At 49.8% G+C, this 120,094-nt stretch overlaps 1 protein-coding gene and 1 pseudogene across 2 annotated transcripts; one reads left to right on the forward strand and one right to left on the reverse strand.

Annotated features, from left to right (window-relative positions):
• Positions 1 to 8,268: 8,268 nt before the first annotated feature.
• On the reverse strand, positions 8,269 to 85,406 carry AACS (acetoacetyl-CoA synthetase). 2 transcript variants are annotated; one of them, XM_010368424.2, is made up of 18 exons: positions 85,077 to 85,406; positions 76,247 to 76,350; positions 73,747 to 73,867; positions 65,934 to 66,047; positions 60,199 to 60,296; positions 48,647 to 48,761; positions 48,355 to 48,436; positions 44,509 to 44,656; positions 36,969 to 37,049; positions 34,227 to 34,351; positions 27,909 to 27,973; positions 27,342 to 27,464; positions 24,267 to 24,380; positions 23,081 to 23,206; positions 18,390 to 18,459; positions 17,641 to 17,699; positions 15,620 to 15,822; positions 8,269 to 9,484 (listed from the first exon to the last, which is right to left on the reverse strand). In XM_010368424.2, exons 1-18 carry the CDS (start codon positions 85,207 to 85,209, stop codon positions 9,347 to 9,349), a joined length of 2,019 nt encoding a protein of 672 aa, XP_010366726.1. In that variant the 5' UTR covers positions 85,210 to 85,406; the 3' UTR covers positions 8,269 to 9,346. The 2 variants fall into 2 exon arrangements, with proteins under 2 accessions (XP_010366726.1, XP_010366727.1); XM_010368425.2 differs by lacking the exon at positions 27,342 to 27,464.
• A 9,935-nt stretch (positions 85,407 to 95,341) lies between these two features.
• LOC115899906 lies at positions 95,342 to 95,566 on the forward strand (annotated as a pseudogene).
• The last annotated feature ends 24,528 nt before the right edge of the window (positions 95,567 to 120,094 follow it).

Consider the following 120,094-nt stretch of genomic DNA (forward strand, 5'->3'; position numbering starts at 1 on the left):
GGTCTCCATGATTGGTTCAGAGATGGGCACATGACCTGGGCCAAGCCAATGGGACTCCTCTTCAGGCCTTTTGTTGGAACTTCGGCAAAAAGTCAAAGACTGAAGCCTACACAGGAGAAAGAAGGAAGGAGAGATTGTAAAAGAATAGGAGATAGCATTTATTGAGCACCTGCTCTGTGCCCAGCACTGTTTTATTGGCAACATGGTTATTTCACTAGCATCACAGCCCCATGAAATACATAGTATTCTCTTTCTCTTTTCTTTTTTTTGGAAACGGAGTCTCACTGTGTCACCCAGGCTGGAGTGCAATGGCACAATCTTGGCTCACTGCAACCTCTGCCTCCTGAGTTCAAGCGATTCTCCTGCCTCAGCCTCTGAGTAGTTGGGATTACAGGTGCCCACCACCACGCCCGGCTGTTTGTATTTTTAGTAGAGATGGGGTTTCAGCATGTTGGCCAGGCTGGTCTCGCACTCCTGACCTCAGGTGATCCACCCACCTCGGCCTCCCAAAGTGCTGGGTTTACAGGCATGAGCCACCATGCCCAGCTGAGATGCATAGTATTATTAATCCCCACATTTCTAAATGGGAGAAAGGAGGTTCAAAGAGGTTAAGTGACTTGTCTGTGGTCTCACAGGAAGAGGCAGACCCATCACTCACATTCAGGCACTTGGTTCCAGAATAGTGTTCCAGATTTAACAAACCTTCAGGATACCTGGTTATGGTTTAGTTTCTGATTAGCAATAAATACTTTTTGGTATAAACGCATCCTATGCAATATTTGGGACGTTCTTACACTGAAAAAACTAGCTATTCATTGTTTTTCTGAAACTTACATTTAACTGGGTGTCCTGTATTTTATCCAGCAACCCAATTCCAGAGCCCATGGTCTTAACCACTATGCCCTACTGCCCATACAGATGCCATGAGAGACGTTGAATCCTGATTACATTGACCCAGCCCTGGATCCTGCTGTGCCTGAAGCCAGTAATGAGAGATGGCTTTCTGTCACTTGCATCTGAAGAGTTCTGACTGACATAGTGCTATGCCGAATTCAAATGAGCACTTTATTGAGCCCTACTGTGTAGTTGGGACCAAGGGGTGGGAGATACAGAGAAGGTAAAGGAGGAAGATTGCCATCCTCAAGGACCGGAGTGGGGCTGAGAAGACAGAACTCACGTATCTGGAGGTGCTAAGTAGAGTGTGCCGCACACTGCGGCCTGAGCCACTGGCCGAGTGTGTTAGTGCTCTACTGCTGCATGGTAAATTATCACACACTTAGCAGTGGAAAACAGACCGAGACTCTGTTGTGCTGGGGTGGGAGCAGGAGACAGGCACAGGGAGGCTACAGAGAGAAAGAAAGGGCAAGGGAGGAAAGGAGAGAGGGGGCCAGCACCTGTGAAAAGAGGAAACGAAACAGGGCTGGTTGCTGCCTCCTGCTTCTTAAAGGAAACCACCTGCCCATTCAGGGCCCACCTCCCCAGCCCTCAGTCCTGTTACTGTGTGCAGTGGGTTCCACACCTGAAGGGGCTATATGACCCAGGCCTAATCAATCAGCATATTCCCTCCTCCTGGCCAGTGATTGGCTCAGGTTTGGTCATATGATCCAAATAGCCAATAAGCTTCAAGATGGGGACTCAAGTTGAAACTACTGGGGCGGAAATCTTTCTTTCCCTCTTAACACTGTGAGGACATAAGCCTGGAGCTGAAAGAATCCGTCTTGCCATCATAAGAGGAGAGTCCATCTGAGAATGTCAACACAGAGGAAGCACTGATAATGTCATCAGAGCGTCTGGATCCAGCCATACCTGAAGCTAATCCTAGCATTGGCGTTTTCAAAATGGTGAGCCAATTACCCCTTTTCTGCTTGAGCCAGTTGGTGTTGGGACTTCTGTTACTAGTAGCCAGCAAAATATTTAGTCATGATTGAAAGAAAAAAAAAAAAAAAGGTGGATGCCAAAAACAAGGGGACCAGGCCCTGCAGGTAAATAGTGAGCAGGGTTGGTGAGACTGATAAGCACAGAGCGTGCAAAATGGAAACTGGGTCCAAGCCTCGTGGTGCCACTTGACAACCACTCCCTTTTACTCTCCCAAAAACCCAACATGACTTATGATCTCAGTGTTTGAGCCAGGGAAAGAAAGAAAGAAGTAGGAGGGAGTCCCAAGATGAAATCGTTTGGAAATAGTCCCAGAGCATAATGAACTGACTAACACCTGTTTCTCCCCTGGAAGTCATCTAATGAAATTATTAGACCATCAATTTACCACCGTGATGGCCAAGAGTGCTCTCTAACGGGATAAAGCATGACAACAAAGCCAGAATTCCACTTGGAATATGCCTTACACACCTTTATTTTATTTTTTTGTTTTTTGTTTTTTCTTCACTGCAACCTCCGCCTCCCGGGTTCAAGCAATTCTCCTGCCTCAGACTCCTGAGTAGCTGGGATTACAGGTGTGCACCACCATGCCCAACTAATTTTTGTGGGTTTTCTTTTCTTTTCTTTTTTTTTTTTTTTTGTATTTTTAGTAGAGGTGGGGTTTTGCCATGTTAGCCAGGCTGGTCTCAAACTCCTGACCTCAGGTGATCTGCCTGCCTCAGCCTCCCAAAGTGCTGGGATTACAGGTGTGAGCCGCCATGCCTCGTCATTAAACACCTTCCTTAACAGGCCTTTACTTATGATTCTCTTTAAAGTTTGGACACAAATTGGCAGGAAGCTTTTAGAAATCATTTGCACTAATCTAAAAGGCAGTCATGGCTCAGAGAAAAAGAATCTCAGCTCCTCAAAGCCCGCTTAAGCTTCTGAGGCCTAATCAGACAGGCTCCTGATCATCTTTGCTGTGTGTTCACTGCCTGTCTGCTGGATGGTCAGAACCCTTCTCGTGTTTTGCGCACACATGGTGCTCAGGCACAGTGAGAGGAGAAGAGCAAGAAGGGAAGGAGGAAGCTGGTGAGCCAACGTCCTGTAGTCATTGGGCTTTCACCAGCCAGCGCCCAATGCAGACCCACCTGCTGCCCCTACTGAGCCCAGCAAAAGGAACTGCCCTCAGCACGATCTTCCAAATGCTCATCCAATGATGTCACTGCTCTGGGCGCCCTTAGAATGTGGTCCATGCCCAGCACTGCGATCCCATCTGCTCTCCCACTCTCTTGCCCCCTGTATTAGTCAGAGTTCCCTAGAGGGACAGAACTAAGAGGATAGATACATATAAAGGGGAGTTTATCTTAAAGTACTGACTTACACGATCACAAGTTTCTACAATAGGCTGTCTGCGAGCTTAAGGAGCAAGAGGAGCTAGTCCGAGTCTCAGAACTGAAGAACTTGGAGCGTGATGTTCGAGGGCAAGAAGCATCCAGCACGGGGGAAGGATGTCGGCTGCGAGGCGAGGCCCATCTCACCTTTTCATGTTTTTCTGCCTGGCAACTGATTAGATGGTGCCCACCAGAATAAGGGTGGGTCTGCCTTCCCCAGCCCGCTGACTCAAATGTTCATCTCCTTTGGCGACACCCTCACAGACACACCCAGGATCAATACTTTGCCTCCTTCAATCCAATCAAGTTGACACTCAGTAGTAACTATCACACCCCCATATTCTTGAAATAGGCTTTCTTGTTCCTGTAGTTCAGTTCATTCCCTTCTCAGGACCTCTGGCTGGCTGGTCATCCTACGATCTTCACATGGCAGTGTCAGGCCTCCCAGGCTACGGCTTCAGAGTCACCTAAGGAGGCCCCCGACCACTGTGGCTAAAGAGCATCCTGTCCCATCAGACCTCCTCTTGTTTCCTGTTGGCCATCTGTCCGCCTCCACGAGGCATACTCTCTGTGGTGCAAAGAGCTCAACTACCCTGGTGATCACTGGGTCCAAGGATAAGCACAGATATAGCCGTCGGACACCTGAGTTAGCACCTGGTCCCCGGGCTCTGCAGAACACTGAAGAAAAGCCACTTGATCGAGACACGGAGCTGTCACTGAACTGAAAACCACTGAGGGCACAGGCTGAGGTCCGGTGGCCATGAGCAGCTGCAGTTGGTCAGTGTTCTCTGAGAACAGGGAAATCGCCCTGCTTGCCTGCCCTTGTGAATGGGCACTGGGCTTTCGGGATTCAACTTGGACTAGAATAGAAACTACGTTCTGACATCCTCACAGCTCTGTTCTTTGGGGTTTGGAGATTTGGGGTTTGTTTTCTGAGACAGGGTCTTGCTCTGTCACCCAGGCTGGAGTACAGTGCTGCAATCGCAGCTCACTGTGGCCTCAACTTCCCAGGCTCAAGGGATCCTCCTGTCTTAGCCTCCTGAGTAGTTAGAACCACAGGTGCACGCCACCACACCCAGCTAATTTTTAAAAAATTGTTTGTAGTCAGGATCTCACCGTGTTGCCCAAGCTGGTCTCAAACTCCTGGACTCAAGCAACCCTCCTGCCTTGGCCTCCTCCCAAAGTGCTAGGATTACAGGCGTGAGCCACCATGCCTGGCTCTTTCGGGTTTTGATAGGCATGCATTCTCAGCTTTAAAGGCACATACACACACTCATGTTCACACACATATACACATACATTCACATACACACATAAGGCTAAAGTTGTAAAAACCAACACATTTGCCTCACAAACCTCACAGTCCACCCTTCAAAATACAGAGCTGCAAACACAAGCAGCATCGCCTCTGCACACGTGTACACGCATGCTCCACCCCAGCCGATTTTCCAGCTCCTGGGCAGCAGGACCCAGCGGGGTAACCCCCATGCCAGCTCAAGCGAAGGAGCAGCTGCCCAGGAGTTGGGCACAGAAGCAGCCAGATTCCTTCATTCCTGTGGGAGGGACTGCAACTGTCCCCCATCACCATTCCCCACCCTTCCTTGTCACAGAGCCATCTCTACCCACCACTAGAGTTCTGGGAGGGCACCCATCACCCTGCTGGGCAGCACATCTCCCCGCCTCCTACACAGCTTGATTGCAGTCGGGTGACAAGGTTGTGGCCAAGGGGGTGAGGGTTAAGGTTAGGTCACCTCTTCCATGACTGTGGTGAGCCAGTGTCTTCCAAGTGGACAAGACCTGCACACCAGTGGGGAAAGCAACCATTTGGAAGCCCAGGTCCTTGGGTGACCTTGCAAAACAAAGCCACCTGCCCACCCCGGCCCACCCAGTCACCTCAGAGTGGTGACAGGAGAGAAGACATGTTCCTGATTGAGCCAGATTTGGGGGCACCTGTTAGAGCAGCCCAGCTTGAACCTAGTGACAGATTATCCCCCATAAATCCGCACGTGACATTCCCTCTGAAAGCTTGAGCCTATCACGGGATAGGATGTGGCTGGGTCCTCAAAGGCAGTTTTGTTCCCCATGAGCCCTTCTCCTGGGCATTTGCAGACTCGAGGGAAGGGGCTCTTCTGCTCACCTGCAGCCATGGTGACAGGGGTGTTACGATGTCAGGAAGATGCCTTTCCTAAGGAGTGTGGGTTTCAGGCCGTCTGTTTAAGAAACAGATAAGTGAGCCAACTGAGGCCCTATCCTAGAGGGCTCAGAGGCCACTGCGGGGACAGGTCAGTGGCTGCCTGCAGCTGGAGTTGATCAGTTCAGCTCCAGTAGAGAATCCTCCCAGGCGAGAAGGTGGAGCTGGGCAGCCCGAGCGTGAGAAGGAGACCTCCAGCCTGGAGAAGGTTCCTGGAGGTGGGCAGGAAGGGCCTGGAGGAAGACCAGCTGCTCAGAGACCTGCTGGCCGTGGGAGACAGCAGAATCCTGGCAGCCCCAGCCGGGCTGCGTGGCAGATCCTGATGCCTTTAGAAGCTCCTGATGGGACAGGCCTGGTGGGGAGCTGGAAGAAGACGAGAAGGCACAGTGCAGCCCACGGCCATCTCAAAGATGAAAAGGCAGCTGGCCGGCAGGTGGTGGGTTTTTGAGAGTGATGCTCAGGCCAAGGAACGTCAAAAGCAGCCTCAGCACCATGTGCACTCAACTGGCTGTTGTTCCAGACCATCTGTTTCTCATTAATGAAGTTGTCCGGCAGGGCTTATTAATAAGGATGCGTGGGCTTATTCAGCCTGGGCCGTCTTGCTGGAACTAAAGAGCATACTGATTAAGCTGTAATGACTCCTCAGGCACTGTCAACATGAAGGGAATCTCCAAGCACCCAGTGAGAGGAGAGGACCTTGCAGGCCCCAGGCCCGACCTGAACCCTAAGGCCCACGGGCCACTCACAGGGGAGGACAATCCCAGACCAAGTGTCATCAACCAGGGTTCCCTGCTGCTCCCAACAACCACCATCCACTTCTTCCTTGGCCAACAGGACCAGACTGTGTTTGCAAAGTGAGGTCAGCAGAATAGCAGCCCCTGAAGATACCCACATCCTAATCCCTGGAACCCATGAATGGGTTAGGTTACACGGCGCTGTGCGTTAGGTTACATGGTGCTGTGAGTTGGATGTGGCTTGTCCATGCCAAAACTCATGTTGACATTGATACCCAACGTAGCAGTGTTGGGAGGAGTCAAATCCCTCCTGAATACATTAATGCCCTCTGTAGGGCGTGAGTTTTTGCAGTCACTTGTGCCTCGTGAGAACGGATTAGTTCCCAAGGGCGCGGTTGTTGAAGGGTCTGGTTTCCTCTCTCACCACGTGATCTCTGCATGCACCTGCTCCCCCTCCATGTTCTTCCCTGAGTGGAAGCAGAGTGAGGCCCTCACCAGATCCAGCTGCCCACTTTTGGACTTTTCAGCCACCAGAATCATGAACCAAATGAACCCCTTAATAAATTATTAACTTATAAATCACCCAGCTTCAAGTGTTCTGTTACAGCAAAACAAAATGGACTAAGACGTGGTGAGAGGCAATGAGGGCTGCAGATGAAATTACGGTTGTTAATCAACACTTTTTTTTTTTTTTGAGACACAGTCTTGCTCTGTCGCCCAGGCTGGAGTGCAGTGGCCGGATCTCAGCTCACTGTAAGCTCCACCTCCCCAGTTTACGCCATTCTCCTGCCTCAGCCTCCGGAGTGGCTGGGACTACAGACGCCCACCACCTCGCCCCGCTAGTTTTTTGTATTTTTTAGTAGAGACAGGGTTTCACCGTGTTAGCCAGGAGGGTCTCGATCTCCTGGCCTCGTGATCCGCCCGCCTCGGCCTCCCAAAGTGCTGGGATTACAGGCTTGAGCCACCGCGCCCGGCCTAATCGGCACATATTAAAATAAGGAGATTATCCTGACTTCCTCAAGTGGGCCTGCTGCAACCACAGGGCGTTCTTACATGTGAACGTGGCAGGTGGGAGTGTCAGCGTCAGAGAGCTGCAGCGGAAGGAGGGTGTGACCGGCCACTGCTGAAGACAACAGGACACCACCAGACAAGAAACACAGTGGCCTCTAGAAGCAGAAGAAGGCAAGGAAATGGATTCTCCCCTGCAGATTCCTGAAGGAACACAGCCCTGCTGTCACCCTGATTTCAGCCCGCCCAGTGACACCCACAGCTGACTTCTGACCTCCAGGACTGTCATTGGGCCTGTGTTAAGCCACTGCCTTTGTGGAAATTTGTTACAGCAGCTGTCAAACTGTCAGAAAGGGAACAGGTCCTGTTTGAAATACTCAAGACCCCCAGATGCCCTTGCAGCAAAGGCAGCCTCGTGTCCCCACACTGGCTGGTGAGCCCCAGCAGATACTGCTGGCTTTCCAGAAAAGCCATCATTTTGTGGATAAAAAGGGACACACTCCAGAGATGCAGCTTTTTGCCTTTACCCAGCCCCCTTCTCACTCCCACCTTCTTCCTGCCTAGAGCACAGATGAAAGACTAGAGGTGGGGCAGCCACCCAGGGCCAAGATGATGACTGCCACATCCTGAGGACAGCAGAGTGCAACAGACAGGAGCCAGGACTGCTGCACTGTGGAGTCGCTGCCTGGCCCCCAGGAGAATGGACTGCCTCCAACTTCCTGTGACGTGAGAGCCGAAAACGCTGCTGGGCCAAGCCTGGATTCCATGGCATGCAGCCAGACACAACCAAGTGACATGCAGCTCTTGCGATGACAAGAAAGGAGCTGACGTCCAGAAACCTGGCTGGCGCTGGGTGTTGGGGAGTCTCAGGGTGGAGGAGGCCCAGGATGCTGGCTTCACATGGAGCAGCGCTCAGCCAGTTGGTCACAAGGGAATGTGGGTAAGTACCAGGGCCCTGGGAAGTGCCCCCAACAATCTGAACCACACAACGCCAGGGCACAGCTGTTGGCGGGCGCACAAGCACCACCAGCCTCACACACGCAGATGTAGTCTCCCCCTTCAGAGAAAACTTTACACAAGCACACTGCACACGCATTGGGGGTGCACGCGCACACCTGTATATATTTATTGCATAAAATTCATCATAGCACTTTACCCCGTATTTTTATAATCCAAAAGGAAAACGATTCAAGAAAGGATTTCATTGTGCTCAGTTTCAAAAAATACAAAAATGAACATCAGATTACAGATGTAAGTTCATATGCTGAACTGAATGATACATACCAACTGCCTGGCTATGGAAACCCGTGACTTGACTTAGGGGTGGGATGCTGATGACATGATCTCGACAGGAACCCCCTAGCGACTCTCAGGCGGAGGCAGCGCAGGGATACGGTTCCTGGTGAGGAGGACCCTCGGTGACCGCACTGCCTGGGCTCACGGCTGGAGGGTTCACCCATGAGGGACACGGGTGGACACCCACTGCTTCACACGCCTAAGTCACATTAGAAACATGTAAAGCCATTCAGAGTCTGTGCATGAAATCCACTCGTTCCTTGGAGGGAAGCTGGCCCGGAAGCGCGCTCTAGTTGCACGGTCCTCCAGGGCCTACATTCCATCCACGACACAGACACACGAGCACCCAGACCACTGGTCCTAACAGCAGCTGTGAAAAGTTGTGTCAAGTCACAGGGGTTCCTTTGTAACAGCTAAAGCTCAAAAGTATGCTGGACCCTGAGGGAAAACAGGAGAGCCTGAGACGGGAAGGGAAGAAAGGGATTTGCACCGTCACAGAGCAAAATGGGACGACGGGAGGGGGAGGTCGAAGCCAAGACCTTGGCTCAGGAGTGTGTCTGTCCTCAGCACCAACCAGCCCCACCGTTCCCACTGCACTGTGTGTGCAAAGACACACACTCGCCACGGTGCCACACGTGCAGCCCAGACACTCCCTGTCTCTGAAGGCCAGAATCCCGCTCCAACGTGTGGAAGATCCAAGTACCCACCAGATTTAACGACAAAACAGAGAAACGATCCCTCCCCAAGCCTACGGAACACTTGGTGCAAACAGCCTTTTACAACAGCTGTAGGTTTCTATGTAATTTCTTGAGCACACACAAGTAACAGTACACACAGGTACAGCTGAGTGACACGCCAGCCAGTCCGACTCAGAAGCCCTGCAGCTCAGGGATGTCCCGGTACAGATCCAGGGTCTCAGGGTTCGAGAAAGCACCTCCTTGCTCCACAGCTTTTCCAGCGATGATCTGTTTGACGGCAACTTCCACTTTCTTGCCATTGAGCGTATACTGAGAGGGAAAGGTAGAAAAACAAGAAACAGCATTTAAACCTGAAGGGAGGAGAATCCACAGCCCTGGGTATATCCAGGCCCCAAAGGCCCAGGCTCCACCTGGAGGGCCAAGAGCAAATGGGTCTCAGCTCCAAGATGCCCCTCCTCCCACCAGGTCTGCAAACATGCACCGGAGTACGCTGAACTGACCACTGTCCGCTCTGTGTGTGGGGGATAAAACCTGTTCTGAAAGGCAATTTCGAGGCCCGGTGCTGAAACCCAGCGCTAACCCCTCCGAACCCCGCCCCCGCCCCCACTGGCATGGCTGCTGAGAAAGTGAGGCTATTTCAAAGATGCCCAGAGGTCACCACGAGCATGTTCCTTTTTCTAACGCTGCACACTCCACTGGGCCCCGTTGGGACCCGCCACGTGTCACATCCAAGATGGCCTCGAGAGGGCCCTCCAGACACCCCACTGACCAGCAGCAGTGAATATTCCAGATGGGAATATACAAAAAGAGTGTCTTTCAGGGTTCAGGGTCTGCCTGACCAGGATAAAAATGCAGGCATAGATCATTCCTAAATCCCAGCAGGCACCCTGGGCAAGAAAGTTCTCAGGGAAGAGGTGGCTTCTGCCACCCCATCTGGGCGATGCTGGTGAATTCCTGAACCTGAGTTCATTTCTTTGAATGAAACGGGGGGTGCCAGCACTGAGGCTGCAGGGCTGTGAGTCAGGGTGAATCAGTCAGGGCACACAGCTTCACAAGCGCCTAGCTACTATGTTTTATGATTTTCCTTTTATTTATACTTTTTTATACTTCTCTATATATTTTATCACGTTATTCTATGATAAAGACCAGTTATTGCCATGACTTCAGAAGTGGCCCAGCTTCCTAGAACTAGAGGCAAGAGCGTCCTCACAGTACCAAGGACTCCTCCTCCTCGGAGCCAGCCAGCTGCACGGGACGGTGCATTCCTTTTTCTCACAGTCGGGCCCTTTCCAAACACTCAGAGCTCCCTCTAAGATTCATGGCACATGTATTTCACCTTGAATCCAAATGAGCCCTTGGCAGTGTTGGTGTGTTGTGGGCTAGGAAACTTCAGGAGCAACAGGGCCCAGTAACGCTCCTCTGCCCGAGCCCTCGATCACTGGCGCCTTTTTTTTTTAACCTGAGATATAATTAAAATTCATTCACTTGAAAAATTCAGTCGACGTGTGAACTAATTAAGGATCTAAGAGCCGACTTCCTTCCGAGGGCCTGCCTGTCACTTCATGTGGTGTCGCTGGCCCTCCCACCGTGAGACGCAAATGTCTCGCCTGCTCTGTGCCCCGCTACGCTTCACACAGGGGTCCACGTGCAGCTCACAGGAGCTAATACCGCCACCTTCCACCCACTGGCCAAATACAGCAGCATCCTCTTAAAAGAAATCCTGCTACTGTTTCCTCTGGGGAGAGGGGAAAGGTAGAGGAAAGGGAAAGAGAAAGGAAGAAGCTGCCGTCCCCCTGCCCCCCTGCCCCCCAACCAGCTCCTGCACGAGGCCTCCCCAGGTAGACAGGAGCCCAGCAGCCTCCTGTCAGGAAGGGCCAGACATCCCAGCCATGACCCAAGCAAAGGCCAGCTGAACTTGGGACAGCCATGGCTGTCTGAGGGCTACAGGTGGGAAGCCCTCAAATGCCAGGAGTCCATTCCACTTGGCCATGACCCTCCCAGGGTCCCCAGGTCTTTATTCTGGGTGAGCAGAAGGCGGAGCTGACTATGGACACCACTTCCTTGGGCAGGACCCCTCATCTCTCTGGGTTTCCTCATCTGTAAGATGGGTGTGAGGAAGACAAGCTTGTCCCACCTCACCAGGCTCAGAGGACCAGCTCCTCACGTCCCATTCACTCACCAGACACCAAAAGCACCTGCCGTTTGCCAGGCAGTCAGCTGAGCTCCGAAGAAAAGGAGGTAAACCCACAAGGTTCCTGTCCTCAAGTGGCCTCTGCTCCACACAGAAAGATGTGAACATACACAAGAACTCACCCTCAGTCACCCCATGGCAAACACTGTCAAAGCTAAAGATGAAGGCCAGGACATTGTTCAAACAGGAAATGCAGGGAAAGCCTCTCTGACTTTTGCACAGAGAGCAACTGAGATCAGGTGTGTGGAAGGGCTTTGCAGGGCATGCAGACCTATTCTGAATGAAGGCTGATGGTGAGCGGAGGTAGCACAGAAACCGAGGCATGGGGACTGCGTTCTGGGCACCCTGTGGCCCACGGCACCCACCAGAGAGGCTCTGTTGTCAACCCATCTTAGAGATGGGGAAACTGAGGCTTGGATGCTGAGTTGCCCAAAGTCATGCCTCAGGGGTAGAGGGGGGGCCAGGGCTAAGTGACAGAGCCCCTGTGCATAAAGACCCTCAGAGAACCCGCTGTGAAGGCTGGCAGCAAGGACTGCGCCGGCCAGAGCCTCCCTAGTCCCCCAGGGCCGCTCACTCCATTAGTGCCGCATCACCACCCTGAGCTGTGGCGGGCAGGTGAGGGGCTCCTCTCCTCATGTCACAGGCCAGAGACAGGACCGGTCTTACTCAACACGAGGAGTGGGGCTGGCTCTGGGCCCAGATCTCTCCTGAGCACTCGCCAGGAACCCCTTAAATGCTGAAAATGGCACTGGCTTCCCAGGGAACAGAAGCGGCAGTGTCTCTCCACACAGAGACAGAGATGGGCTGCCGCTTATTCCCACCGCTCGGATGCGCCTCGGGCTTAGGCTATTCTCGGGGTGGTGAGGGGAGGGTAGCCCACTCCCCACAAGCACCATGTGAAGGGTCAGACCTGCAACAGGCTCTCCTGCCTCAGCAAGGCCCTGGGACTTTGCAGATGAGACCTCAGTTGTCCTCTTCTGACCCTGAAGTGGGTCCAGTTCCCGAATGGGCAGGCTGGGGCCACGCCATGTCACCTCCCTGTGGATGCTGGGCCCCTCCCTAGCTCAGCAACAAAAGAGGTAAATCCTCTCCTAAGCCTGCCACGAGGGCTCGAAAATAAAAGGGCTTTCCAAAATCTGAAGGAACCCTCCCAAAGACTTCCCAAATGGACCCAGGAGACGCCCCTATCTGGGGAGAAAAGGGCCCAGAACCCCGCTGGGAGCCCTGGCTGCAAGCCCACAAAAGCCAGGACGACCAGGGAAAGAAACATGCTGAGTTTTCGCCCTTCAGAATAAATCGTTCCACTACCCTCGTGATCAGATATGGTTTGGTAATAACTGTTCTGGCAGCAAAAGACCCAAGTTCTTTTTCAATAATATAAAGCCAAGGGACAAATTCAAATTCCAGTTCCCTAAAATGTTCCAGATGAGACAGCACTGATTCACCAAAGGAAAACCTTAGACCCACATCAGGAAAAGACAATAAGGGTCACTGATTCAAGAAGTACCTTCTTGGAGAGCACCAATGTCCCCACAGAGAGCCGCCAAGAGTCACCAACCAAAAAAAAAAGAAAAAAAGATGAAAAAAGAGAGAAAGAAAAAGCCCCAAGCTGCAGGGCTCTTCCCACACAAAACCAGAACGCAAAGGAAACGTGTGGACACCACAAAAGGGAACCAACACTGCAGATGTGGACAGGCGCCAGCAGGAGGAGGAACAGGGTCCCGAGTGGGAGTCAGCGCAGATGTGGACAGGTGCTGGGAGGAGGAGGAACAGGGTCCCGAGTGGGAGTCAGCGCAGATGTGGACAGGTGCTGGGAGGAGGAGGAACAGGGTCCCGAGTGGGAGTCAGCGCAGATGTGGACAGGCGCCAGCAGGAGGAGGAACAGGGTCCCGAGTGGGAGTCAGCGCAGATGTGGACAGGTGCTGGGAGGAGGAGGAACAGGGTCCCGAGTGGGAGTCAGCGCAGATGTGGACAGGCGCCAGCAGGAGGAGGAACAGGGTCCCGAGTGGGAGTCAGTGCAGATGTGGACAGGTGCTGGGAGGAGGAGGAATAAGGGTCCCGAGTGGGAGTCAGCACAGATGTGGACAGGCGCCGGGAGGAACAGGGTCCCGAGTGGGAGTCAGCGCAGATGTGGACAGGCGCCAGCAGGAGGAGGAACAGGGTCCCGAGTGGGAGTCAGCGCAGATGTGGACAGGTGCTGGGAGGAGGAGGAACAGGGTCCCGAGTGGGAGTCAGCGCAGATGTGGACAGGCGCCAGCAGGAGGAGGAACAGGGTCCCGAGTGGGAGTCAGCGCAGATGTGGACAGGTGCTGGGAAGAGGAGGAACAGGGTCCCGAGTGGGAGTCAGCGCAGATGTGGACAGGCGCCAGCAGGAGGAGGAACAGGGTCCCGAGTGGGAGTCAGTGCAGATGTGGACAGGTGCTGGGAGGAGGAGGAATAAGGGTCCCGAGTGGGAGTCAGCGCAGATGTGGACAGGCGCCGGGAGGAACAGGGTCCCGAGTGGGAGTCAGCGCAGATGTGGACAGGCGCCAGCAGGAGGAGGAACAGGGTCCCGAGTGGGAGTCAGCGCAGATGTGGACAGGCGCCAGCAGGAGGAGGAACAGGGTCCCGAGTGGGAGTCAGCGCAGATGTGGACAGGTGCTGGGAGGAGGAGGAATAATGGTCCCGAGTGGGAGTCAGCGCAGATGTGGACAGGCGCCGGGAGGAAGAGGAACAGGGTCCCGAGTGGGAGTCAGTGCAGATGTGGACAGGCGCCGGGAGGAGGAACAGGGATCCCGAGTGGGAGTCAGTGCAGATGTAGACAGGCGCCGGGAGGAGGAGGAACAGGGGTCCCGAGTGGGAGTCAGCACAGATGTGGACAGGCGCTGGGAGGAGGAGGAACAAGGTCCCGAGTGGGAGTCAGCGCAGATGTGGACAGGCGCCGGGAGGAAGAGGAACAGGGTCCCGAGTGGGAGTCAGCGCAGATGTGGACAGTCGCTGGGAGGAGAAAGAACAGGGTCTCAAGTGGGAGTCAGCCTTCCAGGGATGGTCAGGGATTGCACGCCGTGGCCGTGCTGCAAGCGCTCTTCCCAGCCCCCACTCCTGGACAGGTTGTTTTGAAGATGCTGAAATAACTTTTAAGGCGAAGAGAATGATCTATGGGTTTCAAAGTCAACGGCATCGCATATTTCAACATTCTCCAGGAAGCAGCGTCTCCTGGTAAACCCTGTCTCTGGTGATACCTCACAGACTCAGCCCTACTCTGGGCAACAACAAAGTCAGCTTCCCCTGGGAACCCAGTGAGTGTCTGCTCCCATCTTCTCCTTAATGAACAGCCATTCTGTAGGCTTCAAATACAGCCTGCCACTGTCTGTTTAAATTGTTGTGTGCATACACACACACACACAGAACAGCTTCTGTCAGCTTGCAGGGCACCCGTTTTGTAAGCAATGCAAATGAAAGCTGTGATCCACTATGGGTGAACCTCCTCCTCCCTGACTTAGAATCGAAGCAGAGTGTACTGGGGCCAGGGGCTGGGGGATGACGACACAGCCTTCAGAAGACCTGCCTCTAAAAAGAGTCAAGTCTTGTATGTACCGGAAGAACTTAAAAGGCAAGAGCAACGCTTCCCAGCAGCACTTTAAAAAATTAAAATTGGCTGGGTAGAGTGGCTCATGCCTGTAATCCCAGCGCTTTGGGAGGCTGAGGTGGGCGGATCACTTGAGGTAAGGAGTTTGAAACTAGCCTGTCCAACATGGCAAAACCTCGTCTCTACTAAGAATACAAAAATTAGCCAGCCATGCTGGCATGCGACTGCAGTCCCAGGTACCAGCTACTCAGGAGGCTGAGGCAGGAGAACTGCTTGAACCTGGGAAGCAGAGGTTGCAGTGAGCTGAGATTGAGCCATTGCATTCCAGCCTAGGTGAGAGAGACTCAGTTTCAAAAAAATAAAATAAAAAATAAAAAGTTAAAATTAATGTTCTCATTAAAAATTTTGAGAATACACTAAAACCACAGGTTAGCAGGGAGAAGCCAGTTGGACCTGCAGGGCTGGGCCCGCTAACCCTCCGAACATGGGTACTTAGCAGAAGCTGCTTTAAATGCAGTCTTAGGAAGGGTAGGAAAAAGGATGGCAGGGAGAGGATGGCGTTGCTAGGCAACGTGGACAAACGATATATAAAGCACCAGCAAGCTGCTCAGATGTAAGCGCCCCTCAACGTGTGGGCTCGTGGGGCGATGGCTGTGGTCTCCTCGCTGGCGGGAGATGGCCATACCGGGATGCCCTTGGTTTCCAGGATGAGGCTGGGCACGTGTCGCGCAGACAAGCCCACGCGGATGGCGTCACGGATCCTCTTAACCAAGTCAGGCTGGAAGGCGTGCCCGGAGGCCATCTTCAGGAAGAGGATCACCCTCTCCTCCCTGTACTTGTTATACTGGGGGACACACAGGCTGTCCTCCACCTCCTCGAAGGATTCCACTGTGGAGACAGGGGAGGGCGCACGTTCACGCAGGGGGCCCCTCAGTGCAGGGTCGAGCCTCACAACAACCTGGCCGAGCAGGAGGGGCAAGCTGGGTGCCCCAGGCCTACCAGGGATGCCTGTGTTCTCCCAGCCCACCCAGGAGGAGTGTCCTGGAGGGACATTTGCTGAGGAAGCCATTTCACAAGTGGAAGAAAACCCATCACTGGGGAGGCAGACACAGCTTCAGCTTTGGCAGGATGGGTGATGTTCTACCAGGAGGCCAGATGTGGGCCTTACTTAATGAGAAGTTAATTCAAGATAAAAAAGAGGACCGGGCTTGGTGGCTCACGCCTGTAATCCCAGCACTCTGGGAGGCTGATGTGGGAGGATCACTTAAGTTCAGGAGATTGAGACCAGCCTGGACAACATAGGGAGACTTTGTCTCTACAAAAAATTAAAAACTAAGTTAGGCATGGTGGCACATGCCTGTAGACATAGCTACTTGGGAAGCCGAGGCAGGAGGATCGCCTGAGCCCAGGAGGTCGAGGCTGCAGTGAGCTATGGTTGCGCCACTGCCCCCCAGCCTGGACAACAGAGTGAGACCCTGTTGGCCTCCCAAAAATGGAGGCAGGTAGCCGGGCACATTGGCTCACACCTATAATTCCAGCACTTTGGGAGGCCGAAGTGGGTTGATTACTTGAGCTCAGGAGTAGACCAGCCTGGCCAACAGGGCAAAACCTCATCTCTACAAAAAATACAAAAATTAGCTGGGCATAGTGGTGCATGCCTGTAGACCCAGCTACTCGGGAGGCCAAGGTAAGAGGATTGCTTGAGCCCAGGAGGCGGAGGCTGCAGTGAGCTGAGATCACGCCACTGCACTCCAGCCTGTGTAAGAGAGTAAGACTCTGTCTCAAAAAAAAAAAAAAAAAATTGAAAAAAAGGAAGCAGGTGCCTGGGGTGGGGACTCCACTGGAGGGAGGAACAAGGCTGGAATCAGACATCAGGATTTCTTTATCCTGGCCACACAAACGACCTTGTCATAAGTTTAGGACTCTGACCTAAGCACTAGTGTATGAGGCCATCTAACCGACTCTGCGGCCTGGGCTGGGGACTTTGAAGGCCCACAGGTGACTCTACTGTGCAGCTGTGAGACCCACAGGCCTACACTCTCTGTGCTTGGTGTCCTGCATGGTGCTGTGTGACCTTCAGCAATCCTGAACCCTCTCTGTGCTTCTGGTTTCTTCAACCATAAAGAGTAGACGCAAGCTGGCCAGCCATGGTGGCTCACGCCTGTAACCCCACCACTTTGGGAGGCTGAGGCAGGCAGATCACTTGAGGTCAGGAGTTCAAGACCAGCCTGGCCAACATGGTGAAACCCCGTCTCTACTAAAAATACAAAAATTAGCTGGGCATGGTGGTGCATGTCTGTAATCCCAGCTACTGAGGAGGTAGAGGTTGCAGTGAACCAAGATCACACCACTGCACTCCAGCCTGGGTGACAGAGCAAGACTCTGTCTCCAAAAAAAAAAAAAAAAACACAGTAGATAGACACAAGTAACCAATCTGGCAGAACTCACCAGGAGGATGAGCTATAATGAGGAAGAGGATGGGCAAAGGGACCTTAAAGACCCCATTCGAGATTTTATGAGGACGGCAGTGTGGGCAAAGTATGTTCTGGAAGGGAGGTCAGGCTCACAAACGTCCACTGTCACACCAGAGACCAAGGCGCCAGAGTCATGCCAAAGGTGGGGCCTTTGGAAAGGGCCCCTGGGGCTCCCGCCAGGACCCTCCTCCTTCCTGAAGACTGGAGACACTCAGGGAGGGGAAGCACGTACCAATGTTATAGATTTCCGAGCTGCCGAACCGCACCCCGTTGGGGTTGAGTGTGCCGTCACTGGAAAGAGAGAAGAGGTCAGGGCCACACTGCAGCTCTGGAGTGAGGCAAGTCCCAGGGGGCCCACGGGAGGGCGGTCACCCCCTCTCCATTCCACATGGACACGTCATGGACACTCCCCTCCCCAGCTCCTTGCCCTGCCACCCGGCTCTTTCTCCCTCTCAGGTTAAAGCTCGACATCAAGGGAGGCACCTCTGTGCAGGAACATCTGTCACCTTGCTCCCTTCCCACCTGCACAAGTGTCCCCCATTGCGGGTGTGGACACTGCTGTGCCTTTGCCGTGGGACCCCCACCCTGACACCCCCTACCTGAGAACCGCATCACAGGGCAGGGAAACGTGGATCATGCCCAGACCTAGCCCTTGGGAAGGAAGCTGGCACAGGGATGCCCCACCCCAGGAATGACACAGGAAGGGTCCAAGATGGGGGACAGTCAGCCATGTCGCAGACTGAGCAGAAAATGCTTCCTCGGAGGTGGTCTTCAGGCCCAGGGACAGTGTGTACATGGGCACAGGGGTGGGGAAACATGGCGCACCAGCCGGTGGGTGTGAGAGGTGTGGACACCCTGATGCTGGAGTGGAGTGGGGTGCCCAGGAAGGCACTGACTTTTACAGAAAGCACCTCCTCCTCCACCCCCATGCCTCTGGAAGGTGAGGCTGCAGGGAAGAGAAGCCGACTCCGCAGCCCTTACCTCCGGCCAAGCATGATGATGCCTCCAGTCTTGGGGTTGATTCTGCAGTAGTCGCCATGAGCCCAGATACCTGCAAGGACAGCAGAGGTGCCCGGTCACCCCGAGAAGAAGGGGCCGTGACAGGCTGCGTGGACAGACTCTGGGTGCGGGTCCACAGACATAACTGGGGCCCAGAGGCAGGTCTGGCGTGGGGCTGGGGGCAGAAGGGAGCCAGACTGTTCCTGCTTCAAGGAACATGCCCTCTGGGGGGCTGCTGCCTGGGCAGCTCTGACACAGCTGGCGAGGAGTAACGCAGCTCCTTGGGCACCAGCAAGGACCCGGGAATTCACAGAGGGTGGGACCAAGCTCAGCCAGGCCACTGGGGGTCAACAGGAGTGTCTGGAGACAACCCTGAGTGTAGCACAGGAAAGAATGAGCCACGTCTTGGGAAGCAAGAGTGGCCAGAGGCAGCGGAGGGCACAGGGTGTGCAGAGGTTGGGGCCAGATCTTGGAATGGAATACACAAGCCCATGACCAGGAAGGAGGCTACTGCACCAGTCCCAGTCACGCAGGCTTGAACCAAAGCATCAGCCACATGTGCAGAGAGCTGATTAGCAGGTAAAACCCGGGGGATGAAGGCGGGGGAAGAGGAAAGAGCCAGGGGTGACAGCAACACAGTGTCAGCAGGCCACATGAGTGTTCACGTGTGCAGCTGTTCAGAGAAGGCTTGCGCGCTGGGGTGGCGCCGTGAAGCTGATCGACCAAAGGGATCAAACCCCAGCTTTGGATGCAGCATCTAAGGAGAGAGGTTCCTTTGCCACATCCTCTACCCAGGCGCCAAACAGTGAAGAGAAGCCACGCATCTGAGAGTCGCCAAGGGAGCAGTTAACCAGCTGGGGGCCTCCTGCTGCCGACACCCACGCCCAGCCCTTGATCAGCCACACTGAGGGGAACTGGCTGGCCGTAATCAAAAGTGCATCTCTGCCGCTTTGCAATGCCGGAAGTCATCTGCCTCAGCAGCAGGCTGGCCTCCTGCAATAACGCCCCGAAGATTTCCTGCGATCTGGGAAGGGAAAACAGTAAAGCGGCCAACTTCCGTGTCTTCACTGACGGGTGGCAGCCTCAAAAGGCATCTCTCACTCCCAAATCTCGACGTGTCTTCACTGACGAGCAGCAACCTCAGAAGGCATCTCCTCCCCTCCAAATCTCGAGACACTTCTCCAGCACTTCTCCACTCTGAGGCAAGCGCTAACCCAAACAGCTTATGACTCAACAGCTACCTAGTCTATTCACGCGTTCATGTGACATCATGAAGGAGACACTGCCACAAGCCACAACCAATCCTTCTACGGGAACGAAGGCCAAGGGGACTGTGCACGGTCCCTGGGAGGCAGCCGAAGAGAATGAAATGAGACCTAAGCTAGTTATTCCGATGCAAAAAAAGAGAATTGCAGGCCTTCAGGTCTTTCCTCCCACCTCCCCAAGCTAGAGAACGAAACCAGTTCTTCTCATTGGACTTTTAAAAGATTCACATACACAAATAAGGAAAAACAAAAACAAACCCACTCCTAGGCTTGCAATTGATGTGCCCGGTTCTGCAGGAACACCTCTGCATGGCTACTCAGCAAACTGAGTTTATGAATGGCAGCCCCGGAAGATGACAGCTGCAAGCCTGTGCCGCTCACCTGGGAATCCTGCCTCACCCTGGAACTCTGGTGCCAGCAGCAACACACAGTCTTGTTTGCCTGGAGTCAGATCTCCCTTGAACTGGATGGGAAATTTCTGGGTTTTAGGGCCATTTGTAGTACTGTGCCCTAATTACTGAGACCCCGGAAATGCAGAGAAAAAGGAAGATGTAAATCCACCCTGAAGAAATGTCCTTTTGTGGAAACTTCGCCCACTTTAATCCCTTGCAAAGCTGAGCTGAGAGGAGGAATCCACTAGTGGCTGGCTCCAGGGCACCACAAAGGAAGTGGCGTGATGGCAAAATAAAGCTACAGAAGCAATGTCTTCCTTTCTACAGCGGACTGAACAGATTTAGATCATTCTCATTCTTCAAGGCACTGACTTCAGCTCTGAGTCTCCTGGGAGCTGAGGTGAAAGTGGAAATACGGTGGGAACAGGTGACTGCCGATAACAGACCAGGCCTGTTTGGAATGTGGCATCTGCAAAGACCTAAATCTTAAGTCTCCTTTTACTTTCTTTTAAAATATTAAGTTTTTAAAAGTAACAAAAAGCGGCCGGGCATGGTGGCTCATGCCTATTAATCCCAGCACTTTCGGAGGCCGAGGTGGATGGATCACAAGATCAGGAGTTCGAGACCAGCCTGGCTAACATAGTGAAACCCCATCTCTACTAAAAATACAAAAATTAGCCAGGTGTGGTGGCGTGCACCTGTAATCCCAGCTACTCAGGAGGCTGAAGCAGGAGAAGCCGAGATCGTGCCACTGCACCCCAGCCCTGGGCAACACAGCGAGACACTGTCTCAAAAAAATAAAAAGCCATAAAGAAAACCAAAATGGACTCATCATCTCACCACTCATATAAGCCCTTATTCACACCCATTATTCATTTATTCACACAATCACACATATATACTTCCCTTTTAAAATTTACACAAGGCTAGGTGTGGTGGCTCATGCTAGTAATCCCGGCACTTGAGGAGGCCAAGGCAGGAAGATTGCTTGAGCTCCAGAGTTCGAGACCAGCCTGGGCAAAATAGAGAGATCTCATCTCTACAAAAAATACAAAAATTAACCAGGCATGGTAGCACACACCTGTAGTCCCAGCTACTTAGGAGGCTGAGGCAGGAGGATCCTTTGAGCCCTGGAGATCAAGGCTGCAGTGAGCCGAGATCACACCACTGCACTCCAGCCTGGGGCCAGACGGAGACGCTGTCTCTTAAAAAAAAAAAAAAAAAAAAAAAAAAAATTAAAATTTACACCAAAGAGATGCTATGTCCTCTGTTCTTAAACTCTCATTTTCACTTACTAAGTTCCTGGGTATCTTTCCATACCAGCACATGGCCTGTTTACATTTTCACCTGGCATCATTTTTTAAGGTAACAATGTCCATAAACTTACTCCCAGTTGTGGAAAGGAAGGCTTGCTTTTGTTGCTTGGTTTTGCCATCACGCCATTTCCTATACAGCCCAGGAATCTCTCAACGCTGGTGCTTGAGGAATGGTCTAAGTGTAGCCTGTGTTCACCCTGTCCATGATAAACAGCTTCAGATCTCATTATCTGATCTGCCCTTGTCTTTCCGTATTTATTCATCTCTCTCACCTACGCCTAGGAAGTATCAGAGGAAGCGACCTATAAAACTGACTTCATGATAGGATTATTTAAAGACAAGCAAAATCTTACTCTAAAGGTAAGAGGACTACAAAAACGAAGCAATGATTTCAGCTCTGAGTTTCCTGGCAGCCAAGGCAAAAATGGAAATACAACACATCACAAAGTACTTGTCTTCTCCAAGAATATCAGTTTCAAAGAGATTATCCTGAAATTAATCCTGAGAGACATCTATCACGTGAACCCTTGCACATGTGACAAAAAAAAAAGTGACAGAAAAGAGTTTTCAAAGAGCAATGTTACAGAAGATGAAGGGCAGTCATTTCTTAGATGGATCCTCAAGCTGGGATTCTAATCCTTTTGGCCTCTCCTCCCAAGGCAGGAGCTCCTGCCTTCCTCTTTAGGGTCATCTGAAGAGTGTTTCTCTACATCCACTCTTGCTTTTCTGCATTCGTCTGTCTACACAGCTGCTCACAGCAGGAGCCAAGGTGGGGCACAGGTACAGCAGGTATGCAGTGGAGGCTGAGCCACCCCTGGGGGGATGCCCCACGCTGCTGCAGAAAGGCGCTATTCCAGGCACAATGGCTTTTACGGTGACACGAAAACACGCAAGGCAGGAAGGATCCCTGGCAAATCCTACCACTTGCCGCTTTCTGATTCTCCATACGTGGTCTGTGCTAAACCAGATTACCTTTTGAGAGACTGCAGAAAGCAAGTACTGAGTATAAATAACTCTGGAACAGAAGGCTTGCTAAACGATGAATTATACAGCAGCAATAACTCGAGAATGCTTATGAAATAAGATTAGAGGGAGGCAGGAATCAGAGCTTTAAATAAAAGACTTCCCTGCTTTGGGGCAAGGCACCACTCAAAAGATGACACCCAAGGGTGTCAGTCTATGTGAGAGTGACATGTTGGGTTGTAAATCCTTCCACTGCAAAAGCACTCTTCCTCTAGCATCTCCATGAGGACTGGATAATGGTGAGAGACATGAAGGAAGAGACCCGAGCCAGACAGCACTTCCACATGCCATTCCTCTTGAACAGGCAAGCATCACCCTGTTTCAGCGAGTGGGCCCTGCACCCTCCACCCTCCCACATGCAAACCAGAGGCTCGTGCCAGCTCCCAGCAGCAGGGGCTGGAGCCAAGAGGCTCTGGGCAGAGGTAGCTGAGATTCAACTAAACCAGATTACAGTTGCACACGATAGCTTCAAGCTGAAGACAACAAGATATTGACCAAAAATTCATTACCGCCCCACTGGCAGAATGAGCTATAAGCAGCTTCTCCAAGCCCTGGTGGTGGGGGAAGGAAGACGGGAGGGGCAGGATGGGAGGGGAGGGATAAGGGTACAGAATTAGACATAGAAGGCCCAGCCAAGGCAGAGGCTAGGCAGCTCTTTCTGCATCTCTCCAACCGACCTGGGAATTTGGAGAAATACGCCTTCCTGTACTTGTTACCATTCTCATCATTCCAGAAGTGTGTGGGCTGGCAAGGGATCGGCTTAGTACACACCAGCTCGCCGCTCTCTCCCCAGACCGCCTTTCCTGGTATGGGAGAATTAAAAATAAGCCCAACGCACACCACAGCCACACACCCTGGCTTGTCTCTCTCTCTTTCTTAAGCTATTACTTATTATGCAATATTTCAGACATATACAAAGGTACAGAGATGGTCCACACCCACACACCTGTCATGGTAGCCTAATAATGCGTTCCTCCCAGATGGAGTCCCCTCCCTGTGTGCTCCCCAAAACTGCTGTATGGGATGTAGTGATTTGTTATTCCCATGTGTGTTAACATTTCGGCTCCATCCACACGCATCCCTGAATAGCATATGTCGTCACTCTGCATGCCTCTGAACACACGCACACTGTCCTTCTGTGTCCCGCGTCTTCCTGTGCTCACTCAGCATGACATCTGGGTGGCTCGTTCGGGCTACTAGGACTCGCTGTGGTTCGTTCATATTCACCACTTAGTCCTTCTCCACCTGTGATCACAGAGTTTCTTCCTCCCAAGGATGGACATTTCTATTGTTCCCAATTTTGTTTTCTGTTACGAATCATGGGGCTACAAACATTCTTGCGTGTATCACAAGTAAGTCTTCCAGGAGTGGAATTCCCAGATCACAGGGCACGTATCCATCTTCAGCTTCACTGACTACTCCCACATTGCTCTGCAGAGCAGCTGCACTGAGCCCTGCTCACCCCTCCTAGCACAGCTGGATTTCTAGCTGCCAGGCCCGGAACACCAGGAGACTATTCCTTTAATGACCAGGTTCTCAGAAGCTCAGAGCTGGCGGCTGCCTGTGTATCCAGCACCAGGGTTCAGATGCAGGGCAGCGACCACCCACCTGCCCGCCATTCCTGAGCACACAGGTCTCCACCTGTCCTCCAGCTCGACCCTGATCTCTCAGGGGCTGGGGATCAGGAGCCCGGTGGGTGTTAAGCCAAGCTGCGGGGAAAGGACATCACACTGCAAGTGACAGGGGCCTCCCCTCCGAGGGCTGTTTTGGAGAACTATCACCAAGCAGAGTTACACATCCGAGCGCTCCCAAGCTCCCAACTCACGCCTAATCACAGAAAGAAACAGTTGGCGGAGCCATCACCTTCCTCGTTCCACGCCTCCACGGCCATGCCCAGGTTCCGGGCCTGAATCTCCCCTTTATACACAGGAAGAGAAAAATTGTGGCCCATGAAGCAGGAGATGATGTCGGTGCCTCCTGTAAGCAATGGCAAAGAGAGATTCAAAATTCAGAAGCCCAAGACAAATTGCATTAAATTAGTGAGCAACAAAGGAGAAAGTGCCAAGAGGACAAGTATCTAGTCTCCCAGACACACACTGCAACATCCAGACAGGTGGGGCTTCTTTGCAGGGAGCCGTGGGGGCGGCGATACTGAATTTGGAATGAACCCCCCACATCTGGTATTTGACGTCTTGGCCGAGCCTTCCTGCTAGAGGATCCGCGAAGTGAATGACCTCCTGTGGTCATGCTGAAATTCAAGACTCAGGATGGTAGAAAATGGAAGCTTTGCCTGTGATATCCACCTGGCAGGCACTGCCTAGGCAGACCCGTGACATGGGAAGGCTTGAGTGCCATGGTTTACGTGGACTTAATGGTTGGAAAAACAGAAATGTGGCCGGGCGCAGTGGCTCACGCCTATAATCCTAGCACATTAGGAGGCCAAGGTGGGCGGATTGCGTGAGCTCAGGAGTTCGAGACAAGCCTGGGCGACATGGCGAGACCCCATCTCTACTAAAAATACAAAAAATTAGCCGGGCGTGGTGGCGCGTGCCTGTAAATCCAGCTACTCAGGAGACTGAGGCACAAGAATCACTTGAACCCATGAGGCAGAGGTTGCAGTGAGCCAAGACTGTACCACTGCACTTCAGCCTGGGCGACAGAGCAAGATTCTGTCTCAAAAAAAAGGAAAAAAGAAAAAAGAAAAGAAAGTTCCCAGCTGCAAGACCATGGAGTGTGATTTTCTTTCTTCAGGCAGTGAATAAAATGTGATGTCTTCTCTGCCATTTCATGTCACTGACTGACGTGTCCCAAGAAAATGAGTGAGTCACGTTCGTTTCTGCCACCATCGAGATCTGAGCAGGGCTCCTGACCTCCTGCTGCTCTCCCCGCTGGTGGGAATGTCTCAGACCCCCATCTCAGGCTGAGGAACCAACAGTGGGGAGGAAGGTTGGGGGGTCAGCCTCAGGCTTCAGGCAAATGGCACCTCTTAAAGAGGTGCTTTGAGAGTATGTTTTTAAATCACAAGGAGAAAAATCAGAACTACAAATGTGTAAAACAAAAAAAATAAAAGTGACCCAGGCCAGGCACAGTGGCTCATGCCTGTAATCCCATCACTTTGGGAGGCCAAGGTGGGAGGATCACTTGAGCTTAAGAGTTCAAGAACAGCCTGGGCAACATGGTGGAACCCCATCTCTACAAAAAATAAAAAAACACAGCTGAGCATGGTGGCATACACCTGTGGTCCTAGCTACTCAGGAGGCTGAGGTGGGAGGATCACTTGAGCCTGGGAGGTGGAGGCTGCAGTGAGCCATGATCACGTCACTGTGCACTCCAGCCTGGGCAACAAAGCAAAACCCTGTCTTTTTAAAAAAAAAAAAAAAAAAAAAAGTGACTCAAAGATTTCTATGGACAGCAAAGGAATCAACTCTTAAGTCACGTGAAGGGGGATTGAGGTGTGTACTCTAAACTACATCTGTGTAAAAAGGGGGTGCTCTCACCCCATTTACACACACTCGCAAACACACACTCAAGCACACACGCTCACCGACGCACAGAACATCTCTGAAGGAAACAACATCGGCTTCCCTGGGGAAGGAGGATGGCAGCAATGAGGATACCTTTGTGAACTCTGGATTTCTTTTACCACGTGTAGGAACCATGTTCTAAAGCACGACTTTAAGTTAAGAAAAAAGTTATGAGAAAAATGCACTTGGGGGCCAGAACAGTGGCTCACGCTTATAATCCCAGCACTTTGGGAGGCCAAGGTGGGTGGATCACCTGAGGTCAGGAGTTCGAGACCAGCCTGACCAACATGGCGAAACCCCATTTCTATTAAAAATATAGAAAAATTAGCTGAGCATGGTGGCACATGCCTGTAATCCCAGCTACTTGGGAGGTTCGGGCATGAGAACTGCTTGAACCCAGGAGGTAGAGGTTCCAGTGAGCTGAGATCGCACCCACTGCACTCCAACCTGGCTGACAGCGCTAGACTCTGTCTCAAAAAAAAAAAAATTTTTTTTCACTTGAAATCTACATATAATACACCCATATTATACACCCGAGTGTGCATGTACACATCCATATATTCCTGTTTTTCACCTGCAAAAATGACCGCACCTTGTAATTCTGCAATCTGATTTTTTCACTCATCATGACCATGTTTCAATGTCCATCAGTGCATTTCTTCACTTCTAATGGCTGCATAAATTAAGAATGTGCCCTAAATTATTCAATCAATTTCCTTCTGCTGGGCATACAGGTAGCGTCTATTTTTTACTTATATAAACAATGTTGCAATATTTGTCCTTCCATACAGTGGATTCTCACTATTTGCGGATTCTGTTTTTGGGAATTTGCCTACTCACTAAAATGTACGTGTAGCCTCCAGATCTATAATCTGGAGCTTCTGCAGTCACTCTCAGACACTGCAGAGCAGTGAAAACCCAAAGTCACCCAGGAACATTCCCACCGAGGTCACACGAGGCGACACAGCCTCCCTGCTTTGCTCTCACACGCAGGAGACCGGGGCAGGGTGGGTTAGGGTGCCCTGTTCCTGGGCTTGGCATCCCAGCTCTGGCATCTGACAGTGGGGTGGCCTTGGGCAAGTCACTGAATGCTTCTGAACTGCATTTTCTCTTTCCCAAGATAAAAAATATAGAACCTACCAAGATGTATTGTTTTGGATTTTAAGACTATAATCGATGTGAGAGGTGTGTGTATATAAATGTATTTCCCCCAGGAGCAAGGGTTCCGTATGGGCTGACTCAGAGTTCACAGTGACTTCGCGGAGCATCACTGCCTCAGATAATGAGAAGGCATTGTGTGTACTGGCTGCCCAGCGGACCGTGTCCTTGGGATGAATCCACGCACTGGGCAGAGGTGTGCATACTTATGGGGCCGACGGGGATGGCTGGAAGAACTGTCCCCCCGGGGCCGTACCTGAGATGGAGCCCAGGAGGATACTGCTCTTGATGCACCTGTAGACATACTCGTAGCTCTGGGCTTTCAGTGGGGAGCCAGTGGACAGGATCGTGTGGAGCATCTGAAGACTGTGGGTTTCCACTGGGGCGAAGAATCACCAAAAGATTAAAACTGGCCGGGCGCGGTGGCTCAAGCCTGTAATCCCAGCACTTTGGGAGGCCGAGACGGATGGATCATGAGGTCAGGAGATCGAGACCATCCTGGTGAACACCATGAAACCCCGTCTCTACTAAAAAATACAAAAAACTAGCCGGGCGAGGTGGCGGGCGCCTGTAGTCCCAGCTACTCAGGAGGCTGAGGCAGGAGAATGGCGTGAACCCGGGAGGCGGAGCTTGCAGTGAGCTGAGATCCGGCCACTGCACTCCAGCCTGGGCGACAGAGCGAGACTCCGCCTCAAAAAAAAAAAAAAAAAAAAGATTAAAACTAAACCCAGTGCCTGAAGCCTCACGCGCAAGCAGTAAATAGGATGGATTTAATTTCCTTGACTGGCAGTACGGGGAATGAATATTAAACAGGCACACTCACCCGGCTTCATGGCCTTCTCTTCCAGCACCGACAGCCACTTGGCCCCGGTCACCAGGACAGTGATGCTAGGGTGCAGGCGGGAAAGAAAACACCAGAAACTCTTCAAGACTCTCGGACCAAAGCTTTCTAAAGTCAGTGATTTATTTCTGAAAAGTTTGCAAAACCCAAGAGAGAGCAGTTTTCTGGGTTGAACTCATACTTCGTGTTTATTCAAGTCTGAGTCACAGCACCTGCCTTGCTCACAGGCGCACCTGACTGCTCTTTATGCTGATTCCAGCACGCAGGGCCAGGTCCCTTTACCACGAGGCTTCACATACAACAGCAGCTCACCTGAACCCATTATCTTCCCAGCTGCAGAGTATTTTATCTTGGGGGAACCAAAGGAGGCCATAAATCAAGTCCTCTCAAATTCTATCCTCACACATTCATTCACCAATGAAGAGAGGGCTACAGAATTATTATAATTTTTTTTTTTTTTTAGACGGAACCTCCTTCTGTTGCCTAGGCTGGAGTGCAGTGGTGCAATCACAGCTCACTGCAGCGTCCAACTCCTGGGCTCAAGTGACTCTCCCACCTCAGCCTCCCAAGTAGCTAGAGCTACCAGTGTATGCCACCACGCCCAGCTAAGAGACAGGGTCTTGCTATGTTGCCAGGCTGGTCTTGAACTCCTGGGCTCAAGCAATCCTCCTGCTTTGGCCTCCCAAAGTGCTGAGACAAATTTTTTATTTGTTAAAACATGTGCCATACTTGAAACTCCACCCATCCCCTTTTCTTAAACAAGTTCACATTTTTATGAAACTCAGAAAAGTACAGCTCTTCTTGAATGTTCAGAATCCACAGTTCTATGCATTTGTGCTCACAGAACGACACACGCTGCTGAATATACATCACTGCATTTTCAAGGGCAGCCCTAACATGCTATTTCCTTCCTCAGCTTTTCTTCCAGTCAGGTGGCCCTTCACATGTAAACTCAGTCGGCCCAACTAAAGAACATTGTTCTCTTCGGTGCCTAGAGGAGGCTGTGAGATTCAGACTCTTCTGGGTCACTCTGGGCAGTAGAACCTCACTCCTGCACATCCGGTGGAGAGACTCATCCCAAGGAAGGCTGTCATGGCACTTGCTGTCTGAAGCCACGAGGCAACATGGCACAGAACATCCCGGATTTCAGGGCTGGCTGGGCTGGGCGTGGCTAAGGCAATGGCAGGGTGGGTCTCCCTCCACTCAAGGAGGCAGGTTACCATGGTCCTTCCACCTCCCACACCTTCATTCTCTTACTTCCCCAGACCCACCCTGCCACCAACAAAGCCACCACTGTACCCTAGAGATGGCTGGAGTTTTGGGGGAGGGAGACTAGCTCCTCCCACCGTCCCCCATGCTTCTTTCATAAACTCAGAGTTTGATTAACTACTTCAACATCATAGCCAATGATTAAGGTGTCACTCCCTTTGCAAGTATCACTAACAGAGGATGACTCTAACTCACTAACCTCATGACTCTAATGGTGATCACCCGGCCCTGAGCAGCAGTGACTGCCTCCAGCTACAGGTACAAAGCTCTCCAATCAACAGGCACGCCCGAACAACACAGGGGTTTTGTGCAATCCCCCCACTGCCCACCTCCAGAAAACTCGAAGGCTCTCTGTGATTTTAAAGTGCATCTAAGTGCAGGCAAGACTCTGCAAACCCTGATCTTGGTGAGGCTCCGCCAGCATTCAGAGGTGGTGCTCTCCGGCCTGTGAGTCACAGCCCTGCTTGTCTGAAGAAACAGCAAAGTCCTCCATCTATCTACAAGGTGCACGTAAAACGGTTAGGAAATTCAATCCCATTCAGCTCTTGGAAGCACGGGAGCCCACCTGCAGGCACCCATGCCATGTCTTATTTCTAGCAAGTACTGTAGGGGTCACTGCACAAAAGCATGAGACAGCGTCAGGGCTCTAAACCGTTGGTACCCAGTGCCCACGACTGCCCGGAGCCCTGCGCGGAGCCAAGTGTGGATCAGCCCACAGGCAGCCCCTCCAGGGTTGCCACTGCGCCTGTGGGGTCAGCAATCTCAGTCTCTCAGCTTCTACCCCTGCCCCTGCCCCTGCCCCGGCAATGCTCTCTTCGCTCAGGCACTACACCGCCCTTTTTTGTTAGTTTGTTTGTTTTGTTTCTAAGATGGAGTCTCTCTGTGTCACACAGGCTGGAGTACAGCGGGGCGATCTCAGCTCACTGCAACATCTGCCTCCAGGGTTCAAGTGATCCTCCTGCCTCAGCCTCCCAAGTAGCTGGGATTCCAGGCCTGCACCACCACACCTGGCTAATTTTTGTATTTTTTGTATTTTTAGTAGAGATGGGGTTTCACCATGTTGGCCAGGCTGGTCTCGAACTCCTGACATCATGATCCACCCACCTCAGCCTTCCACAGTGCTGGGATTACAGGCGTGAGCCCCCGCGCCCGGCCTACACCGCCCTTTTAATAACACGAACCAGATCAGTGTTCTCATGATTCAGTGTCCACTGCTGTTCCATTCCACTCGGGGAAAAACTCACCCTTCAAGCAGCCCCAAAAGCCCCTGCCCCTCCGACCCCCGCTCCTGCCCCCAGCCCCGCATCAACCCTTCACACTCGGGCCACAGGAGGCCCCTTCCAGCTTCCACAACACGTGGATCTTAGGCCCACCTCCTGGTGGTTCCCTCAGCCTGAAGCACACGTCCCCAGTTCTGCAAAAGTAGTTCCTGAACGTTCCAGCCTCAGCCCAAATGTCAAGACCTCTTGAGGACTCCCTGACCCCAGGTCTCTGACAGCACTCCTCAGAGCCCGAGGTTGGCCTCTTTTTACCTTCCCCCTCCCAGTACCAGCCCCATGAGGACAGAGCGTGCTGGCCCCTGGTCGCTGCTGTGTAGCCCCCAGGACCCAGCAGGGAGCTTGGTTCACAGCGCGCAGTCCAGCACACACTGGGTGCAGATCCTGGCAAAGTGCTGTCCAACCCATGCACTTCCTTAGAAGGACAAGCCTGCTCACCCATGAGGCCCCGCCCTCTAGAACCACCTTAGACAATGGCCCCATTCAGAGACAGGCAAAACTGGGCAACCCAGACAACGTCCACGCCTGCCCCGCAACTAGCAAACTGGACGAAGTCCCCAGGGTCCTGGCCCTAATTCTATCCAGAATAGCCCCCTCACTAGAACCCAGAAACACACCCCTGTGAAGAAGAAAATTCATCTTTTAAAATTATCTTGTCTGTGCCTACAAAATAAATGCTCTTTGATCAAAGGTGTCAATAAGTCTGGGAGCTGACATGCCAGTAATCAATAGAGATCTCAACCCACATTTACTAACAGACGTGGGTTTTAAGCAGAGGCACTGAGACAGCACCACGAGGACTGTGCCTGCCCTGCGCACCTCTTGCCACAAAACAGGGTTTGCCATGACTGCTTTCAACTGCTGCACAGCATTCAGTTTCCAGGAGGTGGACAGAACCGAGCTGAAGTGTCCTTCCCCCCCAGCACCAGCTCCCTCTCACTGCTGGTGGCGACCAGTGCAGTGGTTTAAGGCTCGCATCCTTCTGAGAGCCCCTCACCCGCAGCCCCTGCCCAGGTGCCGAGTCACACCTGCCTCGCCAAACTGCATAGGAAGCTCTCCCAGGCAGGGCAAAGGCCAATTCCAGAGGGAGCCCTGTGACAGCATGACCACACCTCAGTCAGCCTCAGTGCTCTGGCCAATCTAGGGCCAGTGATTATGGCACGGAACCAGCCACCAGGCTGTGAACACTCGCACATGTACGCGTGCGCACAGGCACATGCACACATACACAAGGCACACATGCATCCACACATACAGCAAACATTCACAGCTGCATGCATACACACACCCACCTATACATGCACACACATCCATGCACTCACTTGCACTCACATGTATGTGTACACACTCATGCACATATGCACTCCCACACTCCCTTTCACATGATCACGCTACATGCACGCGCACACACACTTTCACATACACTTCTGCACACACGCAGACTCACACCCATGCACACACAGAGCAGGGTCTCCCTGGGACGCTTCATCCCTGGATCTCATTAGCACCAGGCCCCAATGATGTACATTTCTCTCTCCACCCCTCCTCCAGTAACCCCCGACCCAGTGCATGCCTCCCCAACCCACCAATAAAAGTTTCTCCATCTGGAGCCCGGCTTAAGGGTAAAAGGGTAAAGATTCTAAAGCCATCTGAAGTTCCCAGGAATTTGATTAACCTTTTGCTGGAAACAATCTCATTAGGAAATAGCCTTCCTCACTAAGATTGTAAGCCAAATGTCAGGATTTAAATATTACCCAGACCAAGTTATAATTAAAATGTTAATGGCCAAGGATTTAAAAACATGAGTGGCTCCTGTTCGCCTCATGAACAGATTCAGACATCAGAGTAATTAGGACATTTCAGAGCATGGTTGTTTCTGGGCCCCTGGAGCTCTGGTGACTTCTATATTCTTATCTCTAGAAACTGTCATTAGGCCAAGGGTGACCAAGACCACTGTGGCCAGAACATGCTAGCCAGTTGTGATTAATTCATCAGCGAAGCGCTGAAGAGACTGGATCTCCTGATGCCTTCTAATCATGATGATGGGGGCAGGGGGCGGCAGCAGGGACCACTGCACCTATCCCCATTTGCATAATTCTCAGGCACCAGGAGGGTACCCAATGTGTCTCTCCTAACTGGCTCCTGCCACTGCTCATGGGATTCCTGTCTACTGTCCAGCCAGGGTCACAGGAAAGAAGTGACCACCTCCAGGGGCCCCAGGAAGCACTCAGTGCAGTTATGATGAGGAGACCCTAGAAGACAGGTGGCTGCCAGCCCCAAGGGATGGCTAGGGACAAACAGAGCTCTCCTTCTGCCAATGGGTTCAGGAGAAAGGTGGCAGGAAATCCAAACACCACGCAGCCCCCCAGGCACAGGTTCTGCACCCACCCCTCACGAACTTACCCACACACCTCCCCTGTGCATTCAGCCTTCACCTCACTTCATCTCTGATATGTTTTAGCTGTCCCCACCCAAATCTCATCTTGAACTGTAGCTCCTATAATCCCTGCGTGTGGTAGGAGGGACCTAGTGGGAGGTAACTGAATCATGGGGGCAGGTTTTTCCCGAGCTGCTCTCTTGATAGTGAATAAGTCTCGGCCGGGCGCGGTGGCTCAAGCCTGCAATCCCGGCACTTTGGGAGGCCGAGATGGGCGGATCACGAAGTCAGGAGATCGAGACCATCCTGGCTAACATGGTGAAACCCCGTCCCTACTAAAAAAAAATACAAAAAACTAGGTGGGCGAGGTGGCGGGCGCCTGTAGTCCCAGCTACTCGGGAGGCTGAGGCAGGAGAAGAGCGTGAACCCAGGAGGCGGAGCTTGCAGTGAGCTGAGATCCGGCCACTGCACTCCAGCCCGGGTGACAGAGCGAGACTCCGTCTCTAAAAAAAAAAAAAAAAAGATAGTGAATAAGTCTCACGAGATCTGATGGTTTTATAAAGGACAGTTCTCCTGCACACGCTGTCTTGCCTGTTGCCATGTAAGACATGCCTTTGCTCCTCATTCACTTTCCATCACGATTGTGAGGCCTCCCCAGCCACATGAAACTCTGAGTCCATTCAACCTCTTTTTCTTTATAAATCACCCACTGTCGGGTATTTCTTCATAGTAGTACGAAAATGGATGAATACAATCTCACTCCTGAGTCTGCAGAACCTGTGTGAAAAAGGACTCTAAGCGACCCTCAGTTTTCCTCCTTTTGCTGGGAAATGCCACAACTAGAGAAATAAGATCAATGCACAGCCCGATGACTGCAGCTGACAACACCGTACTGTGTAAGTGCTAGAACTTTGATAAGAGAGTCCATTTCAGGTGCTCTCCTTGCTAAAAACAAAAAGTTAACTGTGTGAGGAGATGCAAATGCGAATTTGCCTGACTGCAGTACTCATTTCACTACTGTGTATACACAGCAAAATACCATGCTGCGTGCCTTACGATACATACAATTTTTACTAAAAAGTAATCTTAAAAATAGAAATAGATTCTTAAAAGAAATGAGATCGCATGCTGCCCATAGGATTTTTCTCAGCCCTCACTCTGAAGGGAAGAGCCCTGGCCCTTGGCATCCCTCCCTTCTTAACAGTTTCACCTTCTGCTTCTGGCACCTCCCACACCCTCCTCTTGGAGAGGGGGCGTCCACAAAGGCAGAGCATTCTGGAGACTGCCCCGAAGGCAGGCACGACTCTGCATCTGATCCCAAGGAGCCTTCCTGGTACTGCCTGTCCCTTGCTTTGAGCACGGCATCTTGGTACCTACCCTATCCTGTCCACCAGGTCCCAGAGCACGTTGGGCGTAGGCACCAGCGGGGAGCCATCATACAAGACCATGGCCGCTCCTGTGGCCAGAATGGACACCATCCAGTTCCACATCATCCAGCCGGCCTGCAAAGACAGGAGGGGTGCGGCTTCAGTGGGCGCTAGGCAGCTCCCCCCAGCGCTGCCCGCTCAGCTTCCTATGTCCCTGGGAAACCACCTAAGATGGAGCCACAGGTTGGCGCTAACTGCCCATTTCAAACGCAGGACATTCTGGCCCAGCAACTCCATGTCTAAGAATGGATCGCACAGACATATTCACACATGTGCATGAAGACACGTCACAGAATGTCTGCTGCACCCTTACTGGTGACAGAGACAAAGCAATGTAGGTGTTATCAACACAAGAAAGGTCACAGGAGGTGCACACTTGCTACTGACACTCCTACAGAGTCACCGAACCCACATGAGACGTACTGAACAGCACCTGGCCCCCAGCAGTATGACGGCAGCCATTGCGCAGCCATGAAACAGAATGAGGTCCAGACTGACACGGAACCATCCCCAAGACATTGTTCATCCATGATGAATGGTGTCAGGAACCTGCCTCCTGCCTGCCACAGCCTAGTGCTGTCCCCAAATCACATGGGCTATAGTGACCCAAAACCAATGTCCCCCAGAAGGCCCCCCCACACCGACTTCCCATGCACAAAGGCAGAGGGCACAAGGACACAGCCAAAGGTCTCCATTTAGTTGAGTTGCTTTCTTTCTTTTTTTTTTTGCCCCGAGACAAAGTCTCACTCTGTCACCTAGGCTGGAGTGCAATTGCACAATCAGAGCTCACTACAGCCTCGACCTCCTAACCTCAAGTGATCCTCCTGCCTCAGCCTCCCATGTAGCTGGGACCACAGATGTGAGCCACCACACCCAGCTAATTTTTTTATTTTTTGTAGATGAGGTCTCACTTTGTTGTCCAGGCTAGTCTTGAACTCCTGGCCTCAAGGGATCCTCCTGCCTCAGCCTCACAAAGTGCCGGGATTACAGGCATGAGCCACTGTGCCTGGCCATTGAGCTGCTTTCTGAATAGGTCTTAATGTACTTGTTCAGTTTCTTTTATTAAGAAACTGTTCCCCAAAGAGGAAACCAGTGCCTGGAAGCCCCAAGCAGTACAGCATTCCTGGCCACCTCATTGTCCAACAAAGCTGCTAAGAGTTAGTCAAGGCCTGTTGGCCTTGTAATCCCAGCATTTTGCAGGGCAAGGTGGGAAGATCCCTTGAGCTCAGGAGGTTGAGACCAGCCTGGGTAACTCAGTGAGACCTGGTCTCTATGGAAAAACCATTTTTTTTTTTTTTTTTTTTTTTTTTGAGACAGAGTCTCACTCTGTCACCTAGGCTGGAGTGCAGTGGCACAATCTCAGCTCACTGCAATCTCTGCCTCCTGGGTTCAAGCGATCCTCCCACCCCAGCCTCCCAAGTAGCTGGGATTACAGGTGTCTACCACTACACCTAGCTAACTTTTTTGTATTTTTAGTAGAGACAGGGTTTTACCATGTTGGCCAGGCTGGTCCTGAACTCCTGACCTCAAGTGATCTACCTACCTCATCCTCCCAAAGTGTTGGGATTACAGGCATGAGCCACCGTGCCTGGCCTCTAGAAAAAAAAATTTTTTTAATTAGCCAGGCATGGTGGAGTGCACCTGTGGTCTCAGCTACTTGGGGGCTGAGGTGGGAGGATTACTTGAGCCCAGGAGTTTGAGGCTGCAGTGAGCCATGATCACCACTGCACGCTAGCCTGAGCAACAGACTGAGACTCTGTCAAAAGAAAAAAAGAAAGGCAAAGGGAAAAAGGGGGACAAAAGGCAAAGGGAAAATGGGAAAGGAAGGGAGGGGTAGGGAGGGGAAGGGAGGGGAAAGAAAGGGAAGGAAGGGTAAGGAAGGGAGGGGAAGGAAGGGAGGAAGGGAGGGTGGGTCACAGTACAGGCTGGGCCCAGGGCTGCAGGACATGAAACAAGTGCCACCAAGGCTGCTGTTAGAACCCCGGTGGGGAGGCCGGGTGCGGTGGGGAGGCCAGGCATGGTGGCTCACGCCTGTAAACCCAGCACTTTGGGAGGCCGAGGTGGGCAGATCATGAGGTCAGGAGATCGAGACCATCCTGGCTAATACGGTGAAACCCCATCTCTACTAAAAATACAAAAAACTAGCTAGGGCGTGGTGGCGCACGCCTGTAGTCCCAGCTACTCAAGGCTGAGACAGAAGAATCACTTGAACCCGGGAGGCGGAGATTGCAGTGAGCTGAGATCGAGCCACTGCACTCCAGCCTGGGCAATAAAGCTAGACTTCGTCTCAAAAACAAACCAAAACAAACAAACAAACAAACTCGGCACAGAAGCACCACTCAGGACCTGTAGCTAGATCATTCTGGAAGCTCTTGATGTGTTCAGTTCTCCTCTGGGGTAAAATACACTTGCTTTAACTTGTCCTAACCTTTTGTCTTTCAGTGCTCAGCAAGGGCAGGAAGCCCTCCAACACCTTGAGTTGAGTTCTGGTTTCATGGCGTGGATTCCAAGCTGCGGAGGCAGGGTGGGTGGAAGAGCAGGCCCAACTCGACACCGTGCGCTGGGGAAGCCCTCACCACGGTGCAGCACAGGCCGGCGCCCAGGGAAGCCTTTACCATGTGTCGTGGGCTGGTGTCCTGGGGAAGCCCCTACTGTGGTCTAGCACAGGCCAGCACCTTGGGGAAGCCCTTACCGTGGTGTAGCACAGGAGGATGTCACTGCTGGTCATGTTGCCGTGCAGCAGATGCTCCTTCAGATGCTGGATGAGGGTGCCCTGCAGGGGAGACACGAGGAGTGGGTGCTCTCTGTTAGGCGTACAGTACCAGGAACCTGGTACCTGGCCCACGCGCCGCTCAGATGCTGCCAGGAAGAAGCCCCAGCAGATTCCCATTTTCCTTCCTGGGAGAAGCAGACTTGGGAGGCTCCCCGCTCTCCCCTGTGATGAGCCATGCCCCCATATCCCTCTGCCCCGAGAGCTGAGCGTGGCTGGTAGTCTGGAGAGGAAAACCCTGACAATCCTGTCTGCCCTCAAGCTCTCAGTGCCCAAGACATCAAGGGTACCACGGAGACCCACCAGTTTCAGGCAGAACAGAAGTGACCCTTACTGAGAAGAGAGTCAACGAGCAAAAGACCAGGGCCTAACCCTTGCAGGACAGGTGCTAGCCCAGCCTCATGGGGAACAGGGAACACGGGGGTGAGGGGGATGTGGTGGGGGTGGTGCGCCGGCAGCAGAGCAAGACTGTAGCTGGGACTCACGTTGAAGATCGGGGTTCAGGAATGCCTCAGCTGAGCGGACAGCACAAGACCCTGCTTCTGGCTAAAACACCCAAGCAGACCTGCTCCCTCCCACCCACTATACACTATTACCTTCAATTTTGGTGCTTAATAGGCAATATATTTGCACGGTCCAGAACTCTGAAGCAGATACTATGAAAAGCTGTCCTCTCTCCCTGTCCTATACCCAGTTCTCCCCAGAGGCAGCCAGTCCTAGCAGTTTCCTGTGAATGTCTTTCTTGCTGATGCCAGTACATATTTATTAAGGCCATTTTGTTCATTGTGACCCAGTGTCCCACACTTTGCCTTTTCCACCCAACAGCACACCTGGGACATCTTCCTTGGCATGCCAGGAGCTCCCTCATGTCTGTTTACAACTATATAATCTTCCACTGCCCAGAACACACTTGTTCCAAGCAACTCTGTGTGTCCAGCAGGGGCAGGGAGGAGAGGAAGCTTCCCATCGCCAGACACAACAAAGACAGCAGACAGAGCCAGCGGCCCCTGCACCCGTCACTCCACACTCCCAGCCTCGGTTTTCCTATCTTCCCAGTGGATCTTGTACAAGATCCTGAGGACAGACGGGATGCTGCCCCTTCAGTGACCACTGCCCTTCAGTCTGGTCCACAGATGTGAGCCTCCGGCTCATGACAAAGGTGCTTCTGGTTGTGAAGGGCCTAGAAGGCTGAAGCAAGGACTTGTGTATTAAAACCCAGTCATGAAGGCCCTCATCATACCCAAGGGAAAAGCTTCCAAAAGCCAGTTGCAGGAGACGATCCCTTTAAGAGCTCAACAGGAACAATCCTATCCCATTCAGGAGCCAAAATTCTTATTCCAGAGTCCATCCCAAACAGGCAACCGCCACCTGGCCCACAAACAGCTGCAACTGAAGCCTCCAGAGACTGCCAGGCAGACGGGTAGATGCTGTCTGATATGGTTTGGCTCCATGTCCCCATCCAAATCTCAACTTGAATTGTATTCCCATAATTCCCACATGTTGTGGGAGGGACAAGGTGGGAGATAATTGAATCATGGGGGCAGTTTCTCCCATACTATTCTCACAGTAGTGAATCAGTCTCATGAGATCTGATGGTCTGATAAGGGGAAACCCATTTCATTTGGTTCTCATTCTCTCTCTCTGCCTGCTGTCATCCAGTGTAAGATGTGACTTGCTCCTCCTCGCCTTCTGCCATGATTGTGAGGGCTCCCCAGCCACGTGGAACTGTTAAGTCTATAAAACCTTTCTTTTGTAAATTGCCCAGTCTCAGTATGTCTTTTTTTTTTAGACAGAGTCTTGCTCTGTCACCACGCTGGAGTGCGGCAGTGCAATCTCAGCTCACTGCAACCTCCACCTCCCAGGTTCAAGCGATTCTCCAGCCTCAGCCTCCCGAGTAGCTGGGACTACAGGCACACACCACCAGGCCCAGCTAATTTTTTATTTCCAGTAGAGACGGGGTTTCACCATGTTGGCCACGCTGGTCTTGATCTCTTGACCTCGTGATCTGCCCACCTTGGCCTCCCAAAGTGCTGGGATTACATGCCCAGCCCTCAGTATGTCTTCATCAGCAGCATGAAAACAGACTAACACACTGCCCTTTTCGGCAGTTCCCCGAGACTGCCTCCAGGCTCTGGAAGCTGAGCCGCAGGGTGGAGTTTAACAAGAATCCCCAGTGAGGGTCAAGAGACAGCCTCCCCTTCCCTTCCCCAGGCACTCAAAAGCTTCTTAGAAAGTTCCATGGCACTCTGTTCTCATGGACAGTGGGTAGGCAATAATTTGGGGGTGACAAACTTTTCAGGAACTGTCTCCATGAACTAAATCTTTCCACAAATCCACTTAAAGGACAGGGAACTCTGATTCTAAGAGCCTATGGCAAATCCCTCTCCCATTTTCTTTTTCACTTGAAATCAGCATTTAACTCTGCAGCTTCACCCACGTGGTCTGCTGAGAGCACAGCGGAGCTACAAGCCTGCATTCGTTCAGTGGTTCATTAGCCTCATTCTCTCAGACGGCACAAAACGAACAATGGGCCCTAATCCTCTCCCAATAATTTCTCTGTGTGAATCTTAACAAGTTACATCCATCGTTTTTCCCTTAATTCTTAAATATTTATGGTCAAGTCTGAATGCTTTCCCTGAGGGTAAGGCAGCATCAACGGCATGGTTTTCTGAGTCTCAGCACCAGAGAGTAATTTCATGTGAAGGAAGAGAATGGGGAACCGCTTTCTGACACCCTTCATGGACTTAGGAAACACAAACCAACAAACCAGTAACATAACCCCCACCCCACTAAATCACGAAGATGATGAGCCCCTAGGATTCTGGCCTATGTTGCCTCACTGTTTTCAAGTTTGTGGTCAAGATAACTCTAGAAAACGAGCAACACGCTTAGTCACTTCTCCAGAGATGCAAGAGCCCAGTGAAGATGGAGTACATATAATTTTTCCTGATCTTTCCACACACTAAATATATCAGGCATGATGATTTTATGAGCAAGCTATATTATATCTAATACATTTTATGCCCCTCTTAAAAAAATGACACGCACTATGCAAAGAGCACTAAAAATAAAAGTACAGTTACACATTTCCATTTATCCTAAAATGTCTTGTTTGGCCACATGCACCCGTCCCCGCCCTTGTCTGCAAGATTTCTAAAAATGCTCATCTCGGTGGCTTATTAACAGACCTGCGCCCAGGTGCATGAGGGCTGCCCTTTCACAGGGAAAATGCGATTCCAGCTACACCTTAGACTGTGAACACACCCCAGCTGGCTTTCATAAAATCAGATTATTTGAGTGACAGGACAGCTCTCGGCCTACAAAGAGGCAACTCGGTTGAGCCAGTGTAACTGCCAGAAATAAGGCCTTTGCCCCCACCACTAACATCAGACCCTTGCTCCCACTCCCGGGTTTCTTGAGAATTAACCTGTGTGGACAGGCTCTTGGACCTTCGGATCTATTTCACAGCCTGCAGCAAGACCTTCAGTGAATCCAGATCTAGGTGATGATGAAGCCACATTGACTCCTTTCCACATTCTGATGAAAAGACTCTGTAAAAAGCCTAATAGGGCTTTCAAATGATTCCAGTGTAAATGTTTCCTTTTTACAGAAGGGATTCGAACTGCTTCTAGGTAGAGGGAACATCTGTAAAAGCTAAATGAGCTAGAATAAAGGAACTTGTATATTTCCTTTTCAAACGCCACTGTCTTATCAAGCAAAGGTTTCTCCACTTGGAGAATTCTCTTCTTCTGAGTTTGCGGGGAAAAGTGGTGATCAGAAGGTTTGACCAAGATATGGTGGATTTTTCTCCTCCCTGTGGGCTGAGCCAACTGAGAGGGAAATGGGGAAATGAGCTATGGGGAGAGCTGAAGAGCTGGCCCAGAGGAGAGCTAGAGCAGCGTGAGGGTGACAGCCACAGCATGGAGCAAGCATCCTGACTCTCACAGACTGCCCGGGTGAGAGCCACAGCATGGAGCAAGCATCCTGACTCTCACAGATTGCCCCAGGAGAAGTCTGAGTGCAAGGTAAGGATTCAACAAGAAGCTCTCTTATCAAGCCCAGGGGCAGAGGAGGATCAGAGAAAGAAAGACGTGATAGCAGTTATTAGAAAAGAACTACATTCAGCTGGGCACGGTGGCTCACACCTGTAAACCCGGCACTTTGGGAGGCCGAGGAGGGTGGATCACAAGGTCAGGAGTTGGAGACTAGCCTGGCCAACATAGTGAAACCCTGTCTCTACTAAAAATACAAAAAAAAAAACTTAGCCAGCCATGGTGGTGGGCACCTGTAATCCTAGCTACTCAGGACACTGAGGTAGGAGAATCACTTGAACCCGGGGGCAGAGGGTGCAGTGAGCCAAGATTGTGCCACTTCACTCCAGCCCAGGTGACAATGCTGGGACTCCATCTCAAAAAAAAAAAAAAAAAAAAGCAAAGCACCACATTGACCCAGGCATGTCATTTCTGAAGACTGGCCTAGTGAAATCACAAACATGAAATACACTGGCGCTGTGTCCCCCCCACCCCCCGACAGACGCACGGAGAAGAAAACAACACCCATTTCCAGGGTGTTCCCACCAAAGCTGCACAACCTGGACCTAAGCACGAGGTGACACCAGTCAGACCCAAAGAGAGCCATTCTGCCAAACCAGGAGCCTGGGCTCTTCGAAAATGTCAGTGTCACGAAAGACGAAGGAGGCCGAGGAACTGCTTCAGACCCAAGGACATGCAGGAGACCTGACGACTGACGTGCCACCACCTGAGCTGCTAGCACACCACTGGGAAACTGGCGACCTGAGTGTGGACCACAGATTAGGGGACGGCACTGCACCAACGCCAACCTTCCTGAATTTGATGGGCAGCCACCCTTCTGTAAGAGAACGCTCTTGTTCTCGGGAGATGCGTGCTGAAATATTAAAGAGTGAAAGATTGTTAAGTCTCCGGCGTACTCCAACTGGCGCCGCAAAAAGCAAACTAACGTGTGTATATATGCTGAGAGGGAAAGAAGGCAAAAGAAGCTGTCAGGACATGTTAAAAATTGATGGTGACATCAGGCACAGTGGCTCATGCCTGTAATTCCAGCACTCAAGAGGCCAAGGCGAGAGGATCACTTGAGCCCAAGAGTTCATGACCAGCCTGGAGAACATAGCAAGACCCCATTTCCACAAAAATAAAAAAATAGCATGTGCCTGTAGTCCTATGTACTTGGAAGACGGAGGTGGGAGATTGCTTGGGCCCAGGAGGTAGAGGCTGCAGTGAGCCATGATCACACCACTGCACTCCAGTCTGGGCAACAAAGTGAGAAACTGTCTCAAAAAAAAAAATGACATTGAAAATGTTAAAAACAGAATGTTAACAATGGAAGAATCCAGCTGAAGGTCCCATGGAGCTTACTATTCTTGCAACTTTTCTTTTTTTCTTTTTTTTTTGAGACGGCGTCTCGCTCTGTCGCCCGGACTGGAGTGCAGTGGCCGGATCTCAGCTCACTGCAAGCTCCGCCTCCCGGGTTCACGCCATTCTCCTGCCTCAGCCTCCCAAGTAGCTGGGACCACAGGCGCCCGCCACCTCGCCCGGCTAGTTTTTTTGTATTTTTTAGTAGAGACGGGGTTTCACCGTGTTCGCCAGGATGGTCTCCATCTCCTGACCTCGTGATCCACCCGTCTCGGCCTCCCAAAGTGCTGGGATTACAGGCTTGAGCCACCACGCCCGGCCATATTCTTGCAACTTTTCTATAGGTTCTCTAGGTATTTTATTTTTTTCAAAAATAAAAGGTTTGTTTGAGCCTGGTGGCTCACATCTGTAATCCCAGCACTTTCGGAGGCCAAAGCAAGTGGATTACATGAGCCCAGGGGTTTGAGACCAGCCTGGGTAACATGGCAAAACCCGATATCTACCAAAAAAAAAAAAAAAACAAGTAGGGCACAGTGGCACATGCCTATAGTCCCAGCTGCGTGGGAGGCTGGGTGGGGAGGATTGCTTAAGCCCAGGAGGTGGAGGTTGCAATGAGCCAAGATCGCACCACTGCACTCCAGTCTGGGTGACAGATCAAGGCTCCATCTCAAAAAAGTAAATAAACAAATAAATAAAAGGTTAAAAGTCACTAACCTATACGTATAAATTCTATTGCATAGTATTAACATATTATTTCAGGTGCTTTAATAAAGTTAGACTTTTGGTGAAATAAGAAATATTAAAAGCATGTGTCATGGGCTGAACTATGTACCCCCAAAATTCATATATTGAAGCTCTAATCCCCAGTATCTCAGAATGTGACTAAATGGGCCTTTAAAAGGTGACGGAATTTAAATGAGGCTGTCAGAGCAGGCCCAGATCCGATCTGACTGGGGTCCTCAGGAGAAGAAGCTTGGACACATACAGGGGGATACCAGGGGTGTCACGTGAAAGACCACATGAGGACACAAGCCAAGGAGCGAGGCCTCAGACAAGAACAACCGTGCGGCACCTTGGTGTTGAAGCCACACAGCCTGTAGTACTTTGTTACGGCAGCCCCAACAGACTCACAGCACAGGCAGGCTCTTTCTCAGTTAATTAGACTCTAATAACCACCTAATAACCTAGTAACCTAGCCTTCTAATCACCTAACCAGTGGCTTTCAAATATTTCACCACAACCCACGGTCAGATGTAAGTTTTACAAGGCCCCCAGCACGTGCACACATCCACTCCACATAATGACAGCTTCACAAAACAACACCCATACCTCTTATGAGCCTATTCTCTGCTAACACGTTATTTTACTTTTATTTTTTGAGACAGGGTCTGGCTTTGTTGCCAGCTGGAGTGCAGTGGCACGATCTCAGCTCATTGCAACCTCTGTCTCCTGGGTTCAGGCAATTGTCCCACTTCAGCCTCTCGAGTAGCTCAGACTACAGGCATGTGCCACCATGTCCAGCTAATTTTTGTATTTTTTAGTAGAAATGGGGTTTTGCCATATTGGCCAGGATGGTCTCAAACTCCTGGGCTCAAAGCAATCTGCCCGCCTCAGGTTCTCAAAGTGCTGGGGTTATAGGCGTGGGCCATTGCGCCTGGCACTGTGCTAATGTTATCTGTTCTTGTCTATTCTGATTTGTTCTTTTTAAAATAGGTGGCAGGGCCCACCTATTGAGTTCACAATCCCCCAGCTGGTCTGGACCTGCAGGGTGAATGTAGCTGGTTCAGCCAGCGCACCCCCCGCCCCCAAGGCACACTGCACTGTACAGTGACCTCCAAGCCTGTCACCATGGTGGTAGGTGCCATCCCAGTCCCTGAAGTGGCAGCTCTCCACTGCCCTGGGCCCAGTGCCAGATCTCCGCGCAGCACCCCACTTGGAGAGAAGCTGCACGTTGGACTCTCCGGGGATGGGGTGCAGTCTGACAACCCCAACGCTGCTGTCATCAGCTGGGAGGCCCTGTTGGAGCAAACAGACAACAGGAGGCCCCTGCAGAGCTTTCCCCAGAGACCTACCCCAGCAGAATGCACCATGCATTTGGGTGCGCCCGTGGTGCCCGACGAAAACATGATGAACAGTGGGTGGCTGAAGGGCAGCTGCTCGAACTCCAGCTGCGGGGCCTGCTCGCTGGTGCCGGTGGCAAGAAAGTCGTCCAGAAACACACTGTGGGTCGAAATGCAGGGAAACACACCATGAACGTCCCAGAATGCTGGACCGGACCCGCTGATTCCACCCATGCACTGCCCTCTGTTGCTACCCCAGAAAAGCCAGGATTCCAGGGGGATGGTGGCCTGATTTGGAAACTTTCTGGGACCAGCAGAGGAAGTCACATCTCAGAGATTCAAGCTAATTGAAGGAAAACTCATCGAAAGAGTAAAGGTTTCAAGTTGCTTAATCAGCACTGCTGACAGGGCCAAGGGCTGTCTTTTAGAGAACCTTTTGTTTTCATAACCACCACGGAGAAGGATCACTTAACAATGAACAAGCCATGTGTGTACCAACACTGCTGAAGGCGGCTTTGGAAATGGCCTTGAAGTCTTCTGAGCCCATGTCCTTTGTTTGCTGTTCATCACCTGATTGGCAAATGCTTTGTTTCCAATGATCGACCAAAAGGAAGCACTTACCAAGTGGGTCTGAATCAAGATGCTTCCCCCGTGGGGAGAAGGGAGAGGAGGAGATGCTAGGTTAATGAGCCCTTCCTACTGATGTGGGGCCAATTTCCTAAACCACAGCTCAATGACAGAGAACCACTCAGCAAATACCATGTGTTATCACTAACTTACTAGATCCTGAGGTTTACAATAGCAAGATACAAATATCTATCCAAAAACAAATAAAATTCATCCCAGCTATTGACTGTCACCCAGGAAGTGTGCCTGGGCTTACCCCCAAAGCTGACATGCAGCATTGTTGTAGGTGGCCAAGAACCACCAAAGGGGCAACACAAACAGGAGATTTGTTTTCTGCACTAGAAACAGCTGCAGAAGCCACAAGCCATCTTGGGAAAAGGTGGTTTTCTATTTTGAGATGAGCAGCACCACCCATCTGAAAACACTGGCTCTATACTCAAATGACAAATGGAACTGTCTTTCAGGGAAGGAGGTGGGAATCAGTGAAACACAGCCTGCAACCATTTGCTAGGGACAGTTACTCTGAAATACAAATGCCATACATACTAAAATGAAGAATTTTGCTGTGCATCCTTAAAAGATAAAGGTTTCTCCTGGGGTTTAAAAAGGGCATCCAAAGTAATTCAACTCTAAGCAAGAAACAAACAAAGCCGTCTGCTCCAGCGTGTCAGGAAAACTATTCACTGAGGAACTTTACGGCCAATGAAAACTCTATCCCACCTCTACCTCCTGTAAGAATCCCATTATAAAGTGCCCAATCTAATCAGACACTTCACATGGAGAAAAGCCTTTTCTTTCAAATGGCCCATAAATCACACACAATGATTACCTTTGTTAAAGCTCTTCTAAGAATGAAAAGCCCACAGGGTGGCTCCCCCGACCCCCGTCAATTCTCCACAGATGGACACGTACCCTATTCTGCTTTATCTGTGGCATCCACAAAGGATGGACTGCAGTGGGAGTCCAGCCCCTGGGGTATCAAGAGGGGGCTTCTGCCTTGTATCGGACTAAATGAAGTGGCTAACACGATTCTGCTGGATGCCCTCATTTCATATCAACTGCTGATGAATATTATTCAGAAAAAAATAAAAGCCAGGCCAACCAGGGGGCTGGTAAACCCCGTCTGGTTTTCCTCCTAGCCTCCATGCGTCATGGCCTCCATCCATACAGCTGGGGCGCTAAATCCGAGGTTGCATGAAATAAAGCTGGGCTCTGGCACCTGACTGTAATTTATTAAGGTGGGCAGGGTCCCACAGTCCACAGGGACAGGCACCTGGGCCTGCCTGTGAAGGATCCGCCCATCCTGACTCAGGTGCTTCAGGGGACATAGCCCACCGCAGCTGCACAATGACAGGCGGGATCACTCAGAGCTGACTGTGCACGCTTTGCAGAGCAGCGGCTGATTTAATCCTCCCAGCCAGCCTGAGAGGATGGTGCTGACAGAGTGTGGATGTTAGTCCCCACCCTCATCTCATGTTGAAATGTAATCCTCAATCTGCAGGTGAGGCCTGGTGGGAGGTGTTTGCATCATGAGGGTGGATTCCTCGTCAATGGCACGGACCATCTCCTTGGTGATGAGTGGGTTCTCACTCTGAGTTCACACAAGACCTGGTCATTGAAAAGTGTGTGGCACCCCGCCCCCCGCCCCCTCCACTCCTGCTTTCCCATGTAAAGTGCCCGCTCCACTTCCCTTCCGCCATGATCACAAGCTCCATATGGCCTCCCCAGAAGCAGATGCCGGCACTATGCCTCTCGCACAGCCTGTAGAACCATGAGCCAATTAAACCTCTGTTTTTATAAATTACCCAGTCTCAGGTATTTCTTTATAGCAAGGCAAGAACGACTTAAAACAGGTACCATCTCATCTCCATTTTACAGATGGAGACACAAGGCTCAGAGAGATTACTTGCACAGAGTCACACAGCTGAGAACCGAACCTGACAAGTCGGATCTGAAGACCATGGCCCTCACCAAGCCACCACTTTGCCTGCAGCACCCTTCAGGCTCCAGAATGTGCCCTGCACACACAGCTGTCTCTAGACCCTGCTCATACCTCAAAGCCACCCCCAGATGTCACCTCCCCAGATCCTACAGAGAAACCACGAGGCCCTGCTGTCAACTCCTGGGCACATCTTGTCCCTCCCACACTCCCAGTGGTCACAGCTCATCCTTCCTGCACGTGGGTCTTGCCTCTCCAACTAGACTGCAACTCCTGGAGGACAGGACACATGCTTTGTACCTCCCCCTGGGAACACCCTGACAGATGGTAATAAGCCATGCACCAACTACCACTTGCTGGAACAAAAAGGCCTCCGCCATCTCCTCCTCTCTTCCACCTCTGGTCCCCGTGGCTGGCATGAAGACACTCTGCCATGTCTACGCAGCCCCTCCTCACCAGGCCTCAAGGGGCCACGTACGAGGTGCCCTCCAGCGGCCCAGGCCCGAGGTTCAAGGGAAAGCTTACCCCGTGGGGGTAAATGCCTGAGCTCAGAACCCTCTCCCCACAACTGTTTCAAGAAAAATTAAAGGAAGGTAACTCTAAGAACTTTGGGACAAATTCAACTTTGACTAAACCACAATCCATTTCCTTAATCTCTATTCAAAATTAAGATTCTTACAATTCTATTTGATACACAAAACATGTGGTTTATTCTTTTATAAATGTCAGAAAAGCCAAGGAAGAAAGATGTCATCAGCAATGGGGAACACATGCATGTCCTAAAAGGTGAAAAATACCTGTATGAGTGTTCACGTAAGCATAGCCATACATACACATGTACACATGCCTGTGCACCTGTGCGCATATGTACATGTGTAAATGCACATACATATGTACACATGTGGATATGCATGTGCCTGTGTCGTGTGCATGCATGTGCAGTGCATGCACCCACATGTACACATACATGTACACGATTTCCGATGCAGAATTTCTGTGGCCAATCTGGGAAGGTGGGCTTGGCCCCATCAGAGCCCCCTATACGAGGGACACCAGATTGGAAGAGTGAGGGTTCCTGGGACCTCTCTCTTCCGCCACTTATTCACTGTGTGGCCTTGGGGGATTTCCTCTGGGGCCTCAGGTGCCTCATCTACAAAATGACACTTTTAACTAAAACTTCCTCCACTTCTAAAATTCTGAGTGACCCCAAGTGGAAGATCCAGGAGCCTACTTCCCCGCAGGAGCTCCAGTGGGTTCCACACGGACCTGTGGGTCAGAATACGGTACATTACCTGTTTGGAATCTTTGAAAGGTCTATCTTCTCTCTGGAGGACACGTAAGGAATCACTACCACTTTCTTCAAGTCTGGTAGGCCTGGAAGGAGCAGGAGGAGAAAACACAAGGTTACAGGACAAAGATGCTTGGCTGCTGATTTTTTTCCCCCCCAACAAAATATAACACCATCTGGGGCAGAGAATATAACACAATCTGGGGCAGAGACTACCCAGGCTGACTCCTGGCAGATTCTGATGCACCGGCACACACACCCGGCCATGCCGGCTGGGAGCTGGAAGGGCCACATACCTTTAACCACCTGCTGCAGCTTTTCCATGTGGTTGTGCTCTTTGCCGTTATACACAACAGCCTCCACAGAGAAGATGAGCTTCGGCTGAATTTGAGAAAACCGGTCCAGCACACCCTGAAAGCAGGAGGAGAAAGTCATCACTGATCATTCAAAAGGCAAAACCCAGCAGGCATGGTGGTGGGTGCCTGTAGTCCCATCTACTTTGGAGGCTGAGGTGGGAGGATTGCTTGAGCCCAGGAGTTCAAGGTTGGAGTGAGCTACGCTTGCACCACTGCATTCCAGCCTGGGCACAGAGTGAGACCCTGTCTCTAAAAAAACAAAATGGCAAAAACCTTCAGTAGCCAATAGGACCACTGCATTTCACAGGCGAGAAAGGGCAACATCATCAGGTTGCATGGCCAGGTCCCTGTGTCCGCAGCACCCGCAGCCAATAAAGAAAGTTGATGAGGCTGGGTGCGCTGGCTCCCATCTGTAATCCAAGCACTCTGAGAGGCCGAGGCAGGTGGATCACTTGAGGTCAGGAGTTCAAGATCAGCCTGGCCAATGTGGTGAAACCCCATCTCTACTAAAAATACAAAACTTAGCCAGGCATGGTGGCACACGCCTGTGGCCCCAGCTACTTGTGAGGCTGAGGCAGAAGAATCGCTTGAACCTAGGAGATGGAGGTTGCAGTGAGCTGAGATCATGCCATTGCACTCCAGCCTGGGAACAGAGCGAGACTCTGTTTAAAAAAAAAAAAAAAAAAAAAAGGCAGGCACGGTGGCTCACGCCTGTAATCCCAGCACTTTGGGAGGCCAAGGCGGGCGGATCATGAGGTCAGGAGTTCGAGACCAGCCTGACCAACATGGTGAAACCCCATCTCTACTAAAAATACAAAATTACCCAGGCATGGTGGTGCACGCCTGTAGTCCCAGCTACTCAGGAGGCTGAGGCAGGAGAATCGCTTGAACCCGGGAGGCAGAGTTTGCAGTGAACCGAGATAGTGCCACTGTGCTCCACCCTGGGCAACAAAGCGAGACTCCATCTCAAAAAAAAAGTTGATCAGGCTGGGCGCGGTGGCTCAAGCCTGTAATCCCAGCACTTTGGGAGGCCGAGATGGGTGGATCACGAGGTCAGGAGATCGAGACCATCCTGGCTAACATGGTGAAACCCCGTCTCTACTAAAAATACAAACAATTAGCTGGGCGAGGTGGCGGCGCCTGTAGTCCCAGCTACTCGGGAGGCTGAGGCAGGAGAATGGTGTGAACCCGGGAGGCGGACCTTGCAGTGAGCTGAGATCCGGCCACCGCACTCCAGCCTGGGCGACAGAGCAAGACTCCGTTTCAAAAAAAAAAAAAAAAAAAAGTTGATCAAAGCACATCTTATATCTGAGAACAACCACCATGCCAAGGAAGGCATCAATATCAAGAAATACCAGAAGTATTTACAGACATATACTGAAATAGGAAGAGTATAGAGTGTGTATTTGCGCTACCAAAAAGATTCCCCACTTCACAGAAAGAGCCTGTTAGCACAGCTCCTCTAGTGTATACAAAAGAAGATTCATCTTCCAAACAGGCAACAACAGCAAAGCAAAGTGGTCCCATATTCTTGTTCTCGGAATCTTCAATTAAAGAGGAACCTGAATCCTCCAAGCAGTGCATTTATGCCAACCAATGGCATAAGCCTACGCGTGCAAACGCTAGTTAACGAGCCCCATCTTAAAAGGCAGGATCGCCACACCCATGTCTCCGGTCTGCACTGCACGTGGAGTCTGCAGTCCAGCCAAGGGCACTGCTTTCCCGAAAGACGGGATTCCTCCCATGCAGGCATGGCCTTGTTCCTAGAACTCATAATATTCACTGATGCTCCTTGAATGTTAGTCCAGATGATTAGTTAGTAACAGATTAAAGCACTCTCAGACAAGGCTTCTATTCACTTCCCTCCCAGCCATCCTCAAGGTTACACTGTCTTAAGAGACTGCCATCCACAAACACGGGTAGGCATCGCCCAGATGGCTGCTATTCCCTCACACATAAGCCTGATACAAGCAGTTCAAGACCAACACCTGGGGCTGCCCCCCAGGGCACACACGGTGGCCCCAGAACCTCTGAGTAAGGACTTCACAGGACAGGGCTATCCACCTGGTAGCACCACCTACAGTGGGACTATTAAGTTAATTATGCTCATTAGGATAACTAATTAACGGGTCAGGAACGGCAGGCATTTGTTTTCAGAGCTGCCCCATGACTCTTAGCAGGGAAGCAGGGAAGCAGAAGCGCTGACTCTGCGGGAGTCTAAGGGGCAGAGTGTTGGGGGAGGGAGGCTGGACAGCTCAAAGTGTGGTTCCCAGGGCAGCCAGCGTCAGCCTCCCCTGGAGCCCCAGACCTAATGAACTGGAAACTCTGCAGGGGGCCCAGCAATCTCTTCTCACCAGCCGTCCAGATGATCCTGAGGTGGGATAAGATTTGAGAATCTCTGGGCAAAGAGTTCTAGGATTGAGAGTTTATTCAACACTGTCCAGTTTCCCAAACTAGAAGCTAAATTAACAGAGAAGAGTAGGGAGTAGAAAGTATTTATTTATTCCATGTGCTAGGTGCCAGGCACCGTGCCAGGAAACCAGACAGACATGGCTCCCACTCCCCGGAACATATGATCTATCAGAAACACAACAGGAAAACAATTGCAAATGTTATTGTTTTCCATTTCCAATGTTTTCAGTAAACTACACTCAAAATTAGGTAGCCAGGGAAAGAAAGAGAGAGAAGGAATTAAAGCCATAGGAAAAACTAATGATGGACTTGATCAGCAAAATCAAAAATCGTTTTTCCAAAACAACCAGTAACGTAAGCCTCTTAGCAGGCACGGTGGCTCGCGCCTGTAATCCCAACACTTTGGGAGACGAGCTTGGACAGCTACAAAAAATTTTTTTTATTAAATTAGCAGGGCACCTGTAATCCCAGCTACGTGGGAGGCTGAGGTGGGAGGATTGCTTGAGCCCAGGAGTTCGAGGCTGCAGTGAACTATGTTCACACCACTGTACTCCAGCCTGGGCAACAGAGAAAGACCCTGTCTTAAAACAAAATAAAAGTAAGCTTCTTGAAATATATGATCAAGAAAAAACCTAGTATTTTGGCCAGGCGCAGTGGCTCATGCCTGTAATCCCAGCACTTTGGGAGGCCAAGGCAGGCAGATCACTTGAGATCAGGAGTTTGAGACCAGCCTAGCCAAAACTGAGAAACTCCGTCTCTACTAAAAATATAAAAATTAGCCAGACATGGTGGCCCATGCCTATAATCCCAGCTACTCAGAAGGCTGAGGCAAGAGAATTGCTTGAGCCTGGGAGGCAGAGGTTGCAGTGAGCTGAGATCACACCACTAACTGCACTCTGGCTTAGGTGACAGAGCAAGACTCCATCTCAAACAAACAAAAAAAAACCTAACATTTCCAGTTACCCCTTGCAGAACACTTACTGTGTGTCAGGTGCTGCCCTAAGCGCTGGACTGATACTTGCTCATTTACTGCTCAGACTAACCTTGGACATGGGTGTCCTTATCACCCTCATATTGCAGATGAATAAACTGAAGCATGTGGCCTCTCAAAATTAGAAATCACACTTGACTACAGAAAAGATTCATGAGCCAGAAAGCAATGTTAATAGATTTTGAAATCCAGATAGAATGGATGACTTCTCAAGAAAATATAAATTACCAAAATTTATTCAAAAAGCAGCACGACAGCTGAAGTGACAAAGATCTGCCTCCTCCAGGGACACCAGGGTGGGCAGCTCTGCAGGCGAGCACCAAGTCTCTATAAGCTGCAGCATCCCTTCTGTGTAAGCCATTACAGAAGGCAGAGAAAGACAGGAAACACACAAACCACAAGAGGGAGAGATTATAGACCAACAGTACCAACTACAGCAAGAGGCTAACGGAGGGGGAAATCGCAGGATTATCTTGGAAGCTTCTGATAAAAGGCAACGTGCTTTCCACCCATGCTTTAATCAGCTGGAAACTGAAGGAAACTTCCTCATTGACAACAGGTATCTGGCAGACACCTGACGGCACATATCGCACTTGGTAAAAGACAAGATGTCCAGTGAGAAAAGAACATGCAAGACACCCACCCCTAGCCCACCTGTACCTGTGCCAAACAACCCCACCTACATCCCGGGGTGAGAACTAGAAATAGTTTGCCCCCTGCACACAACGGGAACAGTTGCACACAAAATCTGTGAAAATCTCCAGAAAAATCACTAGAACAAATCAAAGTTAGGCAAGATGGCCACATTTAACTCAATCCAGCAAAATAAACAGTGGTGTTAAACCCCAGCAATACAGTTTGAAAAGGTAATGAGGGTCAGGCGCAGTGGAAAGCCAAGGCGGGTGAATCCACTTGAGGATCAGGAGTTCAAGACCAGCCTGGCCAACATAGTGAAACCCCATCTCTACTGAAAATACAAAAATTGGCCAGGTGTGGTGGTGCATGCCTGTAGTCTCAGCTACTTGGAAGGCTGAGGCAGGAGAATGACTTAAACCTGGGAGGCAGAGGTTGCAGTGAGCTGAGAGCACGGCACCGCACTCCAGCCTGGGTGACAGAGTGAGACTGTCTCAGGGAGAAAAAAAAAAGAAAAGGTAATGAGAAAAACAGAACAAAAGAATATAAGAAAGTCACTGAAGGATTTTTTTTTTTTTTTTTTTTTGGAGACTGTCACCCTGGCTAGAGTACAGTAGACAGATCACAGCTCACTCAGACTCAACCTCCCAGGCTCAGGATCAGGCTGTGCATCACCACACCCAGCTAATTTATTTCTTTTTTGTAGAGATGGAGTCTCGCCATGTTGCCCAGGCTGGTCTCAAACTCCCGAACTCAAGTGATCCTATCAGGCTCAGCCTCCCAAAGTGCTGGGATTACAGGTGTGAGCTACCAGGCCCGGCCCTCTAAAGTATATTTAATCTGGCAGGACGCGGTGGCTCATGCCTATAATCCCAGCACTTTGGGAGGCCGAGGCCGGGGGATCACGAGGTCAGAAGATCGAGACCATCCTGGCTAACACGGTGAAACCCCGTCTCTACTAAAAAATACAAAAAAAAATTAGCCAGGCACGGTGGCGGGTGCCTGTAGTCCCAGCTAACTCGGGAGGCTGAGGCAGGAGAATGGTGTGAACCCGGGAGGCGGAGCTTACAGTGAGCTGAGATTGTGCCACTGCACTCCAGCCTGGGCGACAGAGCCAGACTCGGCCTCAAAAAAAAAAAAAGAATATTTAATCTGGGAGAGAGACAGAAGCAAACACTGGTTCGGAGCCACTTGTTGAAGAGTGTATACTGGATAGTAGAAAGGTGATTAAAGTTAAAAAAGAAAGAAAAGAAAAAGATAAAAAGGTGTATAGTGGAGAGAAGCAGAAACGAGACTGGTCTGAAGCTACTGCGACGGCAGGCGTGAGCGACGGCAGTGCCTAGCCGGGGTCACGGAGGAACTGAGGAACCGCTCAATCAAACGTATGAAGGAGGACAGTGGAGAGAACTGTTCAATCAAATGTATGAAGGAGGACAGTGGAGAGGTGGCAAGAATAGCCAACGGTAGGGAAGGGAGTGAAAGGGTGTGGGGCACAGCTCGGGCTCCTGGCTTGGCGGGGATTACTGAGATGGGGCTCCCCCTGGGGACTTGTGAGCTCATCTGGGGCTCCCTGAGTCTTGAGAACTTCTGGCAGCCCCCACCATTGCCGACTGGACAGGAGGAAGGAAGGCGGCAAGTGCTCTCAGGATGCACAGTCATGACAAGAACAAGGAGTCTTCCTCCAGCCGAACACGTTGGCCACTGCAGAAGGCACAGGAGGAGGCGCAGACCAAGTCAAGCCTCTCTCTCTACTCCCGCCACTTCCTCTGCCCCTCAGCAAAGCTCAAGGCGGGCAGGTGGGCAGCAAGGGAATGAATGTGACGTTATTACAGAGACGCCCTTGGAGCCGCCCCAATGCACCTTTTTTTGTTTTGTTTTGTTTTTAAGTGAAACATTGGCCAACTTCAGCATCAGTTTAAAAAAAGTGCATGGGACATGCAATTAACAGGGACTTGGCCCCTGGCCTCAGGACATCAGGCCTTTGGTCATCATCCACCTCCTCCCTCCTCCATTTCAAGGGTACCCCCAGTACCCCATCCTCGGTGACACTCTTGGTGGACAAAGACTATTTCCTACTTCTTCCTCTTCTACTCTAAACTGCTACACAGAGGTGGCTGCAGAAAGCCCCAAAATGGTGCCCCCCAGGAGCCCAGCAGTACCCGGGCGAGTCTGCAGGCAGGTGGCACCCCAGTCCCACCAGCATTTACTCCACAGGCCACAGGGCTGGCCCTCCTTGGGTCTGATGCTAACATACACCCTGTCCAAAACCACCAGAAAGCGAGTGATAATGTCCAGAAATGGCCCTTCCTGACACTAAGCCCTCCTGAGAATGCTACCCCTTCCTCCTCCCCAGCCACCTCTGATGGGCATGAGACCGGGACAGAAGCATCTGGGAGAGAAGCCTCCACCCCCTAGACCAGCACCTGGGCACTGGCACTGGAACAAGGCATCCAAACAGAAGCTCACCCCCAGCCAGGTGAGCCCCTCTTCCCCATTCTCAGTACCCAGATGCATCCCCCGAGAGCAAGTGCCTGCCCTTCCTGGAAAGATACCACATCCACTTACCTAAGTGCATGCAGAGCCATTTCTCAGACTCTTTCATGTCCTGCTGGGACTTGGGTGTCCCTCTGTTTACTTCTGTGGCTAGCTCTATGCAAATATCAAGGTAACACATTCAACCTACTCTAAGTCCATGGTCCTTACTCCTCCCTTTCCTGGCCACATGGCCCTGGACAAGGCATCCCTGCACCTGGCTCCCTCCAGTCCCAGTCACCCCTTATGCAAAGTGAGTCCCAACACTCCTGACACCCAAGCTCCCTCACCCACAGGTATGGGGCCTGTCCAGACCTTTGCTGTAGCAAACACACAACCCACGAATGGCATGTCAACACTGGCGCCCTCTCTGTGCCCAGGATTCTAAGATGGACTGAGAATCCTTGGTTTCGTGGGGAATAAATGATTGCCAGTATAACATATTGAGCATTTACTGAATGCTTACTATGTGCCAGGCCCCAGTTTGAGCTCGTTAGAGGCACTCACTGCCCTTCACAGCCTTAAGAGAGGGCAATAAGGCCGGGCGCAGTGGCTCACGCCTGTAATCCCAGCACTTGGGGAGGCCAGGCAGGCGGATCACGAGGTCAGGAGATCAAGACCATCCTGGCTAACACGGTGAAACCCCGTCTCTACTAAAAATACAAAAAATTAGCCAGGCGTGGTGGCGGGCGCCTGTAGTCCCAGCTGCTCAGGAAGCTGAGGCAGGAGAATGGCGTGAATCCGGGAGGCGGAGCTTACAGTGAGCCGAGATCACGCCACTGCACTCCAGCCTGGGCGAAAGAACGAGACTCCGTCTCAAAAAAAAAAAAAAAAAGAATAAGCAGGTCCCATAGGGTAGGTGGGAGGGAGAAGAGGCTGTTCTGAATAGAGGACACAGAGATCAACACCGAGGAGCAGGTGGAGTGGGGCCCAGAGGAAGACCAGCCAGGAAGCCCGAGGCCAGGAAAGAAACAGAGGGAGCCAGCCTGGAGAGCCCCGGAGGGCAGCAGAAAATGTCCACAAGGAAGCTGGGATCTCAGAGAACTAGCCCAGTACAGGGAAACCAGGATCTCAGGGTGAAAGGACTGAGCCTGCCAGTGATCTGGGGCTCAAATGCCACAGGACCCCAGGCACAGTGACAGTGATCAGGCTACAAAGACAAGTGTTTCCAAATCAGAGGTCTGGCCCCTAGCCCCATGAAATGACTCAGGAATCACAGCCTCCCTGAGGCTGTGTCCTCTGACACAGCTGAAGTTTTCCTGGCTGGACCAGCAGGGGTCAAGATCTTGAGCATCCAAAACCAGCTGTCAGCCTGTCCTGGCCCAGGAGAGCTGCTCGAGGATGGCTTTCATGTTGCAACAAACAAACACACCTATGAACATGTGTCTGACCCGAATACGGTGCTTAGCAACCAATCAAGCATTGAAACCAACAGCCGGTGTTGCATCACGCTGACAGCCACCCAGAGCGAGCAAGAATGGCTGTCCTATTTACACACACACACACGCGCACGACCACCTGATGGCACTTCAGGAGGACATGGCCTGCAGGCTACAGGCCAGGATCTCTGGTGTGCGGGGATCAGAGGGTGGCCTTCCCTGACATCTCTGAAAATGGCAAAGGCTCAAAGGTAAACAGTGAAACAAAAAACCCAAAGCCATCGAAAGACTCAGGACCTAGAGATCTCGCTGGGTGGGAAAGGTTGGGAGCGCTGACAACAGAGCACTTCCCCAACCTGGCGATGCCCTCTGAGCCCAAAAGCATTAGTAAGGCAAACTGAGATGCCCAGGCAGATAGCAGCGAGCGGGCAGAGGGAGGTGGGCAGTGGTGGGAGAGAGCCCAGAATGGGTGGAAATAAAGCACAGGGAGTGACGGAGGCCGGAAATGCGTTCCCCCAATGTCATCGAGGAAAGATGCCCCAGCACTCCCTGGACAGCCCACTGCGGCCTGTGGCTCTGCAGCAGACCACAGCCAGCCGGGGAGCTCTCAGCGGACAGGTGCGTGAACCCACGAGTCCAACGGTGCGACTCCAGCAACAGAGACTAGAAGTCAACGCAGGATTTGTAGGAGATTGGCAATTTCCCTTTACAATATTCTCTGAGATTCAAAGAAACATAATTTCAAAGCAAGAGAAAACATGATTCCAAAGGGAAGACATTCACGTTTCATTGCCGTTTCTGAAGAGTGCCCCTTACTGAAAACGGGGCACCGTCTGAAGTTTAACATGGTGATGCTGGAAATTAAAAACGGGACCTCCTTTTTAAATAAACCGATGCAGGGAACTGTCCACGAGCCCAGAACCCATCAGCCTCGGCTCAGTTCCAGCCCCACCTCGTCAGCAACTCCAGGAATTCATCCCTGTTAGTTTTAGCCCCTGAACAAGGATGGTAAACAGAAAGTGAGCAGAGGCTTTGGCACGATCGACCTGTGCCAGGTCCTTACTCAGCTCCGACAGTGGGTGTCCAGGTGTCTGTGGGACCAAGCGCTGTGCCACATGGCATCCACGCAGGGCCTCCCACGCTGGGTGCATGCGGCCAGGAGTGCTGCCCAATAATGCCTGCCATGAAGCCGCCAAATGCCGACAGACTCCCTGCCAACCGGCTGGATCTTGGTTCGAGTGCGAGTAACGCATGTCATACACACCCCCGTCTCCGGCAGGATGGAGTCTATACCTCGGACACTAGCAAAATGAGGGACAGAGAGAAGCATCTCAGCAGGAGGGCAGGTGGCCCTGTTTTCTAACCTGAGACATAGCCGCGACGCCTGGGACTATTCTCTTCCCAGAAGCTGCGGGAGCCACGGGGTGAGTAGAGCCATGCTGCCATCTAGTGCGTCCAGCAGCTTGGCCAACACTTCCCGCTCCAGAGGCGGCTCGGGGAGGCTGTGATTCCAGAAAACCCTGGACCAACCCCAGCCAGGAAGCAGTGTCCCAGAGACCATGTTTGCTACAGAGCCATGCATCCCTCCTGGGCCCTGCCAGGATGGGCAGATCCTGCTGGACTGGAGTCTGCAGGGAGTGACACGCAAAGGACAATGACCCAGCAAGGCTGGATGCAGCTGTGAGACAGGCTGGGGTCCAGCCCCGCCACTGCAGCCATGCAGAGTCAGAGGCTCTCCCTCCCTCCGCCCCCTGGCCTCAGACACACCACCAAAGGCACCATTCCAGGAGCTCTGATATCACCTCTCCAGGGGGCTACATTCCAGCCCTGGGAGGCCATGATCACTCCCCCGCCACACATGGCTCTCCCAGCCTCTCACAACCCATTTACAAAACGTCAGTCATAATTTAACTAAAAACACACCCATCTCCCAACTAGTTAACAGTAGCTAACACTTACTGGGCTGGCCTGGAGGGTTACACCCTGTCCCCAGCTCCACACAAACGTGGCCCCTGCCATCTGCACGGGCGCCCTGCACTTGCACTAACATTGCTGCCGTTCACCCTCTGGGGACACCAGGGCGCTTGCCCAAGGACACTGATCAAGGAAGCTGCGTGGAGCAGAGGCAGCCAGCCTGCCCGGCCTTGAGCACACCCGGCCATCTGCCATCTCACCCTGGGGCCCTTCCCTCTGCCCTGGATAGCCTGGTTCAAGGTCAGCTGAGGGGTCTGAGTGTCCAGGAACCCCACCCCTCCAGACCTTCCCACAAGGACACCACTGGCCCCAGCAGCCTAGGCAGCCCCCACAGAGGGCCCTGGGGACAGGAGAGACCACAGGTTGAGTTTCTGTCTCAGGTCAGTCCCTGCTGACCTGGGGAGGTCCTGGGGTGAGATGGCCTGGGAAAGAACACAGGAAAGTTCTAGAAGGCAAGGCAATGCCATCCAGCCAGAGTCCGGATCTACAAGGTGGCCACGCCCTCCCTGAACCCAGCAGGGCTCCATGTTCAGCCCGACTGGCGCCGCAGCCTGACGCATGGCCGGCCAGTCTCACTCCTCCAGGCCTGTGTCTGATCTCTCCTTCCATGGTGTGGAGAAAGGAGAATCTTCCTCCAAAATCTTACTGAAAAAGCAAGCCTCTAAGTGGACATGATTTCTAAGCTCACACCCAAAAGCCTCCCCTGTGGACAAGCACAGACACCAACTCCAGGCACTGGGCTTTAAAGGGCCAGCAGCCATACTTGCAGCTGGTGCTGCTGACTGACGCAGAGCACAGGGCCTGGCCCAGAACAGAGGCAGCTGGCACCAGGAGGAGCAGTCAGGGACCCGGATGCTGCACGTCCTGTAACAGGGTCTCATGGCTCCTGAAGGTCGCTGACGTCCAAGGCTCTGCAGCCAGGAGAGGGCCCTGGCTGGGGAGTGGGGGCCCCAGGAAAACCCACTCTGCGGCTACTTCATTTGCTCTGTGGAGGGATTTAGAGGCCGGGGGGGCCACAGTGGGGATCCGGCCCTGCCTGGGCCACTCTGGGCAGCTGGACACACCCTGGGGCGGTTTGGGGACAGAGAGGCCGCCCTCCCAGAGTGCACACCCACACAGCACGAGCACAGGTCCAGAGGAAGGGGCTGGAAACAGCAGAAAGCAACACAAGGAGGTCCCGGGGAACATCTGCAAGCAAGACTTTGAGAACAAAAATCTAAAAAACTGTCCTCAGAGGAGACACACTTAGCAAACCTCACGTGGTCACTAAGTCCCAGGTGAGGAAGACAGGGCTAGACCTCACTAGCCCTTAACAACACTGGCTGCTGCATAAGCCACCTGCCCAGGTCTTCCATGAGCACAGTGGGGAGCGGGCGCACGTCAGGACTGCTTGAAAGGAAGAATGAGATACGTCTTTCTGGCTTCTTTCCCCACAGAGGCCGCTGCAGCGCCACCTCCTCCTGCTAGGCTCACGCTGCTATCTGGCTCCCCTGGGAATTCAGCCCCTACAGCCCCTACCCAGGAAGCTCACAGGGCAAGGGGTGCCCCCTCTGCCATAGACCCTGACTCACATTCACACCAAAGTCTGGGGACGTGGAGCTCCAGATGGCGCCAATGCTTGCTGCAGCCAGCATGGCCTCAACAGCGTGCTCACTGTTGGGTAAATAACCTGTGGAGAAAACACAGGAAGAAGCCTTGGGTTCAGGGTATATGGGAGGCAGCAGACATCCAAAAGGTTCCTCTGAGAGCCAGGGTCAGAGTGGGAAGGGGGCTGGCTTTGAACTGCCTGAGGATCCTGACCACCATCCCCCGCCCAGCTAAATCGTCTGCTGCCAGCCTGTCCACTCCCCACCATCCCCCTGCAATCCATTCTCCATGCTCTGATGACAGTGACCATGTGGCCTCTCCTCCCTCTGCTCCCCCTCTCTCCCTGGGATCTGGTCACAGCAGCCTTCTTCCGACTCCTCAGTTGTCCTAATCGCCTCCTGCCTCAGGGCCTTTGCACAGCTGTCTGATCTGCTGAACACTCCTCCATGCACACCAGCAGTCTCCACTCAGTGTGTGCTCATCCTGCAGCTCTTCACTCAATTGAAACTTCCTCAGACCAGCCTTCTCCAAGGCCGTCTTGCCCCCAACCTGGTGAACTCAGGTCCCCTAACTAGTAACCTTCAAAGCACGCTGTATTTCTCCTTCACCAAACTTAGCATAACTGCAAATGAATAATCACCTGTGTAACTGGCTGTTTAGTATCTGGTTCTCACATGAGGGCTGGGACTTTGCGTGTCTTGTTCTTTGCTTTACCAAATGCCTTTCACCATGCCCTGCACATCAAGGGTCCTCAGATATTTGCTGGCTGGCAGATGGATGGATGGACAGATGGATGGATGGATGGAAAGAAGAAAGGATGCATGGATGGATGGATGGATGATGCATGATGAATGGAGGATGGATGGATGAATGAATGGATGGATGACAGATGGAGAATGGATAAATGGATGGACAGATGGATGATGGGTGAATGCGTAGGTAGAGAGAAGAATGTATAGTTGGATGGATGGATAGTTGGATGGATGATGTATGAGGGATGATGAATGGAAGATGAATGGATGAATGGGTAGATAATGGGTGGAGGATAGATGAGTGGATGGAGAGATGGATGATAGGTGAATGGGTAGGTAGAGAGAAGAATGTATAGACAGTTGGATGGATGCATGGATGGATAGTTGGATGGATGGATAGATGGATGGGTAAGTGATGGATGATAAATGGAAGATGGATGGATAAATGGGTAGATAATGGGTGGATAGATGAGTGGATGGATAGATGGATGATGGATGGATGGGTAGGTGGAGAGAAGAATGCATAGACGGATGGATGGATAGTTGGATGGATGATGTATGAGGGATGATGAATGGAGGATGGGTGGATGAATGGACAGATGATGAGTGGAGGATAGATATATGGATGGATAGATGGATAATGGGTAAATGGGTAGATGGAGAGAAGAATGTATAGATGGATGGATGGATGGATAGATGGATGGTTAGATAAATGATGGAGGAGGGATGACAAATGGAAGACAGATGGATGAATGCGTAGATGATGGGTGGAGGATAGATGAATGGATGGATAGATGGATGGATGACGGATGGATGGGTAGGTGGAGAGAAGGATGGATAGATGGATGGGCAGATGGATGGGTTGATGGAGAGCTGCACAGACAGGTGGACTGGTGGATCGTTGGTTGGATGGATAGAGAGGAGAGGGAATGAAGAACACAAGCAGTACTGTCAAGAGCCATATTCAAGCCCATAGAGGGCAGAGGTCCTCAGGCCCTCCACCTCCTAGCTGGCTGGCTTTCATGACAACAGAGGCAGGGAATCCTCATGGCCACAGAAACTATGATCAATTGACCAGATCACTCTACACATTCCAGAGGAAAGGACCTGTACAGTCAGGCAGAAGGCAGTCCCGAGACAAAGGGCCACGGCCAAGGCCTCATCAGAGCAAGGTGCAGCTGCCCAGGTGCGCCTGCAGCAGTCCCTGGTCGGCTGGCTCCCTTTGTCCCGCCTTCTCCCCCCTGCAGTGGGTATTTCTGTTTGTCTACATTCACATGCGTCTCCCCTGCTGGGCCATAAGCATCCAAGGGGCAGGGGTCACACCACCATGGGGTTCCACCCACATCTGGCAGATGGATGGCGTTTACTGAGTTTGCCACAAAGATGAGACTTGGCTGTGAGTGTAAACTGAAGCATCTCAACACTGTCACCCCCAGGGGCAGGGCAGGACTCAGTGCCCAGGGGAGGCTGCTTAACCAGCTGACTCCGTGTGGCTGACAAGTGAGGAGGAGCTGGCCCTTCTCCCATGGCACATCAGACGCCAACCCTGGGGACCACTTCACAGACAAAGGAAAACAGACCTAGGCACAGCTTTAACTCCATCTTTTCAAGACTCTAAAGCATCCAACCCCATTTAATCCGCAGAATCATTTTCTAGTGTTTTCTGGGAAACTCAAAGTCCCAAATCCTAGTAACTGTGATCAGGTCAAACTGGTATCCAACTGAGACCCACGAAACGGGTGGGGCACAAGGGACCAGCTCAACTCTGAAGAGTCCAGGGCGTCGCGGCCAGATGTCTCCTCAAAGAAAGCACAGCCCAGAGGAACCCTGACTGTCCCCAATATAACCTGCTCTGTCTCTCCTTCACTCAGAAATGTTTGCTTCAAAAGCAGGTTTTTGTTGTTGTTGTTGTTGAGACGGAGTCTCGCTCTGTTGCCCAGGCTGGAGTGCAGTGGCCAGATCTCGGCTCACTGCAAGCTCTGCCTCCCGGGTTTACGCTATTCTCCTGCCTCAGCCTCCCGAGTAGCTGGGACTACAGGCACCCGCCACCTTGCCCGACTAGTTTTTTTGTATTTTTTTAGTAGAGACGGGGTTTCACCGTGTTAGCCAGGATGATCTCGATCTCCTGACCTCGTGATCCGCCCGTCTCAGCCTCCCAAAGTGCTGGGATTACAGATGTGAGCCACCGCGCCCGGCCCAAAAGAAGATTTTTTTAAATGAGAATTGGAAGGAAAAAAAAAAAAAAAAAACTGGAGTTAGAACATTTTGTAATCCTTTGCAAGACCTTAAAAGTGTACAGATTAAATCAGACCAAGAATAACCCACAAAGTGAGGTTTCAGCCTCAAAAATGCCTGCTTTGTGACTAGACACGGCGGCTCACGCCTGTAATCCCAACACTTTAGGAGGCCAAGGCAGGAGGATCTCTTGAGCCCAGAAGTTTGAGACCAGCCTGGACAACATAGTGAGACCCTGTCTCTACGACAAATACAAAAATTAGCCAGGCGGCCGGGCGCGGTGGCTCAAGCCTGTAATCCCAGCACTTTGGGAGGCCGAGACGGGTGGATCGCGAGGTCAGGAGATCGAGACCATCCTGGCTAACACGGCGAAACCCCGTCTCTACTAAAAAATACAAAAAACTAGCCGGGCGAGTTGGCGGGTGCCTGTAGTCCCAGCTACTTGGGAGGCTGAGGCAGGAGAATGGCGTAAACCCGGGAGGCGGAGCTTGCAGTGAGCTGAGATCCGGCCACTGCACTCCAGCCTGGGCGACAGAGTGAGACTCCGTCTCAAAAAAAAAAAAAAAAAAAAAAAAAAAAAAAAAAAAAAAAAAATTAGCCAGGCATGGTGGCATGTGCCTGTAGTCCCAGCTACACAGGAGGCTGAGGTGGGAGGATCCCTTGAGACCAGGAGTTCAAGGCTGCAGTGAACCATGATCATGCCACTGCAGTCCAGCCTGGGCAACAGAGTGAGACCCTGTCTCAAAAAGAACAAAAAAAAACAAGCCTGCTCTGATGATCAGCCCAATACCCATAATCATTCATTCAATCAACATTTCTTAGATGCTGCTGGGTGCCAGGCACTCTCTATGAAGTAAGATACAGCAGTGAGGAGAAAACAGAGCCCCTGCCCTCTAGTACCGAGGACACATGCGCACAAACACACCAAGATCCCTGCAGTTTCAGGTGAGCCATGGGACTACGATGAAAGCAGGTGCAGGAAGAGTGGGATGCATTTTTCGAAGGCTGACCAGGAAGGGCCTCTGAGGAGGTAACGTTTGAGCGGCAACCCCGACGAACCAGGGTAAACCCTGAGGATAGGCCAAAGGAGAACAGGCCGCCGAGGGCTGAGACAGGAGGCAGCCGGCATGCTCATCACTGGATTATTTCTAGTCAGCTATCAAAGGCTAAGCACTAACTCCATGCCCAGTCCCGTTACTCAAGGGGGAGGCGGGGCAGGGTAGTGGCGCCTGGCGCACAGGATTCTTGGTCCAGCCGCTTACTGCACTTATAGACAACAAGGCTGCCCAGCTCCTCCTGCCTCTTTGCAAACAAGCTGAACAGCAATCTGCAGTAAGTTCCCTCGGGAGAGGCACACCTATGCCAAACACCAAGGCTCCAAAGCCCAAGCCCCTCCCCAGTGGCTTTTCCTGCCACCCAACTCCTGTGGTCCTTGTCCCATGATACGGAGGGGAAAGGGAGGGAGGTCGGGAGCCCCAACCACCAGGGCTGCACTGGAAGATAAATCTCCTTTGTCTACACCTGCTCATCCCCATGTACACACCTACCTGCATCTCAATTAACTAACAAGTTGCTTGGGGTAAAGAACGGGTCCATGCACAGGCCTTTACATTTTTTCCAGAAGTCAAGGTGAAAGGAAAATTGTAAGAAAAATACCTAAGTAGGGCTGGGCGTGGTGGCTCACGCCTGTAATCGCAGCACTTTGGGAGGCCGGCAGGCGGATCACAAGGTCAGGAGATCGAGACCATCCTGGCTAACACAATGAAATCCCATCTCTACTAAAAATACCAAAAAAAAAAACTAGCCGGGCATGGTGGTGGGCACCTGTAGTCCCAGCTACTCGGGAGGCTGAGGCAGGAGAATGGCGTGAACCCGGGAGGCGGAGGTTGCAGTGAGCCGAGATCGCGCCACTGCACTCCAGCCTGGGCGACAGAGCGAGACTCCATCTCAGAAAAAAAAAAAAAAAAGAAACGAAAAATATCTAAGTAGTTCTCGGTGGGAAATTCTCAGTCGCTATCCCAGGGAACAAAGGAGGGCCCCAGCCCAGAGCAGGAAGACAAGCCACACCTCAAGGTCTACAGATTCCAGCCCCTGCTCCTTCCAGAACAATCCCCGATTAGGGCCTGCTTTTCAGTCCTACTTCCCTTGCTTTATGGCTCAAGGCAGGAAGGGCGGTCAGAACAGACCAGCACCTCAGGAAACCAGGCAGAGCAGAAGAAGGTGAACGAGGCCTTTGGGATCAGACCTGGGCACCTGCCCCACCTCCTGCCCTCCATGTTCCACCCCACAGAGCTCATGTAGACACCTCCTGCTCGCTGCCTCCAGGCCTTTCACAGGCCATTTCTGCTGCCCGGACTGCCCTTTCCTGCCCTGCCCCACTGCAGGGCTAACTCCTAAATGCGGCTTCATTCCTCCAGCAAGCCCATATTGAACGCGCCTTCATTCCTCCAGCAAGCCCACATTGAACGCACTCCCTTGATGTTCTTGGAATTGTTTCAGGCTCTGGGACAAAGCAGGGAACAAAGCAAAGCAAATTCCTGACTTCGCAGAGCAGCATATTCTTTCAGCAATTTTCCTTCGTCTCTTTTTTTGCCTTGCATTTAGAGTCCAAGTCCCACGAGGTTCCATGTAACACATGACTCCACCTCACTCAAAAGTTGTCTTGACCTTCACACCACCCATTCTAGCTTGGTCTCCTCCCTCAAACCATCACCAGCACCCAAAATACTTACCAACGACCCGATCTCCTTTCTTCACACCCATTTTCCTCATTGCTGCTGCAAACAAAGCCACTTCTTGCCTCAGCTCTTCAAAAGTCACCTTCACAATTTCCTCTTTGCCTTCCCCTGGAAAGAGAAAAAGAGTAAATTGTACATAGACCACCGCAAAAAGAAAAGTTGCAAGCCAGACACTGAATGAAAAATCCCACCTATTTCAATGCAGGTTATTAATCCACACCCAGGAAAAACAGACGCAAGGAACACAAGCAAGATACAGGTCAACTTAACTTCACGCAGAAGAAAGGCTGTGTGAGAGCCAGCCGAGTAAATACACTAACACCATGCGCTGCACAAAGATTCTCTATCGGGCTGGGTGCAGGGGCTCATGCCTATGATCTCAGCACTTTGGGAGGCTGAGGTGAGAGGATTGCCTGAGCCGGGGAGTTTAAGACCAGCCCTGACAACAGAGTGAGACCTCCATCTCTACCGAAAATGTAAAAATAAGCCAGGCATGGTAGCACGCATCGGTAGTCCCAGCTACTCGGGAGGCTGAGGTGAAGGATCACATGAGCCATGATTACACCACTGACCTCCAGTCTGGGCGACAGTGCAAGAACCTGTCTCAAAATAAATAAATAAGTAAGATTTTCTACTGGAAATGCTTTTATTAACTGAAGAATCCTTTGATTATAATTGTAGGTTTTTTTTTTTTTAATAATTACAGATTCACACGAAGTTTCAAAGAAAGTACAGAGAGGTCCCATGACCCCTCACTCAGCTTCCCCAGTGGTTATATCCTCCATAGCTAGAGTACAACAGCAAAGACAGGAAACAGAAATGGATGCAACATGCGTGTGGTTCCATGAAACAGACGTGGATACACCGTGCATGCGTGTGGTTCCACAAAACAGACGTGGATGCAACGTGCATGTGTGTGGTTCCACAAAATAGACATGGATGTAACATGCATGTGTGTGGTTCCAGGAAACAGACATGGATGTAACATGCATGTGTGTGGTTTCACAAAACACATGTGGATGCAATGTGCATGTGTTTCCAGGAAACAGACGTGGATGCAACATACATGTGCATGGTTCCACAAAATAGATGTGGATGCAACGTACATGTGCGTGGTTCCACGAAATAGATGTGGATGCAATGTGCATGTGTGTGGTTTCACGAAACAGATGTGGATGCAATGTGCATGTGTGTGGTTCCAGGAAATAGACATGGATGCAAAATGCATGTGCGAGGTTCTTTGTCACCTTACGGAATTTCCTGCAACCACCACAACTGAGACACAGGACATTTCCACCACCCCAAGCCCTTCCCTCCTGTTGCCCCTGTATAGTCATCCCTGACCCCTACACCACCCTCACCCCGGGCAATCACTTACATATTCTCTAGTTCTATAATTCTACCATTTCAAGAATGTTATATAGGCTGACAGAAGGGCTCATGTCTATCATCCCTGCTCTCTGAGAGGTTAAGGCAGGAAGATCACGTGAGGTTAGGAGTTCAAGACCAGCCTGGGTAAGATAGTGAGACTCTACAAAAAAATGTTAAAACTAAGGCTAGGCAGGGTAGCGAATGCCTGTTAATGCCAGCGCTTTGGGAAGCCAAGCTGGGCAGGTTGCTTGAGTTCAGGAGTTTGAGACCAGCCTGGGCAACGTAGTAAAACCTCGTCTCTACAAAAAATTTTTTAAAATATTAGCCGAGCACGGTGGTGTGCACCTGTAGTCCTAGCTACTCAGGATACTGAAGTGGGAGGATCACCTGAGCTCAGGAGGTTGAGGCTGCCATGAGCTGAGATCATACCACTGCACTCCAGCCTGGGCGACAGAGTAAGACCCTGTCTTGGAAAAAAAAAAAAAAATTAAAACTAGCCAGGCGTGGTGGTGTACACCTGTAGCCCTAGCTACTTGGGAGGCTGAGGTGGGAGGATCACTTGAGCCCAGAAGTTTAAGGCTGCAGTGATCTATGTTCGCACCACTGCACTCCAGCCTGAGCAACAGAGTGAGACCCTGTCAAAAAGAAATAAAAGAAAGCAAAGAAAGGAAAGGAGGGAAGGAAGGGAGGGAGAAATGTTACATGAAACACAGAAAGTGATCTTTTTTTTTTTTTTTTTTTTTTTTGCCTATTTGCCTAGAGTTGTAGGTGTTTGTCCTTTATCCTCTCTTTGCTGCCCTGGGGTAGCCTTTTCGTTACCTCTCCCACATTCCCAGCCCAGAAAACTTTCTATCGTGTGAAAATACTTGGTAAGCTGATAGCTACTCTTCAAAAGCGAAATGTGCTGCGCAGGCAGCTGTTCTAACAATCTCAACACGGATGGGCTAATGCATGTCATTTGCTCCACTCGCTGGAGCATGAAGGCAATTGTGCACATATATGTATCTTTTTAAGTAGGGCATTGCATGGCCTCGACGGGGATTACCCACAGGAGAGATGAGTTCTGCTGAGAACGCCTGAGCATAGAGCAGAGCTCCGTGAGCACCTGTACCCAGCTGGGTGAGTAAGGAACAAGTCAGGAAAACATGCAGAAAACAAACACAATGATCTTAAAGCCCCCGAGCCAATAATCGGCTGCTCAGGCCCCTGCTTAAGTAAGGGATGCGATTTATAAACTAACTGTGATCACTGGCTTGAGGGTCCTTATTCCCATTGCAATTATAAGGAAGGGAAGAGTTCATTAAAAGAAAGGGCTCTGCCAGGCACGGTGGCTTGCACCTGTAATCCCAACACTTTTGGAGGCTGAGGCAGGCGGATGACTTGAGGTCAGGAGTTAAAGACCAGCCTGGCCAACATGGGGAGAAACCCCATCTCGACTAAAACTACAAAAATTAGCCGGCGTGGTGGCGTATGCGTGCAACCCTAGCTACTGGGGAGGCTAAGGTGGAAGGATCACTTGAACTGGGGAGGTGGAGATTGCAGTGAACCGTGATCACGATACTGCACTCCAGCCTGGGTGACAGAGCAAGACTTCATCTTAAAAAAAAATAAAATAAGGCCGGGCGCGGTGGCTCAAGCCTGTAATCCCAGCACTTTGGGAGGCCGAGACGGGCGGATCACGAGGTCAGGAGATCGAGACCATCCTGGCTAACACGGTGAAACCCCGTCTCTACTAAAAAATACAAAAACTAGCCGGGCGAAGTGGCGGGCGCCTGTAGTCCCAGCTACCCGGGAGGCTGAGACAGGAGAATGGCGTGAACCCGGGAGGCGGAGCTTGCAGTGAGCTGAGAGCCGGCCACTGCACTCCAGCCTGGGCGGCAGAGCAAGACTCCGTCTCAAAAAAAAAAAAAAAAAAGGAAGGGGGCTCAAATATTTAAAAGGGAAGAGATGGTGGAAGTGAAGAGGAAAGACGCTAAGGTAAAGGGGTAGGGGGTGTGAAACGGACACAGAATTATAACCCTGCCTCCTTAACCCACCCTCAAGACAGGGCTGGGTTTAAAAAAATAAAAGGCAACTGGCTGGGTTCAGCCAATACTGTATATAACTGAGAGGGAGAGAGACACCCCACCCAGTTCAGTCTCCACTCAGACACCTGTATTACAAGTTCTGGGAAGACTGGCTTATTTCATCACTGGGAATCAAGTCTATTTTTAGTTTTTTAGTGTGGGGTTTACACACTAAACCCAAACTAAAGTTTTGGGTTTTGGGGCTTTTTCTTAAGAAGATTCACATTTGACTGTTCCCACTTTCCAGGAGAAACCAGGACCTCATGAAGTGTCTGAGACATTGGGTTAAAGCACACGCATTTAAAAGGACCAGGACAAGAAAAGAGACGCAGCGTCCTCGTTCTCCTCCTCAGGATTACGAAAGAGGTGACTGGGCTGGCACCCTAGGGAGGTTCCCACGTGCACTGCAGTGCCTGGGGCAGGCCAGGCTCATAGGAGCCTCTTAGGGATCAATGAAATGTGGTCTGTCCGTACCGTGGAAGATTATTAGGACATAAAAGGAATGAAGTACTGATCCACGCTACAATGTGGATGAACCTTGGTAACACTGTGCTGAGCGAAAGCAGCCAATCACAAAAGGCCACGTATTGTATGATCCAATTATACAAAATGTCCAGAACAGGGAAACCCATGAAAGAAAGCGGAGAGGTGGGTGCCAGGAGCTGGCGGAGGCAGGAACAGGGAGTGACTGCTAAATGATATGGGGTTTCCTTTTGGAAAATGCAAATATTCTGGAACTAAGGGTGGTGGCTGCACAACCTCTTGAAAATGCTAAAAACCACTGAGCTGTGTGCTTCAAAAGGATATTTCTGTGGTATATGAATTATATGCCAATTGGAAGAAAAGAGCTGGCTGGGCACGGTGGCTAATGCCTGTAATCCCAGCACTTTGGGAGACCAAAGCGGGTGGATTGCTTGAGCCCAGGAGTTTGAGACCAGCCTGAGCAACATGGCAAAGCTTCATTTCTACAAAAAATCTTAAAAAAAAAAATTAGCCAGACACAGTGGTGCATGCCTGTGATCCCATCTACTCGGGAGGATCACTTGAGCCTGGGAAGTCGAGGCTGCAGTGAGCCACGATCGTGCCACTGCACTCCACCCTAGGCAAGAGAGTAAGACCCTGTCTCAAAAGAAAAAAGAAAAAAAGGAAAAAAAAATCTCTAACTCCTACCATTCCCCTTCCCAGAGCCTGGGTCCACTGACTCTCCCACCCGGGTCTGCCCCAGACTAATGTTTGAAGATTCCCATGGACAGGCTGAGGGCCTGCCTAGTTACACAGCCAGCACACTCCTGAAATAGTGGTGTAAACCAAGTCTTCTGAAACAGTGAGGGAACTCATTCGACTTAAAGAATTTAAAGAAATCCTGGAGGCAATGTTCTCACTCATCCATCTTTATGAAGCTGGGACTTAATATCACGGTTTTCCTGAAAGCCTGGTACCACTGGTGGACACATCCACAAGCCCCAGAATCTTGCCTCTAAGCCACCTCTGCCACTGTCAGAGGAGTGACCCTGGGGACACAGAGATGGAGCACGGAGCAGTCTCCAAAGTCTCGTTTCCCATGATGCAACCCCTTCCCATTCTCCACCCAGCAGCCAGGTCACCACAGGATCACCCAGCCCTTGCTCAGAACCCTGAGGATGGCCCACTCCCTCTCACACCTCCCCACACTCCTGGACCCACAACCGAGGCCCCCCAGCTCAGCCTTCCTGGCTGTTCCCCACAGCCATAGAGCCTCCTCCAGCCCAGGGCCTTCTTCTGGCTGTTCCCTGTGCCTGGGAACATGACTTCTGCAGAGGTAGGAGGAGGAGATTCCAGGTACAGGGGTCAGCCAGAGGAAGGCTTCTTCTTCTTCTTCAAGTTCAACTCCTTCAAACAGGCTTTCCCTGGTAGCCCTGTCTAAAACAGCCCTGCACCCCCCCATCATACCTCTTCCATCACGATGCTTATTCTTCCAAGCATATGTTTTCTTTTTTTTTTTTTTTTTTTTTTTCTGAGGCAGAGTCTCACTCTGTCGCCAGGGCTGGAGTGCAGTGGCTGGATCTCAGCTCGCTGCAAGCTCCGCCTCCTGGGTTTACGCCATTCTCCTGCCTCAGCCTCCCGAGTAGCTGGGACTACAGGCGCCCGCCACCTCGCCCGGCTAGTTTTTTGTATTTTTTTAGTAGAGATGGGGTTTCACCATGTTAGCCAGGATGGTCTCGATCTCCTGACCTCGTGATCCGCCCGTTTCGGCCTCCCAAAGTGCTGGGATTACAGGCTTGAGCCACCGCGCCCGGCCCCCATGTTTTCTTATTTATGGTTAAACCACCATGCTTTCCCCTCAGAACATGGGCCCCTCCCAGGGCAGGGAGCTTGTCTATCTTATTCAAGCTGCTGTCTTCCCAGCACCTTTCACAGAGGCTTTTTTTTTTTTTTTTTTTTTTGAGATGGAGTCTCGCTCTGTCGCCCAGGCTGGAGTGCAATGTCACAATCTCAGCTCACTACAACCCCCGCCTCCCGGATTCAAGTGATTCTCCTGCCTCAGCCTCCCGAGTAGCTGGGACTATGGGTGCCCACCACCATACCTGGCTAATTTTTTGTATTTTTAGTAGAAACGGGGTTTCACTATGTTGGCCAGGCTGGTCTTGAACTCCTGACTTCAGGTGATCCGCCCGCCTTGGCCTCCCAAAGTGCTGGGATCACAGACGTGAGCCACTGCACCCAGCCCTCAGGAGGCATTTAATACAGATTTGAGGAACGAATGGATGAACAGACAGGTGGGCACCCAAAGGGCAAGGGAGAGCCAGTCGGAGCCCTGACCCCAGACCACCCATCTACTCTGCCCTGACTGTGTCAAGGCTGAGAACCAAGGAAAACAGCAGTGGAACACTGACCAGCCCAAATGGTATGTCAAGACTTTGCTCCATGGCTCTTCACCAGGAATGTGCATCAGAAGTGCCCATGGGCTTTGAAAATACATGGAGGCCTGGGCCCCAACCCTGGAAGATGTGTTCCAGTAAGTCTCGTGGGAACTGGACTGCCAGGATCTTTAACAACTGCACAGGGTCTTTTGGTCCTTCTCACAATGGCAGAAGGGAGGCCCTGCTCTGTAGCCTGGGCAGGGCCACTCACTGCCTGTTTCCAGTGGTTTAGTTTTTTATGCTGATCTAGGGAGTGAGGGAAGTTTCTTGGAAATTTAAGAAAACGGAAATTCATTTTCTGATGAGTATTTTACACCACGGTGAATTAATCTTTCTCTGGCTTCTAATAAAAATTGCCAACTCAGGCCAGGCATAGTGGCTGATACCTGTAATCCCAGCACTTTGGGAGGCTGAGGCGGGCGGATCACCTGAGGTCGGGAGTTCGAGACCAGCCTGGCCAACATGGTGAAACCCTGTCTCTACTAAAAATACAAAAATTAGCCGGGCCTAGTGGCGGGCACCAGTAATCCCAGCTACTCGGGAAGCTGAGGCAGAAGAATCACCTGAACCCAGGAAGCAGAGGTTGCAGCAAACCTAGATCACTGCACTCCAGCCTGGGCAACAGAGGAAGACTCCATCTCAAAAAAAAAAAAAAATTGCCAACTCGGAGACTCATTTTGGCATTTAATATAGATTGTCAACTGTTTCTGTGTACGTTGGCCTTATTTCCATGATTAGAATGTAATATTCTGGAGGCAGAACACGACTTCAGTTTATTTTTGAGTCTTACATCGCAAGATGTCTTAGACACAATGAGTGTCCAATAAGCTCTTGCTGAACATACAATTTAAAAATAATAATAAATTGTTAAAAGCTGCACAGGGGCCGAGTACAGTGGCTCATGTCTGAAATGCCAACAGTCTGGGAAACCAAGATGAGAGCACTGCTTGAGCCCAAGATTTCAAAACCTGCCTGGGCAACATAGCAAGACCCTGTCTCTAGTGGAAAAAAAAAAAAAACAGAAAATCTGCCATGCATAGTGGTGTGTGTCTATAGTCCCAGCTACTCAGGAAGCTGAGGTGGGAGGATTGCTTGAGCCTGGGAGACTGAGGCTGCAGGGAGCCATCCATGATCATGCCAACGCACTCCAGCCTGGGCCACCACGCCGGGCCTCAACTTTATTTTAAAAGGAAAAGCCAATGGGAAGAGATTCTAGTTACAGTTTCATCACTAACTTTCTCTGTGACACAAGCTAGTTACTTGAGTATCTCCATTTTGCCCATAAAGCATGACCACATACTGGCCCTCTCCCCTCCCCAGCAAAAATAAAGTCAAGAGAAATCTTAATTATGTCAGAAAGGTGCCAAAATATGGTTTGGAAATCCTGTCTCTCCAACTATGTGGCACCGCATGCACACACCATCTAGAACTTCCACAGAGGAAACCTCGGGTCTCGCCATCAGGACTCACTTGCAACGTAAAGGGCAACTCTGTCATTCTCTTTGTGCCGCAGGAGGTTTTCTGCATAGTTAAGCCGACTGCCTTTGAACCACTCGGGGACATCTGCGATTCCTTTCGATGTGTCCACAACCTGTAGAGAACGATAACACACCAAGACGCACACAACATGAGTCCTACGCCACAAATCAGCAAAAGCGATTCTGCTTCCCGGGAAGCCAGCTCACTCATGGCCCAGAGCATTTTTAAATCATTTTATGGACTGAACTCTGAACTGGCTTAAAGGCTAGAAACTGAAAGTAGGGATTAATGCCAAGGGAAAACAACCATCCCCAGTAATGTATGTGTTCCACAAATGTTCATTAAGCACCTACACAATGAGAGATCCTGAAGACAAAGACACCGCCCAACACGTCAGGCTCTGCCCAGACACACGGAAACCAGGAGAGCAAGCTCCGGGACCGGCTGCCCCTTGCCCACAACTTTTGGGAGTTTCAGCCTTTGCTTCCTTCTTTGGGGTGCTGGAGCCTTGATTTTTATTGTCAAAGTCCCAAAAGATCAACATTTCAAAATGGTTTGCCCCAAAGAGACAATAAATTCGACTTTGAACGGCAGGACTCCCTTTTCTCAGATATTTATTGATTTACAGTGTAAAGAGTCGAAAAGTTTTTTCTAAACTGCAGGTTAAAAAAATAACAAAACTCCAGCAGAGTGCAGTGGCTCATGCCTGTAATTCCAGCATTTTGGGAGGCTGAGGCAGGCAGATCACCTGAGGTCAGGAGTTTAAGACCAGCCTGGCCAACATGGTGAAACCCCGCCTCTACTAAAAATACAAAAATTAGCCAGGCGTGATGGCGGGCGCCTGTAATTCCAGCTACTTGGAGGCTGAGGCAAGAGAATCACCTGAACCCGGGAGGTGGAGGTTGCAGTGAGCCGAGATGCACTCCAGCCTGGGTGACAATGCAAGACTCGGTCTCAAAAAGAAAGAAAGAGAGAGAGAGAGGGAGAGAGAAAGAAAGAACAAAGAAAGGAAGGAAGGAAGGAAGGAAGAGCCAGGCGCGGTGGCTCAAGCCTGTAATCCCAGCACTTTTGGAAGCCGAGACGGGCGGATCACGAGGTCAGGAGATCCAGACCATCCTGGCTAACACAGTGAAACCCCGTCTCTACCAAAAAATACAAAAAACTAGCCAGGCGAGGTGGCGGGCGCCTGTAGTCCCAGCTATTCCGGAGGCTGAGGCAGGAGAATGGCGGGAACTTGGGAGGCGGAGCTTGCAGTGAGCTGAGATCCGGCCACCGCACTCCAGCCTGGGCGACAAAGCAAGACTCTGTCTCAGAAAAAAAAAAAAAAAGAAAGAAAAGAAAGAAGAGAAAGAAGAGGAAAGAAGAGGAAAGAAAGGAAAGAAAGGAAAGAAAGAAAGAAAGAAAGAAAGAAGAAAGAAAGAAAGAAAGAAAGAAAGAAAGAAAGAAAGAAAGAAAGAAAGAAAGAAAGAAAGAAAGAAAGAAAGAAAGAAAGAAAGAAACTCCTAATAGTTTAAAAAAGTATGGCCGGGCGCAGTGGCTCATGCCTGTAATCCCAGCACTTTGGGAGGCTGAGGTGGGCGGATCACAAGGTCAGGAGACTGAGACCAGCCTGGCCAACATGGTAAAACCCCATCTCTACTAAAAATACAAAAATTAGCTGGACATGGTGGTGCGTGCCTGTAATCCCAGCTACTTGGGAGGGTAAGGCAGAAGAATTGCTAGAACCCGGGAGGCAGAGGTTGTACTAAGCTAAGATGGCCCCACTGCATTCCAGCCTGGGCAATAGAGCGAGACTCCATCTCAAAAAAAAAAAAAAAAAAAAAAAACCTACAACAATGTAAATGTACTTAACATCACTGAAGTGTACAGTTTAAAATAGTTAAGATGGTTACATAAAAGTTTATGACATATGTACTTCAACATAATTAAATCTTTTTTTTTTGAGAGTATCTGTCTCTGTTGCCCAGGCTGGAGTGTGGCGCAATCACAGCTCACCACAGCCTCGACCTCCTGACTCAACCGATCCTCCCACCTCAGCCTCCTGAGTAGGTGGGACCACAGGCATACACCACCTTGCCCAGTTAATTTATTTTTCTGGAGACAGGATCTCGCTATATTGCCTAGCCTGCACTCAAACTCCTGGGCTCAAGGGATCCTCCCATCTTAGTCTGTCAGCTGCTGGGATTACAGGTGTGAACCACTGCATCCAGTCCCAAATATTCAAAAATTAAAAACAAACAAAAAAACTACTATTTAGGATCACTCAAGTTCCCAGGACAGGGCCTGGGGTCCCCACCCAACAGAGGATTAACGGGCTGTAAAGTTCTCAATGAGGTCTGTGATAATTTAATGCCAGTTCTCTAGGGCAATGACTTTTTCCTATCCGCATGAGGTGGTAAAAAGATACGATTCAGTATTCTCCAAAATTAGCATTTCACTTTGAAGCACGACCACAAAAAAAGATCACGTCCATGGAAAATCTCTTACTTACCTCATCATACACGTGTGAGAAGACAATTCCACTGAACTTCCAGAACTCTGCCCAGAAGTCTGAATACGACTCAACGGACCAATGGTACAAGTCATCATAATTCTCTAAAAATGAAATAGCTCAGATTAACCTTAAAAGGGAAATCTTGGCGACGGACACACGTCAGGAGCCTCGGGCGTGTCCAAGCGAGCCAAATTCATCTGAGGAAATGGTCTGCGGGAGGAAGGAGCTTAATTTTTATTGATGCAAACCCAATCCCCCTAGTCCCCAAAAAGAACAAAAGCTGAGGCGGTGATGTTTTGAGTCATCTTCAGTGATTTTATATCTTAACCACCATGCCTAAGAACACAGATTCTAGAGCCCGAATGCCCGGGTTCAAATCCTGATTCGACCACTTATTTAGCTTTGTGACCTCAGGGGATAATTAATAGTCCCCCTCCAGCCACAGGGCTGTTGTGAGGATTTAAATGAGCACAGGTAGAAAGTCCTTAGAGCGGGGCCTTAGAAATTACCACAGTGGCATTAGGAGTTCGCCATTATTATACCACACAACCTTAGGAAATTTATACTCAATACACTGGAAAACCCAGAAGTTCAAAACTGGTAGTCTGTTGATGACTTCCCAAAGCCAGTATAATGTTGGGGGGTGTTATTACTTATTTTGATTTTTGAATATGCAATATGTTCACAAGACTCAAAATTACAAAAGTGGAAAAAGTTACATGGAGGCCGGGCGCAGTGGCTCACGCGGTCAGGAGCTCAAGATCAGCTGGGCCAAGATAGTGAAACCCTGTCTCTACTAAAAATACAAAAACAACTAGCTGAGCATGGTGGCGGGCGCCTGTAATCCCAGCTACTTGGGAGGCAGAGGCAGAGAATTGCTTAAACCTGGGAGGCGGGAGGATGAAGTGAGCCAAGATCGCACCACGGCACTCCAGTCTGAGCGACACAGCGAAACTCCATTTCAAAAAAAAAAAGTTGCCGGGCATGGTGGCTCATGCCTGTAATCCCAGCACTTTGGGAGGCCGAGGCGGGCGGATCACCTGAGGTCAGGAGTTCAAGACCAGCCTGACCAACATGCAGAAACCCCGTCTCTACTAAAAATGCAAAATTAGCTGGGCGTGGTGGCTCATGCCTGTAATCCCAGCTACTAGGGAGGCTGGGGCAGGAGATTCGCTTGAACCTGGGAGGTGGAGGTTGTGGTGAGCCGAGATCGTGCCATTGCACTCCAGCCTGGGCAACAAGAGCAAAACTCCGTCTCAAAAAAAAAAAAAAAAAAGTTATATGGCAAAAGGTCTCCCTCCTTTTATTCCACAACAATCTAACTTTTTATGCCCAGGGGAGTTCACCCTTGCAGATTCCACTCAGTTATACTCAAAACAGCTTTTCCCCACCATCAAGACATGAGCTGGAAACTTAATACAAAGAGATGTATTTAACTCCTAAACTAAATGTGACTTCACTGCAAAACTGACCCCAGCCTAGCTGAGGACTTTTTAACCCACTCAACTGCATAGGATCCAAGTGGACTGGCCACAGTGAGCCAATCAGTCCTTAGGGATAGCAGAAATTTATCCTATCAGGGACCAAGGGAAGTCATACAGTGCTTCTCTTTCAAAGCACAGCCTTGCTGGGGCTCCAGGAAGGCAGAGACTGGCAGGGATATAATAACATGTCAGGAAGATGGCCAACGAGGTACCACGAATGGGGAAAAAGGCAGAATACAACCACTGAGCTGAATTCTCTCACCGACATCAGTCAAGTCAAGCGTGCCCATCCTCACTGTTCCCAGCCCCGGGGGAAAGAGAGAAGAGACACGATGCTTCCTTCAGCAGTGTCCCCTCTGACTGTGGTGGCCAGGAATGGTCCTCAGTTATGCTGGACTCAGAGGGATGACAAGAACTGGGGCAGAGACAGCTGAGGATCACTTTAGCCCAGAAGCTTGAAGCTGCAGTGAGCTATGATCCTGCCACTGCACTCCTTCTGGGTGGGTGACAGAGTGAGACCCCATTTAAAAAAAAAAAAAAGTGAGGAGCGGTGGCTCATGCCTGTAATCCCAGTCCTTTAGGAGGCCGAGGTGGGTGGATCGCTTGAGGTAAGGAGTTTGAGACCAGCTGGACCAACATGTCGAAACCCCATCTCTACTAAATACAAAAAATTAGTTGGGTGTGGTGGCACATGCCTGTAATCCCAGCTACCCGGGAGGCTGAGGCAAGAGAATCTTTTGAACTCAGGAGGTAGAGGTTGCAGTGAGCCGAGATCATGCCACTGCACTCCAGCCTGGGCAACAAGAGCGAAACTCAGTCAACAGCAGCAACAACAACAACAACAACAAAGCCTATCACAAAAGTTCATTCGGCCGGGCGCGGTGGCTCAAGCCTGTAATCCCAGCACTTTGGGAGGCCGAGATGGGCAGATCACGAGGTCAGGAGATCGAGACCATCCTGGCAAACACGGTGAAACCCCGTCTCTACTAAAAAATACAAAAAACTAGCCGGGCGAGGTGGCGGGCGCCTGTAGTCCCAGCTACTCGGGAGGCTGAGGCGAGAGAATGGCGTAAACCCGGGAGACGGAGCTTGCAGTGAGCTGAGATCCGGCCACTGCACTCCAGCCTGGGGAACAGAGCGAGACTCCGTCTCAAAAAAAAAAAAAAAAAAAGTTCATTCACCAACAGCATCGCTAAGGAAGTCAGACGCCACCAGCCCCATGAATCTGGAAGGATGCAGCCACAATGGCATCTTGACACCACAAGGACCCTGGGAGACGACAGCAAAAGTGGCCGACTTCACGTGGAAACTTTCCCACTGTCAGCAACTCAGCCCTCTCATCAAATGTGACTCTTGAGACACTCTCTGCTGCTCCCACGCTCCCCGCCTCTACGGCGAGGACGCTGCAACCACAAGCCCAGGTCTGATTTAGCCTGTGCGAGCTGTTCACACTTAGAAGCCTGTTCTTGCTTTTTGATGGACTACTTCATGAATTTGCATCTCCACCTTGTGCAAGGATCATGCTCATTTTTCTACCTAGTATATGTGCTGCCAAAGCAAGCACATCAATCCATTTTTAAATGAAATTCCGGCTTCTCCTGAGAAAAGTGAGTCCCTGACTGCGGTCGTCAGCCAATAATTGTCACCTCCAGGCATTCATGGCCCTCCATGGTCCCCTTCCCAACCTGAGAGGGCTGATCTGTGTCACCAACAGGGTACTGTGGAAGTAGTCAAACGTGACTTCCAAGGCCAGGTTGTAAGGGTCACTGCAGCCAGGTGGCTCTCTTGGGTCACCTGCTCCGGGAGAAGCCAGTGAGGATGCTCACGCAGTCCTAGGTGGCATATGGCAGACGCCTCCTGCACTACCTTGCTGCCACCACCAGCACTAACTTACCGCCGTGTGAGTGACTTCTCAGGGATGGGTGCATTCCCACTGCAGCTCCTCAGGGATCCAGAGCCAGAACCGCCCAAATAGCCACTCCCCAATCCTGACCCACAGAAACTGAGAGGTAATAAAGGTTTATTCTTGTTTTAAGTCACCAACTTTTGGGCTGATTTGTCACCAGCAACGGGTAACAAATGCATTGTCCACACCAAACAGTGACGATCAGCTAGAACTGGGAACAGCTGCCTCATCAGGCCCTCCGGCAAATGCCAGAGGCAATAACTAACCAGATGGCAGACTACAGCTCCACCGCCTACAGCTACAAAGTCTTAACTGAGACTTCGTGCCTTGGTTTGTTCAGCTGTGAAATGGGGCTACTACTGCCCCCCACTTGGTAGGATTACCAAGAGGATTACATTAGTTGATACATATCAGGTGCCAGATGGAGCCTGGCATATAGAGAGAGCTCACTAAATAGTAACTATTATTATATTGGGCACCTGTCTGGTCCCTACAGGCTTCTGAATTTTCAGCCCTTCTTCCTCTCCACCTAGGAGAATCTTGGCCAGTCTACACCTTCAAATCTTAGCTGAAGATTTTATCTGCCTTTTTTTAATTATTCATTTTTTTAGAGACAGGGTCTTACTCTTTTGCCCAAGCTGGAGTGCAGTGGCATGATCATAGCTCACTGCATCCTCTAAGTCCTGGACTCAAGCAATCCTCCTGCCCCTGCTGCCCAAGTCGCTGAGATGACAGGCTATCTGCCCTTCTAAACCGCATTCTCTGCTAAACCCAGCACACTGCTGTTGTGCTGGACCCCTATTAACTCCAATAGATGGCACCAGATTCCAGAGATCTGGAAGCAGTGAGCCAGACACAGGGTTTATTGGAAACTTACCTACAGGGATGGTTTGGGGGCAGCAGGCTGGACGGAGAACCGCAACTGCTTGTAAAATGCACGCAGTTTATACAGCACCTTCACTTAGCACGCTCCCCTAGCAACTTCCACCTGGTAACCTTCACTTATTCCAAAAGAAAGGACCTCAGTCCCCCTGTAGAGCTTGCGTTCCATGGGGTGGGCCAGAGGTTCAGATGTTCCTCATAGACAAGGAATAAATCCGGGTTGGCCACTCTCAGATTCCTTCGCTTGGAACTCTGAACATACATTCTTCTGAAGTTACAGCCATCAGGTGCATCTGCCATACAACAGTGCAGTACTCAGAATGTCAACACTAATGCCCCATTCGTGGAATGCCCAGCGTCCACTAACTTGTGGCACTATCTTCACATGAGCTCTCTCCCCTAGCACCTGGAGCTATTTGAGAACAGGGCCCAAGCCTTCTATTTGTTGGCAAACTCCATCCCAGCCGCTTGCACAGAGAGCCGACATGCAGCTTGTGGTACACAGAAGGACACTTGGCATAGTCCTCCAAAAGAGCATGCCTTTGAAACTGGTGCCACCTCTCTGCCCCCTAATTACAGAGGGCTAGTACATGCAGCATGTCTGCCAGAGCTTGCTAGAGGCCTGGAATCACAGGCACATATGACAGGCTGGAGCTGCACCCGACCCCAAGGAAGCCTGCATCAGAGGACCCCAGAGCCCCATGTGGGTGTGCAGGGAGTGCACAGGTGGGTTCGGCTGGAAGCAGTGACAGGAACCAACCAAGCTGCGGCTCTGGTAGTAGAAAAGACGGTAGGTAACCCTACCAGAGCCTCCCAAACTCCAGGGATAGAAACTTCCTGCCAACCTTGGTCTGGGAAGACTGGCTCACGGAGAGACGGCCGGAGTGGGGAACGCCCCTCCCTTCCTTCCTGAAGGCTGCAGGGCTGGAGCAATGCCACTGAGGATGTGTGCCTTGCTCTCTACTGACATCCAGTCCAAAGCATGGCCCCATACTGTACACAGGCTACAAGTGAGCCCCTGCTGGGACACAGAGAAGAGGATACAAGTTCACGAGCACTGTCTTTAAGCAATAAGAATGCTCACAAATACACAAAACGGCAGGGCAGAATGAAAGCCCAAATTACATGTGCTTGGAGAGAAGAGGGAAGGCAGAAATATTCAAAGAGAATAATCAAAAAAAAGACTGAATTTGAGCTGGATCTTCAAGCGAAGTCCAAAGCGTCCGGGGCCAGGAATAAGAAAGGGGAGAGAGGTGGAAATCACTGTCAAGAGTGGTAAGAGGAGAAAAAGGACAAAACCTGAGCTCTAAACGCCCTCCTCCAGACCAAAGGGAGGGGCCTCGCTCAGCTCGGACAATGCTCCGGACAATGTTGCTGCGCTGGGAATGCAGACCCACCATGACAGGCCTTGGAATTCTCAGAGGTTGGAAAGCTTGCTTTTCATATGTGGTCTCCCAACTTTTATTTATTTGAAACAGAGTCTTACTCTGTCACCCAGGCTGCAGTGCAGTGGCGAGATCTCAGGACTCACTGCAACCTCCACCTCCTGGGCTCCAGCGACCCTGCCTTAGTGTCCACAGTAGCTGGGATTACAGGCGCATGCCACAATGCCCAGATAATTTTTTGTATTTTTTGTAGAGATGGGGGTTTCACCATGTTGCCCAGGCCGGTCTCGAACTCCTAGGCTCAAAAGAGCCACCCAGGCCGGGCGCGGCAGCTCACACCTGTAATCCCAGCACTTTGGGAGGCTGAGGTGGGTGGATCACGAGGTCAGGAGATCGAGACTATCCTGGCTAACACGGTGAAACTCCATCTCTACTAAAAATACAAAAAATTAGCCAGCGTGATGGTGGGCACCTATAGTCCCAGCTACTCAGGAGGCTGAGGCAGGAGAATGCTGGAAGGATGGCATGAACCCGGGAGGCGGAGCTTGCAGTGAGCAGAGATGGCACCACTGCACTCCAGCTGGGTGACAGAGCGAGACTCCGTCACAAAAAAAAAAAAAGAAAAAAAAGATCCACCCACCTCAGCCTCCCCAAGTGCTAGGACTACAGGTGTGAGCCACCACACCCAGCCCTCTCTCCTAACTTTTAAATGCAGGCAACTCAATAGTGTGTCTGCAGATGAGACCTGGCCCATGGGCCACCAGTCTGAGAGCCTTGAAGGACGGAAAGGAGCTCCGCAGCCGTGCTTGGGCCCTCCCAGCACTTGCTCATGTTTACTCCACAACCCCAGGGGCCCAGGGCAGAGCTGAGCACTGGACATGACCATCTCCTGTCACCCGCACACCCACTCAATGACTCAGGTCCCGTTATGCCCATTTTACAGATGAAGAAACGAGGCATGGGGAGATCCAATGACTTCCTCCTGATCACAAAGCTGGTAAGTGGTAGAGCTAGTTCAAAATCCAGGTAGTCGGCCAGGCGCGGTGGCTCACACCTGTAATCCCAGCACTTTGGGAGGCTGAGGCAGGTGGATCGCCTGAGGTCAGGAGTTCTAGACCAGCCTGGCCAACATGGTGAAACCCCGTCTCTACTAAAAATACAAAAATTAGCCAGGTGTAGTGGCAGGCACCTGTAATCCCAGCTACTCAGGAGGCTGAGGCAGGAGAATTGCTTGAACCCAGGAGGCAGAGGTTGCAGTGAGCCGAGATCGCACCATCGCACTCCAGCCTGGGGCAGAAGAAATCTTTTTTCTTAAAAAAAAAAAAAAAGAAATCCAAGTAGATTACAAATCCCTTCTCTTCAACACTTCCCATGGAGGAAGGTGGTTTCACCCATCTAACAGGGCTGCCTGTATCTGAAATTATTTCAGAACATCAGGGCTGGACAGGCACCAGACCAGCATTCTGTTATTGCTGGCAGAGGAAACAGATGGAATCAAGGCAAGGTGACACAGAGGAAGAACGTAACCCCACATGGCAGCCTCCTGCTTCTTCCAGGGGTCTCCAGGCTGCCCTAATCCAACACACAGTCATTTACCAACTGCTGGCGGGGGAAAGCCCCCAGGGCAACAGACTACACCTGTCTCCAAGGGAGAGCAAGGGAAGGAGAGAAACGAAACGGCTCAGGCTCAGCTCCGGTTAGCTTAGGAAACGACTCTGTGGAAGCTCCCCGCTGCTGTGAGGCCTGGAAGCTGCCAGGCAGCAGTCTGCAATTCTGTGGTCAACAGGAACCACTGAGAACTTCTGAGCCAAGGAGTAAGACCTGTATGCTTCAAGATGACTCTGGTAAAGCAAGCAGGATGCAAATGGGTGGAAATGCAAGAAGCAGGAAAACCAACCACTGTTTGGAGAGGAGGAAAGGAGGCCCCAGAACCCCTGGCACCGGGCTGCAAAAGAGGAGATGTGAGAAAGACATGGGGCTGTGGCAGAAGACTTCTGGTGTGGGCCAGGTGACTGGGATGCCCATTCCTGCGAGCCTGAGCAAGAACAGGGATGCCACCGACAGAAACAAGGGAGTCCCTGCGCTGACAGAGGGGTGAGGGGAGACCATGAGTTAAAAATCCCCTAGGGAGGCCGGTTGCGGTTGCTTATGCCTGTAATCCCAGCACTTTGGGAGGCCGAGGCGGTCAGATCACCTGAGGTCAGGAGTTCGAGATCAGCCTGACCAACATGGAGAAACCCCATCTCTACTAAAAATACAAAATTAGCCAGGCATGGTGGCGCATGCCTGTAATCCCAGCTACTTGGGAGGCTGAGGCAGGAGAATCGCTTGAACCCGGGAGGTGGAGGTTGCAGTGTGCCCAGATCACGCCATTGCATTCCAGCCTGGGCAACAAGAGCAAAACTCCTCCTCCTCAAAAAAAAAAAAAAAAAAAAAAAATCCCCTACGAACACCCAGGGGAGACGGGTGGAGGGGTAGAGCTGGTAGTTGGGCAAGCCAGCTAGAGCTCAGGAAGAGCACCCGGAACAGTCACCCCACGGAGAAGGGGCCTCTGCCCCACCCACACCCAGAGAGGCGGTTTCTGAAGTTCAAGGTGATGGGTGGAAAGAGAGTCTTTTACTAGGTTCTGTTTGGGGGCTGGGAGTGTAGACACGTGGACAGGGCCTCCTCCCTGGCCATCCTTCTAGGTGCTGGCCTCTAGCAGGGGCAGCTGGAGATGGGGGAGGTTGGGGGGCAGAGTGCACGGCACTGAGGACTGGCAAGGGACCCCCACAAACAGAGGAAGAGCTGCAAGTCAAAAAGGCCCTATGTCCGGGTGAAGCCCCCACAGGCTGGAGGTCAAGACTCCAGTGAGCACCTCACAGGTAGGAAAGCCTAGCAGGGGACCACCCAGTCAACAGGCAGCTGGCCCTCGCGAGGGGTGACACTCCCGGGGAGAGGGTGACCCCTACATGCAGAGGAGACGCTGCACAGTCAGGAAGTGCCAGGAGGTGCTGTGGAGGGGTGATGTTCCCCAAGAGAGGGGGGAACCCCGCAGCCATAAGGCCTGCCGGCCATCAAGTGGCTCCTCCAGCCCCAGAAGCATGAAACTAGCCACGGGGAGACCACCCAACCACCCTGCACGGCCCCCGCCCATCCCCCGCAGGCCCGGCCGCGCGCCCGGCTCTCACCCAGCGCCAGGCCGCACCCTGCGCCCACAGCCGCCCGGAAGCGGTCCATCTGCGTGTTCTTCTTACTGTCAGGCTCCCACATCACCTGGCACTCCAGAATCTCTTCCCGCCCGGCGCGCTCCTCCTTGGACATGGCGGCGGCGGGTGGCCGGGACTGCGATGAGGGCTGGGGACCAGGGGCCGGGGACCTGGGTCCGGGGGAGGCGACGGTCTGGAGCGCCTGGCGGGCTGAGACGGCGACGCCGACAGCGGAAAGCAACGGACTGAACCGCAGCCGCCGCCGCCTCCGGCGGGCCACTTGGCCCAGGCCCTGCCTCGCAGGCCCCGCCCCGAATCCCCGCCCCTTTCCAGGCCCCGCCCTCCCGCCTGTAACCCTCCGCTGAGTGCAGCGCCGCGCAAAGGAGTGCTCGCAGCCGCCGACTCCGGCGCCCGCGGCCTGGGGTCGTCGGGGTGAGGGGCGTGCACCCCCGTCCTCACCTGGGGCCAAGGGAGCTGCCTTGGCCCCAGCTCCCCGACCTCATCTGGAGCTGGAGGACGTTAGGGCAGCCGCAGAAGCCAGGCGTCCGAGTCTGCTGGTTCCTACACGTGTACATCATTCATTCGCTATTTCTTCCTGCAGGTCCTTACTGAGCGCCTGCGGCATTCCGGGCACTTTGGGAGCTTTGCGGATACAGCAACGAACAAAGCAAAATTTTTGCCCTCTGTCAACAGGAGAGGAGGGGTACAGATGTGAGGAGAACGGGAGACGATTAACAAATAAATACATCGTGTATTTACACCAGATAATGTCATAGTATAATATAATAATATACATAGTATGCCAATGGGTATCAAAATATACATTTGTGAAAGGAAAATAAATCGTGGGGCCCCACTACTAATCTACAGGGAAAGGTCTACCTGGGAACTGCCTAGGACCAACCCGCCTCCCATTCTATCAGTCACCCCCGGGCTGAGATAAATGCATACCTGATTGCCTCCTTTGAGAGGCTAATTAAAAACTCAAAAGAATGCAACCATTTGTCTCTTATCTACCTACGACCTGGAAGGTCCCCTCCCGTCTTTGTTTTTTTTAACTTTTTTTTTTTTTTGAGTCTCACTCAGTCGCCCAGGCTGGAGTGCAATGGCCCAATCGCAGCTCACTGTAACCTCTGCTTCCCGGGTTCAAGCGATTCTCCTGTCTCAGCCTCTTGAGTAGCTGGGATTACAGGCACCCGCCATCATGCCCAGCTACTTTTTGATTTTTGGTTTTTGGTTTTTTTTTTTTTTTTTTTTTTTTTTTGAGACGGAGTTTCGCTTTTGTTACCCAGGCTGGAGTGCAATTGCGAGATCTCCGCACACCGCAACCTCGGCCTCCCGGGTTAAAGCAATTCTCCCGCCTCAGCCTCTCGAGTAGCTGGGATTATGGGCATGCACCACCACGCCTGGCTAATTTTGTATTTATAGTAGAAACAGGGTTTCTCCATGTTGGTCAGGCTGATCTCCAACTCCCGGCCCCCAGGTGATCCCCCGGCCTCAGCCTCCCAAAGTGCTGGAATTACAGGAGTGAGCTACCGAACCCGGCTAATTTTTGCATTTTTGTAGAGATGGGATTTCACCATGTTGACCAGGCTGGGATTTCACCATGTTGGTCAGGCCTGAAGTCCTGACCTCAGGTGATCCGCCTGCCTTAGCCTCCCAAAGCGCTGGGATTACAGAAGTGAGCCTAGGTCTGAGAGCACCCCCTCCAGAGACTCCCTGATCTCCCAAAATTTGGTGGAGATCTAAAGTTTATTTTGCTGTACAACTCCTCTTTTCTTTGCAGTTTTACTTGCTTCCAACAAGGAAGGCAAGATTTCCTGTTTCCATGACAATGGAAGGCAGGTAACTCCTTTTTGGAGTTTGAGCTCACTTCCAACAGGGAAGATAAGGCCTTTTTTCCTGCTTCTAAGATGGTAGAGAGCAGTCTGCAGCCTAAGACCCATCCCCAGGTAAGTAACTGAATTGGGGTTTGTCTTGGCTAAAGTTATGGTTAACAACCAGCTGGTCTTAATGTCAGAGGCATTTGAACCAGAGCAACTCCATCTTGAGTAGGGACTGGGTAAAATGAGACTGAGATCTACTGGACTCCATTCCCAGACAGTTAAAGCATTCTAAGCCACATGATGAGATGGGAGGTCGGCACAAAATACAAGTCATAAACACCTTGCTGATAAAACAGGTTGCAGTAAAAAAGCCGGGTAAAACCCTCCAAAACCAAGGTGGTGATGAAAGTGACCTCTGCCTGACCTCACTACTACACTCCCATCAGTGCCCTGACAGTTTACAAATGCCATGGCAACATCCGGAAGTTACTCTATATGGTGTAAAAAGGGGAGACATGAATAGGCCACCCCTTGTTTAGCATATCATCAAGAAATAACTATGAAAATGGGCAACCAGCAGCCCTCAGGGCTGCTCTGTCTATGGACAGAGCATTCTTTTATTCCTCTACTTTCCTAATAAACTTGCTTTTCCTTTAGTCTACAGACTCGCCTTGAATTCTTTCTTGCATGAGATCCGAAAACCCTCTCTTGGGGTCTGGGTCGGGACCACTTTCCTCTAACATTAATTTATCCTTACCATTAGAGTGCGTTCCGTGATCATATACGTTGTGCCATTTTTTGTTTGCCTTAAATGCTTTTTTTGTTGTTTGTCTCTGTTTTTGTTGTTATTTTGGTCTTTTTCCCATTGGGTTTGATCAACTATCTGACTTGATCAAATCAAAAGGAAAGTTCCAAATTGCGGGGAATAAGGACTCTAAAGTGGCTAAATTCACACACACACACACACACACACACACACACACACACACACACACACAGAGCCTGGTAGGGGAGGAAAACAACCAGCAAAAGAAAAAAGTTGGCCGGGCGCGGTGGCTCAAGCCTGTAATCCCAGCACTTTGGGAGGCCGAGACGGGCGGATCACAAGGTCAGGAGATCGAGACCATCCTGGCTAACACGGTGAAACCCCGTCTCTACTAAAAAATACAAAAAAAACTAGCCGGGCGAGGTGGCGGGCGCCTGTAGTCCCAGCTACTCGGAGGCTGAGGCAGGAGAATGGCGGGAACCCGGGAGGCGGAGCTTGCAGTGAGCTGAGATCTGGCCACTGCACTCCAGCCCGGGCGACAGAGCGAGACTCCGCCTCAAAAAAAAAAAAGAAAAAAGTTAAAAGAGGAAAGATGTTTGATTTTAACTACTAAAGGGGCTTCATTTACATAATAAGGCCACCTTTTTGCTAGCCAGGCCAAAGTGAAAGCAATGGCTGTTGCCCCAAGCTGCAGTTCCATAGCTAAGGCTCTGCCTGCTTTTTCCAACCACGACAGCCTAGATTTGGTTCCTAAATCAAGCCCTTTCTGGTTTGATTCTTGGTACTTCTGAAATAGCAGCAACTTCTCCTAAAAGAAATATAGTAATGAGATTTTAAAAGATTGTTTTAAAGGAGCTCAATAGTTAAAAGTCAGCTTAATTATAGCCGGGCGAGGTAGCGGGCGCCTGTAGTCCCAGCTACTTGGGAGGCTGAGGCAGGAGAATGGCGGGAACCCGGGAGGCGGAGCTTGCAGTGAGCTGAGATCTGGCCACTGCACTCCAGCCCGGGCGACAGAGCGAGACTCCGTCTCAAAAAAAAAAAAAAAAAAAAAAAAAAAAAAAGTCAGCTTAATTAAAAGTTAACATCCAAGATGTGTGTGTGCATGTGCACATGTTTGTATTTAAAAGGCTCTCATGTTTTTGTTTTTGTTTTTCTCTCCTAGGACCCGATGCTTTTTTTTTGAGCAAAGGGTTTTTTTTGTTTTGTTTTCCTCAGTTGACTGAATTCTGTTTTCTTCATTAACAGCTATTGCAACAGATGCTACTCTGGGGTTTTTAAGAGTGTAGTTTAGGCCGGGCGCGGTGGCTCAAGCCTGTAATCCCAGCACTTTGGGAGGCCGAGACGGGTGGATCACGAGGTCAGGAGATCGAGACCATCCTGGCTAACATGGTGAAACCCCGTCTCTACTAAAAAATACAAAAAACTAGCCGGGCGACGTGGCGGCGCCTGTAGTCCCAGCTACACGGGAGGCTGAGACAGGAGAATGGCGTGAACCCGGGAGGCGGAGCTTGCAGTGAGCTGAGATCCGGCCACTGCACTCCAGCCTGGGTGACAGAGCGAGACTCCGTCTCAAAAAAAAAAAAAAAAAAAAAAAAAAAGTGTAGTTTAGATACTTAGAAATGTCTTTGTTGTCCAGGCACAGTGGCTCACACCTGTAATCCCAGCACTTTGGGACGCCGAGGCGGATGGATCACGAGGTCAGGAGATCGAGACCATCCTGGCTAACACGGTGAAACCCCGTCTCTACTAAAAATACAAAATATTAGCCAGGCGTGGTGGTGGGCGCCTGTAGTCCCAGCTACTCGGGAGGCTGAGGCAGGAGAATGGCATAAACCTGGGAGGCGGAGCTTGCAGTGAGCCGAGATTGCGCTACTGCACTCCAGCCTGGGTGACAGAATGAGACTCCATCTCAAAAAAAAAAAAAAAAAAAAAAAAAAAAAAAAAAAAAAAAATTAAGTGCACTGTAAAAGCATCACATTGTCTAACTTCAAAATAATTCTCCCTTTTTGGAGACCCAGGATTCAGTGTGGGCTCTGCCCAGAGCTCAGAGATCCAGTTAAGAGGTAGGTAGTCCTAGTCAGGCACAGTGGCTCACGCCTGTGATCCCAGCACTTTGGGAGGCCAAGGCGGGCAGATCACCTGAGGTCAGGAGTTCGAGACCAGCCTGACCAACAATGAGAAACCCCGTTTCTACTAAAAATACAAAATTAGCTGGGTGTGGCGGCACATGCCTGTAATCCCAGCTACTCAGGAGGCTAAGGCAGAAGAATCACTTGAACACAGGAGGTGGAGGTTGTGTTGAGCTGAGATCGCACCATTGCACTCCAGCCTGGGCAACAAGAGGGAAATTCTGTCTTAAAAAGAAGAAGAAGAAGAAGAAGTCTGAAGTAATCTGTAATCTTTTTAACTTTTTGCTTAAAACATTGCTGATCTTTTTGTTTTTCTGAGTGAAGAAAACTTTTAAGCTATTTACAGCTTTTAATAATTGAGTATAGTATACTCCTATGAACAAAATTTGGAGTAAATTTGTTTCTCTCTACCTGATTTCTACAAAATTTTGGAAACTATTTGTGAGTATTCTTAACTTACAACAACACAGTTAATCGCATAAACACAATAAGAACCTGTTTTCATTTGTAACAGGACACAATTGGAGAAACAAGGCTTTGACTGAAATGGTGTGCTTTCCTTTAAGGGATCAACTTGACTTACGGAGCCAATAAAAGCCCCTTGGGAAAAGCTGGCCTCATACCTTTGCCTACACAGTCCCTGTACAGGATTCCTGACCTGTGGTAAGTAAAGAATGTCACTTTCTGACAGGTCCAGGAGCCTCAAGTTTATCTTGGAACCTCAAGAGGAGAGGGATTCAACCACCTCATAGGTATTTGATGGCACAAATCCATGCCTGGACTCAGTTTTAAAAGGTCTCATCTGAGATTCCTTCTATGGAACAAAGTTCCATCAAAGCCAATTTAAAAGCCTATGTTAAAAAAAACTTATTCTTGCAACATTGTATACAAATAATCAGGCCAAGTATAATAAAGCAAATAAGTCCTACCATTATTTGTCCTTAGTAAAAATGGGAAACTGGAGAGAGAAAAATTATGTTTCAAAAACTATAATACACCTGTTGTTAGATTCTAGTCTTGCCTAATGTTTTTCAATTTTTTTTTTTTTTTTTTTTTTTTGAGACAGAGTCTTGCTCTGTCACCCAGGCTGGAGTGCAGTGGCCAGATCTCAGCTCACTGCAAGCTCCGCCTCCCGGGTTCACGCCATTCTCCTGCCTCAGCCTCCCGAGTAGCTGGGACTACAGGCGCCCGCCACCTCGCCCAGCTAGTTTTTTGTATTTTTAGTAGAGATGGGGTTTCACCGTGTTAGCCAGGATGGTCTCGATCTCCTGACCTCGTGATCCGCCCGTCTCGGCCTCCCAAAGTGCTGGGATTACAGGCTTGAGCCATCGTGCCCAGCCTCAATTTTTATTATTGTCTACAGTTTGGACCAAATTCTAGTTTTTCTTGACTACAAGCCTACAAAATAACATTTTCAATCTTTTTTTCTTCTTTTTTCCCATTTTTCCTAATTTGGAGTCACCAAAAACTAAGTTATGCTTTCATAAAGCCCTGCAAACTGAAGCGAGACAACTTAAACATCAGAAGAAAATAACAGCAACCTATTTACATACATAAGACATTTTCATACCTGCCTCTTGATATACGGACTTCGGGGTAATGTGGCCTATATCGATTTTCCAGGATTATTCTTTGGTTTGTTATTCCTTTTCTCCCTTCCTTCCCCTATTTTCTCTTCAAAGGACATGAGACTTCACAACCTGCTAAAAATGAGCCTTCTTGGCTGGGCACAGTGGCTCAAGCCTGTAATCCCAGCACTTTGGGAGGCCGAGACGGGTGGATCACGAGGTCAGCAGATCGAGACCATCCTGGCTAACACGGTGAAACTAAAAAATACAAAAACTAGCCGGGCGAGGTAGCGGGCGCCTGTAGTCCCAGCTACTCAGGAGGCTGAGGCAGGAGAATGGCGTAAACCCAGGAGGCGGAGCTTGCAGTGAGCTGAGATCCGGCCACTGCACTCCAGTCTGGGCGACAGAGCAAGACTCCGTCTCAAAAAAAAAAAAAAAATGAGCCTTCTTAATAACTTGGGACCTACCTGTCTAGGAGTAAACCATTCTAGTCATGAATTATCAGATGAAACCTGAGAGCAGAGACTCATTTTCTTCTAAAAATGCTCTCTCCAAAAGATTTTTAAAAAGAAAAGGGAAAATGTGACAGAAAAATAAATCTTGGGGTCCCCAAATCACTAAGCTAAAGGGAAAAGTCAAGCTGGGAACTGCTTAGGGCCAACCTGCCTCTCATTCTATTCAAAGTCACCCCACTGTTCACTGAGATAGATACATATCTGATTGCCTCCTTTGGAGAGGCTAGTCAGAAACTCAAAAGAATGTAAGCATTTGTCTCTTATCTACCTGTGACCTGGAAGGCCCCCTCTGGGCTTCAAGTCTTCCCACCTTTGCTTCCAGTTGTCCCACCTTTCCAGACAGAACCGGTGTTTTTGCATATGCTGACTGATGTCTCATGTCTCCCTAGAATGTATAAAACCAAACTGTGCTCTGACCACCTTGGGCACATGTTGTCAGGGCCTCCTGAGTCTGTGTCATGGGCACACTTACTTAACCTTCACAAAATTAACTTTCTAAATCAATTGAGACCTAAGATTTTCTGGGTTCACACATTATAGAGAAATACATACTGTATATAATATTTGTATAATAAAAGATATTACGCTGGGCACAGTGACTCACACCTGTAATCCTAGCCCTTTGGAAGGCCAAGGCAGGCAGATCACTTGAGATCAGGAGTTCAAAACCAGCCTGGCCAACATGGTGAAACCTCATCTCTATTAAAAATACAAAAAAATTAGCTGGGTGTGGTGGCACATGCCTGTAATCCCAGCTACTTGGGAGGCTAAGGCAGGAGAATTGCTTGAACCCAGGAGGCAGAGGTTGCAGTGAGCCAAGATCATGCCATTGCACTCCAGCCTGGGCAATAGAGCGAGACTCTGTCTCAAAAAAAAAAAAAAAAAACAGAAACAAAAAATCAAACAGGTATTAAGTGCTATGGAGAGAAAGTAAGGGAGACGTACAGAATGTGGGAGGAGGGGTGTTTCTCTTTAAATAGGGTTGTCAGGGAAGGCCCCCTTGAAAAGATGACTTCTACCAGTGACCTGAAGAAGGTGACAGGAGTGAGCAATTCAGTCTCCAGGCAGGGGGAACAGCCAGGGCTCAGACCTTGAGGCAGGAGAGTACTGGGGGTGCTTAGAGAACTTTGTAAGGAGGACACGGTTTTTGATGTGAGAGACCTGGGGTAGAAGATTAAGTCAGCAGAGGAAGGGGTGACAGCTCAGTTAGGTCCTGGAGCCCAGTGGAGACTTTGGCTTTTACCCTGGGTTAAGGTGAGACCACTGGAAGGTTTTGAGCGGAGAGGGACCTGCTGTGACTGTGGCTGTGATAGGAATCCCCCTGATGCTGAGTTGAGAATAGTCTTCAGGGGCAAAGGCAGGAGAAGTTATGCAAAAGATGATGGTGGCTGGACCAGGGTGGAGATGGAGAGAAGAAATGGACTTCAGGTATATTTGGGAGGTTTATTGATCACATCCCTACTGTGGGCTCCGTGTTAGAGACCATCCCAAATTGTTTGTCTTCTTTTATCTCACCACCCAATCAACTTCCCCAAAAATAGTTTTTTGCAGTGTTGGAGCTTAATTTGTTTTTACGTTTTAGAGACAGACAAGGTTTCGCTGTATTGCCCAGGCTGGAGTGCAGTGGCGCAATCATAGCTCACTACAACCTCGAACTCCTGGGCTGAAGCCGTCTTCCTGCCTCAGCCTTTGGAGTGGCTGGGATTACAGGATCGTGCCACCATGCCTGACCAGTATTGGAATTTTATGAAGTAACCTCCCACTTCCACCACCTAATTTTAAACAGCTTCCATCTCCTGATCACCACATATAAACAGAGATTCAAACCTAAAACAGGGTGCTTGCTATATAAACATGACTTCCAGGCCCCTCCCTGGCCTCCAAATTCGGGGCCACCACTGGCTGTTTGTCACCATGTTATTGCATTTGTGAGACATGAGTCCACATTTCCACCCAGAGGGAGATTCATCTTTGAGAGATCTACCTATTTGTGTTCATTCCTTTAACACCAGAATGCAGATTCCACAGGGGCAAGAGCCTTGTCTCGCTAGCGCACCACGCAGTCCCCAATGCCTGATCCACAGTAGGATTTCAAGAAACATTCTTTCCCTCAGCACGTGCCTAGCGGTTGCCTGCTGTGAGTTGGGCAATGGGGACCCAGCTGTGTGAAGCACAGACCCAGCCCTCACGCATGTGGAAATCCACTTTGACCAGTGGGTTGACCAGTTTTCATGGGACAGGGAGAAGCCTGGATTTATATATCTGACAGCCACTTGATTCATTCCTAATTCCTCCAGCTTGGCCCACCCAACCAGACGCAGCACCTGTGAGGTAGCACAAGGCAGAGGTGAGCCACAGCCAGAATGACTGCAGACTTAGCCCTCACCCCCTGTGACACACTTCCAGACATACACGGGCCTTTGGAGGTGTCTTTTCAAGCCCTACCTTGCTTCCTCTCCCATGTCCCTTTTTTTTTTTTTTTTTTTTTTTTGAGACAGAGTCTGGCTTTCTCTCCCAGGCTGGCATACAGTGGCGCAATCTTGGCTCACTGCAAACTCCACATACTGGAATATATTGAAAGGGGATTCATGTAAAAGGCATGAGTATCTGGAAACAGCAAAGATATTTCCCAAAAAGGCCCAAATGGATAGCCTGGAAGAGGAATGGCACCCACAGTTGAGAGAGAAACCAGAAGTACCCGAGGATAGTCCATGTGCTCTGGACTTTTCTCCTCCCTTTGCAAAGCTTGATATGTCTTTGCACACATAAAAACAAAAGCCAAAGTGCTAAGAAGAAGCTGGAAAAATACAAAATTTCTATCTTAGGGAGAGAGTCAGTAAAGAAAATCAACATGGCGGACACTGATGGCTGCCTGCTCAGTGAGAATCCCCCTGTCTTCCTTGCCAAAGAATCCTAACTTTGGAGTCTCTCCTGACAGGACTGTGTGCAACCTCAGGGTCTGTATCCTGACTTAAGTTGAATTCTACACATTTTCATCACAGGCTTAAATGGTCATGAAAAATGAGCACTTTATATCAAAATAAGAGGTAGATTGGCTGTAATTGGAATAAATATGCCGTGATGTGATTGAATAAAATAAAATGTGTATGTACTGTATTGAAGAATGCACACCACATCAGAAAGAAGCCAATTTTTTTTTTTTTTTTTTTTTTTTTTGAGATGGGCAGATCACTTGAGGTCAGGAGTTTGAGACTGGCCTGACCAACATGATGAAACTCCGTCTCTACTAAAAATACAAAAATTAGCCAGGCGTGTTGGCTCGTGTCTGTAGTTCCAGCTACTCAGGAGGCAGAGACAGAAGAATCACTTGAACCTGGGAGGTGAAGGTTGCGGTGAGCCGAGATCATGCCGTTGCACTCCAGCCTGGGCAACAAGAGCCAAACTCCATCTCAAAGAAAAAGGCCCGTGCAAAGCTTCCTACTATGGCTTCCAGGGGGATCCGGGTGAGCGCTGCCAGCTTGGCCAGTGAAACTCTGGAAATATCAGACAACGTGGGAGATTGGCCTCGGGGCGTCTACCACTTTGCCACTGATAGAAATGACTTCCGGAGGAACTTGATCCTTGATTTGGGACTCTTTGCTGCAGGAGTTTGGCTGGCCAGGGATTTGAGTGACATTGACCACATGGCACATCAGCCAGGAGTGTAGCCAGGTAGACAAATGGAATCCTGTGCTGAGCCCGAATCTTCCAAAAACAGCCTACAATCCGTGGCCACCACAAGATGTGCCCTGATGGCAGCTGAAATTTGATTCAGATGGCCACTTTCCTTTTCCCTTTCCCTGCCTAGTTTCCTTCTGTCCCTTGAGTCCATGCGGAATTTCATTCTCTGGTCAGCAGAGAGGCTTAAGCTGAAGTATTGCCTCTGTTCTGTAAAGTTCTGTACATAGTTCCTAAGCTTCTGCAGGGGTTGATCCTTGCTCTTGGACTGAGAAATAACAATGCTGTTTTAACAAACACTTGAGATAAATATTGCACACAGTCATTTTATTATTTTAATAAGAAACTTTTGCTTACAAAAACAAGGTGTGAAAAGTCAAGATTCACAAAAATCGTAAAAACATGACTTATATTTCACACTTGAGAGACAAAAACAAGCCCCAAACATGGAAAAAAAAAAAAAAAAAAAAGGTCAGCCTGGCCAACACAGTGAAACCCTGTCTCTACTAAAAATATGAAAATTAGCTGGGCCTGGTGGCGGGCGCCTGTAATCCCAGCTATTCAGGAGGCTGAGGCAGGAGAATCGCTTGACCCGGGAGGCAGAGGGTGCAGTGAGCCAAGATTGCAGCTTTGCACTCCAGTCTGCGCAACAAGAGCAAAACTCAGTCTCACCAAAAAAAGAAAAAAAAAGAGGCCGGGCGCGGTGGCTCAAGCCTGTAATCCCAGCACTTTGGGAGGCCGAGACGGGCGGATCATGAGGTCAGGAGATTGAGACCATCCTGGCTAATACGGTGAAACCCCGTCTCTACTAAAAAAATACAAAAAACTTGCCGGGCGACGAGGCGGGCGCCTGTGGTCCCAGCTACTCGGGAGGCTGAGACAGGAGAATGGCGTGAACCCGGGAGGCGGAGCTTGCAGTGAGCTGAGAGCCGGCCACTGCACTCCAGCCTGGGCGGCAGAGCAAGACTCCTTCTCAAAAAAAAAAAAAAAAAAAAAGAAAAAAAAAGGGAAAAAAAAAGTGGTCAAGGAAGGACCTCCCTAACGAAGTAACATGAGCTGACACCTAAATGAAGGGACACATCCAGCCCACTGCTGATCTTCAGGAAAAGCCTTCCAGAGGGCATAGCAAACGCAAAGTTCCTGAGGCCTGCTTGGCACAGTCTTAACGACAGTGGCCATATGGGGCCTTGGGAGGCCATGGGATAAATACTTTGGGTTTTATTCAAAGTGTGATGAGAAGCCACTTGGAAGCTTTTGAGCGGGGAAGTGACATGACGTATATTTTGAAAGGATTATTCATCTGTTGTGTGGCCATAGAGTGTGGTTGGGTTTGAGGGGTGAATGGAACAGTATAAAAAATAAATTTATGGGCTGGGCACAGTGGCTTATGCCTGTAATCCCAGCATGTTGGGAGACCGAGGCGGGCGGATCACAAGGTCAGGAGCTCAAGATCAGCCTAGCCAACATGGCAAAACCCAGTCTCTACTAAAAATACAAAAATTAGCCAGGCGTGGTGACAGTTGCCTGTAATCCCAGCTACTGGGAGGCTGAGGCAAGAGAATCACTTGAACCCGGGAGGCGGAGGTTGCAGTGAGCTGAGATCGTGCCATTGCACTCCAGCCAGGGCGATAAGAGCAAGACTCCATCTCAAAAAAAAAAAAAAATGTATGGCCAGGTGCAGTGGCACATGCCTGTAATCAGTGAGCCGAGATCCCACCATTGCACTCCACACTGGGCAACAAGAGTAAAACTCTATCTCAAAAAATTAATAAATAAATGTATATATTTACAACAGTGGCATATAGAGCTATAGATATAGCACTAGTTTCTCATAGGGCAAATAAAGGGACTGAATTTAGGGAGGGATTTCCAAGACACTAGTCATCCTCCATTAAGCTGGGCAGTGACTACTTGGTGTGCATTTATTATTTCATAAACTGTACATACATGTTATGTTCAGATAGCTCTATATCCCACAATGTAAATATATACATTTATTTTTATATAAATATAAATCTGTGAATACCTCTACATACATAGAACTATTTTGGAAGGGAGAACCATCAGGATATGCTGCTGGATTCGATGAGTACTTGGAGTCAGACTAGATATGAACAAGTTCAAGCCTCTGATTTTACCCAAGTCATAACCAAAGCAACAGTGCAATGAGACGGAGGGAAAGACTGGAGGAACAGAAGAAGGAGGACAGGAAGCCACAGTATCTGCACAGACAGCAGCTGCCGACACAGTGGCCCCCTGAAGTCAGGCCAGAAGAAAGGGAAAGTGGTGATTCCAACTGCAGACTCAGCCAGGTCCCCTGAGTCCATCAGGCCCAAAGGGTTGCTTGAGGATTTCTTTTTCTGGCCTCCATGGTGTGGTTGCATCAACACTCCCCACATGCCCATGGGGCTGTGGATATTGAGTGGGTGCCAATTACTAAGTACAAGATGTGCCAGAGTTGATGTCTCAAGGTTGAGGTTCCCCACCTCTTCTCCAGCCCCGCAGAGGAGAAAATATGACCACACAACTTCAAACCCTCAACAGGAATAAAGAAAAGAAAATGATGGAATTGGCTGCATGCGGTGGCTCACGCCTGTAATCCCAGTGCTTTGGGAGGCAGAGCCTGGCAGATGACTTGAGCCCAGGAGTTCAAGACCAGACTGGGCAACATGGCAAAACCTGATCTCTACTAAAAAATACAAAAATCAGTCAGGTGTGGTGGTGGGCACCTGTAATCCCAGCTACTCAAGAGGCTGAGGCAGGATAATTGCTTGAACCCAGGAAGCAGTTGCAGTGAGCCAAGATCGTGCACTTGCACTCAGCCTGGGCAACAAAACTGAAACTCCGTCTCAAAAAAAAAAAAAATAATCCATACGTATTAGAAAAACATAAAGACAAACAAATAAATGCTTAACCATATTCAGGGAAATGGTTTCTTCTAGGGCAAATAAAAGAGCTGAATTTAGGGAGGGATTTCCAAGATATTTAATAGGTCATGCCCCATTAAGCGGTGTGGTGAGTACGTGGTTCACATTTATTATTCTGTAAACTGCACATGTATGTTATATTCAGTCTTTTTGTATGCTTTGTTCATCTCACAATTTAAAACAATAGGCCAGGCACAGTGGCTCATGCCTGTAATCCCAACACTTTGGAAGGCCGAGGCAGGCAGATCACTTGAGGTCAGGAGTTCGAGACCAGCCTGGCCAATATGGTGAAACACCATCTCTACTAAAAATGCAAAAATTAGTGGAGTGTGGTGGCGGATGCCTGTAATCCCAGCTACTCAGAGGCTGAGGCAGGAGAATTGCTTGAACCCAAGACACAGAGGCTGCAGTGAGCCGAGATCGCACGCCACTGCACTCCAGCCTGGGCAACAGAGCGAGTCTCTATCTCAAAAAAAAAAAAGGTAAAAAAAAAAATAAAACAATTAATAAAAGAAGGGACCCAAGACTCTGGGTGAGTCTTACTTCACTAAGCCTAGGGTGAAAAATTGTAAACTAAAGTCCTCCAACATGGGAATGGCAAAGTATAGTATAATCCATACTGTACAATACTATGCACATCCACTAAAAACAATAACATTCACTTACAAACATCACAGTTCTCAAAGAGATTTTTTTTTTACTAGAGATAGGGGGCTGGGTGCAGTGGCTCACCCCTGTAATCCCAGCACTTTGGGAGGCTGAGGCAGGAGGATTGCTTGAGCCCAGGAGTTCAAGACAAGCCTGGGCAACATAGTGGGACTTTGTCTCAATAAAAAATAAAAAATTAGCCAGGTGTAGTGACATGTGCCTGTGGTCCTAGCTACTCAGGAGGCTGAGGTGGGAGGATCACTTGAGCCCAGGAGGTGGAGGCTGCAGTGAGCTATGATTATGCCACTGTACTCCAGCCTGGGTGACACAGCAAGACCCTGTCTTGAAAAATATATAAATACATAAATAGAGACAGGGTCTCCCTATGTTGTCCAGAATGGTCTCAAACTCCTGGGCTCAAGTGATCCTCCTGCCTCAACCTCTCAAAGTGCTGGGATTACAGGTATGAGCCACCGTGCTCAGCCTCAAAGAGACTGTTGAAGAAGATAGAATAAATTGCAGAATGATATGTACAGTTGTAGAAAAATACATACAAGAAAACATTTGTGTTTAACAATTTCTCTGTTGACATATATATATATATATATATTTTTTTTTTTTTTTTTTTTTTTTTTAAGAGATGTGGTCTCGCTCTGTCGCCCAGGCTGGAGTGCAATGGCATGATCTCGGCTCACTGCAAGCTCTGTCTCCCAGGTTCATGCCATTCTCCTTCTTCAGTCTCCCGAGTAGCTGGGACTATAGGTGCCCACCACCATGCCTGGCTAATTTTTGTATTTTTAGTAGAGATGTGGTTTCACTATGTTAGCCAGGATGGTCTCGATCTCCTGACCTCGTGATTTGACAGCCTCGCCCTCCCAAAATGCTGGGATTACAGGCGTGAGCCACCGTGCCTGGCCTGACATATATATTTTTTTTCCATACATTAATGTATATGTGTAGAAAAAGAACTGGAAAGGGCTGGGCATGGTGGCTCAGGTCTGTAATCCCAGCACTTTGGGAGGCCAAGGTCAGGAGTTCAAGACCAGCCTGGTCAACATGGCAAAACCCGGTCTCTACTAAAAACACAAAAATTAGCTGGATGTGGTAGTACACACCTGTATTCCCAGCTACTCAGGAGGCTGAGGCAGAAGAATCACTTTTACTTGTGAGGCGGAGGTTGCAGTGAGCTGAGATCACACCACTGCATTGCAGCCTGGGCAACAGAGTGAGACTCCATCTCAAAAAAAAAAAAATGTATATTATCTTTTATGTCAGAAAAAAATCAGATGATTGTATTCTTATTCATTGCATCTAAATCAAGAAGATTAAGTCATAAAATGCCATTTTTGGTAAGTTGGTAAATCTTGAAAATTCTGCTAAATCACTGAATTGATTATTTGGCAAATTGACTTTCAATGAATTGATTTTCGATGAATCGGCCCACTTCTGCTGGGATCACCTGACCCTGACTCAGCCAGTCAACAATAATTAAATGTTCCTCACCCTCCACCCCCAGGCACTGTAAACATGATCTTGTTTTGCTTCTTTCAAGTGCAAGGCCAAATCATCCCGATTATTCATTTCAATGAAATCAATACAATGAAATTTCATGAAAGCAGGGACCTTTCTCCTAGTATTCACATGTGGCAGGCACACAATAGATATTTGTTACATGAATGCATCTTATGCTACAGCTCACAGATATCTGCCACTGAGGGCTCATAGGAAATACTAGGAAGACACAGCTACATTTCTGTTACTCTCTGTATGACACCCTGTAATTCAACATCACCAACAACCAGGTGATATACCCTAAGAGGGGGTTTAGGCAGTACTAAAACTTATTAGCCTAAAGCTAATAGTGAAACAAAGGATCTCCCTAAACAGAAACTTCATTTAATCCTATAGAGACTCAGACCAGTCAAACAAGTCATCTGAAGCTTGCTACGCTCTGCTCTCTTGCTTCTAATAGGGCAAGAAAAGGTGGCCAGATGAGGTGACACTCCAACTTCTGGCTTCTTTCTCCTCTTATGTAAGTGTGAAGTTCTCTCTTCAGTAGCCAGGCTTCCGGAGAAAAGGATCCTGAAAAAAATACAAAGTCCCTAGTGTATTCAGCTGGCACATACGGTGAAGGGAGGGGGGATAGATGTTGTAATAAGATGCAAAGAAATCTTACTTGCGCGCACACACAAACGTCCCTTTCCTTTTTTGTACCACCTCTTATGCAGATAGTTAAAGGCCTCGAGAAGGCTGCTCCTAGATTAGGAGTCTTTCCCCGTCCCCATGTCATAGTACGTGGTTACAATTCAGAGGAGCGCCCAGATTCTCCACTCCATCACCCCATTGCACTTTCATCATCTGAAATGAAGCCCTTTATGTGCCTCCAAGAGCAAAGGCCCTAACAGCCGGGCTCTGGTCCCCGTGGTTCCCTTGGGGGTTCCCCAGCGCCTAGCACGAGGCGGGGCACTCTAGAGCACCAGCTCCAGAAACATTTCCAAAAAGATTGAAGGTGTTAAGGCTGCAGAATTTGCAGGTCTCTTCTGTCTATACTGTAAGTCGATATTGCGCATTTCTTTTGGACATTTTGGGCACTTTAAGCCTTTATTTTATTTTTATTAGCCTTCGTTTATTTATTTTATTTGTTTTCATGATTCGTTTGGTGGTGTTCCTTTTTAATTTTTAAATTTATTGATTTATTCTTTAGGGTGTCACGCAAGAGTCTGAATTTGCAGGAGGGTCCTTAGTAGTAGGGGAAGACTCCTGGCAAAGCTGCCCGGCCTCGCTCGGTTCTCCTCCATTCGCCAGCACACGCTTCCTCTACGCCTCGCCCAAGTCAACCTCGCGGGCCTCCTGCGCGTCCCCGCCCCATCCCCTCCCAGGACCCTCCCTTCCGGCGACTCAACGCCCCGGCGGCGGAGGGATCCAGGACACACTCACGCGCCACACGCAGCCCGCGCGCTGATTGGCTGGCAGAGGACTGGGCCCACATCGGCCCAGACCTCCGCGTCGCGCAAGAGCGGCCTGAGCGCCAACCAATCGCGACGCGTTCCGGTTCATAGGCCACACCTCTCAGCCAGTCCTGAGGGAGAGCCGGAAAGGGCGTGACCAATCGGAGCTGAGCAATGGGGCGGAGTCACCCTCCGACTAAGGCCGAGGTCGGGCGCTGTCACCTTGACAACCTGACCGGCCCCTGCGAGTCCGTCCTGCCTCACCGGCTCTGTTCCCCAACCTGAAACTACCGAGACTCCAGGACGTCACGACCTCTAGCTTGACGTCTGCGCTGCCAAAGAGGGGTTGTGCCTAGAGTGCCTGGGGGATGTTTATTCTTCCGTGTGTGTTTTCAAATACGCAGATGAGCTCCTAGGATGAGTGCGTTGGGGAATGGGAGGGAACCGCACTAAGCCCAGTGGGAGAAAGTGAGCACGTTTGCAAGCTGAGTTAGTAATTAATGCCCTGATATAATAAAAGGGCCACAGAATAGTGGCTGGGGCTGCTTTTGATAGATAGGATGGTCTGAGTTAAATTTGGGCTCTCTTGGCCCGGTGCGGTGGCTCACCTGAGGTCAGGAGTTCGAGACCAGCCTGGCCAACACGGTGAAACCCGTCTTTACTGAAAATACAAAAAATTAGCCGGGCGTGGTGTCGGGCACCTGTAATCCCAGCTACTCGAGAGGCTAAGGCAGGAGGAGAATCGCTTGAACCCGGGAGGCGGAGGTTGTAGTGAGCGGAGATCGTGCCATTGCACTCCAGCCTAGGCAACAAAAGTCGAAACTCTATCTCGAAAAATAAATAGATAAATATATACAAAATTGGGATCTCTTACATATACCTTGTGGTCGGTAGCAGGTGGCATTTCCCCACCATCCCCTCTACTTGGCTATGTGGTGAGCAGAGGCAGGGAATGCCAGGCTGAATCCCCATAAACACAGAAGGGAGATATTTTTGTAGGGCAAGGACTAAATGCCATGTCTTCCTCCCTCTCCCTTTTCCAATGGGTCCAAACCAAATTTCTTATTACCCCTCCTAAACACAAAATGGATATGGGTAACTATCAGCTTTCCTCTTTAGGTCAGGGCCTGGATATATCCGTTGTGATTTGCCTGTTACTTAGGTTGGGCCACCTTGTGGTGAGATCTGATGAGCTGAGGAACCTTAGGAACAGACAAGGTGACTAGTCAGATCTCATGACACCCATGAGCCAGGCAGGCATTTCGAGGCGGCATTGCATCTTGGAGCGTTTACATCCCTTCACTACAGTGTGCCCCAACTCCCCTGGGATAAAACCACAGAAAAATGACCACTTTTCCTTGTAGAAATTTAGTCTTTCAATCTGTCCAGAGCACTTCTTCTCTAAGCACCCAACCCAACTCAACCATCCACCCAAACTCAGAAGTTTAAAAAGAGGGCTGGGCCTCTAAAATTCTTTTTTTTTTGTTTTTTTGTTTTTTAACTATAAGAAAAAAAGTAGGCCAGGCACAGTAGCTCATGCCTATAATCCCAGCACTTTGGGAGGCCGAGGTGTGCAGGTCACCTGAGGTCAGGAGTTCAACATCAGCCTGGCCAACATGGTGAAACGCCGTCTTTACTAAAAGTACAAAAATTAGCCAGATGTGGTGGCATGCGCCTATAATCCCAGCTACTCGGGAGGCTGAAGCAGGAGAATCACTTGAACCCAGAAGGCAGAGGTTGCAGTGAGTCAAGGGTGCGCCACTGCACTGCAGCCTGGGCAACAAAGCAAGACTCAGTCTCCAAAAAAAAAAGTAAATATCAGGGTTGTATAAAAAGGACTGGGTGCGGTGGCTCACGCCTGTAATCCCAGCACTTTGGGAGGCTGAGGCAGGTGGATCATGAGGTCAGGAGATCGAGACCATCCTGGCTGACACGGTGAAACCCCGTCTCTACCAAAAATACAAAAATTAGCCGGGCGTGGTGGCGGGTGCCTGTAGTCCCAGCTACTCAGGAGGCTGAGACAGGAGACTGGTGTGAACCTGGGAGGTGGAGCTTGCAGTGAGCTGAGATAGCACCACTGCACTCCAGCCTGGGCAACAGGGCGAGACTTTGACTCAAAAAATAATAATAATAATAAATAAAATAAATGTAAAAACACACATGTATGACTGATAATGCTAAACTCAAATGATGGAGGAAAAGGATACTATAATCATATAACTCTAGAAAGGAAAAGGTAATTTAGCCTGAGCTCACAGCTTCCAGCTCTGGTAGGGCTTCATACAGATCCATTTCCTTTTCTATTATTTTCCCCAGTTCTGTTCTTTTAAACATTTTCTTTTCTCTTTTTTTTTTTTTTCAAGACGGAGTCTCACTCTGTTGCCCAGGCTGGAGAGCAGTGGTGTGATCTCAGCTCACTGCAACCTCTGCCTCCCAAGTTCGAGCTATTCTCTTGCCTCAGCTTCCCAAGCAGATGGGACTACAGGCATGCGCCATGAGACCCGGTTAATTTTTGTATTTTGAATACAAAACAGGGTTTCACTATGTTGGCCAGTCTGGTCTCAAACTCCTGACCTCGTGATCCGCCCACCTAGGCCTCCCAAAGTGCTGGGATTACAGGCGTGAGCCACTGCATCCAGCCTCTTTTAAACATTTTCTAAACATACAGATATGTATAGCATATTTATGTGTCAGTTATATATAGATTCTCAGCTTTCTAAAATCAGTTTTTTGTGTTTTTTTTTTTTTTTTTTTTTTTTGAGATGGAGTCTTGCTCTTACCGCCCAGGCTGGAGTGCAATGGCGCAATCTTGGCTCACTACAACCTCCGCCTCCTGGGATCAAGTGATTCTCCTGCCTCAGCCTCCCAAGTAGCTGGGATTACAGGCACCTGCCACCACACCCAGCTAATTTTTGTATTTTTAGTAGAGACGGGGTTTCACCATGTTGGCCAGGCTGGTCTCAATCTCCTGACCTCATGATCCGCCCAACTCGGCCTCCCAAAGTTCTGGGATTACAGGTGTGAGCCACCAAGTTCGGCCAAATCAGATCTTTTTAATGATGGTATTATTTTTCAACCGACCCTTAAACAGAGACCTGCAACCACTGAACTAAAACCCTTTGACAAAATTTTTGATGCAGAAAAATAAATGTAAGAAAGATAATTTATTGTCATAATGTAGGGCAAATTGTAGGCACTCAATATTTAGTTATTGACAGATGCATTTTTCCATATAAGTCTGACAGGTCACAAGGGTCGGGAGGCAATGAGGGAGAAAACATCATCTCAGCATTGATTGGGGCCTTTCTGACTTTTATCTGGACGTAAACAGGTTTGATCACTTCATCCCTTCTAAAGGTTCCATTTCTTAGTCAAAGTGGTTGACCCTTAGATGCTAATTTTACACTCTTATGTGATAAGTTCTTTGCAGTGGTGTTTTTAGCTAGTTCTGCTAATTTTTAATTTCACAGGCTGCACTTTGCATTTTCCCAAACCTTATGTTTTATGATTTAATCAATATCCAATCCATAGCCACCCTTTGATATTAAAGTCAGGTATAGATATAAGAATTAGAGGCCGGGCGCAGTGGCTCAAGCCTGTAATCCCAGCACTTTGGGAGGCCGAGACGGGCGGATCATGAGGTCAGGAGATCGAGACCATCCTGGCTAACACGGTGAAACCCCGTCTCTACTAAAAAATACAAAAAACTAGCTGGGCGAGGTAGCGGGCGCCTGTAGTCCCAGCTACTCGGGAGGCTGAGGCAGAAGAATGGCGTAAACCTGGGAGGCAGAGCTTGTAGTGAGCTGAGATCTGGCCACTGCACTCCAGCCTGGGCCACAGAGCGAGACTCTGTCTCAAAAAAAAAAAAGATATAAGAATTAGAAAAATGTTTAATTCACCAGTGATTGGAAGTAACTGGCATTATGTCTTTAGTAATTATAAGGATGAATAGCTAAGGATGACTGTTTTGAATATTAAATACAATAAGTTGAAACTTTATTATAAAATATCTTGTTTGGCCAGGTGCAGTGTGGCTCACACCTGTAATCCCCAGAGCTTTGGGAGGCTGAGGTCGGAGGATCACTTGAGCCCAGAGTTCAAGACCAGCCTGAGTGACATAGCAAGACTCTGTCTCCGAAATAAATTTTAAAGTATATTTTAAAATTATCTTCCTGGGCCAGGTGTGGTGGCTCATACCTGTAATCCCACCACTTTGGGAGACCGAGGCAGACAGATCACTTGAGGCCAGGAGTTCAAGACCAGCCTGGCCAACATGGCGAAACCCCATCTCTACTAAAAATACAAAAAATTAACTGAGTGTGGTGGCGCACGCCTGTATCCCAGCTACTTGGGATGCTGAGGTGGAAGAATAGCTTGAACCCAGGAGGCAGAGTTTACAGTGCACCAAGATCACAGCACTGCACTCCAGTCTGGGCAGCAGAACAAGACCCTGTCTCAAAAAAAAAAAAAAAAAAAAAACTTGGCCGGGTACAGTGGCTCACGCCTGTAATCTCAGCACTTTGGGAGGCTGAAGTGGGGCGGATCATGAAGTCAGGAGTTTGAGACCAGCCTGACCAACATGGCGAAACCCCATCTCTACTAAAAATGCAAAACTTAGCTGGCATGGTGGTGTGCGCCTGTAATCCCAGCTACTCAGGAGACTGAGGCAGGAGAATCACTTGAACCCGGGAGGCAGGGGTTGCAGTGAGCCAAGACTGCGCCACTGCACTCCAGCCTGGGCGATAGAGTGAGACTCCATCTCAAAAAAAAAAGCAAAAGAAAACACAACCAAAACAAAAACAAAAAAGACCCTGTCTCAAAAGAGTTCTAATCCCAGAATCGTCAATATGTGTTCAAGACTTGTAAACTTGCCTGTTGTGAGAAAATAATCTTTCTTTCCTTTTTTTTTTTTTTTTTTTTTTGAGACAGAGTCTTGCTGTGTCACCCAGGCTGGAGTGCAATGGTGTGATCACAGCTCACTGCAGCCTCTGCCTTCTGGGATCAAGGGTTCCTCCCACCTCAGCCTCCCAAGTAGCTGGGACCACAGGTGTGCACCACCATGCCTGGCTAATTTTTGTCTTTTTATTTTTTGAGATGGAACCTTGCTCTGTTTTTTCTTTTTTTTTTTTTTTAGATGGAGTCTCGCTCTGCCACCCAGGCTGGAGGTGCAGTGGCACGATCTCGGCTCACTGCAAGCTCCACCTGCCGGGTTCACGCCATTCTCCTGCCTCAGCCTCCTGGGACTACAGGCGCCCGCCACCACGCCTGGTTAATTTTTTCATATTTTTAGTAGAGACAGGGTTTCACTGTGTTAGCCAGGATGGTTTCGATCTCCTGACCTCGTGATCTGCCCACCTCAGCCTCCCAAAGTGCTGGGATTACAGGCGTGAGCCACCGCACCCGGCCAAGCCTCGCTCTTTCACCCAGGCTGCAGTGCAGTGTCGTGATCTTGGCTCATTACAGCCTCCGCCTCATGGGTTCCAGCAATTCTCCTGCCTCAGCCTCCAGGTAGCTGGGATTACAGACATGAGCAACCACGACTGACTAATTTTTGTATTTTTAGTAGAGAAGGGGATTTTACCATTTTGACCAAACTGGTCTCAAACTCCTGACCTCAGGTGATCGGCCCACCTCAACCTCCCAAAGTGCTGGGATTCCAGGGGTGAGCCACCACGCCCAGCCATGCCTAGCTAATTTAAAAAAAAAAAAAAAAAAATGGCAGAGATGAGGTCTCATTATCTTGCCCAGGCTGGTCTCGAACTCCTGGGCCTTGGCCTTCCAAAGTGCTGGGATTACAGGCATAAACCACTATGCCTGGCCAGAAAATAATCTTTAAAAAGTGTTTAAAGCCCCTCAGTCATAGCAGGAACTGTAGAGCGGTTCTGTGGGACAAGAAAACAAAGCCTGACTTGTTAGCATACCTCGAGATTCTGGGGTAGACATTGAGCTGCAGACGTTCAGCCAGCATCACTACATGAGCCTGCACGCCTAGCCTCAGGAGAACACACACAATCTTCCTGCCATGCACACCATGAAGAACCCCAAATCCCTGGGCCCGAAAGGACTTAGGCCCACCTAAAACAATTGCAGGATTAAATAATACCACACATTCTTATTTCACTGTGGCTAATAATGCTTCCCCTCACTGCCTCATAGCTGAAACACACAGCAAGTGGTTTTTTTTTTTTTTTTTTTTGAGACGGAGTCTTGCTCTGCCACCCAGGCTGGAGTGCAGTGGCCGGATCTCAGCTCACTGCAAGCTCCGCCTCCCGGGTTTTGTACGGCATTCTCCTGCCTCAGCCTCCCGAGTAGCTGGGACTACAGGCACCCGCCTCGTCGCCTGGCTAGTTTTTTTTGTATTTTTAAGTAGAGACAGGGTTTCACCATATTAGCCAGGATGGTCTCGATCTCCTGACCTCGTGATCCGCCCGTCTCGGCCTCCCAAAGTGCTGGGATTACAGGCTTGAGCCACCGCGCCCGGCCAAGTGGTTTTTTTTTTTAACCCATCAAGCTCATCTACCAGACCAATGATATAAATGTGCATCTTCATTCAGTCACCATACAATTGATTTCAAATTTTCTGCATTAATAGAAGATGGATAAAATGAATCCATATTTAACAGGCAGGGCACAGTGGCTTACACCTGCAATTCCAGAACTTTGGGAGACCAAGGCAGGAGGATCTCTTGAGGCCAGGAGTTCAAGGCTGCAGCAAGCTATTTATGTGCTATTGGGCTGGGCATGGTGGCTCACGCCTATAATCCTAGCACTTTGGGAGGCCAAGATGGGCGGATCACTTGAGGTCAGGAGTTTGAAACCAGCCTGGCCAACACGGTGAAACCCTATCTCTAATAAAAATACAAAAAAAATTAGCTGGGCGTGGCGATGGATGCCTGTAATCCCAGCTACTTGGAAGGCTGAGGCAGGAGAATCGCTTGAACCCAGGAAGCAGAGGTTGCAGTGAGCCGAGATGGCGCCACTGCACTCTAGTCTGGGAAACAGAGTGAGTGAGACTCCATCTCAAAAAAAAAAAAAGGACTATTGCACTTAAGCCTGGGCAACAGAGCAAAATCCCATTTCTAAAAAAGAAAAAGAAATGAAATACACAACCTAGTTCCTAAAGAATTAGAGGCAAAAATGAACATTTAATGTTTCACAGTTTGCACTAAGTCCAACAACTTGCATAATAGTCATAGAAGCACAATGGGAACTAAAGGGTAAATAAGGTCATTTGGGAAGTGCAGCTGTTGATCACAACAAATTTACCAAGTGGGAAGAGGGGAAAGATTGAAAAACTCCCTATCAGGTACTGTGCTTATCACACACGTGATGAAATAATCTCTACACAAAACCCCCAAGACACACAATTTACCTACATAACAAACCTGCACATGTATCCCTGAACCTAAAATAAAAGTTTAAAAAAAAACAATTTACCAACATCTTTAATGTCTCTCAATAAGGGAATGGTTAACTAAATTCTGGCATATCTGAAAAATAGGATATTATGTAGCCATGCAGAGAAACTAGGGTCTAGAGAAGTGCAGATGCTATTTGCATTTTTTTTTTTTTTTTTTTTTTTTTTTTTTTTTTTGAGATGGAGTCTTGCTCTGTCACCCAGGCTGGAGTGCAGTGACCCGATCTCGGCTCACTGCAAGTTCTGCCTCCTGGGTTCATGCCATTCTCCTGCCTCAGCCTCCCGAGTAGCTGGAACTACAGGCTCCTGCCACCACGCCTGGCTAATTTTTTGTATTTTTAGTAGAGACAAGGTTTCACCATGTTAGCCAGGATGGTCTCGATCTCCTGACCTCGTGATCCGTCCGCCTCGGCCTCCCAAAGTGCTGGGATTACAGGCATGAGCCACCGCGCACGGCCGCTATTTGCATTTTTAAAGTGATACACACAAAGGCCGGATGCTCACGCCTGCAATCCCATCTCTTTGTGAGGTCGAGGCAGGAGGATTGCTTTAGTCCAGGAATTCAAGACCAGCCTAGGCGACATAGTGAGACCCCTGTCTCTACAAAAAAGTGAAAACATTAGCCAGGTGTGACAGTGCACACCTGTAGTCCCTCTTAGGAGACTAAGGTGGGAGGATTGTTGGAGCCCAAGAAGTCGAGGCCACAGTGAGCCATGATCACGCCACTGTACACTAGTCAAACATAGCAGGACTCTGTTCCAAAAAAAAAAAAAAAAAAGAGATACATACGTATTTGCTCATGGAGTCATCAAATATCCCTAACAGGAGCCACAAGACACTGGTAACAGGAGTTGCCTTAGGGTAGCGGAATGTGTTGGTTGGGCACCAGGCAGGAGCTCCGTATTCATTCAACACCCAGATGTGGCTTTGAATTGTGTACTAGGTGGTGAATTGCCTTTGCCAGCAGGGTTTCAGGACATGTGTCCTGAAACTTACTGAGGACCCCAAGAGCTTTTGTTTCTGTGGGTTATATCTATCCATTAAAATTAGTAGCACAACTAGAAATAATTACCGAATTGTAAGTAAAACTAAGAAACCAAAAAATATGTATGTGTTAATTCAAAATAAAAAGGATAGGCCAGGCATGGTGGCTCACGCTTGTAATCCCAGCACTTTGGGAGGCTGAGGCAGGTGGATCACCTGAGGTCAAGAGTTCAAGATCAGCCTGGCCAACACGAAGAAACCCACCTATACTAAAAATACAAAAATTAGCCTAGTGTGGTGGCACATGCCTGTAATCCCGGTTACTCGGGAGGCCGAGGCAGGAGAATCACTTGAATCCGGGAGGCAGAGGTTGCAGTGAGCCAAGATCACACCACTGCACTCCAGCCTGGACAACCTCACGAAACTCTGTTTCAAAAAATATATATAAAATAAAATAAATAAATAAATACATAAAATGAAATAAGGATAAATCCATTGCATGTGACCATAAACAACGTATTTGTTATGAAAAATAACTGTACTTTGAGGCAGGGCACGGTGGCTCACACCTGTAATCCTAGCACTTTGGGAGGCCGAGGTAGGGGGGATCACCTGAAGTCGGGGGTTCAAGACCAGTCTGACCAACATGGAGAAACCCTGTCTCTACTAAAAATACAAAATTACAAAAAATTAGCCGGGCGAGATGGCGGGCGCCTGTAGTCCCAGCTACTCGGGAGGCTGAGGCAGGAGAATGGCGTGGACCCGGGAGGCGGAGCTTGCAGTGAGCTGAGATCCGGCCACTGCACTCCAGCCTGGGCGACAGAGCGAGACTCCGTCTCAAAAAAAAAAAAAAAAATACAAAATTAGCCAGGCGTGGTGGCGCATGCCTGTAATCCCAGCTATTCAGGAGGCTGAGGCAGCAGAATAGCTTGAACCCACGAGGCAGAGGTTGCAGTGAGCCAAGATCATGCCATTGCACTCCAGCCTGGGCAAAAAGAGCAAAACTCTGTCTCAAAAAAACAAACAAACAAAAAAACAAAAACAAAAACTAAAACCCACTATACTTTGAAAAAAAGTTAGGGTTGATGAGAATGGCATAGTCCTTTTTTTTTTTTTTTGAGATGGAGTCTTGCTCTGTCACTAGGCTGGAGTGCAGTGGCACAATCTCAGCTCACTGCTATCTCCAACTCCTGGGTTCAAGCGATTCTCCTGCCTCAGCCTCCTGAGCAGCTGGAACTATAGGCGTGCGCCACCACACCCAGCTAATTTTTGTGTTTTCAGTAGAGATGGGGTTTCAGCATGTTGGCCAGGATGATCTCGATCTCTTGACCTTGTGATCCGCCTACCTTGGCCTCCCAAAGTGCTGGGATTACAGGCATGAGCCACCGCACCCAGCCATTGTCCTACATTTTTGCAAATCTCTGATATGTAGCTAAAGAGAAGACAGCTGGACCCCCATCTCCGCTTTTGCAGCTTTTACATTCATTCTGTTGTGAGAGCACACATCTCATGGCCTCTAGAAAATTCCATTGTACATTCGTGAGAGAATGAAAGTGAAAAATATAAATAACCTGTTATTAATAGTATTTTATGTAACCAGAGGAACCCAGACCACACCTTGAGAACCACACACCGCCGGGCGCGGTGGCTCAAGCCTGTAATCCCAGCACTTTGGGAGGCCGAGACGGGCGGATCACAAGGTCAGGAGATTGAGACCATCCTGGCTAACACGGTGAAACCCCGTCTCTACTAAAAAATACAAAAAACTAGCCGGGCGAGGTGGCGGGCGCCTGTAGTCCCAGCTACTCGGGGAGGCTGAGGCAGGAGAATGGTGTAAACCCGGGAGGCGGAGCTTGCAGTGAGCTGAGATCCGGCCACTGCACTCCAGCCTGGGCGACAGAGTGCGACTCCGTCTCAAAAAAAAAAAAAAAAAAGAACCACACACCTATGCAAATGAATGAGTGAAAAGATGAATGAATAAACGAACACTTTTAAGCTTAACTCCATGTCTTCACTTAAAAAAAAAAAAAAATTGGAATAACATTTAAATGATTTTCCACAACTCACACAGGGTGTGCAATATGAAGAAAGGATCTAAAAACAGAGGAGCAATTTTTCAGCCTTTCAAAATCGAAGTTGATGAGAGGAGAATTAGTCTACTTGTTTTATCTCCTCCCAAGATGAGTAGCAAGAACAGTTTAACCCTGCCTGGTATGAGATCCTCAAGCCTCGTCAAACATAGCCTCTTTGCAGAGGGCAACTCGAGACCCCTGCAGGCCAAAAAGTGTCCAGAAAAGATCAATCCTAGCAAAGGTTCCCCTGAGATTGGTTCAACTGACTGAGAATGACCAAAGGCATGCATTTGAAAAAAAACTATTAAAAGATAACTCTGTAAATCTTCACAATACATGGGCCGGGCGCGGTGGCTCAAGCCTGTAATCCCAGCACTTTGGGAGGCCGAGATGGGCGGATCACGAGGTCAGGAGATCGAGACCACCCTGGCTAACACGGTGAAACCCCGTCTCTACTAAAAATACAAAAACTAGCCGGGCGAGGTGGCGGGCGCCTGTAGTCCCAGCTACTTGGGAGGCTGAGGCAGGAGAATGGCGTAAACCCGGGAGGCGGAGCTTGCAGTGAGCTGAGATCCGGCCACTGCACTCCAGCCTGGGCGACAGAGCGAGACTCCGCCTCAAAAAAAAAAAAAAAAAAAAAAAAAAAAAAAAAAAAAAAAAAAAAAAAAATCTTCACAATACAGAGGGAACCCCTGGACCTTGCACTCTCTGTGCAGTACAGCAGAAAACAGAATTTGGAGTCAGAGTTGCTGGGTTTTAGTCCTGACTTCCATGATTCCTTATTAGCTGTTCCATTTTGTGCAGGTCACTTAACCTCTCTGAGCTTTATACAAAACAGAAATTTGGTTTTGGGTTTTTTTGTTTGTTTGTTTCTGAGATGGAATTGTGCTCTGTCGCCCAGACTGGAGTGCAGTGGCACCATCTCAGCTCACTGCAACCTCCATCTCCCAGGTTCAAGTGATTCTCCTGCTGCAGCCTCCCAAGTAGCTGGGATTACAGGTGCCGGCCACTATGCCTGGCTAATTTTTCTATTTTTATTTTTATTTTTTATTTTTATTTATTTATTTATTTATTTATTTTTTGAGGCGGAGTCTGCGGCCCAGGCTGGAGTGCAGTGGCCGGATCTCAGCTCACTGCAAGCTCCGCCTCCCGGGTTCACACCATTCTCCTGCCTCAGCCTCCCGAGTAGCTGGGACTACAGGCGCGCGCCACGTCGCCCGGCTAGTTTTTTTCTATTTTTAGTAGAGACGGGGTTTCACCATGTTAGCCAGGATGGTCTCGATCTCCTGACCTCGTGATCCGCCCGTCTCGGCCTCCCAAAGTGCTGGGATTACAGGCTTGAGCCACCGCGCCCGGCCAAATTTTTCTATTTTTAGTAGAGATAGGGTTTCGCCATTTTGGCAAGGCTGGTCTTGAACCCCTGATCTCAGGCGATTTGCCCGCCTTGGCCTCCCAAAGTGCTGGGATTACAGGCGTGAACCAAGGTCTGGCCTTGGATTTTATTCTATTCTATTTTATTTATTTTTATCTTTTGAGACGAAGTTTCGCTCTTGTTGCCCAGGCTGGAGTGCAATGGTGCGATCTCGGCTCACCGCAACCTCTGCCTCCCGGGTTCAAATGAGTCTCCTGCCTCAGCTTCCCGAGTAGCTGGAATTACAGGCACGCACCACCACGCCCAGCTAATTTTGTATTTTTAGAAGAGATGGGGTTTCTCCACGTTGGTCAGGCTGGTCTCGAACTCCCGATCTCAGGTGATCCACCTGCCTTGGCCTCCCAAAGTGCTGGGATTATAGGTGTGAGCCAAGGCCTGGCCTTGGATTTTATTCTATTCTATTTTATTTATTTTTATCTTTACTTTTTGAGACAAAGTTTCGCTCTTGTCGCCCAGGCTGGAGTGCAATGGCGCGATCTCAGCTCACCGTAACCTCTGCCTCCCTGGTTCAAACAATTCTGCCTCAGCTTCCCGAGTAGCCGGAATTACAGGCATGCACCACCACGCCCAGCTAATTTTGTATTTTTAGTGGAGACGGGGTTTCTCCATGTTGGTCACGCTGGTCTCGAACTCCCGATCTCAGGTGATCCGCCTGCCTTGGCCTCCCAAAGTGCTGGGATTACAGGCGTGAACCACCACGCCTGGTGGATTTTATTTTTTTTTTTATTTTTATTTTTTTAGAGACGGAGTCTCGCTCTGTCACCCAGGCTGGAGTGCAGTGGCCGGATCTCAGCTCACTGCAAGCTCCGCCTCCCGGGTTTACGCCATTCTCCTGCCTCAGCCTCCGGAGTAGCTGGGACTGCAGGTGCCTGCCACCTCGCCCGGCTAGTTTTCTGTATTTTTAGTAGAGACGAGGTTTCACCGTGTTAGCCAGGATGGTCTCGATCTCCTGACCTCGTGATCCGCCCGTCTCGGCCTCCCAAAGTGCTAGGATTACAGGCTTGAGCCACCGCGCCCGGCCGGATTTTATTTTTAATTCAAAATTAAGTATTTTGAAAGCCACAAGCCTCTTAGTTTTAAGTTTGAGAACTCATTTCTTTTAGAATAGGTTTAATATAGTGTCATACATCGGATGCTTTATTTTGAGCTTATAATTACTGCCATTTGAAGATAACCAAGAAAAGGCATCCCACATCCCCTTCCCTTGTTTTTTGATGGAACGGAACTGTGAACTATTTTTTTTTTTTTTTTTTTTTTTTTGAGATGGAGTCTCACTCTGTCACCCAGGCTAGAGCACAGTGGCACAACCTTGGCTCACTGCAAACTCTGCCCCCCAGGCACAAGTGATCTTCCCACCTCAGCCTCCCAAGTAGCTAGGAACACAGACGCACACCACCACGCCTGGCTAATTTTTGGTGTGTTGCCCAGGCTGGTCTTGAACTCCTGAGCTCAAGTGATCCACTTGCCTTGGCCTCCCAAAGTGCTGGGATTACATGCATGAGCCACCGCGCCCAGCTAGAATTGTGAACTTCTACTGCTTAAGATCAGGGAGAAGTGATGCCACACTTCTGATTAGAAGCCTAGAAACCAGCACTTTTAGAAATTCCAAATGCACATACACACGTGTACTTACACTTTCTCACATAAATGCATGCCTGACACAAGTGTATATATGCACCAGTTTCTCTCTCTTTTTTTTTTTTGAGACGGAGTATTGTTCTGTTGCCCAGGCTGGAGTGCAGTGGTTTGATCTCGGCTCACTGCAACCTCCGCCTCCCGGGTTCAAGCGATTCTTCTGCCTCAGCCCCCCAAGTAGCTGGGACTACAGGCGCATGCTACCACAACCGGGTAATTTTTGTATTTTTAGTAGAGATGGGGTTTCACCATATTGGCCAGGCTGGTCTCGAACTCCTGACCTCGTGATCTGCCCGCCTCGGCCTCCCAAAGTGCTGGGATTACAGGCATGAACCACTGTGCCGGGCCACATGCACCAGTTTCTTTCCACTAATTAGATAATTTCCTGACTGATGGGACCTCCTCCAGGGGATTAAGGGAACATTTCATCTACTAAAGCTATGCCTAAATTAGTGTGTCCGCAGGTGGCCAATCTGCTATCTGGGGGTGATTTAGGGACTAGATCAAATAAAGCCTTTTTGGCAGGGTGTGGTGGCTCATGCCTGTAATCCCAGCACTTTGGGAGGCCAAGGCAGATGGATCACCTGAGGTCAGGAGTTCAAGACCAGCCTGACCAACCAACATGGTGAAACCCTGTCTCTACTAAATACAAACAATTAGCTGGGCATGTGGCACATGCCTGTAATCCTAGCTACTCAGGAGGCTGAGGCCAGAGAATCACTTGAACCCAGGAGGCAGGGGTTGCAGTGAGCAAAGATTGTGCCATTGCACTCCAGCCTGGGCAACGACAGTGAAACTCTGTCTCAAAAAAACAAACAAAGCCTTTTGTCATTTGAATTTTTTCATATGAAGGCAACCATCTGTCTTAGTAAGGTCAGGGTGCTGTAATACAATACTGTAGACTAAATATTTATTTCACACAGTTCTGGAGGCTGAGAAGTTCAAGAGCAAGATACTGGCAAACTCAGTATTTGGCGATAGCCTTCTCCCTAGTTAAAAAACAGCCACCTTCTCATGTCTTCACATGGTGGAGTCAAGGGGTGTCTGGTCTTTTCCTCTCGTATAAGGCCACTAGTCCCATTATGGGGGTCAACCTTCAGGACCTCAACTATAATCACCTCCCAAAGACCCTCTCAACTAGACTAATCACCTCCCAAAGACCCTCTCAACTAGACTAATCACCTCCCAAAGACCCTCTCGTCTAGACTAATCACCTCCCAAAGACTCTCTCAACTAGACTAATCACCTCCCAAAGACTCTCCAACTAGACTATTCACCTCCCAAAGACTCTCTCAACTAGACTAATCACCTCCCAAAGACTCTTTCATCTAGACTAATCACCTCCCAAAGACCCTCTCATCTAGACTAATCACCTCCCAAAGACTCTCTCATCTAGACTAATCACCTCCCAAAGACTCTCTCATCTAGACTAATCACCTCCCAAAGACTCTCTCAACTAGACTAATCACCTCCCAAAGACCCTCTCATCTAGACTAATCACCTCCCAAAGACGCTCTCAATTAGACTAATCACCTCCCAAAGACCCTCTCATCTAGACTAATCACCTCCCAAAGACTCTCTCAACTAGACTTATCACCTCCCAAAGACTCTCTCATCTAGACTAATCACCTCCCAAAGACCCCATCTCCAAATACCATCACATTGGGAATTAGGGATTTAACATTTACATTTTGAGGGGCCACACACATTCATTCTGCAGCACTCTGACCAGCGCACAGAACCATTATACTACAAGGGACTTGCATGATGTTGAGTACTCAATCTCCCAATAGTCCCCTTTGTTAACATTGTGCTACCTGTTGTTTCACGGCCTGCAGTGGTTAAGATATATATAGATCATATTTGGAACTAATCCTAGCATTATCTACATTGAAGCCACCAATGTAATCAATGATGAGCAGTTACTAAATAAAAAATATTGATTGCCCGCCAAAAGAGTGAAACCCTGTCTCTACTAAAAAAAAAAAAAAAAAAAAAAAAAAAAAAAAAAAATAGGCTGAGTGCGGTGGCTCATGACTGTAATCCCAGCATTTTGGGAGGCCAAGGTGGGGGATCACAAGGTCAGGAGTTCGAGTCCAGTCTGACCAACATGGTGAAATCCCTGTCTCTACCAAAAATACAGAAGTTAGCCAGGTGTGGTGGTGCATGCCTGTAATCCCAGCTACTCGGGAGGCTGAGGCAGGAGAATCACTTGAACCTGGGAGGCGGAGGTTACAGTGAACAGAGATCGTGCCATTGCACTCCAGCTTGGGCGATAAGAGCGAAACTCCATCTCAAAACAAAAAACAAAACACACATAAAAAAACTATAGATTACTTATTTCGCTAATTTTTTGTTAATCATCATCGAAGATTTGACCATCGACCATTGCCTTGGTTTGCTTTTCTTTGGGGCTTTAGAACAGGTGCTTTGGATATATACATGTTATCATTTTTCAGTGGTTATTTTGCTACTGTGAAGATCAAGTGTTGACTAATGTATGTAATTCATAAGAAGATTTCCACAGCTGTTTATTGAAATTCTGTTTACACTTGTCAGAAATACGTATTTCTTTGTTTAATGAAAGATGGCTAGCTTTCAGTTAAGACTACACCTGACAGGCTGGACATGGTGGTTCACATCTGTAATCCCAGTACTCTGGGAGGCTAAGGCAGGAGACTAACGGCAACATAGCGAAATCCTGTCTCTGTCTTTTAAAAAATAAAAATGAAAAATGGAAAAAAAAGTAAAAAAGAAAAAAAGACGCCCAGCATGGTGGCTCACATCTGTAATCCCTAGGAGGCCAAGATGGGAGGATCACTTGAGTCCAGCAGTTGAAGACCAGCCTGGGCAACATAGTGAGACCCCATCTCTACAAAAAAATTAAAAAATTAGCCTGGCGTGATAGCACACACCTGTAATCCCATTTATGTGGGATACTGAGGTGGGAGGACTGTCTGAGCCTGGGAGGTCGAGGCTAAAGTGAGCTGTGATTGCACCACTGCACTCCAACCTGGGCAACAAAGCAAGATCCGGTTTCAAAAAAATTCATATAAGAAGAGAAAAGAAAAAAAAGACGATACCTATTAGTAAGTGAATATATGTTTTGGGTGAAAACAGCTGATCGTACCAACTATTGGTGAGGCTATGGAGGAACTGGAATTCTCACGCACAGTGGATAGGAATGTAAAATGCTACAACCACTTTGGAAAACAAGGTGTTAAAAAATTAAACCTATATCTACAATATAATCCAACCATTCTGGTCCTAAGTATTTACATGGGAGAAGTTAAAATTATGTTAATGCTAAGTCCTATACGTAAGTGTTCATAGTTGCTTTATTTGTAATTGCCCTAAATAGGACACAACCAAAAAGTCCATCAACAGGTGAACAGCAAATTGTGGTACATCCATACAATGGAATACTATGCAGCAATAAAAAGGAGCAAACTATTGATAAGGGCAACAACTGGGATGGATTTCAAAATAATTATATTAAGTGAAAGAAGCTGGGTGGGGGGTGGGCATGGGGAGACACATGCTGTTTCATCCCATTTATATAAAATGCTAGAAAATGCAAACTAGGGCCAGGTGTGGTAGCTCATGCCTGTAGCCCCAGCACTTTGGGAGGCTGAGGTGGGCGGATCACAAAGTCAGGAGTTTAAGACTAGCCTGGCCAATATGGTGAAACCCTGTCTCTACTAAAAATACAAAAATTAGCTGGGTGTGGTGGCAGGCGCCTGTAGTCCCAGCTACTTGGGAGGCTGAGGCAGAATTGCTTGAACCTGGAGGTAGAGGTTGCAGTGAGCCAAGATTGCGCCACTGCACTCCAGCCTGGGTGACAGGGCGAGACTCCATCTCAAAAAAAAAAAAAAAAAAAAGCAAACCAATGTCTAGTGATAGAGAGCAGCTCAAAGGTTGCCTGGGGATGGAGAGCAGTGAGAGGGACCCCAAAGGGCCCTGAGGTGATGGACATGTTTGCTATTTTGATGTGGCAAGCCTGATGTACATGGTGTACACATATTTCAAACGTTACCCAAGTTACACTCAAACGTGCAGTTTATTGTATGTCAGTTTTACATTGATAAAGCTGTTTTTTTGTTTTTTTCTTTTTCTTTCAGGAAAAAAAAAGGGGGGCTGGGTGCAGTGACTCATGCCTGTAATACCAACACTTTGGGAGGCCGAGGCAGGCAGATTACCTGAGGTTGGTAGTTCAAGACCAGCCTGACCAAGGTTGACAAACCCCATCTCTACTAAAAATATAAAATTAGCTGGGCATGGTGGCACATGCCTGTAATCCCAGCTACTTGGGAGGCTAAGGCAGGAGAATTGCTTGAACCCAGGAAGCCGAGGTTGCAGTGAGCTAAGATGGCACCGTTGTACTCCAGCCTGGGCAACAAGAGTGAAACTCTGCCTCAAACAAAACAAAACAAAACAAAAACAGCCTGGGTGGTG

Source organism: Rhinopithecus roxellana, chromosome 10, assembly GCF_007565055.1.
Source record: "Rhinopithecus roxellana isolate Shanxi Qingling chromosome 10, ASM756505v1, whole genome shotgun sequence".
Taxonomy (NCBI): Eukaryota; Metazoa; Chordata; class Mammalia; order Primates; family Cercopithecidae; genus Rhinopithecus; species Rhinopithecus roxellana.

Coding starts and splice junctions, on each gene's coding strand:
- AACS (XM_010368424.2), bottom strand. CDS start 85,209: ATGTCCAAGGAGGAGCGCGCCGGGCGGGAAGAGATTCTGGAGTGCCAG. Junction 66,048..73,746: donor AGTTGCCCTTTACGTTGCAA/GTGAGTCCTGAT, acceptor TTCTCTTTCCAG/GGGAAGGCAAAGAGGAAATT. Junction 18,460..23,080: donor GTATTTCTCCAAATTCCCAG/GTCGGTTGGAGA, acceptor CTGTCCTTGCAG/GTATCTGGGCTCATGGCGAC.